The 117,344-nt window shown below is 36.6% G+C and overlaps 14 protein-coding genes, 1 long non-coding RNA gene and 2 pseudogenes across 25 annotated transcripts; 5 read left to right on the top strand and 12 right to left on the bottom strand.

Moving 5' to 3' along the window:
* Positions 1-3,605: 3,605 nt before the first annotated feature.
* LOC128021153 (FAU ubiquitin-like and ribosomal protein S30) lies at positions 3,606-4,765 on the bottom strand. The gene is made up of 5 exons (XM_052608147.1): positions 4,667-4,765; positions 4,488-4,572; positions 4,231-4,375; positions 3,963-4,018; positions 3,606-3,866 (listed from the first exon to the last, which is right to left on the bottom strand). Exons 2-5 carry the CDS (start codon positions 4,560-4,562, stop codon positions 3,741-3,743), a joined length of 402 nt encoding a protein of 133 aa, XP_052464107.1. The 5' UTR covers positions 4,563-4,572; positions 4,667-4,765; the 3' UTR covers positions 3,606-3,740.
* Positions 4,766-4,943: 178 nt separating this feature from the next.
* Positions 4,944-6,181, top strand: LOC128021152 (39S ribosomal protein L49, mitochondrial). Its single transcript, XM_052608146.1, has 4 exons — positions 4,944-5,111; positions 5,252-5,399; positions 5,564-5,688; positions 5,839-6,181. The coding sequence occupies exons 1-4, from the start codon at positions 5,001-5,003 to the stop codon at positions 5,983-5,985; spliced, it is 531 nt and encodes a 176-aa protein (XP_052464106.1). The 5' UTR covers positions 4,944-5,000; the 3' UTR covers positions 5,986-6,181.
* A 699-nt stretch (positions 6,182-6,880) lies between these two features.
* LOC128021155 (zinc finger HIT domain-containing protein 2) lies at positions 6,881-8,879 on the top strand. Its single transcript, XM_052608149.1, has 2 exons — positions 6,881-7,099; positions 7,190-8,879. The coding sequence occupies exon 2, from the start codon at positions 7,235-7,237 to the stop codon at positions 8,813-8,815; it is 1,581 nt and encodes a 526-aa protein (XP_052464109.1). The 5' UTR covers positions 6,881-7,099; positions 7,190-7,234; the 3' UTR covers positions 8,816-8,879.
* tm7sf2 (transmembrane 7 superfamily member 2) lies at positions 8,795-12,808 on the bottom strand. Its single transcript, XM_052608152.1, has 11 exons — positions 12,681-12,808; positions 12,360-12,425; positions 12,061-12,257; positions 11,918-11,972; positions 10,803-10,997; positions 10,524-10,627; positions 10,226-10,345; positions 9,957-10,125; positions 9,800-9,880; positions 9,487-9,609; positions 8,795-9,315 (listed from the first exon to the last, which is right to left on the bottom strand). The coding sequence occupies exons 2-11, from the start codon at positions 12,418-12,420 to the stop codon at positions 9,155-9,157; spliced, it is 1,266 nt and encodes a 421-aa protein (XP_052464112.1). The 5' UTR covers positions 12,421-12,425; positions 12,681-12,808; the 3' UTR covers positions 8,795-9,154.
* A 209-nt stretch (positions 12,809-13,017) lies between these two features.
* Positions 13,018-20,113, bottom strand: LOC128021154 (vacuolar protein sorting-associated protein 51 homolog). The gene is made up of 11 exons (XM_052608148.1): positions 19,792-20,113; positions 19,469-19,598; positions 18,139-18,285; positions 17,769-17,988; positions 16,692-17,583; positions 15,101-15,316; positions 14,940-15,023; positions 14,716-14,850; positions 14,439-14,560; positions 13,898-13,985; positions 13,018-13,779 (listed from the first exon to the last, which is right to left on the bottom strand). Exons 1-11 carry the CDS (start codon positions 19,966-19,968, stop codon positions 13,519-13,521), a joined length of 2,472 nt encoding a protein of 823 aa, XP_052464108.1. The 5' UTR covers positions 19,969-20,113; the 3' UTR covers positions 13,018-13,518.
* A 214-nt stretch (positions 20,114-20,327) lies between these two features.
* LOC128021156 (FERM domain-containing protein 8) lies at positions 20,328-28,898 on the bottom strand. The gene is made up of 10 exons (XM_052608151.1): positions 28,731-28,898; positions 28,198-28,285; positions 27,931-28,098; positions 27,369-27,470; positions 27,224-27,282; positions 26,192-26,358; positions 25,573-25,794; positions 25,229-25,502; positions 22,567-22,789; positions 20,328-22,480 (listed from the first exon to the last, which is right to left on the bottom strand). Exons 2-10 carry the CDS (start codon positions 28,283-28,285, stop codon positions 22,368-22,370), a joined length of 1,416 nt encoding a protein of 471 aa, XP_052464111.1. The 5' UTR covers positions 28,731-28,898; the 3' UTR covers positions 20,328-22,367.
* A 924-nt stretch (positions 28,899-29,822) lies between these two features.
* Positions 29,823-31,112, bottom strand: LOC128021696 (gastrula zinc finger protein XlCGF7.1). Its single transcript, XM_052608998.1, has 2 exons — positions 30,992-31,112; positions 29,823-30,694 (listed from the first exon to the last, which is right to left on the bottom strand). Exons 1-2 carry the CDS (start codon positions 31,056-31,058, stop codon positions 30,042-30,044), a joined length of 720 nt encoding a protein of 239 aa, XP_052464958.1. The 5' UTR covers positions 31,059-31,112; the 3' UTR covers positions 29,823-30,041.
* An 817-nt stretch (positions 31,113-31,929) lies between these two features.
* LOC128021158 (ras-related protein Rab-1A) lies at positions 31,930-34,453 on the bottom strand. The gene is made up of 6 exons (XM_052608153.1): positions 34,187-34,453; positions 33,730-33,802; positions 33,526-33,621; positions 33,345-33,440; positions 33,074-33,205; positions 31,930-32,621 (listed from the first exon to the last, which is right to left on the bottom strand). The coding sequence occupies exons 1-6, from the start codon at positions 34,198-34,200 to the stop codon at positions 32,427-32,429; spliced, it is 606 nt and encodes a 201-aa protein (XP_052464113.1). The 5' UTR covers positions 34,201-34,453; the 3' UTR covers positions 31,930-32,426.
* A 338-nt stretch (positions 34,454-34,791) lies between these two features.
* Positions 34,792-60,659, bottom strand: LOC128021159 (EH domain-binding protein 1-like protein 1). Of its 9 annotated transcripts, none has more exons than XM_052608155.1 (29): positions 60,151-60,659; positions 56,448-56,505; positions 56,005-56,100; positions 55,721-55,774; positions 55,301-55,482; positions 54,477-54,616; positions 53,955-54,029; positions 52,676-52,942; positions 51,674-51,826; positions 49,926-50,024; positions 49,480-49,539; positions 48,634-48,805; positions 47,449-48,171; positions 46,650-47,024; positions 45,931-46,353; positions 45,388-45,705; positions 44,387-45,097; positions 42,350-43,351; positions 40,346-40,553; positions 40,074-40,246; positions 39,478-39,526; positions 38,822-39,379; positions 38,683-38,737; positions 38,533-38,582; positions 37,530-37,641; positions 37,332-37,431; positions 37,180-37,253; positions 35,923-36,037; positions 34,792-35,829 (listed from the first exon to the last, which is right to left on the bottom strand). In XM_052608155.1, the coding sequence occupies exons 1-29, from the start codon at positions 60,252-60,254 to the stop codon at positions 35,742-35,744; spliced, it is 6,594 nt and encodes a 2,197-aa protein (XP_052464115.1). In that variant the 5' UTR covers positions 60,255-60,659; the 3' UTR covers positions 34,792-35,741. The 9 variants fall into 9 exon arrangements, with proteins under 9 accessions (XP_052464115.1, XP_052464114.1, XP_052464118.1 ...); XM_052608154.1 differs by having other exon boundaries at positions 37,530-37,650; XM_052608158.1 differs by lacking the exon at positions 52,676-52,942 and having other exon boundaries at positions 37,530-37,650.
* Positions 60,660-63,959: 3,300 nt separating this feature from the next.
* Positions 63,960-66,297, bottom strand: LOC128021161 (protein FAM89A-like; annotated as a pseudogene).
* A 320-nt stretch (positions 66,298-66,617) lies between these two features.
* On the bottom strand, positions 66,618-69,517 carry LOC128021160 (protein ZNRD2). Its single transcript, XM_052608163.1, has 4 exons — positions 69,386-69,517; positions 68,886-69,037; positions 68,403-68,487; positions 66,618-68,320 (listed from the first exon to the last, which is right to left on the bottom strand). Exons 1-4 carry the CDS (start codon positions 69,399-69,401, stop codon positions 67,869-67,871), a joined length of 705 nt encoding a protein of 234 aa, XP_052464123.1. The 5' UTR covers positions 69,402-69,517; the 3' UTR covers positions 66,618-67,868.
* Positions 69,518-69,866: 349 nt separating this feature from the next.
* LOC128020681 (putative thiamine transporter SLC35F3) lies at positions 69,867-73,559 on the bottom strand (annotated as a pseudogene).
* An 897-nt stretch (positions 73,560-74,456) lies between these two features.
* LOC128021162 (arrestin-C-like) lies at positions 74,457-79,849 on the bottom strand. Its single transcript, XM_052608164.1, has 16 exons — positions 79,767-79,849; positions 78,699-78,729; positions 77,941-77,971; positions 77,784-77,844; positions 77,652-77,696; positions 77,195-77,388; positions 76,964-77,023; positions 76,804-76,880; positions 76,569-76,704; positions 76,401-76,485; positions 75,964-76,036; positions 75,712-75,849; positions 75,386-75,469; positions 75,224-75,247; positions 75,089-75,138; positions 74,457-74,947 (listed from the first exon to the last, which is right to left on the bottom strand). The coding sequence occupies exons 2-16, from the start codon at positions 78,707-78,709 to the stop codon at positions 74,943-74,945; spliced, it is 1,074 nt and encodes a 357-aa protein (XP_052464124.1). The 5' UTR covers positions 78,710-78,729; positions 79,767-79,849; the 3' UTR covers positions 74,457-74,942.
* Positions 79,850-86,092: 6,243 nt separating this feature from the next.
* LOC128021167 (uncharacterized) lies at positions 86,093-88,169 on the top strand. The gene is made up of 3 exons (XR_008185491.1): positions 86,093-86,248; positions 87,367-87,433; positions 87,985-88,169. It is a non-coding gene; the product is annotated as an uncharacterized LOC128021167 (long non-coding RNA).
* A 2,721-nt stretch (positions 88,170-90,890) lies between these two features.
* On the top strand, positions 90,891-94,085 carry LOC128021166 (guanine nucleotide exchange factor DBS-like). Of its 3 annotated transcripts, none has more exons than XM_052608167.1 (4): positions 90,891-91,493; positions 91,630-91,742; positions 92,372-92,454; positions 92,574-94,085. In XM_052608167.1, the coding sequence occupies exons 1-4, from the start codon at positions 91,353-91,355 to the stop codon at positions 92,612-92,614; spliced, it is 378 nt and encodes a 125-aa protein (XP_052464127.1). In that variant the 5' UTR covers positions 90,891-91,352; the 3' UTR covers positions 92,615-94,085. The 3 variants fall into 3 exon arrangements, 2 of the variants coding, with proteins under 2 accessions (XP_052464127.1, XP_052464128.1); XM_052608168.1 differs by having other exon boundaries at positions 90,891-91,283; positions 91,387-91,493; positions 92,372-94,085; XR_008185489.1 differs by having other exon boundaries at positions 91,630-92,864; positions 93,380-94,085.
* A 1,122-nt stretch (positions 94,086-95,207) lies between these two features.
* On the bottom strand, positions 95,208-98,756 carry LOC128021163 (coagulation factor IX). The gene is made up of 8 exons (XM_052608165.1): positions 98,619-98,756; positions 98,040-98,206; positions 97,929-97,953; positions 97,651-97,764; positions 97,104-97,238; positions 96,600-96,862; positions 96,290-96,413; positions 95,208-96,073 (listed from the first exon to the last, which is right to left on the bottom strand). The coding sequence occupies exons 1-8, from the start codon at positions 98,683-98,685 to the stop codon at positions 95,490-95,492; spliced, it is 1,479 nt and encodes a 492-aa protein (XP_052464125.1). The 5' UTR covers positions 98,686-98,756; the 3' UTR covers positions 95,208-95,489.
* A 927-nt stretch (positions 98,757-99,683) lies between these two features.
* LOC128021165 (fibroblast growth factor 13-like) lies at positions 99,684-114,956 on the top strand. Its single transcript, XM_052608166.1, has 6 exons — positions 99,684-100,205; positions 100,432-100,580; positions 109,314-109,424; positions 109,516-109,619; positions 111,672-111,870; positions 113,485-114,956. Exons 2-6 carry the CDS (start codon positions 100,529-100,531, stop codon positions 113,619-113,621), a joined length of 603 nt encoding a protein of 200 aa, XP_052464126.1. The 5' UTR covers positions 99,684-100,205; positions 100,432-100,528; the 3' UTR covers positions 113,622-114,956.
* Positions 114,957-117,344: the final 2,388 nt, after the last annotated feature.

Here is a 117,344-nt window from a genome sequence, read left to right on the forward strand (position 1 = left end):
TTAGCATGTTTTATATAGTTTATACTATAAGTCTTTATTTAAGAAGTCAGTACGTAAACTTTTTTTTTGACAGCAAACGTGTGATTGACCAATCAGAATCGAGTATCCCAGAAAGCCTTTTGCCATTCTTTACAGAACCATACTGAAACACAAATTACTGATTAAAAAAAACCTTTTAATTCATTAGCTTTAATTTATGTTATATGGTTAGTATACACTAGTCAGAATAAATAGACTATAAACAGCACTCAGTGTTCCTATTTAAGCTCAAGTTGGAAAGGTCATTTTTGCATAAAGCAGAAGTTTATGCACATATGCACCTGTTTTACATTGTTTTACTAATAATGCGATTAGAACTGACATTCTCTGCATTTGGGAAGTACAAACAGTCAAGTATCTAAACACACACACTCACACGTTTCCTCTTTCCACAGATGATTTATGTACAACAACACATACGCAAATTGTAAGTGTGAATTAGTGTTGGAAATTCTGCAGAGGACTGTCAGTGGGCTCTAGTTGCCAACGCCATCAGAGCCATGATTAGCATTCATACTGGACGCACTGCTGTGAAATCCCACACAGGACCACACAGGTGTTGAGGACTGTTAAACGCTGTTATTAGGAAAGGACTGAATAAATAACAAACTATAGAATAGAGCAGACCAGGGCACACTACGTCTTAAAATGCACAGACACACACATATCACGCATACCGCTGCACACAGTTTACATACACACAGACACGAACATCCTTCAGTCATCAGCAGTGCACCTTCGGGAAAAACGGGTGTCATGGCAACAGAAGCAGGACTCAAGTGTTACTGTAGCAATCAGAGAGGAAAGGCAGCCAGGGGCTTGAGAGGTGTCTGTCATTATAGACTGAGTGATTAGGAGGGGGTGTGGGGGTGCGAGAGGCAGGAAACGATTAAATATTCAAGCAATAACGCAGCCAGAAGAAATATCGGATAGAGGTGAAGCGCGTCTGGAAATCAGAGAAGGAAGGGTGAAGGAATTTGTGCTCACAAGTTCAACATCTGCCTGAAAATCCTGCATGTGTCTGTGATGAGAGAGTAAAGGCTGCAAAATCTATCTAGAATTATTTAATAGCATAATTCTGACTAAAATATAATTTTTGCTCAAATATTTTGTACCCCAAAGAGGAAGCACCATAAACTGCAACACAACTACTTGTGCTGATGTAAATGCTTTGCAGCCATGCCAGTAATGCCAGATTTGTTATTTAAAACCAGAGGTAGAGTCTCTTTTTCTCCCTGCTGTACTGAAAAAATACCACACCATGGCTTAAAAACCAAGGTAGGTAGAGAACCATCTTTTTTGGTTACCATTACACCTCTAATAAATAGTATTAATTTAAAACTATCAGCAAAGTCATTTCTTAAAGGGAATCCCTTTAGACTGTTATGATGTACTGGATGTAATCCATTTCTGTTTTCATACCACAATTTCCAATTAAACACTGACTGGTTTTGCTGTAAAACCATAATAAATTAATATGACATCTTCTTCGTTATAAGAGATTTTTAGAATCATTGTGTGATTGTGTCTACTTTGTGGCAGTTATGGATAATAGCAAGTTATTTTAGCTCCGCTGTAGTATCCCTATCTGTAGCAACAGTGGTGTTTATGCAGAAACTAGGGTTACCATGGTAATGTTTTATAAGGGATGAACAAAGCTCTACATGTGCTCAGGCTGAGAAAATGTCGCTTAAAGGGACACTAATGTATACTTTCAGTTACAGCTATCTATTTTGCACCTTGACTCTGATGGACACACATTATCTGCACTTATGTGCTTTCTGCACACCCACCTAGCCTTCACTGAGTCAGACACACACACACACACACACACACACACACACACACTAGAACAGCTACATTAAGACCAAATAGTATGTCAGAGCCATCTGGTGGACAGTATAATTAAGTTCAGCTGTTTTATGGCCGGTTGTGTTTAAAAAAAGCAGTTTTTACAGATCATCACTTAATTTGTGTTTAAGTGATGATCTGTTATATAGTCAATTATTAATACTTGACCCATTTTACATTTCATTGTGACACCAGTGACCCTTTATTAAAGCTTTAGATATTTTTTTGGTGAGAACCATTAGATTATCTAATGTACAGATAACTTAGCATGAAAAGTAGCTGGATAAATGCGTGAATCCACAAAACTCCAATAAACTGTAGATTTTTGCCTGTCCTGTGTCAGAGTTCTCAACCTTCTTCACTATATCAACATTTAAAGAATTCACTAGCTAGAACCATGCCACAAACCAGCTATACAACTGGGGAAGAGTAGAAAGAGGATGAAGGGGTCGAGGGAATGGGATGATGGTCAGGTTGATCAGGGCATCTTGAATTGATGGCTCAGGGAGACTCAGGGTGGGGTTACCGTCTCTAGCGTATATTTAGGCCAGACAATAAGGACCCCCTGATACAACCTGATAGAAATATAATATGGGATAAGGTTGGCTGAATGGATGAGAAAGGGAGGGAAGGGTGGTTCGAGAGAACGAGACTAGCAGAGCGGTATGAGGTGTCCCGGTATATATGGAGGTTTGGAAGTCAGGTGATTGTTTGAGGCGTGGCCCTGCTCCCGAACTTCAGTTATCCTAACTTAACTTCATATTGTTCATCAAGTAATTAAAAAATGGAGGCTATCCATGACGTACAGTACATAAATTAGTTTTTTTCATTAGAACCGATTTGGAGAAATTGACATTACTTCACTTGCTCGCCACTGGATCCTCTGCAGTGAAAGGGTGCCGTCAGAATGAAAATCCAAACAGCTGATCAAGTTCTTTCACATTGACTGAATATCTTTTTTTTTTACCTAACCTTATACACAGAGGCATTGTTGTGATAAAGGGTTCTGTTCAAACTACTGGTATAAACTTAGCAGTGCACAATTCCCTAGAAAATCATTACATGATTAGGATTTGTAAAGGTACATGTGGACATTACTGAAGTAGTCAAACCTGTTCATTAGAAGGGGGGTCCCAGTACTTTAGGCATTATGGTGTATGTTTGGTGTGGTAGGGGGTTCAACCTCATATTCTTTCATTGGGCCCAAAATTGCTAGCCGCACCCCTGCTATTTCTCCCACTGAGCCCTAATTCACTTATAACAATGGAGTTTGTGGATAGTTCTCTGTATAGACATTTATAATATTACCAAATTATTTGGAAAACAGATCATGTCACTTGTTAAAAAAAAAAGCTGCCAAGACCTCTCAGGAGAGGGCTGCTGGTTTCAGGGGCGTCTGTGGGCATGCAAGGGCAGGAAGTAATGCATCTAGATGGACCCGCATCTATGGGCACAGTGGTTTGCTGCAGGTGAACTCATCCATGCACTGTGTTATGAGACATGAAATCAGATCTGACTCTTATCTACCCTTTCCCTAGGTTCGGCTGCCTGGGGGCTCATGGTGATCTTTGATCCAGTGGGCAAGGCGACAAGAATAGCACAGCGTTTGGTATTCCTATTGACATGGACTTTTGAATGAATCATCAAAACCACACTAGCGGTGTTATCAAAGACATACAACTGTGAGAAATGTAATGACACATGATTCAATCATATTTCATTAAATGTTTTTATTTGCAACTTACAAAACCTCTTTTTTTCACCCAAGTGATTCAGTGTCCCCCATCAGCAATGTCCTACTGGTCAGCCAAAGAATGCAGTGAATATTGACAGTCATTTTGAAAAGCAAATTATGAGTTGGCATTTGGCCCTTTCTTTTTGCCAAACGTAGGGACAACATTTACAAAGCGCCGATTGTACTGAATTCTTCTCTTTGCCCTGCCAGTCTTTTTCTTTTTCTTCTCTTGCTTGTCCACCTGAAATGATCAATATCAGTAAACCAGTGCATGCCCAAAATCATGATTTTTTTTAAAAATATTATGTGATATGAACATCGTTGACACGCATCTCACCTTGGGAGTTTGTCCTCTGACTTTGCCTGCTCTTGCCAGGGAACCGTGGACTTTGCCTTTGGGTGGAAACCAAAGGTTATGTTTATGAAAACATCCAAACTAAGATAATGCATAAGGTAGCCAGTTACTCAAATATAAATATTTATAGTTGCTTCTATTTTCAGCACAAAAGAAGTTTACAACAAATGTAATTCATCAGACACTCCATCTTCTACAACAGTGGCGTGATAAATAGTCACAGGTAGAATGCATTAAAGTTGATCTTTACCTCCTAACAGTCTCGATGAGACCTCAAGAGTGTTGAACTCCTCAATCCCAGACTGACAAATCAGTGTCTCATCCTCCAGAGGAACGCCACAGAAAGAAATCACCTGCTCATCACAGGCCAGACCCTCCAAGGCTTCGACCTGAGCCTGAAAAACAAGTAGTTATTAACAATTTAAATTCTTTAGTTTTCGCATTCAAGATTCTAAATTAACTATAAATAAAGATGCGGGCTATCAGAATAACAAACAAAAAACAAACCTTGATATGGGCAACAGTCTCTGAGCCATTCAGATGAACAGGGTGCAAAGTCTGGCCACGAACGAACAGCTGCATTATGTTCGGTCTTCATAAAAACGGAGAATTAAAATATGTAATCAGTTTGACTAAATCAATACAAACCGCGCAATATAGACAATATGTTTATTAAAAGCACTTACCTTTATCGCTGTTAATAATTATGAACGCCAAACACACGACGTCGACATCAAATCTAAAAACCTAAAGGCCTGCGCAGTGCGCATGCTCACTTTATTAAAGCCACATAAAAGTCCTATGGACAGCATTTTTTTTATTGTAATATTACGTATCAATTTCTTAATACATAGTCAAAAAAGTCCAAATAACATTTTATAAATATAAAGTTTTATTCTGAAATTATTATTTCAATAAGTAATTATTCTGCATTTCCCTTCGTTTTGTCCGTAAAGTTTTTCCATTCAACCCCATGACGTCACATCCCGCTGTCCTTCCCGTTTCTCCAAGGGAAGAGAAATGTCTGCCTCCATCAGAAGCATGTCTCTGACAGTCTGCCGTGTTGCGAGAGCTGTTTACAGAGCTTCTAATCCAGCCACACGTTCACTGAGTACTGGAGCTTGCTTAAGAGTTAGTATTACAACCCGTTTTACCGTGTAATTTATCCAGGGTGCATCAGCTGTCACATTTGCATTGGATGATTTGTTCTTGACATGTTACAAGCAACAAACAGTCATTCTTGTTTGACATTCGGTTTTGTTTAATTTTAGACAGAAAGCAACCCTGCTGAAGGATCACGGGGCTTCATTGAATCCAGAGAGGAGTTCAGGTTTGTGGAGAGACTTATTCCTCCTTCACGAATCCCAACTCCACCTGAACATGATGGTCCTGCACCGTCAGGATGGATCCCAGCATCAGGTAAACACACTTTTGTTTTTACCTTACATGGGAATGTGTATTATACTATTGATGTCTTCGCTATAAAGAAGGATGTTTAGCTTGATGTTAAATCTGTGAAGTTGGGAAAGCATTTTGTGAGATTCTTATTCATGGAGTTCTGTTTTTGTTCTTAATTATAATAGCTTCACCACCTTCACTGCCTTACATGATCCGTCGCTCCCGAATGCACAATGTGCCTGTATATTCAGACATCAAGCATGGGAATCAGCACAGCACTCTGCTCAGAAAGGTTGAGGGAGAAATATGGGTCAGTGTAATGAACAGATCTTTTTAGAAGCACAGTGTAATATATTAGTCCAATTCTTTTATTAACATTTTGTAGATCTTGTATAGTCTGTACTTACTGCTTATTGCACTTTTGATTAGATGCTAATTGCATTTTGTCAATTATTTCCAGGCCCTGAATAAGGATGTTAAGGAATTCCTGCGGGGGCTTACAGGCAAAGAGCCTCCAACACAGGTCAATGAAGTAACTGGGACCATCAGAATTAAAGGGCAGTTTGATAAAGAGCTGAAGGAGTGGCTACTGAAGAAGGGCTTTTAAATTCTGATGTGGGCACAGCCAATGAACTGAACTGAACTGCAATACAAAGGCTGAGAGGAAATGAATAAGAATGTTCTCTCCTCCATAAAGTGGACAAACTGTAAATTATCATTATCATTAGTGTAACCACTGTTTTGTTATTGTATTATTGTTATTTCTTAGGATTGAAACAAATAAATGTAAGGTGTTCACTAAATCCTATTTGTAATAATTGTGTCTTTTAAAAAAGGCTTAATATAAATCTGTGCATCTAATTATGCATGCACTTTTGTTTAAATGCAAACATCACACAGTTATGCATATGGTAATAAAACAGTAAAAAAAAAAAAAAAAGAAAGAGAACAAGTGCTACAAAAATAAAACGTGCCAAAGAGTTCCTAATACTGTCTATGTACAGCATTACTTCCGTTAACAAAAACAATTTTTTGATTGTGAAATTTGGTCAAAATGTAAGTAAATAAATAAATAAAACTCTATTTTAATTTACCATAGAATGATCAGTGGAAGCAAAAGGTACATTTTCTCAAAGAAGTGAGAGAACAGTCTTGAAAACTCAAAATACCTGGTCTCATGATAGTTCTTGCTGTCACAGAGATTAGAAATTTACATATGTTGATTGACAACCTTTCAGAGAGTAAGAGGGGGCGGGACTTGAATCTAGTAGCCAAGACATAGGGATTGAGACCGTATCTGTTGCACTCAATTAAATAAATACGTTCTTAGCAACAAAGCCTTTGTAAGTGAGACTTATTTGAATCTATCTATCTATCTATCTATCTATCTATCTATCTATCTATCTATCTATCTATCTATCTATCTATCCATCTATCATGCGCAAATATTGCGTAGTCTTGACGCTTGAAGAGCAAGGGCACGAATACGTCATCATGTTGCGACGACCAACGTCATTCTAACGTGACGCTTCGGTATGAAAGCATATTAGAAAAGTGCGTGCTTCTTATTGACTTTATTTTTCTCAGTTGAATCCAATGGGGTCGCTGTGTCCATTTCTTTTACTGTCTATGGAAAACACAAGCTAATGAAAATATCAGTTAATTTTTATATATTGTTACATGTGTGAAAATAAAGTCCGCGCACATAAACTCTTTTTCAGGTAAGAATTTATTTAAAATCTGCTATGTTTTTGTGAATATTTAGAATTGTATTAACATTAGACTGTATTAACTGTTTTTTTTAATTGCAGATCTGAAATTTTATACTAATTCAGTCCTCGGTATATTAGCTGCTCATGGATCCCGTTGTTAGACGTAAGATCCCTGCGTGTGTTCGTTCATTACTCACTGATAGTTCAGCAAAGGAGGAAGAATACTTAAGCGACTGGCCTGAAATAGATTCTGAATCAGTTACCACCAAAGATGGGATTGCACTTCCCATAAGAGGGACTAATGAACCTCTCCTGACACCTGCTAATGGAACAGAGGGTGGAACTACTGCATCATCAATCAAACCATGCGGGCTTTGCTTATCCAACCCCTCCTGTTACACTTGTCCAAGGTGTAACATCCCATATTGCGGCCTGGCTTGTTACAGGAGCCAGAATCACTCTTCATGCTCAGAGGAGTTTTACAAAGAGTCTGTGCTGCAGGAGCTGAAATCCCAAGGTGTCTCAGATGAGGAGGGGAAAAGCAAGATGCAGGAAATTCTGCTCCGGCTCAGACAGAGTGCAGAAAGCGAGGGAGGGATAGAGAATTTGTTAAGGAACTTGGGAGATGATGAAACTAGTGTGACCGAAAAAGACACTCATGCTTTGGAGCTGCTTTCTCAGTTAGCAGAGATTCAATCTAGTGGGGATGAAAAAAGTCACGAGGTGCAAGAAATACTAGCAGAACTCAGAGATATTGAAGTAGGGAGTGATGAAGAGGAAGCTGATTTAGCTGAAAAGTTTGCAGGCCTGGATATCGACTCTCTTTCAGAAGAAGAACTCTGGTCGTTGTTATCAGCCCAGGAAAAGGAAAAATTTGAGAGACTGGTGAATGAAGGTAGTATTGGTGGACTGGTTGTCCTGTGGAGCCCTTGGTGGGAACGGCATCAGAAAGATACTAAAGCACTAGTCGAGGAACTTGAGTCTGAGAATGATGAAGAAATGCATGATATGAATGTTGAAAAAGACAAAAAAGTTAGTAGCAATAAAGTGAAATCAGACAAATCACTGAGAAGTTCAATCCCTCCAATAAGTGCCAAAATTGCTCCTCTTCACACACTATCTTCAAACCCATCTCCTCTAGTGCAGTACAACCTGATCAACGCTCTTTATGGATACACCTTCTCGCTTTGTCTCTATAATGGAGAAATCTCAGAGATGTTGCATGAGTTCTGTAAGGCAGTGCTCTCCATTTCAGATGGTTTGGGTGCCGGACGGGTCTACAACTCTGTCTCTGAGGCTCTTGACGCAGGAATAAGAGCTGTATCTGCAGGAGGATACTTTGATCGTGAGGACCCTTTAGCTCCACTTCGAGCTGTGGAAGCGGTGGCTCATATTCTGACTGGAGAGAGCAGAGAGGACGCTGTTGGATATTCACTGTCAGCTTTGTCCCAGCTGCGCACAGCTTTGAGCAAAGCAAAGGCTTCTGTTCCAAAGGAAGACGAGCAGATGAGGCGGGCGTATTTCCAAGCTGGAAAGAAGTGTGAGTTTTTTCAGTCGTGGGTGAAAGAGAATCCCAAAGTTTTGAGGAGTCTGGCGGGATGTGTGTGGACGGACTATGAGAAAAGGGAGATGGAGAGGATGACATTAGAGGGAGAGAAGAAATGTTTGGAAAAGAGATGGGAAAAAAGTAGAGGTAAAGGTGGATTGATAGAAGAGATTGAGTGAGATTTTATTGTATATATTTGTAAATAAAAAGTAATAATTTAAAATAAAATAATTTGTATTACAAGCATCTGTGTCTATTTTTGAAATTTTAGCCTTTAAATGTTTTCAATGCTATATAGTCCACACTTGTAGATTGCACTGAACACCGATGATAATAATATGTTTTTAATAATACAATACAATATATTTTTCATATTTTAAAACATTTGAATGACTGGAATGCAATATTATGGTGCAAATAAAAACAATATATGCAGTATATTTTGTTGTGTCCAGTTCTCTGCACTGATGACGACATATCCATCAATCTGTTGGTCGTTCAGATCATGTCAGTTTGCATTAATAAATGTATGGGATTATTCTGTAGGGCACTCGTCTGCAGTACGTGTCCCAGGCCAGTCCGTATTTGGCTCTGCAGTGCTTCTCATCTCTGGCCTCTCGGTGGATGAGCAGAATGGTGAAATATATGACATAGAAATAAGGCAAAATATGTGACATTCCTAAAAAAAAAAAAATTATGGCCTTGTATGAGTTCTTGTTTTTATATTTAGAATATAAGAAATGGTTAATCAATATCACATGAATGAATAGTGCTACTGTGATAATTATGACATTATAAGTGAGACACAGTATTGTCAATATCATACAGTCAGTTAAATCAATTCACTTACCACAAGGTAGGGACCACGCCAGAGCCATGAGAAGGTCCCCCAGGTAATTTGGATGCCTGACAAACCCCCACCACCCTGATACCAACAGACGCTTTCCTGTTGCTGTGGCGATAGTTTCCAGGTCTAAGAGTGAAAAAGAAAAACGAGAAAGTTCACCATTTATGTTAACCTGGAGGCCATAATTTAATCTTCAGTAAGAAATTCTCCCTTTTCTTCACTTTAGATATTTACAATGTATACATTTTTCAAAAACAATGTCCACTGAATACAAACTCGAAGCGGGTAGCATATGAAAAGTAACGTGATTACTAACGTGCTACACTTTTATGTGTGGGGTCTCTTCTGAACTGATTTTTCTGAGAGTTGGACTTCCGGAAAATGTAATAGCCAATTCCTGCGAAGGATTAGAAAAAGAGGAGAGTTAGAAAACGGTAAACACTCAGACTGCTGCAAAACAGGCTGTAGATTACCATTTAGAAGAATGATCCCCGCTGCTCCGAGAGTACTAAGTGACTGTGGGTGCACAACCAGAAACATCGCCTGAAGACCATATGTGAAGGGAACCCAGGCCAGGTCACCAAATGCCAACATGAACCCAAATCCATCATGCACAATGTCCATAGTAGTAAGCACAGCCTCCTGCAGACACATGGAAAAGTATAATGTTGTGTGTGTTTGGCACACTTCTATATAAATATATGTATGTATATATTTTCAGACTAGACTAGATTTCTCATACTTCATTCCACAGAGCATCCGTCACATAAAGGAGCTGGAAGCCATTGACAAGCAGCATGGCAAGAGATGGAGAGCCTCTCAACTCTACTTCCTTCATTAACATCCCCAGGTTTATTACCACCTGGAAAAAAGAGAGAAAGCTGGTAAAAATAGTTCAGTGTTTCAAATAAAAACTGTTCTTGGAATCAGCCAATTAGAATGATTTCTGAAGGATCAGGTGACACTGAAGACCAACAATACCAGATACATTTATATGCATATATTTAGATGTGGATGTAAACATCTCTTGAGACTCTTACCCAGCCTATTAAACCAGGTCTTAGTTCACAGAAATATTTCAAGTCAAAGTCTCCAATGCGAGGGTTGAGCTCTCGACCCATGAAGAAGTCATACAGAGGATTTCCTACAAATGACAATGTCACTGCATTGACAAGTACATCAAAGAGACAGAAAGTAGAAGCATCTGGAAAATGTGACAGTTTAAAAAGGTCTGTATGAATGAGGAAATGTTACTCATAGACGAAAGATAATATCAGAAAATCACACTAATTTATAAATATCAGGACTAATAATCTCACCTGTGTTTCCTCCAAGTGATAAAGCATGTTGAGGTGCCCAGAAAGAGCGGATATACAGGTACATAGACAGCAGGTAGGACACACCAATGGCACATACAGCCAGAGGCAAAATCAGCTCAAACAGATACCCGAGTGGCATTCCCAGCCAAAGACATACTAGCAACAGGACAGCAGTAATGCTCAGAGCATGGAAACCTAAGAAATAAAGTTGTAAAATTCTGGTCACAATCATATCTACAAATATAAACCCACATATATATATACAGTACACTACCTTTCAAAATGTTTAAAAGGGTTAGTGTCAGAAATAGAAAACAGTTATTTTAAATTGCAATAATATTTCACAATATTACTGTTTTTACTGTATTTTTAAACAAAATGCAGCCTTAGTGAAAGTAAGAGACTTTCTTCAAAAACAATAAAAAAAAAACTTACAAGTCCCCACATTTTGAATGGTAGTGTGCATGTATTTTATCCTGGTAATTCAAGAGGATTCATATTTAAATATGAATATACATACATACACACACACACACACACAGACATATATATATATATATATATAGACCACAAAACCAGTTTTAAGTCGCTGGGGTATATTTTTATTTCCTACCATAAATATATAAAAACTACATTTTTGATTAGTTATATGCATTGCTAAGAATTAATTTGAACAACTTCAAATGGTGATTTTCTCAGTATTTAGATTTTTTTGCACCCTCAGTTTCCAGATTTTCAAATAGTTGTATCTCTGCCAAATATTGTCAGATCCTAATAATTATTTATTCAGCTTTCAGATGTTTAAATCTCAGTTTTGAAAAATTGACACTTAAGACACTTTTTTACTTCATCTTTACATTTTTCTTGAATAATGAAAGTGCTATAGCTTCAATGAACTGACGCTTATAAGGGGAAACTATTGTTTACTGACAAATGGAATTTGAACTCTACTTTGTATGTAATAGGTGGTAAAACCAAGGACAAGAGGTGAAAGACTATCACATTTATTTTGAAGAAAAACTATCCTGTTTAATTTGTCAAACACACAAAGACAATAAAATGTATTATTAGCATTATTTGTATAACATTACAAATAGGCAGACATCGTATATTACCATTAATAGGATATTTCAGTCTGGATCCATCTCTGAGGACCAGTCCTTCAGAAACCTGTTAACAAATTAATAGTTACATTTTGACACTCTCTTAAATAGAAATTAATTTGTATTTCAAAGAAACAATTGATTCACTATCCCACCTTCCCTATGGGCAGTAGATAGAGAAAACTCTGCAGGGCGAGCCAACCTCCAATCAGAACTGCGGCCAAAGGGTCCCATAAGTGTGCAGCGGGGGTTAAAGGAGGAGGCCACTGCAGGACACTGGCTGCTGGAGACCGACACACACTCAGCAGGTACAGAACTGTCAGAGGCAGGAACACAGGGATGCAGGTGGCACCTGGACAGATGAAGGGGACAAATGAACTCTAGTTTGGCACCGTAGCTACATACCATTACACATACACAAACATATGCATACATGAAACAAATAGTAGCTCACCAAGAGCACCTCCAAATTCCCTTTCATCTGAATTCCTTGCTTTTTTCTTGTTAGGCTTCATTTTACCTATTTGGGAAAAAAATGAGCACTTAGCATGGTTGACAAAATATGTTTTTAGTATACAAGAATAGTCTATCATTTAAATTAGTCTATCATACGTCTGCTAAAAGAATACATGTAAATTACAATGCATTTGTTAATTACAGTAGCTGTGTATGATATGCGTTTGTAACGTTATGATTTTTTTCAGACTTCATCTAATCAACCAAATAACACTTTAGTAACATATTAATGTATACATATAGGGTATTTTTCTCTTACCTCTGTTTCCCACAAACCTACTGTTACATTGTATGGAAACCGCTCATTATCACTGATAATGCCTGAGAGAAGGTGACGCCTGCACTCAGAACACGCTGTTAGCCTTTACTGCATCTGACCAATCAGCGCGTACTACTGCAATCACAAGAGTGGGGAGAGACAACCAGTGAACCAATCAGAATCACAGACGAGCGCCTGAAACCCCGCCCCTAATGTTTTCCTGACCAATGGCAAAGGCTTCTGTTCTGGCTTCATATTACAATGCATTCAGAGCTTTTACTGTCTATGATTCAGAGGCAAGGTTGCATTTTTTTCTTCCCAAGAAACTTGACCGCAGTTTTTTTTTGTACATTACGTTTATTAAATACATACTATCCAGTTGTGCAGATTGAACAGTCTTCACAGTCAACGAATACAGAAATAAACCATAAAAGACACATACCAAACATGCTGATTTGTTTTGATAAACAGATCATCTTTAAATATACACTGATTAGAGTTATGAAATAAATAGGTTATCGTTTCAATTCATAGTTTGTTGTGTTCATTTTAGGACTTTGACAAGAGAAAGCAATATTTCAGCTTTTAGCACCCAACATCCACACAATCCTAGCCTTTAATCAAATGAAGGTTTTAATTTTTTTTATTTTATTTCAATCCATCTTTAACAGGTTTAAATCAGAGGTCTCCAGCTTTATATTAATTTGACAACTGAAATTGATACTCCATCAGTTACATGGAATATAACTGCAAATATAAGCACTAGTATTATCCACAAGTTGAGTTCAGTTTCAGTTATGTGCAAACTTGTTTGCCTATTCAAGTAAAACCACCCACGCTAACCCCTTTCACAGATGACCTCAATGACACTTTGCTCCATTGGAGACGGGTCCAGGCAACGATGGGCAGCACTACCCACAATCTCATCCAAAAGGAAGTGCACTAGGTTTTCATCAGACACAAACCGCCACAGGTACATCTGCAAATAGTGGCAGTCCACCTGGATTTGCTGCAGTCCATATCTGCCAAACGTACGGAGACGAACACATTCAAGGAATGTCTTCAGACTTATCTTAATGATGCCAGTTAGCACAGAGACCTAGGATAAGACAGAAAACTGGTCATACAGTCTGAAAAAACATAAATATTAAAATCTGCATCAGTCCGTTAGTTTAATGACAGTAACAAGAGTTAGCTAACAACGTTTTGTTTTCTACCTTGTTGAACTCCACAGGGCTAAAGATATCGATCCTCTCAGAAAATAGCTTGTGAATGTTACTGAGCAAGTTTGTGTCCATTGGTGCACTGGAACAAAAACATATAAACAATTATAAACCGTATCCTCTGCGTTATTATGTATATTCCATTATACCTTTACAGAACCCAAAAATGTGATCAGCTAAAGAAAACAAGAAGGAAAACATGACTATATAATAGTAATAATAATGATAATAACAAATAATAATCAAAATAAAAAAATAAATATATTATTGCAAAAATAAACTTAAAATATTTAATAATAATATATTCATATAATATGAATATTAATTATTAATCATATGTTTTCAACATTAAAACTATATTTTATATATTATATTTAGACTGAAAAATGCAGGGAGGCCCTAAAACTAACAACAGATTCTGAAACAATTCTGATTACAAATTTAGGGAAAATGGTTGGCGCAGATCACATTTTCCAATGCAAGTCATAAGAAATTCTCATTTAAAGTCAGCAAAATTTATGAAGTGATTGTGCACCTTGGAGTATAGCTTGGTGCGTAGCGGATCTGCTGTCTTGAGCTGCTGTACACAGAGAAGGTGCGTTTGCTGGAGTCACTGCTGTGGGCTTTCCTTACTCCTTCCTCATAAAGCAGTCCCACCTAGTTAACACATAAGGAGGCAAAAAACATTACAACTGCCTTATACAAATGGTTAAGAGTTGATATGCATCTTTTTTTGCATGGATTCAAATTGTAGGTTACATATCTTGAATCTTTTTTGTATATGAAACATGAAGAAATGTTCACTCCATCACCTGTACATCAATAGAGGTGGTATCTTCCACTACCCTCTTCATTACAGCTCGGACATTTCTAGGTTCAATGGTGTTCACCCAGTCTCTTGTTTCCACGCTCTTCCTCAACATCTGACTGATGATTAATCCCTGAACCTGGATCCAAACAAAACCTGATTAGCAAAATGTTGTCCAACAGCAATCATATCCCAGAATACAAGAGCTGAATCTTTTCTCTTAGTTACCTTCACATAGTGGTTCAATAATTTCTGGGCAGCTTCTCTGGCCTCTGCACAAAGCGCTGTAACTGGAGTGACTGGAGTGTGGTGCTGTTTAGAGAGGAAAGGTCAGTATGAATAATGTATTTAGAGTTTGTTTTTGAACAAATATAATGGATATGGAATACCTGTACAAGAAACTGTTCATCTGTGAGTGTGAGGATGTAGGAGATGGTGGAGGTCTCATAGTCCAGACAGAGACGAGAGAGCAACAGAAGCAGAGCAGGAGGGGTGGATCCTCCTCTGTCACCCGTGCTCTCACAGTACTGACGAGAAGACTGGCAAATGAACTTGATAAAGCTTACCACCAGACCCTCACGCACACCTTGACTGCAAAACTCACCCTGAGAGAAAAATATGAGACAGGGATTAGAAAAACGAGAAAATGTGGGAACATTTTTGGTCATTTTAGCCTGAATTTTTTTCTGTTTTGAATTTTAAATATATTTATTTGTTTCCCATTTCTTTACAGTCTTTGATAATGTCAATCACCTTTATTTATGTAGTGCTTTAAACAAAATACATTGCGCCAAAGCACTGAACAACATTCATTTGGAAAACAGTGTCTCAATAATGCAAAATGATAGTTAAAGGCAGTTCATCATTGAATTCAGTTATGTCATCTCTGTTCAGTTGAAATAGTGTCTGTTTTAATTTGCAATCAAGTCAATGATATCGCTGTAGATGAAGTGTGTTAGTATATATCCAAATGTAAAACACAATGGTAGTTAAGTCTGAAAATACTTTAGGTAATACACCACGCTCTCTCTCTATAAATGTCTTATATTTTCTTTATTGCACCCACCAGATGGCACCAACTTGCCTTCCATGCTTTGGACTTTTAAATACCTTCATTCCATTTTTAACTTAAAGGTGCTGTAGGGAACTTTTGTAAAAAAATATTTTTTACATATTTATTAAACCTGTCATTATGTCCTGACAGTAGAATAAGAGACAGATAATCTGTGAAAAAAACCAAGCTACTCTGGCTCCTCCCAGTGGTCCTATTGCCATTTGCAGAAACTCCATCGCTCCCGGTAAAAAACAACCAATCAGAGCTGCGGTCCGTAACTTTGTTTGTGTTCAAAATGTAGAAAAATGAACATAATAAGCGAGTACACCATGAATCCATTTTACAAACCGTGTTTTTAGCTTGTCCTGAATCACTAGGGTGCACCTATAATAAGTGTTTATATTCTGACTATTTTAGATTGCTTCAGGGATACCGCGGCGGAGTAAATCAGTTCCTTTGTGATTCTTCATAGACTTAAACAGATGGAAGTAGATCCGGCTACGATGTTCTTCCGCAAGATGCAAGCAGCTCTGTTTATTAACCGCTGGAGCATCAAAAGTTCCCTACCGCAGCTTTAAACACTGCATTAATTAAAAATGTTGTTCTAATTTTGAAATTATTTTAATTCAATTAAAAATATATATTTTCAAATAAATGGTCCATAATTTATAGATGAAAATTCTCTAGTTTCATGAAATACCCCTAAATACAAAAATACTAAGTATTAAAAAAATATATGATTGAAACAAAATATAACATGCATTTCACTGACAAAAAAAAGTGCCAATTATTGTCTTTGGTCTGTTTCAACTGCTGAGAATCACAAGTGTGACTCCTAAGTGAGGAATACCAGGGTTACTGTAAATAAATTGTCCTATACTTGGTACTTATATATAAAACTTACATTTATAGACTTTATTCTGTACCTTGAAATAAGGCTTGTTGGAGAATGTGATGTCCTTTGCTGTGAAGAGATGCACTGACGCTAATACAGACTTTAGCTGATTCAGAATAAAGTTTGATAAGGACGCCAGCAGTTCTGGCAGACTAGGTGTGTCATCTTTACTTGAAGCCCCGCCTCCTGATGCACTGGCCCCTCCCACTGCTAGACGAGGTGCAGCCAAAGCCTGTCTTACATCAGTAAGGCTGTCATGGTAGAAGGTTTGTAAGGCGGACAGGTACTGTTTGATTCTCTCTCTTGCTGCCCGCACCACAATCTCAGTTCCGTGGCTAGGCACTGCCGACCCCGGAAGTAGTTTGGATATGGCCTGTAATCTGCGATGAAATCGATCCAGGGCTCTCACTAACAGAGAGTTATCACTCACTCCCTTCTCTTCCTGTATCCTCCTCTCCACTAGAGAGAAGTATCTAGCAGCCAGGGTGTCCACAAACACATGCAGCTTGCCATTAGCCATCTCTGGGATGTTCTTTGAAGCGAACTCGCCTTCCTGTGGACGGTTGATGAACAATTCTTGATAGGAGGCAATGACTAAACAGAGGCTGCTGACAAACTCATTACACCCGCGATCTATGAACTCAAGGATGTCTGTTCCGGCAGTAGGAGAGAGGAACGGATTATTCACAGAGGAACTAGAAGGAGATACGGGATTTGATCCAGGGCTTGTTTTTTGGACCGAGCCTCTACCAGTATCAGAGACCGCAGAGTCTTTAAGCTCCGCCTCCAGTCCCTGGAGATCCACCTCCAACCTAGACTGGGCATGGCTGAGGAATTTGTCACAGAGCTCCTCCGCTGGTTCGTCTAACTGCAGAAGAAGCTCAACACATTCAGAAAGGTCTTTAGCACTTGAACCCCCATCCCTGCAAGCAAATATGAATTAATAAAGAACGTTAGATTCGATTTTATGGGGCGCGTTTTGAATTTATGGACTCACATCAATTATTTAATTAGCAGTTAAACTAAATATAAAATCAAATGTTTAGATTAGATTTAGATTCGATGTAAAGTAATAGAAATATCCCATGACATCCGAGAAAGCACGGACCTGAATTTCTGCCGCAGCTGTTGAGCGAGCTGCTCCATAATGACATGGCAGTCATCTTGGATGCCCCTGAAAGAGGGCATGTGACTATACTGCTGCAGTACACAGCGTGCCCTCCGGTGGGCGCTCACTGCCTGGGCATAGGCCTGCAGCTCCAGACACTTATTGAGTCTTGCTGGCAGCTCAAACAGGAACTGGAGCTTACGGAGGAGAGTGTGAACACCTACACAGAAGAAGAAAAATGCATTGCTTATGTATAAGCAGACATGTGGTTTGAAGTCACAATGATTGTTATATTACCAACTCAAGCCTGTAAGATGAATTAGTAATTTATTAATACTGTGATCCATTTATATCACACTGACATTCATACCTGATAGCTTAGTGATCTGTGCATGCTGGTCCTGCAACGTCCCACTAATGCGGGCACTAAACTCTGTGATGGCAGTCATGTTCGCAGACAAACAGTCCATTTCATCTTCCATCTTCTTGAAATCGTTCTTCATTTTTCTGATAGTGTCTGTGCAGAGACAAATGAACTTTGAATATAATCAGAGAAGGGTTATGAAACCTGCACGATGTAAAGCTGTGACCTGATTTTGCCCATTGGGAATTGATTTGATTTTTCATTGTGTGTTTGCTAACTGCTGAAATCTCATGTGAGCAACAGAAAACTATTATAAAGAAAACAATAAATGATTTAGCACATTCATATTCCTGGCTCATCTGCTTGCCTGTAGGTGCATACTAAATTTGAACTTTTAATATTGCCTTCTTAGTTTATTAGGACACATTAAAGGGATACTCCACCACAAAATTGAGCTTTGTTTGTCTTTGGAACACAATTTAAAATATTTGGGATGAAAACCGGGAGGCATGAGACTGTCCCATAGATTCCAGGTAAGTTATCTGTGTCAGCCGTGCCACAAGGATGCAATGTTTCTATGTATTTGTGCTTTGATTAGAAAGAAAACAGCACATCCTTGTGGCCTGGATAACACATAGGCAGTTTGAGTGATGTGGGGAGACAGAGAGGAGACTGCTGACAAAGGAATTGTTTAGTAAAAAAAGTATTTTTCTTTTATTCATGTACAAAAAGTGTTTTCGTCGCTTCATAATGTTATGGTTGAACTACTGAAGGCAGATGAACTATTCTGACTATGCTTTTCATACTTTTCTGGACCTTGACAATGTAATTTACTTGGGAGTCTCCCTGAGCCTCCCAGTTTTCATCCAAAATATCTAAAATTTTGTTCCGAATTACGAACAAAGCTTTGACAGGTTTGGAACAACATGGGGGTAAGTGATTAATCACAAAATTTTCTTTTTGAGATGTAATATCCCTTTAAACATTTTGCACGTTAAGCGTTTTAGAATGTCCTGATGCTTTAGTGTTTGAAATACTGCAGCTGCTGCTGTACATGGATTGCAAGTCGACAGGCCTGTGGTGAAATTCAGTGGGGATCTCCCCCAACAGTTACTTTACTGAAACCTATGAATCTTCCCGACCTCCTGCTGCGACTTTTCACTTCATTAGAGAAGAGATGTCATTGTAAGAGGGAGATGAAGTTAATGGTTTGATTAAAGCTTGTGAATTTAAAATTATATGCACAGATAAACCATTTATCTGCAATATTCCACAAAAATAAGAAGAGTCATTTATGAGTGCATGGTGACTTCAATAGTAAAATCTATTCACTAACCTGTGGCTGAGATGAACTTATTGTAATTTTCATAAACCAGGGTTTGCATGTCACTGTCCAGAGATCTGATCTGTTTCACCATGCAGCTCTCGTGATCCATCAGCTCACCCAGAGAACACTCCTTCCTCAACTGAAACACAAACCACCTTTTAGCATTCTAGCATAAAAACACAGTCAAACACGGGTATCTGTGGGGGATAATTTGAGGAATAAAATGCATGATAACATACTGCTAATAGCATATTCTTTGTCACACGCCTAACAAATGTGTAACTTACCCCTATATAAACAATAAACACTTACTATTCGTCACACTACGTTACCTTATTTAAATAAACATCTGGGTCGAAATGCAGTCCGTTGATATCACACGGATCCAGAGACTCGGCTTGATCTGCGACTTTTCCTTCCTCATTCAGGCCGTAATAGAGCTTCAGCATATTATGAACCCGTCGCTGCCCCTTCGGGTCCGAATCCGGTGGGGTTGTATCTGAACTCATTTCCTCTAAAGTTCAACTATAGCCTAATGTCAGAGCGAGAAGGACTTTACTTCATGAATGAATGACAGATGTCAACAAAACTGTCGCAAGAGCCAACTCAGTTTGTTGTTGGGACTGCACTGCTGCTCTGATCCAAAATGGCGCTAATGTAGACTGTATTTCAAAATAAGAGTCGGGCACGAATTATACTGTACGTATTTAATGATAAAATACTATTTTATATAATAACAACAAACATGTAAATAATTTAACTTGGGACAAAATAGCTATTGTGGACAGAATAAAATAAACGTTAAATGCTTAAAACAACAACAACTGCACGCTTGTTACTACTTCCACACATGAAAATATAGACAATATTTAGTTTGTTACATTTATTTCATGCCTTCTTTTTCTTCTCATGATGTAATTCTGTTAAACACATCAAAGACCTTATTGCAAGCATAGTTCGTTTAAATAAATCATCAATAAAAAATCCATTATACAGAAAATGATTTACTGATAGGTATGCCAGAAGTTAGTACAAAGCGGGATTAAAAATGCATATAAATGGTTTCAGTTAATTTATACAGTCACACAATTTTGGTAGTGAAATTTGTGTATAAAACCTCACAAACAACAGACAGTGGAGATATAATTTCAAGGGACATATGACAGCAAAACTATAGCAACAGATTTAATGTGAATGTAAAAAAGGCACTTTAAATTAGTATTGACAGATTCAATATTTCGATACAAAGATGTGACTATCTACAGCACAGTTAGTAGGTACACATGTGGTTGACAGATGTTCAGACTGAAATATATATATATTGGATTAGCTTTAGAATAAAAAAAAAAAAGTAATAGAAGACAACAGTACAGAAAATCTGGAAACATGCATTTTAGGATTAACATCTTGACGATGAGTGTTTTGCATAAAAAGAAATGCAGTGGGTGTAATGATCGATTTGCAACATTAAATGTGACAGAGAAAGCAGATATAGAAACATTCACAGAAACATGCACACCATAAAATCAATTTAAGACTACAGATGTAATGCATTGATAAATACAGAAGTGTGTTTGGTAACCTGTAGGGCTTGACATTAAGATTTGATAGGTACTTGAATGTTTAAGAACAATTAAATCACTTGCTTAAAAACAAATTCATTCATTTAGTATTTCTTCTAAATTCAGACAATCAGTAAAAGTCTCAAATTGGTTGTAATGATGCCACAGGGACATAACTGGACATTAAGCATCAGAGGTTATGATCGAATAAACAAAAACAGCTGACAATTAGCATAATGCTGGCTGTTACCAAATTGAACAACTTCCTTTGAATTTTTTTTGTAACTGTCTTAGACAAACAAATAATGTAGGCCTCCGTGCTGCTACAACTATTGTTAAAAAAAAAAAATCATATGCATTTTATATAGTTATGTACATTCCATCTCTAAAAGGCTGGATATACCGTACAATGCTTAGGGTTTCATACGTTCACTAGATAGAAATAGAAACAGCAGACACATCATCACCAACTGATCCCCAAGCACCTTTGATGTATTAAAGTTCTCTCTGCTTTACAAATGCAGATTATGATCACATATGACCTGGATTGTTTTCAGCAGTGCATTCCATGCACACAATCAGAAAGACATGATTCTCCAGAGAAACAAGGTAGTGGGACCACTACTATAATTAACAGCACTCATGTGTAGAGTCATGATTTATGTTTGGTCTCAACAGAACAAAAAAAAATTAAATTAATTTGAACAACCATCTTGTTATAAAGCAGAAGTCGCTATATGCAAATGAGCCCTGTACTAAACAGAGCACAAAAACAATGCACACATTCAGTACACAAGTAGAATGTCATAATCTCAGTCTATGCTGTCTTTGCAATGCTTTTCCACAGACTGCAGCCCTGGTTTTGTGTATAGGAGCAGTTGTCCTATGCTAGAGGCATTGACTGTTTGCTTTGGTGCAGCAGGTCTAGTTTGAGCAGTATTAGTGGCATGGATTACATTGTTGTACTACTGTACTCTTGATTTACAGCCACTGGGATGTAGTTTGGTTTGATGGTTGCATAGTAGAATCTACATTCAGAAGAGTGACCTAAACAGAGCTTTCGGATCGTGTCTCATAGTCCTGCATTTGCACCAAAATATATTTGTTACCGTAGTTTAACAGAACAGCATAATTGAAGCAAATTTCACATTCATTTAACAGCCAAAATAGAAAGCTTAGACCTATGACATAATGCACAAATTATCTATAAATACTGGCTTAGCTCTTCAGTCTGTGATCTTGGTCCGATCTGTCCATTCAGATGGTTTTGCAGTCTCTCTGAGGATCTAAATAAACAGATGTTGTTTTGGTCACCAGGCAGAAGAGGGCGGTGTTGAAGCCGGGGGTCACCCTTGCTCCAAACTTTCAGTCACCTGAACAGCCGAGTAAGTGGGAGGCTGGGCCTGTCGCGTGAAGAAAGAAGCAGCTCTTTTGGGCTTCAGACGTTTAATCTCTTTGCCTGAAACAATGCAGGTAAATTAAATAATAATTAAACAACTGAATACCAAGTGCATCCATCGCACCAATGCAATTTTAGTCTCTTACCATCATCAACATAGCTGATGGTGTTGAGTGAATGGACTCGGCTACAGACTACGCTGTTCTGTCTGCGCAGTTTCCCCTGCCGTCGCTCTCTGGTTTTCTCATTGGTTTCCCGACCCGAAGGTTCTTGAGAAGGTGTGACTTCACCGTCAGTACCTGTTGCTGCGGACTCGCCAACAGAGCGCAACTCCACGCAAAACTCAATAAGACCACTCATTAGCTCGGCCTAGAGGACAAAAAGTGTACTGTTATGAATATGTAATGTAATTTGTTTATTCCTGTGATGGCAAAGCTGAATCAGCTTCATGACTCCATTCTTTAGTTTCACATGATCTTTCAGATATTATTTTAATATGTTAATTTGCTCCTCAAGCAGTGTTAATTTTGACAGCAAATTCGGATTTAGTCTTAGTCTTTTGAATAACACACCATTTAGTTTTAGTCACATTTTAGTCATCTGAAATGTTTTAGTCTTAGTCTAGTTTTAGTCGACTAAATATCATAAGAGTTTTAGTCTTAGTCTAGTCTTAAGTCTTTTAGTCTTAGTCTAGTTTTTTTTTTAGTAGAACAAAGTCAACTTAGTTGACTTGACTAAATGTTTCCATCAGTCTGTTATGGAATGGTATTTATAAAATAAACATAAGGCCTGCTCTCAATGAAAAATATACATGCTCTCTGAAAAAGATATGCATTCATCCTGAATGATATGCAATGCATATGACATTCTTTCAAGATGAAGTACAGTATTATTGAAATAGACAACCACCTATATTATATTTGTATTATAGGTTCATTCTATTTCTTTATTTGTGCTATTTACAAAGTTTACATTTTTTTAAGTTTGTTTTTGTTCATTTAAAATAGCACTGCATAGTCATCACTGTAAAATAAAATACACAATCAAACCAAAATGTATTCAGACACCTTCAACGTTTCTTACAATATCACAGTTTATTTGCTGTAGTTTAGAAATTGGTAATAAAATATGACAATAACTCAGGGTTAAACTGTGTCAGAACAACAAATTTATCTTGATAATGTCGGATGCAATGCTTAATTTGGTTCAGTCTGTGGTGTGAAAAGGTTGCATTAGCAATTAAAGAAAGAAACACTTAAGCAAAACATGCTCAGGTCCCTAATAATTTTATTTAATTTAATTTTTTAGTCACTAGTAAAACAATATAATCTATTTTATCTGATTTTTGGATTGACTTCGGATAAATTCTTGTCAAAACTACAAAGTAATTCAATCAAGAGCAGTGAGTGATTTACTTTCATTTTCATACATTAAAGACACTGACAGCAGATCTAGTAAATTAGGCGCGGTCACTTTAAGAGACAAATGCATCCATTATAAAGATACGCAACCGATTTCTTTCCAACTCTTTACTTTCACTGAAGACATAACTACAGACTTTTTCGAACACACTTTCCAAGACGGGTATTTCGACATATTTAGTATGTATTTGTTGTCGGTACAAAAGCAAGAAGACTTTGAGATGCGTCTCTGCTTGCTCCCTGAACACCAGAACACCGCGCTGCTGAATTGAGCTCTTTCACTTTTCACTCTTTTTCTAATGTTTATTTAAAATGCGATTTGTATTTGTTCGTTCAGGTGCAGGAGGACGCAAACGTCCTGAAGGAGAGCTCGGTTCAGTGTTGCGCGAGTAACCAGCTGCTCTGCTCAGTTCAACTTACCCGCATCGCGGGGCTGAAGCCAACTTGATGTGTTGAATGCTCGGAGCACGTTATAAAACGTATTCTTAAAATACACATTTCTGTTTTAATAAATGCTCATATTAAAACATAGCATTACACATAAGTAGGTACAAAAATAATCAGTGATACATTTACGACCCCATAAAAATTTGGGTCGCAATGGCATTTCAAAAGGTTGCAGTGTAGTTCCCTGTGTAAACAACTAAACTGTTATGAAAACGTCCTCGAAAATGTGCGAATTTCTGCAAACTCATCGTTGTTCTCTTTTCTGTGTAACTGCTGCTGCGTTTGTTTAGCTGTTGCGATTGCATTTGCCGCAGCTTTTTAAAATGGCTCGGCTGCTTCTGCATAGATCAACCTACCCTCAAAGATTCGCTCTGATTGGATCTCTTCTCCATTCGTCGCTCCCATATATTTTCGTCTCATTTTTATTCGTTGACTAAAGTGTCAGTTATATTTCGTCACGTTTTTCGTCATCATATCTGACTTTTTATTTAGTTTTCGTCCGTGAAAAAGGTTAGCTGACGAATATTTTTCGTCATAGTCTTCGTCAACGAAATTAACACTGTCCTCAAGAAACATTTCTTATTACTAAGCATTTCTCAAGAAAAATATCTTAAGTTGAAAACAGTTGTTCAGCTTAATATTTTTTGTTGAAACTATGATACATTTTTTTTTAGCATTCCTTGATAAATAAAAAGATGAACAGCATTTATTTGAAACTTTTGTTACATTATAAATATTTTTAGGTCACTTTTGACAAATTTAATGTATCCTTAAATGAAAATATAATGTTATAATATAATACATTTATGAAAAATTATTAATTTGATAATATTAATATTTATCATTTTATTTCATTAGAATATTTTTTGGCTATGATACATTTTAAATATATGCTTGCTTCCACTGTCAGACATAACAACATAAGTCATTGTGTGCTCACCTGTTTTGAATAAATCTTTAATAATTTATTGACAGGCATGCCAGCCTCCTCTCCATCAAACTCCAGCCAGAGGATATGCGAGTCCCCCTCTGTCTCAGGGTAGCTGTGATCCCAGGAAAGCTCACTAAACTTAAGACCCAGAAGGACATGCTTCTCTTTCACATCCATAACATATACTCCTTCCAGACTGATGCCTACACTCACAGCCTTACGGCCACCTCTGTGAAGGAGGCCCTGTGCTGGCTTGTCTATCTCACCCATGAAGAAAGCACATCTGCAAAAATACACACATGTAAGACCCAGATACTTCATATTTAAACAACCGTCCACTTCAGTAATCGTACCCATAGTAAGGCAGAGTGTGGCAGCTCCTGAGGTACTGGTGCAGCAGAGCGATGGGCTCCTGATGGGAGCCAGTGGCAGCAGAGGAGCAAACTGAACGATACTCCTTTATAAGATTGTGCTCCATCTCTGCATTCCTCCCTCCTCTCCCCCTCAGTGTGGACAGAAAACCTCCTCCTCCTAATGCAGCGTGGGCCGGGAGGAATGAGGACAGCTTCTTCTCTCTGGAATAATATTACAGGTAGAAACTGAAATTAATTTACAGCAAATTAGCCAATAACAAATTACATTGTAAAAGTCAACTAATTAGTTCTAGGACAGGATTTCTAAACTGGGAAGCTGATGAAAAGCTAATAATTAGATTTTTAAGGTTTTGTTCCACTTTGTAAGTTGCTTTAAATAAAAGCATCTAGTAAATGCAATTAAAGCAGATAACCCTGAACCAAACCCTAATTCTAAATGTTGTTAAATAACATTACTCTGAACTTATTTGTGTCAATCCCTCAAAATAAAGTGTAACCAAACATTGAAAATAATAATAAAAAAATTGACAAAAAGGGAAGTGAAATCTTAACTTTATATTAACCATTTGATCACTGATGTAGGAGCAGAGAAGGTCACCTGATTGCCGCTGTTAGGGCCTGGTCATCAAGCCCAGTCCCCAGCTCAATGGCACAGGACAAAGCTCCCAATATCAGCCAGTGTTCAGGGTCACAGGGGTAACGACCCTCCAAGATGTTCACCTTGGCCTCGTCATATAGTAGCCTCAACACTCCTTCATCTTCAATCTGACATTACAAAATAAAGATGTTACACCACATAAATTCACATCACAGAATCACAAAAGGAAATTTAAAATGAATCAATTTAATATATCATGATAATATAAATTGGATGATATCCAAGATATCTTAGCCTACATGTTTCTTCAAGTCAAAATTCTTGAAAACCAGTCTCATAGGGTAATGGCAGTTTATAGTAAAGCCTGGTGCACACTTTACCCCTGAGGTAAACGTCAGGAATTGTAAAAGCTTTTGCTTGTCTACATGACTGATGTGTAACAAATCTCTTTGGGATGTTTTATGTAATGATCATTCTGAAGAATAAGCAGTCAATGACCTCCACTGGCCAGCCTAATAACTCCAGACACAAATCCTCACTCATTAAAGATGATGTATATATAAGATGTACAGTACAGTTTTGCACAGTCTGACATGCACGGCATTTGACAGTGTACATGTGCCTTGGCTTTTGTGCAAGATCTCTTTGGGGTCATATTGCATAATCTGACAAGCAAACCTCTTAGTAGACAAAGAAAAAACGCAAAGTGTGCACTGGGCTTAAAGGGATAGATCACCTAAATGTTTCTTCTTATGCTCATCCTCATGTTGTTGCAAACCTGTATGACTTACTTTAATTAAAAAAAAGATATTTTCCTTCCATATAATGAAGGTCACGATACTGGACCCTATTAACTTGAATTATATGTAAAAAAGACACTGAAAAATTATTTAAAATATCTTCTGTTGTTGTGCAGTTGACTGTGTTGGACCCCGCTGACTTCAAAAAAGATATGAAGTCATACAGAAATTTGGAAATACATGAAGGTGAGTAAATAAGAGGATATTCATCCAAAAAAAAATCTTTCAATACCTGAAGTTCTTTTGACTTGGAATAAAAAACATTTCTTTTGAACACAAGACTTGGCTCATCTGAAAAATACAAAATGTTTTGTTATTGATAAACACCTAAACTTTCAAGTGAAGGGAAATGTACAAAACTAAACACACAAGCATACCTTGAGAAATGTCTTCGGCGGGGGCCTCAGTAAAGCGGTACAACAGGTCCTGCCACTGACGACACAGCTTGTAGGGCAAATGTTTCGGCTTCAACTGCAGGTCTGTTCAAACATATCACAACAAAATGAGGCTAAAGGTTGGAAACAATAAGGACTCCATAAAAAATATAATGATAAAACGTTAAGGTGGATTTCCTCTGTTAATCAATAAGACTGTATGCCCAATTTTTCCTTGAAGCTATTACAGAGTTGGCAAGTATATGATGCCTAATGTTTAAAAAATCTGTACTGATTATAAAAGCCATGTAGTGCATTCCAGAAAGTAATAAGTAAAAAGCTGCCCTTGTTTAAAAACACATCAAATAATCCACAAATTCCAGTGGGTGGCATTGACGCCCTGAGGATTTCCTGATGTACCCTCCCAACACTTCACTTGCAAATCAGCCACAGAGATTGTAAATGCCAACATTGTGCTTACCCTTCTTCATAACCTAATTACAAAAAGATCATAAATTCTGCATCAGTCTGACATCTGACCAGAGCACAAAAGAGCAAACATTACCAAGCAGAGGAGAGCAGAACCAGAAAGCGAACACATCGACGGCAGAGTTGGGAATGTTGAGGGCTTCTCGGACATTGCGGCCGAGCTCCTGCGCATTCATACAGCCGAGACCCTCCAAAGTCAAGTGCACTGCACTGTCGCTCGCCAAGTACACCAACAAATCCTGAGCTGGAGAAACACAAGAGGGACGAATGATCATTTGAGGTCAATGATCAGAGCACGACCTCATCATCAGACATCAGATCCAGAGAGGAACAGAGAACTGACCTCTGGTGACTGAGGAAGCCACACTTCCTCGCTGGGAATGAGAGTGCTCTGATGACTCAGGGGGGAAGTCGCCATCATCTCCCTCCATCTAATCCAAAAACAAACACAAGCACTGAGTGGGAAACACAAAGCATTTGTATTTAAGAGACTTCTGTAATTGTTATTGGTATATTCCGTACAAACTTAAAAAAAAAAAATAATAAAACAGAAGAAAAACTCATCATTTGGACAGCAGTTTTCAAAGCAAAATTATCCGTCATAAACAAACAAGTTAGAATAAACACTGAAGGCTAACGCAGCAACTTTTAAGTTCCTGAAGTATTGTATGTTTTATAGTTTGCTTTCGCTATTTGTACTCTAAACATCACCTGGTTTACTATACTTCATTAAAATACGGTAATATTATCAAAAAAAGTAGTGAATTAAAAGGAAAAAGAGAAATACAGCTGACGTCCCTATTCTGACTGGCTAACGTTAGCTAACTTTGCTACACCAGTAACTGGCTGGACATCAAACTACATACAGCAACATACCGAGACACTGTCCGTCGTTTCAGAAGCTTCTTTCTTGATCAAAACAGACTGAAAACATCAATACTTGGTGGGATTACGTTACATAAAAAGCTGAGAGTATGACGGCAGCGGCAGCGCAGCTGGATAATGTTCTTAAAACAGCGCCCACCAGTGTACTTGGTGAAATCAGCAACAACCTGGAAGAAGCCTCGTGACTGTTGAAGCGTCGTACTGGAGCTCGCCAAAAGAGGGCGCACTACAGCCCGGAATGCGGTTTTTGCAGTTGAGACTAGATGTAGTACATTTATCCTCAAAATCACATAAATGAACTTAAATGCTTTATAGTATCGATATATTTGCTTTTAATAAATATAAAAAATGTAAAACAAATAAAAATGAAAAACAAAAAAATTATTTAAACCTACAAACTTTGTATACAAATATTTAAATTATATTCTAAATTACGAGGCGGTAACTGGTCTAATGACTTATATTAAATAAAATAACAATTTTATCTCCGCGATAAGGGTTAAACATATGAATTCAGAATTATGCGGCACATTTGGTCTCTGTTGTATCATAAATGAAATGGGCTTCAAACTAAGACTCTCTTCTCTTCTCTAGGTTTTAATTGTTTCTGTGCGACGCCAACGCCAAGTCTGTCCTGTGGTCCACGTGATTCATTCTCATCATTGATATGAGTTAATGGCATCTGCTGCTGCTTCGGGTTGCATAAACTAAATAATAAAGATGTTTTTTAAGTTATTTGAATAGTCACTGCACATAGCCTAGTTGCATTTTGAATGTTAAATCATTCATTGTTATTCCATTTCAATACAAGGTTTTTTTTTGTTGTTGTTGTTGCTTTTTTACTATGGTGTTTTGGGGAAAATATTAAGTCTATTATCTATTATTGTTTTGTTTATGGACACTATACTACTACATAAAGAAAGAGCATATTTTTTATTGTAACAGCAGTTTTACATTGATCTGCTCATGTGAATTCAGTCACTAATCATACATTTTGTGGACAGTGATCTATAATATGTGTTCCAGGAGAACATTTTCACCCTCCTAAAATCCTAAACTTAAGGCCTATCCTACCTCAACATAGATAATTAACATTTTTATTGGAAGAACAAACAAAATTGTAAAATATGAACAGATCAGGATAGTGTTTTATTTAACAGTGATATAAAGATTAACACGATTGTTCATGTCAATAATACTGAACGAGTGAGTTCTAGTAAAAAAAAAACAAATGCACAAACTTTATCACTACAGTTATTGTATGATCCACTTTGATGAAACTGCTCTTATAATTTTTTTTCCTCACTTTGACAACTTTGGGCAATGTTTTTTTATATGATTCAGCAGGGCACTTGACTGAGAGAAGTTTCCCCCGCAGGAAGAGCAAATGTATGGCTTCACTCCTGTATGAATCCTCTCATGTTTTTTCATGGATCCTGACTGCGAGAAACTCTTTCCGCAGTGTGAACACTTGTAAGGTTTGTCTCCAGTGTGAAGTTTTTGGTGGTCTTTCAAGTGGCTGGCTAAATTAAAGGAACTCCCACACTCAGAGCACACATGTGCTCGCACATTGGCATGCAATTTCTGGTGCTCTTTAAAATGGTCCATGCGTGAGTAACTCTGTCCACAAATGGAGCACAAGTATGGTTTGTCATTTGTATGGATTCTCAGGTGTCTCTTCAGGTGTGCAGCAAACATAAATTTTTTGCCGCACTGATCACAGTCGAACACTCTTTCTCCAGAGTGAGAGAGCCGGTGATCTCTCAGATTTCTTGGATCTGCGAAACTCTTGTCACACAGATGACATTCAAAAGGCTTCTCTCCAGAGTGAATCCTAAAGTGAATCCTAAGGTTTCCTTTTTGTGTAAAGCTCTTTCCACACTGAGGACAGGGGAACATTTTTCGGGATCCTGTTTTCTTGTTTTCAGGTTCTGAGCAACTGGAAGACTTTTGTTCTGTTATCAAAATGACCACATCATTTGTTAGTTGTCTAAAAATTAATTCAAATATTAAATAAAATGGAAGGCTTCACTTCACTTCACTTCACTTCGTCACTTCACTTCACTTCACTTCACTTCACTTCATTTCACCACTTCTTTAATGAAATCTCTACCATTCTCAAATACATAACTTCCATACATTCTGTTTTTATTAAGTTACATATTTGCATTTGTTATGCTCTATGAGCACTTGAGCTTTACTTACTTATTGTAAGATGTTTAGACTAGAGAATAGCAAGAATGGACACCAACCTTGCTCTCCACTATCTTTATTTTTCCATCTTCGTGGTTCTGGATCACTCCTGCACCCACTTTCCATTCTTGTATTACGCACTACTGTCACTGTTGACTGTTGATTTGTTCTGATGTAGAATAGTCGTATTGATCATGGCTTTTAGTAGTGAATTGATGTGGGAGTGGCTTGAATCGCAATCGCAAATTGGAGATACTCGAAACTCTGAGTAATCCGTTCAGTGCACAATTTAAATAAGAATGGATGTTTACATGGCTGTAAGAATGATCGACAATGTGTGTGGTTGTGTTTTTTTCAGACGGGGACCATTTTGATCCAAACCAGCTGTTTAAGTTTACTTTTAAATAATCGATTCATTTGAAATGACTGAGAAGATAACATTCGTGCTAAATTATATTAAATGCATTTATAAATTATTTACATTTGCAATTATATTTAAATAACTACAAATTGTATTTACATTTAAATGATTATTATTGTTTTTATGTAATTTTACTTTTTAAAAGAGCAACAAAATGAAAAATAAATGGATGGTTAATATCTTCTTAACACACCATATTCAATAAATAATCATAAAAGCTAGCTAGCAGTGTTTTCACAATAATAATTGCAGCCTCTGAAATACACTGTTCCGTTGTTATATTTTGTCATTTACTGTTATTACAAATCTGTATGGCTGACTTTCTTCTGTGGAACACAAAAGCATATATATTTTTTAAATGATTCAGGATGTGTTCATACAATGAGACACATGGTTGTTTTTTAGGATCCCAATGACTTGAGATGAAAACATCTTCAAAATATTTTGCATTCTGCAGGTTCGCAGCAACATGAAGTGACATCAGTTATGGGTTTAATTTCCAGGTAAATTACCCTAAACTCCCGTTATAAGGGAAAATAAACACACACACACAAAATGAAAGTAGAAGCAACTGAATACACACAAAACAACAGTATTTATTCTTACAGAACCAGTGAAACTCTGCATGAGAATGTTGGAGAGTCCCTGCTTTACCACGCTGAATCCAGCTATGACCATTCAACCACCTGATCTCTTTGATAGCATGAACAAGAAAAGACATCGCTTTAGCGAGCTGCGAATCCCAGTTCATTGTTTAAGAATTTTCATATGATTGGGTCAATTGTGAACATTAACAGCTATCAACACAGTGATCTGGACCATTTTCACCTTCAATTTTCAGGCAAGTACCCGAATTAGTGTTTGCCTGTGCTTTAATCTTATTTTTTAAACACAACAAAAATATGGGAAGAGCCATTAACGTTTCTTTGTTAAACAACAGTAATGAGTTCAAACTTTATTGAGCACCATGTAGGTGATAGTCTGTCATACATTTCCACATTGGTCATCTCTACACAATACTCATCAGTGTCCAGTCCTGCTCATCACTCTCCCTGAGAAAACACAACAGTGATCTAACAGCACCCGCTGCCAGACTGTTGCACCGGGGTGCTTTCGATTTTAAGATCAGGTTTCTCGGAACCCCCTGAAGTCCCTGGTCTCATGCGCTTCTTTATCTCCTCTGCCATGGTCATGAAGGCCTGCTCCACATTCGTGGCATTTTTGGCACTCGTCTCAAGGAAAGGGATGCCAAGAGAGTCAGCGAACTCCTGAAAAAATGTATGGGAGAAAGAAGACCCATCTTTGTGTTTTCAGTTAATGTAAAACTATAAAGTGTTTGGTGTAGAAATGACATGGCTTATTGGATCCTTTGCAGTGAATGGGTGCCGTCAAAATGAGATTTTGATTAAAAAAAAAAAACATCACAATAATCCACGAGTAATCAGAAAAGACAACTTTTTCACTGGAGGAAGCATTATTATGGATTATAGACTAGTATTTTGTCAGAAGCAACTATTTAAAAGTTAAAACATCTTGAATGAGTTTCACTTCAGAAGAAATGAATGGATGGACTGGAGTCATGTGGATTACTTGTGGCTGTTTCTCACGGCACCCATTGAGTGCAGAGGATCCACTGGTCAGCAAGTGATTTAATGTTGAACTTCTCCAAATCTGTTTCAATGAAGAAACAAACTAATCCATTAGTTCCTCGTCAACCAACCTTAGCTGTAGTGTAGTCCACAACTTTCTTTGTAGTGAGGTCACACTTGTTTCCTACAAGTAGTTTGTTGACATTCTCACTTGCATAGCGATCGATTTCTTTCAGCCACTGTTTCACGTTATTGTAGGATTCCTGAAAATACACCAGCTTTAAACTTTTAAGAATGTGTGCTGTTTCGATTACATTTGACAGGTGATCCTTTTTTTTAAACATTAGCCATAAATGTTTCATGTACAGATGTGAATTTTTTGTTAAAAGGAGTCTCACAAACCTGATCCGTAACATCGTACACAACAATGATCCCGTGAGCTCCTCTGTAGTAGCTGGATGTGATCGTGCGGAATCTCTCCTGTCCAGCGGTGTCCCACTGTAAACATGAGCGTGACTTTAGTAAACTGAAGTTTCACATTGAATGACACACTTAGAGTGAAATGTAAAGTCTACAAACTCACTATCTGAAGTTTAATAGTTTTGCCATCCAACTCAATAGTTCGGATCTTGAAATCCACTCCTATTGTGCTGATGAAACTCTCTGTGTAGGTGTCATCCTGGAAATTATTAATCAATCATATTTCACACACGGTCAGAGATCATTCATATCCAAAGATGCTATTGCAAAAAAAAAAATTAAATAAAAATAAAAAACACACACTTACTGCAAAACGCAATAGAATGCAAGATTTTCCAACTCCTGAATCTCCAATAAGGAGAAGCTTGAATAAGTAGTCACTGTGGAAATATGCATAAACAAATACAGTTTTAAAACAGTTCTGAGATGTTTATTTTATATATAAAACATATTCTATAACTCATATAATACCAATATTAAATATTATATAATTATATATCATTATATTTATACTTATTTAATAATAATAATAATATTTTAAAATACATACAAATATATCTATCATACGTTTATTTACAGAGCGACTAGACTGCAGCTATGACGACTGCTTTAAGTAAGCTACCAACCGTAACACAATTCGTCCTATTTGCTATTTAATTATTATATCATCTGCATCATCTGCATAGGACATTTGGTTAACCTTCCAACAAAAGGTAAAGGAAATTATGAGGCGGTCATAAAGGTTGATAGTTCTCATGACTTACTATTCAGGGTTCATGATGTGACAGCAGAGGGATTGTTATTGTTTGTCCTGCTGGTAGATGCGCTGAGCGTCGCCTACTTTTCACCGGCTGAGCGCAAACTCTGAGCCAGTCTTTAGCCTGGAATAGTACCAATACAAAAAGGATCTATGAGATTTTATAAGCCTTTGTGGACCGTTTCAAGACCTCCTTGTAAAATCAGACTTTACGCCTCTTCTATCCTCTCTGGGTTTACAAGCCGCGCAGGTGCGGCAGTGACGGATGATGATGCGCCGCTACTCTGACCCGCTTTCGCCGCCTAGTGGTGGGATACATGCGTATGTAATTTTTTGCGTATATTGCCAGAATTCAGAAAACATGTAAAGTAAACTGTAATGTTTTTGCTTGTGCTTTGTGAATAAAATATGTTGATTTTGTAGATAAGTTTATATATACATGGAGCAAACGTGTGTCTGTGTGGCCTTATATCAGGCCTCGAGATCAAAAATGTGAAATAAATCAATAAACAATACATGCACATTTTTTAATTTATAATATACATTATAAGCTATGTGTGTGTGTGTGTGTATTTATTCCACTCCCATGTTTAGGCGGAAAAAAAACATAGATTAAAATTCAAACAGCATCAAACTTTATTGAGTAACACACCCTAAATCTTAAAATAGGAATGAATTACACATTTAATTATCAAAAAGAGTACAAACAGACAAAATACTTTTTGTATATCTATAAAACAACCCCTAAATGTTTTTCATTTTGAGTTAGCTTTCAAGGTTTAAAACACAAAGATACAGAATGGTTTTATTTGATATAAAAAGCTCCTTTTCAAAAGGTATTTAACCTCTAAAGGCACTGCAATGCAAAATAATTTTATTTTATGAATACATTCATTTGGGGGCATATATTGTCTGATAAAACATTTTGGCATACCAGGGAACAACACACGTAAATAAATAATGTAAAAACAGCAAACTTTGGCACAGGTCTCTTTGTCTTAATCTTAAACATTACCCCACCCATCCCTGCCAAAAAAAACAAAGGAGAGAAAACCCTGCTCACTGCTGCAGCTTGTAAGAAATATATTTTTTATACAGCAATGTTTTATTTGCTTCAGGAAAAAAATATCCCTGCTAAGGTTGTATGACAGAAGTCTGCAACCTACAGCAGTGTGCAGAATTTCCCCCCCTTTTCTTCTTCTTTTTATTTCTTGTGTTCAGTTCAACTGTCTGCAACCATGCAGGTGTGTGAAGGCTGTTTGGCCTTCTTTCAGATTTTCAGATTTAAAGTTATATTGCTTAAAATACTTAACTGGTGCAACCTCGAAGAACCTTCACAATGTTGTGCAAACTCTGAGGGAATAACTTGTCTGATCTATACTGGACATTATATCCCACTTTGTGTAGATTATTTTATGTCCCACTTAAGATGTTTTGAGGAAGGGCTTCACATTTAAGCCAAATGTCTCTAAAAGTTAAGAGAAGGCACACTAATGTAGTCCAAATCATTTAGATTGTCTCTGGTGCAGTGAGCCATAGTTTTCATGAGAATTCAAGTTTCTTCATTGAAGAACACACTTTTCCTTATTGCTTTGTTTTCTCCGTCTTGCCTCCAGGCCTCTCTCCAGTCTCTCATCCTCCTCCAAAGCCCTGCACATACAAAATACATTCAGTGGATGTGTGTGTAAAGTCTAATTTCTACATTTCACCATTCCAGTGCAACAAAACACTGACTAGACTGACCCTCTCTCTTTTGCATCCATGTCTCTGACTAGCTCGTCCCGCTTGTTGACCAGGGACACCAGTTCCTGAAGCAGTAGCTGTTCTCTGTGCTGATGGGACTGAGTTTTCTGCCAGTCTGATGGATGAAATATGGATATTAGAGATAAGATGATAAAATAAATATACTTAAATGTATTTGATAGATTTATTTCATGCTAAGTACACTAAAAATAAATTTTCACATTTATGTACTTTATAAAATGCCCTGCAATTGTACTTCTAGTGTACTAAACTGGTATACTTGGAAAAACATCTGCTATGTTGGAACAACACATTTTGAACTTAATGCACTTTAATGGTGCAGAAGTAGTGCTGAAGCACAATTAAAGATATGCTTAGTGTATTTGATTGTGCTAAAGTGGAACTATTGTAAGAACACTTCAGGTACACTTTAAATATTTTGCATTTAAAGACTGATATTATACAAAGATCATATAATTCTTATCAAAAGTGACATTAAACACATTTTAGACTTAATATAAAAAAAAACAAAGTAGTATGCCAAATACAGTTTTATTATATTTTTTATATCAGAACGTCTCGAGTTATCTGTCAGTAAATATGTTAATAGATTTTAACTATACTAAGTATGCAATGAAGGTATTTTAAATATATTACTTTTTTTTACAAGGGAATATTATGTAAAATACTCAATAAATAATGGCAGAATTCAATATTAACATTATTAAATTCGGCATGAAACGGAAGTTGAGATTGTAATTTTTTTCCTTGCTGTGACGTATATCCAAGTTAAACGGCTTCTGAAATTAGAAAAAAATGTAGGGCGGGGCTTGGTTTTGTCCATCGGGGAATTGATTGGATCGTTGGAGGTTGGGCGTTGCAAACAATATTGCATATTGCTGGCTGAGATGACTGACACTGACAAGTTTCTCTGAGAGGCGGTGCAGAAACGAGACAGACACCTATAACCGCACCCTCATCGGCTCTGGCCACACCCTTTCATCATGGGACGTGACCGAAAGAGAAGAGAGGTCGTTTCGATGGGGGAATGGTAGGGTAATGTATTTGATTAAAGATTATAAGGGTACATGAATTTTAAAAAAATAATGAAGTGCACAGATAAATCATTTATAATAAACACTACAATATTGCATATAAAAAGAAGATTTGTCAAATTTGATTTCATGCCGACTTTAATTAAATTAATATCTTTTTTTTTTTTCCCAGTAACTCTTAGTTTAAAGTTAAATGGCTTACCTTCAACAGCCATCATGGCTCTGAGCTCTCGGGTCAGCAGCTCAAATCTTCTTTCTAAATCCTGCTCTTCTTGCCTGCAAGTGTAACATCATGAATATTTATTGATGTGGCTGACAGTGTGCACTGATCGTGTCTTACATATCAGTACATACAGCAGCTCAAGATGGTCCTGTCTCCTGATCAGAGCATTCTTCTTGTTGACCAGCGTGAACCATTCCTGAATCAGCTCCTCTTCTTCATCTTTATCACTTCCTGTTAAGCAGATAATGTGGTATATCATGCTGCATTTCAAGAGTTAACTTGAAATCAACCTTATTCTCTCTTTCTCTCTATATGAGTGTTTTTCTTGCCTGTCTCCATGAGCTTTCTAAGTGTTTTCTCCATGACTGCAGCTCTGCTGTCTATGTGCTTCTGTTCGGTTTCCAGGGCCTGAAGTTCACTCAACACATACTGATTGGTGTCCTGCAAACACTGGCCAGGAAGTACCACAGGGAGACATACATAAAACCAGACAAGAGCAATACAGACAGAAAGAGGAAAAGACAGCAGATAGGAACGGAGATTGAGAGAAAGAGAGATGATAAAGCCAGATACAGAGAATAAAAGACCAACATTGATAAGACAGAAACAGACAATGATGTACAAAGACAATGGAGAGGAAAGAACAGGCTTGATTTAAATAAAAGCTTTATAAAACAAGGAAATTAAACATGGGATGGTAAGAGCTTGTGATTCATGGTCTGGATTCTCCAAGTTCTTCTTAAGAATTAAGTAGTTTGTAAAAATGTTTCTGAAATTATTCTCAGATATTTTCTTACCCTTTTCCCCTCTATTTCTTCTTCTGAAGAGGAAAATGGCTTTGGTGTTATCTGACTGTATGCCAGGTCTAGGTAAAGATTCACTGATCAGCTTAATGACTGCAAGCAGTCTTTCTTTCTGCACTGCTTGCAGAGTAATGTAATCATAATATTCATAATTGCGTTGTACTGTTTAATATTTAAAATGACCCAATAAATAAATTTAAACATCTTATCTTTTGGGATTTAAAATAAGTTTGAGGTTATCCTAATGTTAGAAAGTAATTTACAGTGAATCTTCTGAACATTCTTTTCAGGAACTCAATATTTAATATGTTTATCTTCAGAACAATCTAAAGAATAACTTAAGAACCATATCTATGAAATATTAAGAAATGTTATTTGCAATACAAAATATTCATAACCTTATTCTTAAGTTAGAAAACAAGGAAAACATTGCAGTTTTATTCTTAAGAATGTTTTGTGAATCTGGCCCAAGAATTAGAGAATTATGATCATAACTGTAAACTGTCTAAAATACTGACGGCATACTGACCATTGTCACATTCTCTGCTGATTTAACATCTTGTTTTGCTTCCTGAGGTTCTGCAAACACACATTAAACAAAAACAAAAAATAAAAGCGGAAATCAGTGTGTAAAATACCAAATCTTTCCGAAATTCAATCATTTTTTAGATTAGGTTACCAGTTTCAGTCATTGAGTCATTAGTTCCTTCAGCTGTCAGTTCGACTTTATCTGACTGTCGGAGGTTAGTAGAGAAGAGACTATTAGATCAAATATTGAAACATAACTGCAAGGAGAGGGTAAATTTGATGTGTTTTACCTCATCTGGCTGCTCCTTTGAATCAGTCTCATCCATGGATTCGCTCTTTAGTCGTGACCGCCGTTTCTTCACCAGATCTGCATCTCGTATGTGCCCGAATCCTGATCTAGAAGTTGTTGAGTTCGATCGTGGTGGGGCCACAGGAGCCTGCGTGCCTCCCTCTGTCTCCTTACCGCCCTTCTCTTCCACCTTTCCTGACCGTTTAGTCCGAGGTGGAGGAACTAGACCTCTGTTTGGCTTAGCCACAGTGTCACTTCCCTCCTCTCCCAGTGAGTCCTTGCTCTTACTCTCTCCTGGCAGAGCTCCAGTATGGAGCATCTCTGCACAGAATTTGGCTGCTGCTTGTACATCCGGCCCTTGGTTTGGCCTGGCTACTGCATAGCTGGACTGACTGTTGTTCTGCTCTATCTGTAACACACTCAGCTCCTGCCCGGTGAAGTGTGCACGGATTTGGCACAGGTACGTCATGACAATCAAACGATCTGGCACAGAGAGAAGCACCATGTCTGAGGGCTCCAGCAGACGAGAGATTCCCAGTGATGCAAAGCCATCAAAAGCCTAAAAGAGAAGCAAAACAATGGGTAGCACAAATGATGAGGTTTAGTTTATGGTTAAAAAAAAAAGATTTATGTGGAACATCTGCTTATAAACCTTACAGCTTTGTTGTTTTGCTTTATGTTGTGAGACTCCAATGCATCAAATTCACTGGAAAAGAGTCACAATAACACAATAACAAGTCACAAATATAAAAATTAATTAAAAAGTATTTTTTTTATAATTGATTAATTATTGTCATATTATGAACAATAAGCTATACATGTCCAGTATTGAAATTCTAAATTTCAAAATACTAAAATCAATTATTTTAAGTTTATTAAGGCATCAAAACATATTGTAAAGTATGAACATTTTATTCATTTTAATTGTATTTATTTTTACATTATTGCTAAATATCTTATTTAACAGTATAATTAAAATAGCCCCCGCCCCCTCCAAAATATTTAAGGTGAGTTATGGCAAAGGTAAATTTAACAAACAAAAAGGAAATAACCATGCACAATTAAATATCTAATATCAAAAATGTCTGTAAACTTAAATATTAGTAATTAAACTATATGGTACAAATATATTGTGCATCACTAATTTGTTTGTACTTGAATCACTTTTATGTTAGTGCACATAAATTGATTCATGCTAAGAAGGAATGAGTTTGCTTTGAGCTGGGAATGAATGACATAAATCAGAAACTCACATTATCTCAGGGTGGAAGTGATGTAAGATGGCACAGAACGCCAGGCCGTTACGCCAAGAGGTGCTGAAGTTTGTGATATTTACTCCATTATAGTTTTTAGTGATCTCTTTACACCACTCCAGCAAGGATTGACTGGAGGTCACCAAACCAGGACTGAGAAGTGGACTGGCAAACTGTATAGTAACAAATGGAAAGACAAAAAACAGCTATAGACAAATAGATTAACAGTCTAAATTTTAACAGGGACTACATAAACAACAAATGCCACTTACATCACATGGTGGCACTGCTGAACCTGTTTTTACTATTGCAAGGTCCATTGGTTGTGGAATTATTTTCTTTTTACTGAGCATTGGAGGCAGAATCTCATGGGATGTGTCTGCAGTGGTCTGGCCGTTAACCTGCATGCTACCTGGGCTCCTAGATGCCGTCTCGCTCCCTTTAGCCTTAGAGGACCCCTTTTCCTGAGGATGACTAGACCTATCAAAAGGACAGGAAATGTTTTAGACATACTGACATGACTTACAAATTTTGCCATGTTATTATAAATACACACTTCCACATCATTGTTTTTGTTTCACATAATTTTGGAATTACATTTCAAATTCAGTGTTAAATTGAGAATGAATGTGTTCCGCTAGGGTTTCCCTTTCTGCAATGCTTAGAACATTTCGGGTGTTGATTTGAGGTTAAAAGAGTCATATGACATGGCTAAAAATAACATTATTTTGTGTATTTTGTGTAATGCAACGTGTATATGCAGTTTAAGGTTCATAAAACACATCATTTTCCACAAAATGCACATTATTGTTTCTCCTCTATGCCACGCCTTCTGAAACACGCTGATTTTTACAAAGCTCATCGTTCTGAAAAGTGAGGAGGGCTCTGGTTGACCAGCTATCCAGTGCATTGAGATTGGCTGAAAACTTTAAGAGTGTGACAGAAATGTTATGCCCCTTAACATACTGTGATGCCGTGTGTCCCGGCGCGACCCATAAATAAAACCCATTATGAATAAGGCATTTGTTGCATCCAGTGGGAACATAACTACGAGAAATGACAAACAACAACTGCTACTCTACACTGCTCAAAACTCGAGTTTGAATCATAAGTGCCAATTTCTTTAAATATGTAAACGCACTTACAGGCTGTGAGTCAGAAATACCACATGGTTCTTGCAAAGTTGGAATTGCCCCACTTTATAGAAACAGACACCGGCATTGTAGGCTACTCTCACAGGAAACAGTCCTCATCCTCCGCAAACTGCACTGCACACATCTGAATATTTGGGTTGAACTGTTCTGGAACAGTGTTGTAAATACAACTTAACCACTGGATTTCTAGTTGTGTCCACTTTTGAAAAGCCAAACAAAGTAGTTCAGCTTTCACAACAAAACACACAATGTCTCCACAACATAGCAGCAGCAACACCAGTGAGAATAAATGTTAAGCCTTCTTTCTTTCTTTTCATGAACATTTGGGCGGCATTATGCAAGTCTTTCCACATAATGACATAGACATGTGGGGGGGGTGTTAGAATGAGCCTTTTTAGGTAGGCGTGGTTGACTCTTAAATTTGATAAAGAATATCTCCTTGGATTTGAGACTTTAATCTTTGTAACTTTACAGATCTTCTTTATACACCGAGAGCTTGTTACACTCCAAAGAGAAAGGAAAACTTTTAATCACAATCATATGACCCCTTTACTGTTCAGAAGTTGTAAGATGTTACATATGCATATAGATATGTACTATTTAAAGAAATTAATACTTTTAATTTAAAAGTAAATACATTCACAATCTTACACATCATTTTTCAAATAAATGCTGTTTTTCTTTTTACTTTCTGTTTATCATAGAAATGATGAGCAGCACATCTGTTTTTAGCACTGACAATAAGAAGTGTTTCTTAAGCACCAAATCAGCATATTAGAAAGACTGGAGTAATGGCTGCTAAAAAATCAGCTTTGCCTTCACATGAATAAATTTCTTATTAAAATGTATAAAAATATTACATTTTAGTAATATTTCACTATATTAATATTTATATAGCATTTTTGATCAAATGTATTTTGCTTTGGTCTGACTTCTTTCAAAAACATAAAAAAATCCTACCAACCCCAAACATTTGAATGGTAGTGTAAATCATGCACAGAGGTGTACATTTTGTAGGCATCAACCTTTAGAGCTGTAGATGTCGTTCTAGACTTAAAGTCAAACAATATAATATTGCAAAATAAAAATAAATTTTAGTCTTTACAAGCCACTCAAACTTACAATTCATCAGGCACTGGAGATGGTGGTTTATTCTGCTCTATTTGAGCCTCTTCACTTCTATCAATACTAAATTCTGGTTCTTCCTTCTTATTTTCAGCTTCTGTTTCTGTGTTCTCTGTCTGGTTTGTGGGCTTAACAGCTGGTGTATCTTGGCACTCCCTTTCAGCTGCCATACATTCCAGCTGGATGTTTTGTTCTTGCTTGTTTAACCGGACATTATCATCTAAAACATAATTTCGAGCATTGGCTTCTCTGTGGCTATCATCTAATTTAAAGCTCTCCAGTGGCACAGAGGGAGTCTGAGACTGACTGATGTCAATCTTCTTATCTATCTGCTCTGGGGAAATCACTGACAGTGGAGGTCTGAGTGTTTTTGTAATCTCTGTCTGATCTAAATTCGGTTGAATGTCATCCATGGGCAGTTTCATGCTGGATTTTTGTAGCATGGGAGGAGTTGATACGTCCCTTCCGGAAACAATGTTCTCATTACCGTGTATGTCTTTTAGTTTTTCTGAAGCTGCTACAATAATGATTTCTGATGCCTTGGTGATGACTCGGATGCTCTCTTTGTCCATCTCATCTTTAGGGGTGTTGTTTATAGACATGTTTTTGGTATTGTCTCCCTCTAGTGGTGACAAGATATTCTCACTTGTCTCTTTTGCAACATCTTTGCATATCTCAACAGTCTTTGCAACTGCTGTCTCTATAGTTACATGTGAAGGAGTGGTTCCTTGTTCATCACATTGTGGAACCACATGTCTTTTAGCAGCTGCAGAGCTCCTATTTTGATTGATGGCATCAGGGCTGACTTCCTGTAAGGGCACTGGGGGTGGTGACTGCATACTCTTGTCTTGACACAGAGGGAAAACTTTGCTAGCAGGTTGGGAAATAGTTTCCGTTGGTGTAGTGTCTTTTAATATAGGTCCAGATTCTGGTGGAGAGGCAGTCAGAGGTGATTTTAATGTTTGTATAACTATTGGGGATATTGAGGATTCGTCTGGTCTGTGAGAAATGGAACACCAGAACATGATATCAAAATGTTGCACCTTACCAATTTGGTTATTGTAGCATGCAAAGGTTTTTCAGTAAAAATGCAATTAAGTGAAAATGGCACAATCAGTTCCAGCAGGGGGCTAGAAACAATAGCGTTAGCCCACAGTCACCTTGTAATATTTTCTGCTAACAACTTTTGCAAGCTTGCAGCAGCAGTGACAAACAAGCTGCAACAAACAAGTTGCTGTTTAGTCCTTTTTTAAAAACCACAGAGAGCCCAGAATCAATGCAATAGTAACCAACACAATATGTTTCATGCTCATAATATATACACTACATCTCAAATAAATGGGTTTGGTAAGATTTTTTTTTTTTTTTTAAAGAGGTCACCAAGGCTGCATTTATTTGATCAAAAAGTATTACAATTATTATCATTTTAAAATATCTATTTTCTTTTCAAATATATTTTTTGTAATTTATTAGTGTGATGGCAAAGCTGAATTTTCAGCAGCCATTACTCTAGTTTTCAGTGTCACTTAACCCTTCAAAATGAATCCCATATGCCAATTTGGCAATCAAGAAACATTTCTCAATATTATCAGTGTTGAAAACAGTTGTGCTGCTTAATATTTTCAGGATTTGTGATGAACAGAAATAGAACAGCATTTATTTGACGTACAAATCATTTAAAACATATGAACTAGCTCAACCCTTTCTTTTGATCAATTTAATGCAGACTTGTTGAATAAAAGTACTAATTACTTTAAAAAAATAGTCTTACTTGACCCCAAACTTTTGAATGGTAGTGTATCCCAACCCATCACTTGGAAGACTAGTCAGCCATAGGACACTTTAAATGCACCGCTTGATGCCAAATGCAGACTCCATCAGTCCTTGTCACAGACGCACACGAATAACGTAATGAAACAACTAGAATGCTTGAATATCAGCCAGACGGAACATTGCCAAAATCATGCCGTCTGTGTAAAGAGGGTCATAAAAATGAGAGGCAGTGCAGGCAGAGGTGATGTCCCATGCACTTACCCTCCATCCATATATAGCTCAGCAGACCACACTGTTCCTAAGTCTTCCTGACCTAGTTCAAATTCCAGCTCCTCCTGTGAACCCTCCGACTCCGCCATTGGCCTTAAATCTGCTGCTGTAATCTTGCCAGGCATAACTTCTTTATGTCCATTTCTTTGTGGGCTTTTGTGTAATTTTTTTTTCTCAAAGTCTACCTCTGTCAAAAGATGATCTGTTTCCACATAGCTGAGGTTGTGCACATCTTTCTTAGTGGTTATGTCTTCTTCTTCCACCAGAGGTAAGCATGGCTCTTTATTCTTCTCCTCATTTAATATCACACTCTCAGACTTCAATTCCCCCTTCATGTATTTGTCATTTCCAATTGGTGTCAGTATTTGGGTTTTCTCACTTGCTGTTTTTTGTTTAGAAGGGCTTCCTTTATCCTGGGTCTTGAAGTTCATAGATCTGCTTTGTGTTTCTCTGGCAGCCAGTTTCAAACACTCCACTAAGCTCATGGCCACGGGCTCGGAGGCCTCGCCAGAAGGTAACAAATCCTGGATTACTGATTCCTGGAGCTCATCGTTGCTTGGATGCTCAATTTTGGTGTCAAAGAAGGCCTCAGAAGGGAGAATTTGGACCACAGATCCATCTTGACCATCCAAAATCGTGTCATCTTTAACATTGGTTTCTGTTGTGCTTGGCTGCTGTAGTATTGATGTCATGGTCTCATAACTATAGGATGAGGACATTTAAATATGAATACATTATACCATGACAAAACAAATTCTTTTTTGCATTCGCTCTTTTTGAATCACCAGCCAGTATCAAACAGGCAAGCTATTCCTTAAGCTAAGCTTCTCATCACTACAGGACACCATACATGTGGATGCAAAAGCTTCCTTGCAAATGCAGAATCACACCTAATAACAACCTTTCATTGTTTCAGGAGAACAAAAGTATAGCCATGCAGATGCCGTGACAAGACAAGCTCTGTGCACGTCTCAGAATCGTCCCAGACTTACCCTTTATACAGAACACCAAAAATCCCCCGTATGATGCCTACAGATTCTTCTTCCTGGTCAGAAACTGAGTCATGTTCCTGTATGCAGGTGTCCACATTTCTGTCTGTTCCTACATCAAGCTCAAGACCAAGTCCAGTTCCTGAACAGAAACTAAGAGTCGGCAGATCTTCTTTAGGTCCAGCTTGAGTAGCCCAAATAGTCTCACTGCCAGTTTGTGGCATCTTATCATCTGAATCTAGTTTGTGGTGGGAATGGGACAATGTAAAGGAATTCTCTTGCTCCTTAAGCTTGGTTTCTGATGTTTTTTGTCCACGTTGGCTGCCATGGACCAAAAAGTGTAAGTGACAAGAATATTCTTTAAAGATCAATGTTCTCTCACTAGCATCTCAACTCCCAGCAAGTCAACAGATGTTCTAATAGAGACACATTAGAAACTCGGGCAGAATGAAACATGGACAAACTGGTCAAAACCATGCAATTCCAGATAGTCTGAAGTCCACACAAAACACCATGCAGTGAAGTTAACAAACCTCATGCACTTACCCCCTATCCAGGACCTCTTTTTCTGGAATCAACTTGCTCACAATAACAACTTCATCCCTTTTTTCTTTTGTTTTCTCCTCTACTGCAGCCCATAACACACTCTCTTCCTCAAATGTGACATTTTCCCCTAAACCATTTCCATCAGACTCTGTATCCAGAGACATGTTAGGCAATAGAGGGCAAATTTCCTCCAGATGCACTGATGTACTTTTGTCCTTTTCTGTTACACCAATAGCAGGGGAGATCACAGGAAGTAGAGGCCTCATACGGACCGGTATACTAACTTTAACAGCTTCTTTTTTCTTCTCAATAGTCTGAGCTGGATGTGGTTTAAGGACAATGGAGGGTATCCGGTGTTGGGAATCTGGTTCATTTAAACTGGGAATCACAGCATCCAGGACCTGGATAACGGCTTTTTCTTCACTGTGAGGTAAGGAATAGTGTTTGTCCCAATTTACTTACCTTGTTTTAAACAAACATGCATTAATTCAATCTTTATCTACATATTGTATATTTGCCTGTTATAAAGCCTATGTTAGCACAAGTTTATATTCAAATCAAGTATGATTTGTTGAAACTCACTGTCGTATTGTCACATGACAGTGTACAAAACCCTCTAAAGGCCATTTTAACACACTTAATCTTATGAGATGTGTAACACAACTAAAGCATTCAAGCATTCGACCATGGCTGAACATTTGAGACCAACTGGTTCTTACCCTGCTTCTAAAGATTTTTTGGAGGACATTTCAGCTTTGTTTTCTTCTTTTGGCATCTTGTCAGGTATTTTGTGCTTATTTGTTGTCTCATCCCTTGCTTCATCCCCCTGATCTTTTACTTTCTCCTTCAGAGAACTCAATGTTGGCACTTCTGCTTGGGCAAGTGAATGGACCTCCACACTCTTCGGAGTCAGCTTTGGTTTTGGTGATTGACTGACTGCTGGAGGTTGTTCTGAGATGCATTTAAGGACTTTGGGCTCCAGGGATTTGGGATGAATCAAAGGAAGCACTTTGGGCAGATCTGATATTTGAGGGGAAGCTGGTTTGAGGCTAACGCTAGGCCTTTCTGGTGGAGTTACGGCCATTTCATTTTGACTGAGAGAATAACAGAGAAGAGAAGAATTAGACAGGAAAAAAATGGTTACATATAGAGGAATACAGATAAATTAGAATTTAGTAAAAACTTTAGGAAGTTCATCTACAATTTTTTGGAGAATGATGTTGATGATGTAATTCTACAGAAGTGTAACTTTGTGGTTGGGGAAGAAGATATAATCTCTTTTCACATAACAGTCAGCCAGTTAGTACAGTATATTTAAAATGTGTTAACTCTAAAAGTGTTTTATCTAAAACTATTCATGATGCCACAGAGAGTTTTATGTGCCTACATATTCAAATGAATATTAATATAATGAATTAGAAGAAAGAGTTTATTGAACCTGGAAGTAACCCAAAAGAGGAGAGTTCCAGATTGCCACAGTTTGGTAGAGTAATAGTACCATGTTAACAGCACACTCACCTTTTCACAACTGTTAAACCCTTGTCCAGATTATTCTTATGGGACTGCTTCTCTCTCAAACTACTGTTGGGCTTAGATGCAGGGACTTTTTCCACACACACTTGACTTTTTTCCCTGGGAAGATCTGTAGGTTCTTGTTTTAGAAGTGATGAGCTGCATATAATATTGGGGATATTGTGTTCTGTAGGGATAACCAAAGCTGAGGCAAATTTCTTTATTATCTTGTCTTCGTCTGACTTGTTGAGGTTACCACAAAGCAAAGCACCCTTTGCATTCTGCACATTCGGTTCCTCTTTTGGAGAAACTTCCCCTGCTGATTCAATTTTTTTGTTTTCTGGTTGCTTTATTAAGTCACCATCAGTTACTGAAAAGGTCTGAACCAGACTGACCTGCACTGGCTGTTCAATGTCAATTTTGAGTGGTTCTTTCTCAGGGCATTTGCCAATAGTAACAATTTTAACGGGTTGATAAGCTATGATACTTTTATCGAAATCGGCCACTTTAAAATCTGGTTCTTCCTCAGCCAAAGGTGGTTTCTCTGCTATAAAAACTAGATTTTTCTCCAATTGAGTGGAAACCACTGATGAGGGAGGTGGTGTTGTTGCGGGAGCTGAATATGGGTCTAGAGAAGGGACAGTTCCAATGTCCAGTTCCTCAGATCTGGAAGCTTCCACAGGCGGTTCTCCAAAAGTGTCCAATGATGACTTCCCAACAGGCCCAAGACTGGGAGACAAAGATACTTGGAGTCAAAGTTGGCAAAAAATGGGGTAAGAGGCCAAAGCATGGTGGTATTTAGTAAGATTAGATGCAATTTTTCCTTTGAGATAGGACAAACAAGACGGACGCAGGGTTGGAGTAGTGAGGGAAAGCAACGGAGAGTTTAAACATGAGAGTTGATGTATGCAAATGTCATGGTCTGTTTAAAATAGACTCACAAGGTCATTTCCCTATTGTTATTAAGGAACTGTTTTTCTCATTAAAAGGGTTCTATTTGAATTTGTGTCCATATAAAGCCTAAAACACTTTCATACAGATAAACACAAAGTACTAAGTTCTTAATCCACCTCTGCAAATTTCCAGTTTCTGGAAAGGTGATAATAATTTTTTTTATTTAATTATATAGTTAAGCTTGATGTTAGTGAATTATACTTGATGCCAGAACAAAAATAATGTTTAAGTGCTCACCTTTTTACAGCCATGGCAGGTTTGAGGTCTCTTCTTTCAGTGCTGATGGTTTCAGGTTGACGGAGCGAGGAAGGAGATTGTTTAGTAGCAATGTTAATGCTGCATATAGCCCGAGATGAGCTACACTGGTCTGTTTTGGGCTCTGAGTTCTTCGTTTCTTCAGCCAGTAAGTCTGTTGGCCATAAGGGCAAATTGAATTAGAACAATTATTAAAATAAGTAAAAGCTAATCAATCTTAATCTACCGTAATTCCTCAAATAAAAACCGGTAGTCAAATAAACGCTGGGCCTCTTATAGTGGCCGGGGGCGTGGTCAACACGGACAAATAAAGGCCAGTCTTAAATAAAGGTCGGGGGGAAATCTGTGCAGCAGAGCCAGATAACGAAAGTACACGCCCACTGCTGGAGCGTTTCTCGTTCTCGAGTCAAGAACTGGTTACATCAGTTTTCGGATCACCAGTACACTGAACCGAGAACAGTTTCTGTCAGAGGCGTCCGATTGGAGAACCGAGGAGCTGATGATACTGCGCATGCGTGATTCAACATGAAGCAGACTGACACACAGAGCGTCTGAACCGAACTGATTCTTTTGATGATTGATTCTGAACTGATTCTGTGCTAATGTTATGATCTCTGGAACGCTATCGCTTTTCATTTAAAACAGGTTATTTAAAACAATTACTTATCAAACAGATAGAATGAGAAATAAAGGCCTGCCTCTAATAAAAGCCTGTTACCTTCTGCAGTTCAGGTAAATAAAGGCCCCGGCTTTTATTTGAGGAATTATGGTACTTTATTTTTAGCTCATATACATCATTAATGACACACGTGATGAATACTTATTCACCTTGTAGAAACGGATTTGTCCGATCCTCATCTGTAAGTGAGTTGAGCTCCCTGGGTATCTCTGGAAAACAGTGGATATACATAATAAAGCACAATTTTAAATAACTTTATGAACGTATAATGAGTTTTATTTGGTTTAGATAGTTAAATTCATTTTCAAAAACAATTGCTGATTTAAAATGACATGAGTGATCGAGGCCATCTTATAGTTTTATGCAAATAAACAGTCTCTGGAGTGAGATTTTGGACTAATGAGAGTTCCTTTTGAGTGGGACTATCCAGCATGACATGGCCAACATAAATTAAAGCAAACAACAATATGGTGGTTATGACAAAACCTCTTAATCACAGACATGATTCTAGTACATCATAACTGTTAGATCTATCACCAATCACACTAGTTCTAATTAATGAGTCTTTTAACGCAAGCAATAGGAAGTTTAGTACCTGAACGGGCAGAAGAAGATTGAGATGAACAGCAGGGGGCAGTTGTGCGGGCATCAGTGGTTGACAGTGCCAGAGAAGGGGTAGAGGAAGAGACAGCTGCTGGGGTAAAAGAGGCAGGTAGGGGTTTGATAATGGGGTAAGAGACGGTGACAGAGGGAGGTAGAGGTGACTTGGGGAGTTGACTAGAGGTGCAAGATGTTTCACACAGAGCTTCAAGATCTGGTCTGCTCAGCAAAGGAACAGGGGTCACAGATTCATTTAGAGGAATGCTGAAGAAGGGAGATGAAGAAAACGCCATCATCTGCTCATTTAGCTGTGTAGATACTGAGAGGAAAAGATGGAATATATATATAAAGGAAGTTTTAGAATTTGAGATATAGTAACAGACAGTACAACAGAAAATAATTAAGTAAAGAGGGTCACAAACACACACACACACACACATATATATATAAATAGTGAATTTTGTACATTTTGAAGCAAATATTGAGATAAAAATTAAAGCAGGGGCTTTCCAAAATTTTCAAAGACAACCGAATATGATGATCCTCTTGCGAGGGACTCTTCTTAAAGTATAAATGCAGCTGTATTTGAGATTGCTATTTGAGAAAAAATATTAGTATGTGATATTACATGATATTAAACAGAAAAATAAAAATAAAAAGACAAAATTAAATGATTGTTTTAAAAGTAATTGTCTTTTATATTGTTATTGCACTAAAGAAAATTGTTTAAATGTTATTTAAAATTAGGGCTGAACGATTAATCACATGCGATTGTCATGCGTGTCTCTTTAGTAAAGCTTAGTACTAAATATCCATTGCCTGCTTTCAAATGGAGCAGCACTTACTACACAGAGCCATAGTTCGCTGGCAAGCTACGCAATATCGCGTTCATAATCGCAGATAAATCGCATTCGGTTATGAACACGATATTGCGTAGCTTGTCAGCGAACTATGGCTCTGTATATTAAATGCCGCTCCATTTGAAAGCAGGTGATGGATATTTAGTATTAATCACAGAACCAGCTTTACTAAAGAGACACGCATGACAATAGCATCCGATTAATCGTGCAGCCCTATTTAAAATTTTATAAAAAAGAAAACATGCAGAATTTTTTCTTATTGTTAAAAAACAATGCTGTTGATAGATTAATTGGAATTTTTATGTTTTCTGAACAGTTTTTAGAAAGTGGGATTGACTAGTAATATTATTAAATATATGAAATTTGTTTTACTAATATTACATTTAAAATGTAATTTAAATTTGAACGAATTATGTTCAAGATATTTTATTAATATCTTGAGTGCATTTGTTAACAGTACTTTAGTATTGCTAGTTCTACTGATTAAGTGCAGTCTGGAGGATTTCTCAATACCTGGCACGGTGCCAGCAGATGGATGTTTAAACATGTCAGAGAGAGACAGGGAAGAAGTTTTGGCCTTGAGGAGGGGGACAGGAGTGGGGTATAGAGGGCGAGCACCGGGGACAATTTCGGGCTTAAAAACATTGGTGCAAGGTGCTCCGAAATAATCTGAGACAGAAGTGCAATGACACAAAAAGGACGCAGACCACGTGAAAGACGAATATTAGTCAGAGATGCAGGAAAAGTGAGAACAAAAGAGGTAGTGGTTAAGAGGAAATGAATCTGGCTTCTCTAAAATCAGTCTTGAAGAGTCAAATCAGGCTAACATATACTATTAGAATTACAGTACACATACTTTGAGTTTGGAATCATGAGTCTGTACCTTTCAGGGGCATAGTGGGTGAAGAAGGAGAGTGAGAGAGGAAGGGATCAGAAGGAGAAGCCCGAGGGAGATTGAGCAGAGGATAGTCAGAGGTCACGGGACCCTCCAGAGGGGCCTCAGAGCCCGACAGTCTTCTTTGAAAGGATACAGGAGCTGGAGACAATCAGAGAGGGAAAAATGGATAAAGGGACTATACTAGAAGTCCAGTCTTTGATGAGAAAAACACAGATGCATAAGCACTTTTAGAATGGTGACTGTTTATCTGAATGACGAATGTAAAACAATTTCTGCATGGGCCTTCTTTGTTAAAACACACCCATGATGGGAATGAATTCACACTGCAACTAAATATGACCGGCGCTGTTCTTTGTTCGGTTTAAATGTGGTTTTACCTCTTAAAACTTTGCAATGTGTATGTGGCCATAGTGATTTTCAGTTCTCATTTTCCTGAAACAATTTCTTTAATGCCACATACCCACATATCAGCCCTACAGCACTTCTTACGATCAAAGAGAATTTCAAAACAACAAACAATTTTCAAAACAACACCTTCAAAAAGAGGTGATGACTCAGAAGGCAATGAAGTTATGCCACATGACCCTGGTGTTTGTCAAAAAACACTTGGTCATTCAGTTAGGAATCTTCTTAGTGGCAAGAGAAAAATACAGATAAAAGTACAGACTAATGGCAGTAAATGCATTATTTGCATTTATATGAATATAAATATTTTGTAAAATTATAAATGTCTCTACTATTACCTTGATCAATTGAATGCATCCTTGCTGAATAAAATGATTAATTTCTTAAAAATAAATCTTAAACATTTGGATAATAATGGATTTATTATCCAAGAGAGGAACTTAAACCCCTGATTGAAGGCTGTGCACACTAGCCATACAAGCAGCATAAGTGTTCATGTAAATAATTGTTGTCAAGTAGGAATGCCAACTAGCCACCAATGGTACTACCAAAGACTTGATGACTTCTAGCTATCTGTGGTACCTGAGCCAGGGGAAGGCTGGAAGATTTTCGGCAGTGCTGGAGGGAGCAAACCAGAAGTATTTTGCTCTGTGTGGGAGTCAGCTGGGGCCTGTGGCTGGGCAATGGGTGGTGGACGTGGTGGTCTGGAGCAGGCGGGTGAGGGCATGGTGCGAGGGGTTGGACTGGGTGGGGTGGGTAAAGGTGGACGTGATGTCAGGTTAGGGTTATGAACACTGCCAGACACTGGGCGTGAGAGGACACCCCCAGAAGGTCTCTCTTTACCACTGACTGAGGTCAAGATGAAAAATGGAGAGACAAGGACAGCAAAAGAGTAAAAAATAAAGTGAAAAATCAGGTTTGAAAGAAAAGGATGAGGCAAAAGAGAAAGACAGAGGTAAGAGAGAGAGAAAGTTCAGGAATTTATTATGAAGGATGATGATGTAACTTAATAAAAGGATTAATTCACCCCCCAAAAATTATATTCTATCATTATTTTCTCACCCTCGTGTCATTCCAAAAATTTATGCTGTTATTTTCTGTGTAACACTAAAGGAGAATGTTGAAAACTGTTGCTGTGCTGTAACAGTTTAACATTTTGGAAACATACAATTTTTTCAAGATTCTTTGTTGAATAGATTTGAATGCTTCCTTGTTGAATTAAATCATTAATAATATATTAAATATACTGCAAATATAATAATAAATATAAGTAAAGCCTGATGTATTATTTTGTCAATATTAAAGTAATGCAAATTGTCTTTCCAGTTACATTTATGTAATTTGAGTCATATTTTTGCAAATAAATATGCATAATTCTAAAATAATCAAATTGAATTGAATCGTGACCCAATTTTACAGTGCATCTCAATAATGAGGTAAAGAATCGTAATTGAATTGGTGTCAGAAACTTACTTTTTTGTCCACTATGTACTTTTGTTAAGAAAAGTTACATGAAAATGTTTCAAAATTTCTCCAGGACAAAGGTAAAACTAAACGGTGGGTTGTGACAATACATTTTTTTGGAGGGGTGAGCTACTCCCTTTAAATGATAATTAAAATGTTTAATGAAATTCATGAAAAAATGAATGGCAAAGCGATGCAGGACAAATAATGATTGTAATAATCATATGCAGTGAAAAGTCATGAAACATTTTAGTAATATTTCATTTAATGGAATAATTAATTGGATGCAGTTTCATAAGAACTTATCATTTCAATTTCAAGAGAAAAAGATGACATGATATGAATGAAAAGACTGTTAAGAAGGAATATGCAAAACACATGTTAAGGTTGCTGTTACCTATTGCTGAAGGACTCTTAAGAGATGCAGGTCTCTTTTCTTGGGAGTGTGTTGGTCGAAGAGGAAGGTGGGGTGCTGACAGTGAAAGAAAGAGAAAAGGGGAAGTTCTAGCATGTGAGGAAGTAAGGGTTACTATAGTAAAAAAAATAAACATGCATCATTAATGATTAATGCAAGCCCTGTGTAAGTGGACAGAGGAATAAAGATGTAAGATAAAGAATACATGAAATGATTTTGAAAGTGTTTTATCTAAACAGTGAGCTTATGCACGATATTTAGCTTTTGTATAATGCTTTACAATTTTTAATGTAAAGTATTCATTACAATTTTTAATTTAAGTATTCATTACAAATGATCAGCATGATAATAGTACAGAATCTAAAATAATATTTCTTCATTTTACATCATAATGTTTAGGATTTTACCAGAATCCTAAAACTTTACTTATTTCCAAGTATAAATTAGATGTTGGATCCTAGATTTTCTGGTGAATAACATGTTTAATGTTTTTTCTTTAAATACCTGGAGCTGCAGTACTGAGATGAACACCGGTACTAGATCTTTTATCCTCTTCTTCATCACTCTCATTAAAGTCATTTAGGTTCCCGATGTCTGTTGGCTTTACACTCATCAGACTGGCGAGACTCTGCATGTCCTCATCTCTACAGAAGAAAATAATTTGTCAAGAGGTACAGGTATAAGGCTTCATTGAAAATGTTTCGAATGCCTTACTGTGTGTGTACTGTATGTGTCTCAATTCCCAGAAAATACATAAAGTCAATAAGCCATTTAAAAGGTTTTTCAGACTGTGCTACGCTGTCCATTTTTCTAGTGTAGCAGAGTGAGACTACTTTAAGCCTCTATTTTTATTTAAGCCTCTATGTCTATTTCTGGATTATATCATATGGACATTATATCAATCACTATGGGCTGTTTGTTTTAATTAAATCAATTAAAGCACAGGGTCGGGAAAACGTTAAATCTCTACAATGAGGCTCAAAGCTCAAATGGCATTACTTTAGAGGCTCAGACTGTGATTTGAGAGTTTGCTGTATTGTTTTGGAAAATTCTGCTCTGTTTCTTGACCTGTACATATCAGGGAAGAAACCCTCCCCAGTGTTGAACAGCAAATCCCCTGACCAGGCAGACAGCCACTTCTCTTTTTAGATTCAAAATGCACTCCAAATATCTGTAACTGAAATCAAGTTTTGGTGCAGTCACAAAAAAAGACTGGCTGTGGTCACATTCCCAAATGATTAAATCTAGATAATTTAACTCCAGATGAAAAGTGTTCTAACTTCCTGAGCTAGAACTCCATATGGATGAGATCAACTGAGAGAACTCACGTCGCTTTCCCCTCCTTGAGGAACACACAGGATAAGGAGAGCTTCAGCGTGGCCTCTACCACCTTAACTGACAAAGGCTTCATTTTGAGCGTCAGGTCCGTCTGTGAGTGTGTGGCACTGGCAAACTTCTTTATGTTCAAGTCCACAGACGCCAGAACTTTGCGACTGCCCTTCGCTGTCTCCTGTAGAGCATCAGAGAAGGATAATGCAGTTTCTTTTAACTTAGAACATAAACAATGTTTATTATTTCCTTCTAAGACATTTTTTTGTTTGTTATTATATATATATATATATATATATATATATATATATATATATATATATATATATATATATATATATATATATTTATTTTATGTATACTGTATATATTAATAATATTATAATATATAAAATAAATGTAATTAACCTTAAACTCACATTCTCAATGAAAAATGTCCACTCTTTATCTTCAAACTCATCCGCATGTGGGTCCTGTCAAACAAAACCACATTTAAAAAGTACAACAAAGTTCAGCATATAAGTTATAGTTCAGCAAATTATAGTTTATAGTTTCATTTATTATTACTCAATGCAATATGTGTGTATATATATATATATATATATATATATATATATATATATATATATATATATATATATATATATATATATATATATATATATATATCGTGACTAATAATAAGCTCTGATAGGTGTCCTACCCTGTAGAGAGTGACGGTAATGTCCACGTTCTCAGGTACGGGCCATACCACCATTCCCCTGTAGGGGTTTTTGATGCCTGGCTGCCATGCATGAAGCTGATGAGAATAATAAAAGATAATGTCAGTCATAATAATCCACATTGTACAGCAGTTGTCTTTAACACATTGTTATACATGATCAATTAAAATGTCAGTACACTGTTCTGACTGAAAACATGGGAAGAAAATAATCTTGAAATTCTGGATTCCTGGACATAGTCATAAACTAAATTACACTAGCTTTTGCAAATCACCTGAATCCAGATGTACAGTACATAAAATGTTAACAATTTTTACAAATTTAAAGTAATATGGGTCAATAAAACATAAATTAAAATAATATTAGTATACAATATATTATTTATATATATTTATTGACAATTAAAGCTTGTTTATCTCTGTACCTTTGAGCAAATGCGTCTGTTCCTCCGTGTCCACACCACTCTCAGTTTGTCTGGTTGCCTATAAATAATTTAAAAAAGAGATCTGACTGGAAGTTTACAAGTTTAAAAATAGGACTGGTCCTTTAATTACTATTGACGAAGACATCTACAATGACTCTAATGCTTTCCATGTGTGCTTAAAATATGGATATAGGCTAAATATAAAGGCTATATAATATGATCTTGAGGAAGCCACTGTGGCATTTCTGGTCTGTGTGTGTCTACAAAAAGCTAGAGGCAGTGTAACAGATCTTGTGATCTTGTCTCCCAGTGTTACCCCAAGGCAGAAAGGAATCAATAATTGCTGCCAACTGTTTCAAACCCCACACGAAAACAAGAGCACGATGCAAGGCCTTGAATACAAGATAAATCCAAACTTGACAAATGTTTTGTTCACAAACAGGTACATAAGAACAAATAATCGATTGAGGCATGAAACTTTATATCTTGCCAAACACCCAAGGCATAATTTGGTGTCTGCTGAAACATGTGGAATCTATTACTTTTATTGTCCTGCAATGTTATCTATGCTACCAAATAAAAATGCAAAAATGTTAAAGAAACAAACCTTTTAAAAGAGTTTCTCTCCAGTTTAAGACTCTTTATTGAGTGGCACAGCACTATTTAGACCTAGATAAGCCTTATATCTGATATCCAGAACATTATTCTGGATTGCCGGTATTGCCAGCAAAAATCAACTTTTCCAGGGTTGCACTGTACATGTATGCTTTTGCTTCCTAAATAAACTTGCCCTTTTATAGTGAATTGTTCAGATGTGAGCCCATTGTACACCTCTGAGCTTTCAGTCAGTGTCATGCTTGATGGATTAAGAATTGGAGGAAACTCGGCAGGGTCACATTACCAAGCTGAAGTCTCAAACATTTACAGAAAATGTACAAACAGCTGTTCACAGTTAATAATGGCGGCTTATATTTTGTGATATAAAAGCTGTTCTTAAGCATACAAAAACAGTAAAGGGAACAAAAAAAAAAAAAAAAAAATTATAGATTTGCCATTATAGATGCCGTTCAAAAGTTGGTACGTTTTTTTTTTTTTTTTTTTTTTTTTTAAAGTCAAAGTCTCTTTATGGTCAACAAGGATGCATAAAATATCACATATAAATATTTTGAAATTGTATAATTTAAAAAAACTGTTTTCTATTTTAATATATTTTAAAATGTAATTTATCCAAAGCAGATTTTTTTTTCAGCAGCCTCCAGACTTCAGTGTCACACGATCCTTCAGAAAGTATTCTAATATGCTGATTTGATGCTTAGGGAATATTTCTTACTATATTCACAGCTGAAAACTGCTTAATATTTGGAATATATATGTGGAATATATGTGAAAGTCCAAAAGAACAGCAATTATTTGAAATAGAAATCTTTTGTAATATTATAAGTGTCTTTAGTGTCACCTTTGAGCAATTCAATGTATTCAAAGTATTTTTTATACTTGACCTGGTGTATTTACTCTCATGATGTTTTAAACCTATTCAAAACTAAACTATCTATGTTTCATCGCATAAAACTACTTCATACTGTAGCTTCAGAACATCTGAAATATAGCATGTGAGTCACACTAACCACTTTTATGATATTTGTATGCCGCTTTTGCTTGCTTTTCGAAGTCTGTTCGATGTAATTGCATGGAAACTCATGGCCAGTATATGAACAAATTCTACTTTTTTGTTCCACAGAAGAAGGTCAGACAGGTTTAACGGGGAACAATAAATAGTATCCCTTTAAACACACCAAAATGATTCTTAATGAACGTGACCCAGATGTACATGTCATAGTCCTCCATTGATGTTCACACTGATGTGTCAGTAGCAGCATGAACCGCTACACAAAGAGAAACAAGACCCAGCTCTTACTCAGGTTACAGCTAGTAATAGTAACAGGGCAGAACAGGCTAAAAAAAATAAATTAGGCTAATAAAATAGACTGCCAGCCTTGTTGCAAAAATGAGTCCTTTTTTCTGTCATTTTCATTCAGAAATGCAGTCCTTCTTTTTTCATGTCACTTTGACACGTGAAGTAAATGTCACAGATAAACACACACAATGCTCACACATTAGTTCAAGTTATACTACCCCAGCAGAAACACATTCACGGTGTAGTCTTCAGCTGTCTAATATCTCCAGCTCACACCCACGTCAGCTGTGGCCTAACTTCAACAGACTTTGACCCACTGGCAGTATTTGAAAATCACACCTATACAGTAAATCATGTATTGAACTGCACAAGATCACACATGTTTATAGAAATACACATTCATTCATTCATTCCTTTCTCCTTTTGAAACACTCTAACTGCTCTATTGCTTTCAAGAATTCAGACTACAATACACATGTTTAGGTCAGGAAAATAAACCATGAAGTTGTGAAAAAGATACAGGACATTCTTTCCAGTGTTGCAAAACAATCTGACTTTCCACATCAGCTGATAGCTCATTAGGTGATAACAACAATTATGACTGCTCAGGTTTGCTATTAACCCAACCTTCCTTTCCAATAACAATGTTGAAGGGTTAAACATGAATTAGTATTAAACAAAAAATATATAAATAATATATAGAATTTAGAATCGCTCAAATAGAGATGATATACATCACCAGTAAAATGATCCAGGCCATGTATGATGGTGATAAAACTGATTCAAACAGAAGCGCTCTTGTGCACTGTGAAATATGTATATTATTGTGCATATTGTGTGTATACTTAGCACAGTGTATTCTGCATCTTTATATAGTCTTTTTCTCTCACTAAATAACTGCAATTTTGGTTGACGATGCAGATTTCCACTCGTTTAGTAATGATTAAAGAGATTTGATGGATCTTATTTAAAGATACAACTTTTTTTTGTTTGCTGTCTCAAACACAAATCCGATCAGACTGATCCTTCTGACCATGCCATCTTTGATCACAGATAAGGACAGATATATAAGACACGTGTCAATGAAGAATGTGAGGACAGAAACACAACCTGTCTGACAACATCTGTCTCTTGATTAAGACACTGGACAGAGACAGCAAAAATCATTCAATTATTGAATTCTCTCACCTCAACATTGTGTTTATGAACTTGTATTGCATAAAAAATATAATTTGAGTTTTAATTTGTTGTTAAAACAGTAATAAAGTATTTTTGAAGTATCCTGGCTATAGGTATAAGGGTGAAGTCAAGAGTCAATTCTCTTTAAAGCTTTTCATAATAAAACCGTACAATGACAACACCTACAGAAAAGGAAAAGCAACATCACTCAGTTTAAAACAATGAAACAATATAGTATATAGACGCTGGCAACACACACACACACAAATAGTTTATAGGAGTCAGCTAAATAAAACTCAAAAGAAGCATCACCACTTTCTTCTACTTATGTGAGCATGATGGATATTCATAATATCTTCAGTGTTGACAGCACGAGTGATGGAGGCGGAAGTGGGGGTGTGTGACTGAATTCCAATACATTTCACATACACTACTAAAATCGACTGCTGTATTAATTGTTCTATTCACAATCATTTATCATAACAGCGCAAAAATAAAAGAAGATCCCGTGAGCGCGCGCACGGTGCTGTCTCAGGCAGAAGAACCGCCCTTCAGCACTGCGTATTTAGGAAGCACACGAGCTATAACGGAAAATAAATCATAACTTACCATTTCTTTGTGCATTCCAGAACAAGTTCTTGATACGAAGCCACGAACTGAAATTTAGTGGCCTTTTTGCCAACTCTTTGTAATCTTTTCCACACTGAAGTCATTCTTCTGGAGAAAATGCAGTATCCGCGAAAGTCAGGCGCATGGAAATTAGATTTTTACAGTCCCGCCACTGAACAAAAAGTAAAAACTACTCAAATAGATGGCTGTCAAGTGGTTTGTGAAGTAAACTGTTCCTGCTGAGGAGCACGAGCTGGACCTCATGCGGCTCAGTACCACCGAACTGTCGCCATCGAGTAAAGACCATTTACGGAAACTACTGCATCACGTTACACGCCAGCGCGAGAGAATCTCTTTGTATTGCAATTAGTTGCAATGGTGCAAATAACAACATCTGTGCGTAAATAATTAGGGGGACTTTATCACTTCATGTCGTGGAGCTTCACGCGATACGAAATGCCTCTAAAAAGCAGCTGTCTGACAGTGAACTGATGAAAGTGGATGTAAAAGTGGAAGAATAAGTGGGAAGGATATGCAAATACGCCTGGTGCAGCAGTAGTCTATGCATCCTCCCTCATTATATTGTATTCAGTAGGCTACAGTACTGAAGGCTGTTGACATGACGCGTCAGGGGTTACATCCAGTCAGCTGGGGGTCAAAAGAGGACATACGGTATAAATACGTGTCAAAATCATATTTTGCTAGTAAAAAAGGAACTATCAATGAGCTGAATTATTCCCCAATAGAGGAATTACTTATAACAGTTTCTAATAACTTTTAAACAACAGGTGGCGCTATTTAAAAAATAATAATTGGTGCGCTACAAATATGCCCAATAACAATTAGCAAAATTGATCTATGTGACTGTAGAAGAAAAGAATCCCAAAGTATAAGCATATTTATCTTATATGTATCTTAATGTAAATTAATATTTATATTCAGGTTAAAATTACAAACTGATGAACATGACCTTTTAATGTGGTTCAATGGCCTAACATAGACTTTTGCAAAATAGGAAGAATGCTTTCAAACAAACACATGATGCACCTTAAGTGTTTGGGACCTGTGCATTTATCAACATAATGATCTACAGCAGCAACTCAGGGCCGTCCAGACCTTGATCACGATGGGTATTTTTAGTGGACATTGGCAGGGGATTTTTCCAGTTACGCAGGATCTATTTTAGATGGCTGGGAGTGAGGGATAAATGGGCAGAAGCAGCTGGAGGGATTGATGGAGTGGTGCCGTTTGTGTGGGTTATGGGGGCAGTGCAAAGTTTGGCTCAGCTGATGACCTAGAATCCAAATCGGTGACCCTCTTAGTCATATTCCTGTGACACTAACATCTTCCTGCCTGGTGTTGCCAATTACTGCTAACCCCATGATAATGATCTATTTATAAAAAAAAAACATTACATAACATATATTAAAATATATTGAAAATAATTCAAATTAAATTTTCAGAAACACAAAAACAGAGTTGCGAGCTCCTCCCTTCACAGGTTGAGTCTATATCTGGGTAAGACATGAGCTCACTCATAATACATGCTTACTCACTTGGTGGATCAAGAAATTATAATGACACACCACCCTAGACTACAAGGCATAAAAAACAAGAGCCTCATTTATGACTGAAAAACACTGAAATACTGTTCAACTACTGCCACATACACTATAGGCCTGAAATGTTACTGAACTTTCTGAAAAATACAGAACTTTCTATGAATCAATGAATGCTGAAAAAATCTGTTTCTACAAAAATATTGGTAATTCTTTATTTTAGGGCCTCTTTACTAGTTGCATATAAGCATGCATATTAGCATGCATAATACTATAATATCAGCACTTAGCAATATTAGTACTAATGAGAACATATTAATGCCTTATTCTTCATGACCTTATTTCTACATCCCTAATCCTACCCAATATTTAAACTTAACAAGTACCTTACTAACTATCAATAAGCAGAAAATTAGGAATTTATTGAGGGAGAAGTCATAGTTAATAGTCAATAAGTGTTTTCTATTCTAAAGTGTTTCCAAAATATTAAGCAGCACAAATGATTTCAACACAGATAATATTAAGAAATGTTTCTTAACCAGCAAATCAGCATATTAGAAGGATTTCTGAAGGATCTTGTGACGCTGGAGACTGGAGTAATGATGCTGAAAATTCAGCTAAAAAATATATTTTTGAATATAATAAAATAGGAAAGTTATTTAAAACTAATAATAACTATATATTTAGTGATATTTTAAATATTACTGTTTATACTTTAATTTCGATCAAATAAATGCAGCCTTGGTGAGCATAAAACCTTTCTTCAAAAACATAAAAAAAATCTTAGACTTTTGAACAGTAGTGTAATTCAGATCCTAAACAGACTAAATGTTTTCCAAACCTTGATAAGTTAACTTTAGAAAGATAGAAATGGCTTTTTAAAATGTTTAGTTATAAAAGCAGATAGACGGGAAAAGTATATATTTTTTGCCATAATATTTATGATTAATCAAAGGGCAGAAACTGTATTTTTTAAAATTTTATTATTTAGATGTGACTGAAAAGATACACAACCTTTGGTTTTAGTTACTTTTAATAGACATACTGCGTATCCAGCAATATCTTGTACATCTGTATTTTATTTTTAGAGGCATGAGAGAGCTTTCTAAAAGAATGCAACATCCTTCACTTAATCAATCTGTCATGCTTAATATGTGCAGTTTATCACACTGTAAGAAAGATAGTCTCTCTGAATAAACGGTATGCAAAGTGGAAAGTACACTGGGAGTGTTTCATTGAGCCAAGAGCAAGGTTTGACACATGAGTGGGGCTTGTGGCATAATGACAAATGCTCAGCTCTTTACGACTGCCCAGAGCTTTGTTTCCTGTGTCTACCTGCAAAGACTCAAACAGAAGACCACTTAGACAGAAACATTTAATAACTCTTTGGTTTCCTTTAGAGGACACACTCTGACAGCACCTGCAGTGGCAAAAAATATGGGGACACACTGAAATACTGTTCAACTACAGCCACATACACTATAGGCCTAATAAAATAAAGACATTTATAATGTTACTGTACTTTCTGAAAAATACTGAACTTTCTATGAATCAATGAATGCTGAAAAAATATATCAGTTTCTACAAAAATATTGGTAATTCTTTATTTTAGGGCCTCTTTACTAGTTGCATATTAGCATGCATAATACTATAATATCAGCACTTAGCAATATTAGTACTAATGAGCACATGTTGATCTCCATGAATTTAGACATTGTAGTTCATCCATGTTCTCACGTCAACTGAAATAAATGCCATAGATTAAACCAATTAAGGTTATATATGGGCGTGAGTTAAACAACTGGTAAGTTACAGTTTTTTTTAGCTAATTTATTGCATTAAAAATAAATGAAATGTATTCAATGAATAATAAATGAATATTAAATTAGTGTATGTGTGTGTGCGTGTACACATTATATAATATACTACATACATGATAAAACCTAAAGCTATAGTCTAATTTCAGGAAAGCAAATATCAACTATCTCAAAATTTAGCAAAAGACTTTTGTGTTATTGATTGTCAAACATTTTAATTGCTACATTAAATTGCTAGAGTAAATTACTATTTATTAAACTGCTATAGAGATATACTTCATAAAACCTAAAGCACAGTATATTGACAGGACATGCAGTCAATGTAACTGTAATTACAGTAGCGATGAGAAGAGTTTTAGTAATGCCTGTGTCTGAGCTTGTTCCTCCCTTCTCTCTGGTGCAAAAGTAGCAAGCATTACCTAATAAGCACAAGAGTAGCTAGAACCATTTGTTTATACTTGCAGAGTAATGACAGAGTGATTCAGAAAGATCTGAAGGAGCCCCAGTCCAAACATTTAAATTTAGAATAATTGTTTTAATCAGATGTAATATGTATCTAGTAGGACTCAAAGATAAACATTAAAGGAGAAGAAAATAGCAATCTTCTTTTGTGCTAAATGGTACCAAGACGATGAGCACAGATGTTTCCAGAAGCAATTATTTTGTTTTCTGTAATACTCCAGGCATCATGACTCAAAACAACATCCCAAATGAGTGCCACCTAATGGGTGATGTGACAGCTGCACTGGACAGATATTTGAACACTTTGAGCACATATAAGACTTCTGTGAATAAAATACAGACAACACAACATTTAGCTAAGCTATAAAGAAAACAAACCACTTTTAAGTGCTTTCTTTAGACCAGCAAAAAAAGTTGACATGCTTCATTATGTTTATTTATTTATTTATTTATTTTTATCAAAATGCACATTCTGCATTCAATGATTACCTTGAATTACCTTACAAATTGTATAATAATAATAATAAAAAAAGTATCTGATAAGTGATCAAGAAAATAGGCAAGTGATAATACATATTTGACAAATCTACATAAAATAATGAACATCCTAGACCACACTGTTTCTGGCTACATCCTTCTTCCTTATCCGGTCTTTATGACTTCACAGGCAGTGAAAAAGCAGCTTTTCATGGTTCCCCTGAAAAAAACTTACAGACACCATTGTAATAGTATCCTACAAAAATAAAGGCCTTGTTTCATATTGTTGCTTCTAGAATCCTTCAGACAATGGGGTCAGGTTTGTCACAGTTTGTATTGATGAGGATCATGGGAGATCAGATTCATACGGTATCTGAGAGAGCACATGCTTCATTTAAATGTGGATGTGGAAGGAGTCTTTGATCCACTGGAGTTCTGAGTGGGCTGAGGAAGAGATAATAGCGTCTCCACACTCTCCCTTTCATGTTCATCTTTATCTTCCTCCTCTTCATCTTCAGAATAACCATTTTCGGTGTTGAAGGAGCACTCACACAAAGAGGAGGAAATGTCCTGGAAAGCTCCTTTGTATTCCTGTATGGACTCATAAAGAGACCACAACTGGCACAGCAAGGACATGTCTAACTGTCGAAGTCCAACCTGCAAAAGACAAGAACATTTAGGCTGGGGATGTTCAAATATATACTTTAACATTAAAGCACAAAAAATATAAATTTTCAAACAGTTTTTAAATTTGTGTGATAAAAATGTAACATTGAAAAATGCAACACTTTCTTTAAAAGTTTTTTTTATTTTTAAATAAAACTGTCAATGAACTGTTACTGAAAATGTGATATGTATTTAAAATATACATGCAGAATATGCCAAGTGTTGGGCAGTAGTTACTAGTAACTAGTTACAGTATAATATTAATTTTGCAGTAACTAGTAGTTTTAAGTAGTAAGTAGTAGATTTGCAGTAAGTAGTAGATTTCAGTACTATTATTACTCACCATGTCTTTGCGCAGCACGGCCAGCGCTGCGTCGAGGCTCGCGGGTTTACTGCGGTCAGGACAGTCGCTCGCCCTGGACATGCTGATGTCCGCCTGGATGCGCGTCCTCTTGCTGTAGACCTTCTGAATGTCCCTCCAGGACTCTCCGCTCGAGTTTAGGATACCGCTCAGTCCTTTAGGTAACGGAGGCAAACCTTCCACAGAACTGACGCTTCCAGTCGGACAATCCGCTGGACTGGACTGAAACCAGTTCATTTCCGATTTCGCTTTTAAAATAAAAACCTGAGTTTAATCTCTTCTATGCCCGGTGTTATTATTTTGTTTATTTATATTTTAACACCATCAAAATTATCCAACTGAGAAGAAAAATACGGTCTCTCTCTCTCTAGATGGTACGGAAGGTGAGCGCGCACGAATGCCTGCAACTGTAACGTTCAAAGAAAAAAATCGGTAAATAAACGAAAAGTAACAATCTATGCGCGATTCCTCATATATAACCTCTGGTTGAAACTTAACTATAACTTGTAGCTCGTTTAATAATTAAAATAAATAATTAAATGAAAATAATTTCGCCCTTATAAACTCTTTGACAATCTTTGCTCTTTCGCTCTTCTTTATTTGTATTTCGTCGTAACAACGAATAAATCCAACGTAGGGATATAAAACAGATTCCTACCCTTAGGTTATAAGCAAAACCGGACAGGAAACCCTGGACAGAAGATGAAGTGCCCACGCTTTGTTTTCGTTTTAACGTTTTCTTTTGTCTCGCCCACCGCATCTCTCGGCCACAGCGAGGCGCTGTTCCTCATTCCCAGAAGCATAACCTCTATTAAAGCTTCCGATACAGACGATCAACTTCTTCCTTTCTTTTTATTTAGTTTTTTAAGTCTCAACGACTTTTCCAATTGCTTCACCTGAGCCTTACCTTTGCTTTGGGTGGAATAATGTATAATCTAAGGGGTCACAGAATTAGTTTTTGCTTTTAAAAATTACAGGGATAAGGAATTGGAAAATTCATGGTCTAGACAATACCTTTATTTTAACTAAAGTGCCACTTTTTGTTTTAGATATAAATTCTCAATTCTGAGAAGAAAATTCAGAATTTTGGTATCAACTCTCACTAGCAAGGAAAAAAGGGCAAAATTGTGAGATAAAAAGCAATTCCTTTTTTATTTTTCATTCTGTGGCAAAAAAAGAGAGAAGAGAATCGTGCCAACTTATAATTCTGACAAAAATTGCTAAATATAACCTAAGAATTCAGGGGGAAAATGTCAGAATTGCTAGACGTAAACTCACAATTAACGAAGAAAAAGAAGTCTGAATTGTGAGGTATAAACAATTACCCTTTTTTATTCCCATAAAGGAAACATGCATCCACACTAAGCAGCACAGTTGAATGCAAATGATTTTCAGCATAAAACCATGTACTATGTGAATGGCCCCTATAAGGGCCCATCACGGAGAACTTGCTTTTTTCATTTAAAAAAAAATAAAAATATGCTAGACACAGGGCAGTGTATTAAAACAAAACAAAAAAAAAAGTACAATGTCTAGAAATCCTTTTAAGTTGAACAAAGGCATCATGGAAAAACATGGAATAATGTATAGGAAAGCAGTGCAGTGGAAACAACAGGAAAGCAGTGCAGTGGAACGCCCCTAACTATCAATTGTATAATGATGTTATTTATTACCAAAACAGCACTCACATCTCATGAGATGGTTCTGGTGAGCGTGATTTGACCAAGTACAACATGTTCCTGATTCAACATCCTTGTTGATCCTGGAACAACATTCTAATCAACCAATCAGAATTGAGAAAATATCTGTTTTAGGCTTACAATCAGGGGTAGGTGCTTCTACACTCTTGTTAATCAGCAATCATTTCCCATTGATTTTAGGAATAAATTATGGGTAGGATTATGTTTAGGGGTAGGGATTGGTTTAAGTCTATATTTTTGGACAGTAATGTGGATCCAGGATCATCAAAAGATGTTGATCCAGGAACATGTCTTACTTGAAAACAAAATCACGGCGACCAGATGGTTCTAAAACTGCTTGGAAACACTTCACTTTGCTAACTGTGGTTTTTCTAACATTGTCACAATCAAGTTGGTACTTTCATAAAATGTGGAGTTTTCTTTCAATTATGAGTTCATAAAACAAGGTAAAACTTATAATGTAACACAAACGCAAACAAATCAGGGAGAAAGAAACAGCCTTTGCAGCTCAAGCAATGTTTTTCAACACACCACGGTCACATACTCAGCCGCTTTAGAACAAACAAACACAACCAGACCACTCTGTTGAGTATGTTACTAATATATGTACATATGTGTGCGTGTTGTTCGTATTTCATTATGTGTCTGCTGTTACAGCTCTGTCTGTGGTTCAGTCTTATGAGACCTGCAGTTCTTTCAAACTACGCAGGGATTCGGCACAGCCTCGGATCAGACTGCAGAGCTGGATACTGGCCTCCACTGACACGGAGTGCTGGAGCTCCTGCGTGGCCCATCTGAGTTTGTGTAGCACTGCCTCCTCTGCGCTTGACAAGGCTGGGTGGTGGTGCAGGGGGTTGCCCAAGGACCCTACAGGAGGTGCAGTCTGGAGAGGAGGGTTGGCTGGTGGCAGAAAGTTGGAGCTGACTGTGGGAACAGAAAGAGGGGTGGGCTGTATGGCAGGAGGGGGACCTCTCAGTCCAGATGCAGCCCCCTCGCAGTGCTCCGGCCGGGGCTGCCCCTTGATGGAGAGAAGGGGTTCGCTGGATGAGGCTCCGTTAGATTCAGGGAGAGGCTGAGTCGCAAGCTGACGCTCTCGTACCTGTGACAAAGCTGCCTGGGCATTTAAAGCTGAAAGAGAAATTGTACAAGTCAAAAGAGATACGCAAGACTGTACATTCATAAATAATTTGAAGGCTGCATTTAAACGTACCTGGGTTGTCCTTGTCAATATCGGAGTCCAGCTCTTGACAAGCAACACAGTAATTTTTCTTCTGCTTATCTTGCAGCAGAATTGTCTGCAAGTACACAGGACATTATTCCTTAAATTATAAATATGAATTAAATACTAATCTTTGGAATTCCAGTGGGGTCAATAAACTGAAAAAGCTTTTTTTCTTTCCTTTTTATCCTGTAGAAATTACAATATATGCATAACAATTTTATTGAAAAGACCACCTGTAACTTTTTAATTATTACAAAACAAATTTGAAAGTGAAAATCTGTTTATTTCCAGGTTTAAATCCCAGAGTTTGTGTGTAATTAATTAATATAATATCCAAGTTTCACTTTTTGAATGGAATTAGTTAAATAAATCAACTTTTTGATGACATTCTAATTATATGACCAGCACCTGCACTTTCACTAATAAATCACTCATTTTCTAAGTGACAGAATGAATGTGTTTTCCCCTCACCCCACACAGCTCACAGCACTCCCCCAGCATCTTGTAGCCCTTCAGCAGATAGGCTCCCATCAGCTTGCTGATCTTGTCCTGTCGCTCCCGTCGAGCCTGAAACACCTTCATCTCGGCCTCGGACGGAGGCTCCCACTCAAAGTCCTCATCATCTAGATTCAGCAGAGCACACATATTCCTCGTGTGTCCGGGTCATTAGGTACACGGATCAAAAACAACCAGCTAGCGTCTGTGTACATGGAGCTTTCAGACAGTTATACCACTTCCGGTTGTCACTTATAGTCAGTTATGCTAAAACAAGTTTGAAGATCTAGGTATTATGAATGACAAAAAGCCACACACCCATACAGTCAGCTAACCTGCTAGCGACAAGATGTTATTTTAGCGCGCCTGCACGTGCACTATTTTAGCATGCTGGAAGTAAACCAAGTAAAGGAAGATTATTAAAGGATAAAAATAGGGAACTCGATAGCAGAATAAGTAGTCTATTCATATTTTACCTGCGTTTAGGGCCATGCTTTCCTCCTCAGCCGCCTCTCAACACAGATAACGCTTCCTGCTCGAAACTTCTGCGGTGAAATGTATTAAGTGCTGTGAAAATGGACTGGCGCCATCTAGCGAGCTGAGTGTAGGACGTGCAGTTTGTTTGCACTTTATCAAATATGACATTATTTAAACGAAACTAATTATTTAAACTAAACTATTAACTAAAACCAAAACCACACAAAATGCTGTACTTGAAATAAAATTATTTATATATATATATATATATATTAAACATTTTAAAATAACTAAACTGAAATATAAATCAATAAAAACTATATAAACATCTTTAAATAAAAACTAATATACATGTGAAAATCATGCAACACAATTAGCTACTATTTTTTAAACACGATTTAAAATCACAATGGAAAATAGAAAAATAGAAACAAATGTTAAATATGATTCTAAAATAACACTGGCTTGACCATACTGAAATTTGTTTGAAATTGTTTTGTTTTTGTTTTTAATGAAAGCTGGAAATATAAACTGGATTTTCAAACAACATGAATACATAACTACAATGTAAGTAATGGCATTTACACAGACACACAAAAGATTTTATGATGTTATCATCCCAACACTAGAATCAAATCTAGTCTGCTCACAATAGGCTCCGTTGAGTGTCACTACAGCTGGTTTGAGTTTTCCTCTTAAAATCCCAGCAGTGTCTATTACAGCCTCCTCTCCAACAATACTGTCCTGTCGCCAGTTTCCATGCCACAGTTTGCTGAGCCAGCACAAAGTGCTCTCGTCCCAGTTTTCTGGAAGCTGCAGCATGAGATACCCTGCTGAGATGATGCCACCTGCCACCGCTCGCACGTGACTCATTTGCAGAGTTTCAGTCACAAATGTATCTACAGCTTATGAGTGAGAAAGAGACAGCAATAGACTTAACAATGGGAAAAATTCTCAAGGAGCAAGAAATGCAAAAATTAAATGCTACACATCATATTAATCACTTTTACACATCCAGGCCTATAGAGTGCTACACAGAGGTGTAAACGCTCTCATGCAGTTTGTTTCATTCATATTCAGAAAGTCCAAAACAGCCTCATAGAAGTAATTATTTATGATGTGCCAAAAAAATCCCTAATATGGATTAAGACATGCAGCTATCGTAGCCAAATAAATCTCTGCTGTAACTAAGCTGGATGAAAAGAAATATTTTGACTGATGAAAAATTACAATAAATAAAACGATTGTAACAATATATAGTTTATGTGTTTTTCAAGTAATATCCAGGTTTTAAAAAAAGCATCTGAATAATGCAGTGCTATTTGACATAGCATTTATCCGAGTTGGCTATAGAAACTCTAAAATATATGAAGCATATGATATAAAAAAGGAAAAATATTTGTATATAAACAAATCATAAAATTATCATTAGGAAAATTATAGAATACAAATTATTGGTTATTGTCCAGCAGTGTAGAGATCATGATTCTCTCACTATGCTGAACAGACACCTAAAGAAAACTGCATGTACTTTACTAGAGGCTCTTGCAAAATGTTAAGTGCTGAAGTACTTATTTTATTTATTTATTTTTAATTATTTAATGTAAAATCTGCTCCTCCTCTGTGGCTAATATTAATTTCATAATGATCCTTACTCTGTGAAGTCAAGGAGCAGAAGTTAAGTGATAGTGTGCAAATACTACTGGCCCATTTTGGGGTGAACTAAATATTCAAGAAAATAGTTTTACATGTCACTGTTTACTGGGTGTTCATTCTTCACTGGGCTGCTTAAAACAATTGGGGGCATAAATTAAGAGTATAGTGACTTCTCAGTGCACCTCTACACCAGTGTCTGTGAGGCTTCAGCTTATTTATAATCAAATACATACGTGCACTTGCTGGGACGGTCAAGAGAATTCCCAGTGACATTAAACTGAGGTACGTAAATATTCCTCCCAGGTTTAACAGTACATTGAAAACTTAGGAGAGACAAGACAAAAATGAAATAAAAGTTACTTCAGGTAAAAGCAAATAAAATTCTGACCTATTATATTTTTCCATGGAATATATCTAATATTAATAATAATAACATTAATTGAGTGGAATCTTATTATGCATAGTGGAAAACAAATCATAAATTACCAAGCAGTAGAGAAGCCATGACACAAAGTTTATCCCAGGGGATGTGCTGAGAGGGAGGCCAGTATTCCACATGTGTGAAATAAAGCAATACACACACCCAGGAGTGGACGACAAAGCTACACAGACCCACACAGGACAGCATCACACTGGCAGGGCCTGGCTGGACATTGCCTGCATGTTTTCTGAACAGTACCTGAGACATAAAACTATAAACAACTACTACAGTAAAACTGCAGAGTAGCACATTTGTATCAGATGTTTACACACATACAGGTTTAAAGAACACCGTTACCTTATAGAGTCTTTCTGGAGGTTTTGTATAACTTCTCAAGGTCACCGAATGAAACACTGTAACTTTCTGAATTAATCTTTTTAGTGAACGCTGGGGTGAATTCAGTTCCCCACCACTAGTGCTAACCTTGAACAAAGCAGAAGGAGAAGCTGAAGCTGAACCAACTCCCAGTGCTACTCCTGTGATTGAGTCGCTAGGAAAACCATCACCATAGGCCAGCATAACAATGCCAGTGATGGACAGGATGGCAGCCACTATCTAAATAGAGAACAGACAAATGCATGAAAAAAAGATGACTTTAAAATTGGCGAAAAAACATTATCAAATCACTCACATAACACTCAATATCCTATTTGCTTGCTCATCCTAAGGCCCATGAAGTAGTCCTTGACTCCAATTCATGAAAGGAGGAAAATAAAGGCCTGGCTGCAGCAGAGGATGGCACTTACGTCCACTTTGGAGATGCAGCAAAGTGCCAACAAGTACAAATAACCAGATAAACTCCATAGCACAGAGAATGGAGCAGCTCCTTTCAAAACAACCCTTACAGTAAACTATTCACCCAGGAACCGACTGCACTTACTGCAAGAAAGAAATTATATACAACATTGCACATCCGCTATTAAGTTTCAAATAATACTGACCCTTAAGATAATTCTATCACATAATTCTTTCGCTGTTCCCAACAAATGCCAGCCAGTGTCAGTGATGACTTTGCACTGATAATGGGCTGCTGGCCAGGCAGTGATTCATTAATGAAAAGTTGTCATTTGTTTAGATGTACTAAAAGCCGAGAAGATTAGAGACTGAAAGCAGCTTGTACTAAACAGCTTAAAATAAAAATAAGAATTATATACAATAGTGAATATTTGTATTTAACTTGATTTAATTGCATCACCACTTTAGAAAATTAATATTGCATGAAAGATGTGCAGCTCAGGGTTTGGACTGCAAAACATGCATAACAACATGAGCTAGTCATATTATATAAACTCTATAACGTTTCCAAAAGGGAGTTTTCACAGCAATGCCATAATATAATAATTCTGGGTTCTCTAAAGAAGTGTTCAGTTCTTAAAAGAACCTTTTTTTTTTTCTTAGAGTGAAAAACATTTTATTATTTCGTAGATTATTTTTATGCTTTAAAGAACCTTTTATACAATGAAAGGTTTCCATAGATTGTAAAGGCTTGCCATGGAACCATCAAAGCCATCAAAATTAATTCAGAATGTTTTCTTCTAACCTGAACTCGGTAGTTGCTTCTGTTTCTCCGTGAGAAGGTGACACAGATAGTAGAGTGGAAAAAAGGGAATGTTACAGGTACTACAGAACCATATGATGAAGAACGGGGAACAGGATGTCTTATAAGAGTCTGTTTAGCACTATTAGTATCCCAAGCCCTGGAAACAGCTACACAAGCTGAAATGAGCGCAGATGTCACCTTCAGTATAGCTTGGAATGGACATCGAGCGCAGCAACGTTTAGATGGTCTTTTTGCATCAGATTGATCCTGAACTACAGTCTGCTCCTGAGGATCCTTCTCACTTGCTAAAACAAGACATTTAACAAATTACAAATGCCACTCCTTCCAATACTTCTACAATAACAGATTTCCATTCCACGAGGAAGGCTCCAACAGACTATATGAATAGCTGAAAATCATTACCTGGTGTGGGCAGGTGAAGTGTGACAGGTTGGGGTCCAGAGGAAGGAGATATCTTGGCAGAGAGTTTGTTCATTCCTCGTTGTGCTCTCTTAATAGAAAAACCCTTTGATCAGGGTTTTGAGACCCTCTGTAAGCTTGGGCTCTCATGCCAGTAATATGCTTTAAGTAAACACACATGCTAAGTGATCCAACTGTGATTACAATTCCCATGTTTAACAGCTTATAGTCTCACTTGCTAAATGCTGTTTAATCACAGTTAGTGCTGATGTTAGTTAAAACTGAATTTAAGTGTTCTGAGGTTTTATCATTGATGGTTGATTAATAATTATAAATTACTGAACTTGAAAATGTCTAAATTAACCATTTAAAAAATATTTAACTCTGCTGAATCAATTTAAAAACATTCATTTATACCAACAATGGGTTAAATCAGGCAGATATAGGTCTTTAAGGTAACAATTGCACCTTTTACATTGTGTATGATGGTTTGAATATCTATACCCATAATTAACTTTACAATGACATCTAAAACTAGTTATTAATCCAGATTTTGGCAGATCATCAACACTGGACTATGAAAACACTGGACATTCAAAACACTAATGAGATGGATGAAATTAGAATTTAATTAATCTCCAGTCTCTAAACTACTGTAGTTGTAGAAAAACCCTAACTTACTCTAACTAGAAATGGTATTGTCACGTCACTTTTATCAAGTCATTAGATATTTATATAGTTCTCTGTGACTTCATTGGGAACTATTATTGTAGGGGGAAAAATATATATAGCTTCTTTAACTTACAATGATCTTTTGTAACCACATGCCCCAGTAGCTGGGCTCTGATCAACAAATAGTGTCTGAAAATCATAAAACAACAGCAATTTGTTGAAAGTCATTTGATCAGTTCTACAAAATTTCAACTATATTCATGTTTTATAAGTATCATAATTAATATGAAAACATCGCCAATTAAGGTTTTAAAGGTATTTTATTTGGTTTAATGTGTCCAAAATTCCACACTTGACAAAACAAGACTCTAGACTCTAGACAAGACAAGTTAACACAAGCATACATAATCAGATGATCAAACTCCATTCATTGAAAATGCATTGCTCATACACTCTTTGTAACCATATGGGTTCATTTATAGGTACGACCATTAGGGAGCACTTTCACAAAGAAGAGGCATGTTTTTCCTGGACAGAGAATCTCAAGGCAACCATTCACCGCACACTTATGTATTCAAGTTGGATTTATGCTTTAAACTGTCTATTTATTACCATCAGTGTGACCCAGTGCTAAGTGATACAGATGTGGTTTCTTTGCTGTGAGGTACTCCTGGCATTGGGATGCCTTTTTGCTTAATGTGGAGCCGGAGTAATGGACTCGCTGTGAAAGTGCTGAGGGAATGTACTCGAGGATAACATCTGTCCTGTGGAATCTGATTCGGGGAATTCAGTCTGTTATAAACAGAGAGGGAGACACAAAGAATGGGAGTGAGATAATTATGCGCTAAACATTGGTAAACAACATTTAGACATCAGTTTCTTAAAAACTTGCCATGGATATAATGATGAGAAAAGAGGGTGGGTTTTTTTTACCTTTGGGTTTAGGGTGCATTAGGGTCAGAGGCAGCTCTACTGTCACGTCACTGAATGGAGGAAACAAAAGGTTAGATAAAGGGCCATTTCTGATTTCCCATAATGCATTTCAGCTGCATTTCATTTTTGATTTACCTTGCTGTCAAGCCTCCCAGCAGACTGAAAAAATAGAAATAAATTTATAAATAAAACAGTACTAATAATTATATTAATGATACTATATTTTTAATTGTCTTCTATTTATGAACAATTGTTTAGCACAAACTGGATGAATTTCTCAAAAGAAGACATCCTTACCCTCCTCCTGATACCATGAGGTTAACCTTGATCTTGTAGGACACCAGGATTCCCAGAATCTCCTTATCCATACCGCTTCTAATTCTGAAGGAACGAGAGAAAAGTAAATGAGTAATTGGCAACTGATTAAAAAAAAAAAGGTTTAATTGTTCTTGCATTTATGTATGAACTCAGGTCAGATTAGAGGTGATAGATACTAAAGAGTTCACAGTACAGTTCAGAAGCATATGTGTTGTAAAAACGTTATTATAAGCAAGGTTACTTCATACTGTCGGAGTTCTGTGAAACTCTTTATAAAAGTTTGTAAATATGAAACAAACGCTCACATCGTAGTTGAAGCCAAATTGGTGTCTTCATCTTTAAGCCTGCCGTCCAGCGCCAGGCCACGTTTCTCCTTATTGTTTGCCAGCAGAGGAGTGATTTGGAGGGTTTTATCAAACGAAGCATTTGCTTCTACAGTTTCCCTGCAGAGAGCATTTGAATAATATAGTTTCAAGAACTTAATACAGATTTCTGAAGAGATCTTCACTATGACTGGCATACAAGCATATGTCACTGTCGAAGAAAATAACACTCACCCAAACTCTTCACACAGCACATTTTTGGTGTATTTGTCGGCTGAATAGAGAACGACGTCTGTGGTTTGGTCAACTATGAGGATAATGGATGAAACATCAGTTCATTTATATATACAGTTATATTTATTATACTGCCTGCTGGAATATTCAATTCTGATTGGTCAATGACGGCATTCTGTGGCTATTTTTTTTTCCTATAAATTATAATGACTGTAAAATGTAAAATTATCTGTAAAATGCACCTGATTTTCGCACATAAATCAACATTTCCACATTTTTAATAACTTAAATCATTTCATGTCCATTTATTGACTTATTTGGGAGAAGTCGTGGAGAATGTGTTGGATAATATACAGTCAACCAGTTAGCAGTAAGCTACATTATTCGTTATATTTACAACTTGTGAATTATTAGAAATGTCTTTAAATCAATCTCACCTGTAACCTTGATTTTTTTCACAACTTTGTTGGTCTCGTTCTTGATCTTCACAGTGACGGGGATGGGATCACCGTGGTAGTAGATCTGTCATCACGAGGAAAAAGACACATGAGTTTCTTCTTGATTTGGTAAATATCAAAGCCTGCAGTGCATCAGAGGTTACATACTTCCTTGTCCAGAGAGGCTTCCAGAAGAACAGGCTTATCAGACATCATAAAGCTCTTGCAAATCTCAGCTTTCTGTCCGGATCCTGTGTTATCAGGAGCAAACTGGATTTTACGAATGACAAGGCGGCAGGTGTCCCTGTAGAGGGAGATGACAGAACAATGGTTAGTAAAGTTCAGTGAATCAACAGTGTTTTAACATGGACTGAATGTGCAAAATAACCAACAACAAGCTCACTTCTTGTCAATCTTCTCATCGGGGTCATCAGCTGATTTGGCCAAGTAGGCCTTGACCTCAAAGTCAACACCGCAAGCCTGCAAGAACAAAGTCATGAGCAAGTCCATTAAGCGCATTTATATTTGAAGATAATGTATCTCATTCAGTCTTTGCATCTCACCTTTCCTTTGTCATCTGGGCTAGGCTGAAGTGTAACAGAGCAGGGGAGGTTGGTAGGAATCTGAAAGACAGTTCATTTCAATTAAAGTCCTTTCAGAGATTATTATGCAGATTATTCTGTGACAAATAACACATAGGGTGTTATCAGTCCTAATCATTGCCTGTGCTATTTTAGAGTCTGATTCACAGTGTAAAATAAATATTCTGTTGTTGGTACTGGCAGATGCCTTACATTAAAAGTGAAAGCATGACCCTGCTCTCCAGCTTTTTTTAGGAGAGTGTTATGCATCTCTGTCAGGGTGGGTTTGTGGCCTGCATCAGGATACAGCTGTATGTGCTGAATCCAGATGTCTTTTCTGAAGGAAAGCCCAATCACATCCAGGTCTTCACGACCATAGCGGAAAGCACAGGCCAGCTGAATCCAAACTACATGAAGCAAGAAACTGGTCAAACATTTTTTTTTAATCCAACTGTATTTTTTCTTTTATTGTTTTAGTCATTTTTACATTTTTAGTTGGAATCGAGATTAGGGGAAAATTAAAAAAAAGCAAAAAGCTAAACTTTTTTTTTTTTTTTTACATCACAGGTATATGATTAAATACCTAACTAAATAAAAAATAAATTTCTTTATGTACTTTTATCATTAGATATTGTTCTGTTTTATTAAGACACATAAATACCGACAGTACCTTTTCTGTCTCCAAGATCTGCAGGGTCGATTTTCAGAACACCCTCTGTTTAAAATAAGAAACAATTCAAATTTAGTTGTTGGACAATACATGTTGTCTGTGTTTCAATAATAAATGCAGATAGTTCCTCACCAACAGTGTCAACTGTGTCAACATGATCAACATAGTCTCTCTTCCCCAGGTACAGAGTGAGCTGAAACACAAACAGTGCATTGCACACATTTTTTCAGAAAATGAAATCATAAAATTCAAGATGTATCTTGAAAAAACAGAAAGAGTTCAGTCATACCTGGCCATTTCCACTGGTCTTTTTGAAAACTCTTTTTGAACACACACACACACACACACACACAAAATGGGGAAAAGAAACAGAAAGAAAAAGGTTTTGGAATATGGTTTGTGCTGTAGTAAATACTGATAAAACAAGGTAAAGAATTTAGTTGGTGTTACAAATGGGTAGACTCCAAAGAGGAATGAGCTGGGGTCACTTGTCCCATTAAGCCTATACCTTAAGTATTAACCCCTTCAGCCACCTCTACCTGAGCAACATATTTGTGTTGGCATGTTTGACCTTCTTATCCTGGGCATTTATCAAGCTGTGAAAGCTTAGTATTTTAAGACACTTCAAAGCCAAGTCCTGGACTCCCCTGCGCTAATCCAGGCTCCATGAATGGAGGCAGCTTGTGTTTACTCCAAAGGGGATGCCTGTTAATTGATTGTGACTGAATAGCTTATGACACATTGATGCATGGACTCCAGAGAATGTTCCCACTTGATGATCTATTCTATACTTACAACAACAGCCTCACAGACACATGTAACGGTTTTTCAATATGTGCTGCTTCCTATCCTATCCTATCCTATCCTATCCCATCCCATCCCAACCTATATCCTATCCTATCCTATCCTACCCTATCCTATCCTATCTTAGATATGTTAATATGTTTATTAATGTATGATCTCTCAAATGATTCAAAACATTAATAACAATGCTTGCAGTTTGCCCTAAGTTTAGAAAAATGTGAGCAAAATGGGAAGAAAACTTACTTGTCTGCCATCGTACTGTACAAGGATTTTCCTGAAATAAATGAAAAAGACAATATTATGAACTGTAAAAAATTCAAATGTTATTAAAAAACAACAGGTCTGTTGTCAAAGTGACAAGACTGTGAGTGTGTGTCAGTGTCATTATAGTTAACAGTGAAAGCATAAAAACTCCTGTTATTTGATAAATAAGATTCAGCAGAAATTAAATATACAGCAAATCTTAACTTATTTTATTTCAAGGCAACACTTCTCACTTTCTCATTTGTAAATAAACAATAAAATAACAAAAACTTTAACTAAAATGAAAACCTCAGTGATACTAAAATAACACTGTGTGCATCTGTCCCTACTCTTTATTGCCTATCACTATGTGTGTTTAAAAAGCCGTGATGTGTTTTTGTGTGTGAATGTAGTAATAATCTCATGCAATGAGATTACAGCATCACTCTATTTTTCTTGAAGATAGATCTAAAATATGGCATTGCTCATCCAGGGAACTCGGATGCTTTGCCATAAACCTCTATAAATGTGCAAAGTTAAACTAGGCTTTAAGGTTATTATTATATATATATTTTTTTTACATGCAATTCACATGGAATATATTCAGACAAAAACAAACATGTTGTGCTCCATTTACATTTCAGAAAGAATAAAAAAGAGACTCCAATAGGTTGTCAGTTACTTTGTGCATCTTATATTAGCTTTTATAAACACGTTAAGCAGTAAAAAAAAACATGTGAATTTTTTCCCTTTTGTTTAGTTTCTCAAGACCCTTTCTTTTAACTGTAAAGCACGTGTTCAGATACACAGCATGAGGTTGTTAACACACTGCTGCTCATCCCTGTCCAAAATCAATTTTTCCATATTGAGCGGCTTTTCACAGGAAGACAATCTGAATACAATCAAAAATTGGTTGCACACGTAGGCTGAATGATTATATACTGGGCCCTGCCAATAATCCAGCAAAGATGTAGGCCTAATTGTAATGAATGATGACAATACTGTATTGTATATTGTACTGTTACTGAACCAATGGTGCCCTATAATGGAAAGACACTGAGTTCTTACCTGCACTGGTAGAGCAATAGTGTGATCTGCTTCCTCTCTCTGGTAATCCTGTCTGGTGAAGTCACAGTCAGAGGAGCAGGGTTTTATACTCGGACCTTTGCTCTGCTGGCTTGGGCTGCTCTGTTGTAGAAGCTTTCTGTCAATCCAATTAAACACTTTACCTGCTATTTAGGGCTACAACATGTTTATAAATAAAAATGGGGAATTAAACCAAAGATCTACAGGGAAATTGCAATGGTTTTGCAATTGAATTGAACATGTTTCAGAGCATATCTTGGGAGGAGATTATGTCTCTTAATGTAGTCCAGTTTAGAATTGAATCGACTTGGACTGAACCAAAAAGTCCTGTTATTTGGTTTTGTTGTTTTTTTACTTGACACGAATGTATTTTTGGTTCTAAATCAAAATTATTTGTCATACCGCTTGTTATATTAACTGAATAACAAACAATAAGATCGTTCCATATTTTAAAGAAGGTACAGTGTGATACACTGAAGTGTTGAACAATTTAACAGAAGTGCACAAAGCATCTAAATACATTTTGGTAAAATGCAAATATTTTTTTATATAGTATGTCAATAAAAATCTAATTAATTTATTTAATTTCAATATTTAATATACAGCAATTAATCTTTATTGTATAAAGACGTGGTATTTTGTGTGGAATAAACATAAGAATAATAAATGTCAGCAGAATAATTATGTCAGCAAACAGTTAAATTCATGTGTCTGTGTTAACCAGTAAAAAAAAAAAACTGTAGTAAATGAGACGAGAACCTCAAAACTTACCTAACTGAGCCACTCAAAATGCAAATATTTTTCTTTAACATGCCCTCAGAAAATATAAATAAATGTAAACAAATATTAATAAAATATCCCAACACAAACTGAAATGACTGTTCTGCAGTTGGAACGTGAGCAGGACACTTCAACTTCAAAACAACCTTGAGTGATGTCATGCCTAAACATAGAACATTCACCCAGTACAGCACCTTTAATATAGCACTGTACATATTGCTTGTACACAATTGTAGTAATAAAACATTGTGTACATATTGTAGGATTTCCATTATTAATCATTTATTAGTTCTTTTTCTCACAAACAAGATTGCACCTTAATATACACTTCATTAAAGAAACCCCAAAAGAAAGATAACGTATGGGTAAAGTGGGAGTCTCGCTGCACCAGATGGCCAACAGGTTTGGAAACCCAGTGAACCCTGGGTACTTTTCTTAAGACTTTGACTTATATGAAAGGCTTTTGTGTTGAGCGTTGGTTATTAAATTGTTTTATTTATTGTTTGAATTATGAAAACACTTGCTTTTAATTATACACTTATAGTCTTTATTTTAAATTATAGTTATTTTCTTATTATTTATCATATACCCCTAAAGACATGTATGTAACAAATATGTAACAAAAAGATACAAAACTTTTACAATTATTGACAGTTAAATACTAAAAACTGATTGTTGTTTAATCAAACTGAGTTGTTAATTTCTAAAGTTTATTCATATGCTAATGATTTATTTATTAATGTATTTTTTAACATACCTGTGGCAAAATGTGTAGCGAATAATTAAAGGCAAATGTAATTAAATCTCCACATATTAAAGGTGCTTCCTTGCACAAAAGGTGTATGTAAGCTTGTTATGAAATCTCTGTTTGCCCAAGACAGGTAAATCTCTTAGCGTCAGTCAGTGTTCACTGAGATGGCCTTTACTTCCATCTGTTCCCTGGCAGTCCAACGACATCATGTTTATCTAAAGGCTCTCCACCAATCCCAGAAGATCAAGCACTCAGGTGGCGTGTGGCTCACTAGTGCAAGAATTGGCACCCTAAGGATATTTCTCGAGAGTAATCCACTTATTGCTAAGAATTCACTTTAATAGCTACGGTTGAGTCAAAACATTACATTAAGAACATATGTCTTTATTTTTAGGACATAATAAATGCATTAACTGATTTACATTTTTTATTTTTAATTAAAGTGAGTTAAAACTGTTAGGCAAACCTTTCTGATATGTGACCCGGGACCACAAAAACAGTCTTAAGTCAATGGGTTATATTTTTAGCAAAAACAAAAAAACAAAAAACAACAAAAACAACAAAAAACATTGTATGGGTCAAAATTATAGATTTTTCTTTTATGCAAAAAATCATTAGGATATTTAGTAAAGATCATGTTCAATTGAATACATTTTGTAAATTTCCTACTGTAAATATATCAAAACTTTATTTTAGATTAGTAATATGTATTGCTAAGAACTTCATTGGACAACTTTAATGGGGATTTTCTCAGTATTTAGATTTTTTTTACACCCTCAGATTCCGGATTTTCAAATAGTTGTATATCGGCCAAATATTGCCTTGTCCTAATAAACCATACATCAGTGGAAAGATTGTTTATTCAGCTTCTAGATGATAAACTGACACTTAAGACTGGTTTTGTGGTCCAGCGTCACATATGGGGACATTTTAATCACAATAATGAAACTGAAGAAAAAATTACATATTTAAAATAATTAATTACATTAGATATGTTGTTGATAGATAGGTTGATAATAACAAATCATTTGAAAAATAGTAAAAAATAAAATAAAACAAAACAAAATCATAAATTAAAATAAAAATAAAAAAATAAGTCAGAAAGACCTTAGTCTGTCACTTCTAATATATCAGATATATTATAATTATATTCAGTTCAGAGTGTGAAGATTTAGGATTTAATCCAAAGGTAATTACAGAAGAGCTCATGTGCGTCTGTAATTATACTTTAGGCATGTGTGGGCGGGCTTGTTAAGAAAGAGGTAAAACCCAGGTAACAAAGAGTCAAAGTCTGTAGTGCACATATAAACATATGATTACTTATTTCTAAACAAGTCCTAAATGAATAATCACATAAAATATTGTATAATTATTCAGAAATAGAAGTGTCATATTTCACTTCTTGTATCCATTGTACACAGGACTGTTGAATAATTTTTATCTAAAATTGTCTGACTCAACCAGCAACAAAGACTTATAATGTAGCAAATATTATGTAGAAGATTTCTTAAAAACAATTTTTAACTTTGAATAATTTATGATCCAAAAACTATGGTAATGACTGGCTTAAAAGGAGGCTACCTCACATCTCCTAAATATATGCAAAGTTACACATCCTCCCTGGATGGTATCTGCATAAACAGCATTTGCATTAGCCCAACTTCCATATAAACATTATTTTTGTCTGGTTTGACTGGACTGATTGATATCCAGTTTGGTTTTGGTGCTGTGGACCCATAGCTGGCACAGATTGCTTCAGAGTTTAATCTCTCTTAATCTGTCTACACTCCAACTTTGCCTGTAATGGGATTGTGTCTACTGAGAGCACAGGATGGATTCTCTCTTTATTAGAATGCGCTTGAAGTCCTCTGTGACAAAACCAATGTCACTCAAATGAAGTAAAGACCTATGAACTCCGGCCTGACCTTTTGTAAATGCCCAAGGATTTCAAAGATCTAGACGGTGCTCAGCACCTTCCTGGCATGTATTCAGGCTTCCACTTTGATTAAGCTTTTTAATCTTTGTTCTGGACGTCCAGAGTGAGAGTGACCAAACAGTTCTCAAATATTTAGTCTTTTGTGCATTATTGCTTATATAAGTCTTCTTGAAAATGCACTGAATGACTCTTGAATTATGTTAAACCTTGACTAAAATTGAATTGGAATTGTAAACGGGGATGGGGGGTTGTAACGGGGTGGTGTTGGCGCAGTGGAAAAGACACATGCCTTTGGTGTGTCTCTCAGTCCAAGTTCGACTGTGAGACTCCAATGTGTCACTGAGCAAGACACTTAACCCCTAGTTGATCCAGAGGCATGCGACCTCTGACATACAGTATATAGCAATTGTAAGTCGCTTTGGATAAAAGCGTCAGCTAAACGAACAAATGTAAATGTAAAAATGTTATCAGTGTCTTTCATTAAGAAAATACATAATGCCTAAGGATGGATTGGAGAAGAGATAGTCACCCCCTACAGGCCTTTACCTGTAATGTGCATCATTAAGCTGAAAAATTGTGGTTTGCAAATGACAAGTGAAATGGGTCAGAGTTTGTGTTCCTATGAGTGGAAAACCAGGTGCTCATTAGTTCTCATGATCACAAGGCTTGGAGAACATTTTAATTCACATGTTCTATTTATAACTTTTGTGAATGCTTAAAAAGCTCAATAACAGTGGCTGCTGGTGTTGAGCCATCCAGATATTTGGTCAAAGTTCATGGGCCTGTCTTTAAATTTGAATGACTGCCAGCACTTTCTAATATCTTTTAATGTAATTGTTGTGTAGTTATATGGTTATGAACCTCATTAGAGACATTCATTTTTTCTCACACTGGTTGCTGTGCTGGTCATCCGTAATCAGCCTAAAACTTAGGTCATCTTCATAGTTCCATGTAGTCACTAGCAGTATATGCTATACTTTGCTATACACATTCAGAAGAGAAGGTACAAAAGCTGTCACTGGGGTGATACAATATAAAAAGTAAACCGTTGCACATTTAGTAAGTCCATTGAGTACATCTACTGTATGTGTGTGTGTGTGTGTGTGTGTGTGTGTGTCTGTATACAAACAAGTAATGTTTTATCTATAGTCAGGGACATTTAAATTTATAATTTAACATTTTATATCACATTTATTTCAGGTATATGTTTTATATATATATACAGTACAGACCAAAAGTTTGGACACACTTTCTCATTCAAAGAGTTTTCTTTATTTTCATGACTATGAAAATTGTAGAGTCACACTGAAGGCATCAAGGGCTATTTGACCAAGAAGGAGAGAGATGGGGTGCTGCGCCAGATGACCTGGCCTCCACAGTCACCGGACCTGAACCCAGTCGAGATGGTTTAGGGGTGAGCTGGACCGCAGACAGAAGGCAAAAGGGCCAACAAGTGCTAAGCATCTCTCGGGGAACTCCTTCAAGACTGTTGGAAGACCATTCAGGTGACTACCTCTTGAAGCTCATCAAGAGAAAGCCAAGAGTGTGCAAAGCAGAAATCAAAGCAAAAGGTGGCTACTTTGAAGAACCAAGAATATGACATTTTTTCAGTTGTTTCACACTTTTTTGTTATTTATATAATTCCACATGTGTTAATTCATAGTTTTGATGCCTTCAGTGTGAATCTACAATTTTTATAGTCATGAAAATAAAGAAAACTCTTTGAATGAGAAGGTGTGTCCAAACTTTTGGTCTGTACTGTGTATATATATATTTATATATATATATATATATATATATATATATATATATATATATATATATATATATATATATATATATATATATATATATAGCCTTATTATTATTATCGTTGTTATTATTATTATATATGAATGAGCTGATGTAATAGTTTGAGGTGGCGGTTTACTGCCCGAGTGTGTATCGATCTCTGTCCATGGTGCTGGATTTCATAATTCATGTCCTCCCTACAATGTGACTCTTGCAGTTTAATCCAATCAGGTCTGATTCGAGCAAATTACACAACAATGTGGTTTCGTACATAGATTTTGTTCCGCGTTACAGTCCCCCAGGCAAAGTCATGGAAGGGGGAAGTTGTGAGGCTAAGAAGTAGAAGTGTGTCTACATCCATACGACAATGGCAATTCAGAAACAATGGCCGAGGCTAATCCACTCAGGGGACTGCCCCGGATCCAGAGGGCTGCGGTAAAATACATTCTTCTTTGTTTTGGACCGGGTTTATGCTGCAGAATTGAGGCGAGTCTGGTTTGCTTTTGATTAATGAGAAACTATCAACAAGACTATAAACGCACGCGTTTGTTATAATAATTATTAGTTAGGACCGGGATAATTATTGCAATCAGCAGTATTGTTTTATATTTGATATAGGCATGTGCAGTGATCGGTTTTGTGAAACACCTGATACTAATAAGGTAACAGATCTTTTGCCCAGTCTGTTTAACTGATACACTGATTAAAAGCTGGGAACTTTATGTTGTTCTTGCAGGAAGAAATGAGCCGTGCTCAAAATATTGTACTACATGGGCACCAGTTGGCAGCGAGTCATCACTACGCTCTTGCCCTAATTGTTCAGCGCTGCAATAAACTGAGGCATCACTCTGACACTCTCACTACAGCTCTTCATGTCAAACGGGCATCTCTCATGTGCATACGAGACTTGCTGTTGCGGTTGGAGGAGGTAATAATGATGCAAATGCAATAAATATGTAATTTATCCAATTTATGCAAAGCATGTACAGACTCTGCATATCTGTGTATGTGCAGACTGTGCATTGGTGTAATGAGGGTGCCTATCTGCTGGCAAACCAGCTGCTGGATAAGTTTCAGTCAAAAGAGAGTGCGCAGGCAGCCCTGCAGGACATTGAGAAACTGATGGAGACAGATCCTTCAGTGCTGCGGTCTAGCCCAGACTTTCTTAGTCTGGAATTTGAAGCAATAATCACTCCACAGTTGCAGGTACTGACATATTTTATGATAAACTATTTCTTTATTAGCTCTATAGCAAGCAGATTAAATCTCTTATTTTTCCCCCAGAGAAAATAACGACACAATTGCATACCTGTGTCAGAACTGTGCTTAGATTTCCAGCCCTATGTAAAATCTCACATTGTATCAGGCAATGTGTTGCACATACTGATGATGTATGAGCGGGATCCGAAATAACAATGCTGTGATACTCACGGCTTGATTAGTTTCACAGTAGCACGTTGTCTAATAATTTTTTTTTATATATTTGTGAATGTGAATGATGAATGTGGGAATTCCAGCAGCTCCTTCCTTCTCGATCCATGACCTTGGCATTGAGTTTAGCGTGTTCATCCGTCTGAATCTAGGGCTCCGACACTCATGCCACTCATATCCGCAGTAGCTTCAAGTGAGAAAAGTCACTATTCATGGCCGTTTACCATTTTATGTAATGTGTCTAGCCTCGCCTCCGAGGTCAAAAATGCTGATTTAAATTCTGAAGACCAGTCTGTTCATTCAACAGCGTTAAGCAGGTTTGAGCTGTAGCTAGCTTGTGCTTTGTCTTTCTTAACTTAGCCTTTCTTAGCATTTTCAGATTTCCAAGTAAACCAACCAATTAACTATGTCATAAAATCGTTGATGGTCTAGAGAAGAAATTTGAAATTAAGGCAAAGTGCAGCTACTTCCCGCACATAACAACCGGAAGTCCTATCTAATGTTTTATTTTAGTCACAATAACCTTTTTTATATTGCATGGCAGAAACAAGCTTCCATATATCTAAGCTCTCAAAAAGCAATATTATTTTTTCTCTGAGTACAGACACTGGAATGCAACAATGTAGAGTCCCTCTTTTTCTACAGCATGTCCTTACTAATTTTCTATCGATCAGGTACCTATTTTAAGTTCACACTGTTCATTTCTAGTCAGTCTCAGATACAGCAATATCTCGCAATATCTCGACAAAATGAAAATGTATGTTTATGAATCATGAATTTCTTCTCAACCTCCTCTCTTTGTCTGTCTCTCACCAGTATCTTTCCCGTTCTGTCCTCATATCTTTCTTCCCCTCTCTCTTCTGTTATTGCCCATGCCTCCCTCGCTTCTGCAGCCACGTAATGAAGGAGCTGATTGAGACGGAGAGAATTTATGTGGATGAGCTTCTGTCTGTTTTGCGGGTAATGTCTAGACCAAATGGCTTTGAAATGATTGGTCTGTGTTTTATTTTCCCTCGTCCCATTTGCTGTGCAGCTGTAATATTGTAGATGACCTTCGTATGCACTCATTTGGAAACCACATCTTTCCTTTCAAACTGTAGTTTAGTGGCATGGTGCATTAGAGCCTGGTCACGTAGTTACATACACATTTTCCACTGGTAATGTGATGTTTTCTGTACAACTGTTGATGGAGACTGCCATTTAAAAACAAAACCAACTCTGGTGTGTCTGATTTGATACAGTGCACACAACATGAAAAGTTTACAATTAGAGCTAATTTAATAGTAAAAAAAAAAAAAAAAAGCATGCTGTATGATATTGTGACAGGGTTACAGGGCAGAGATGGAAAACCCATCTCTCTATAATATACTGCCATCTGTACTGCGAAACAAGAAAGAAGAGCTGTTTGGAAATCTGCCAGAGATCTATAAATTCCACAGCAGATGAGAAAAATGGCCACACACATGGACACATGGACACACATTCATACTGATCCTGTCTTTGCTGTGCAGGATATTTCTTCAGGACCTCGAGAGCTGCTTAGAGACCCCAGAGAGAGTGGGAGAGTGCTTTCTGGAACGGGTGAGCCATTCTGTGGCAAACATATATACTGCATATGTAAAGACATTACAAAAGATTAAAAGTTACAAGATATAAAGCTACAAAAGATTTTCTATTTTTAAAAATAATGCTGTTTTTTTTTTTTTTTTACTTTCTGAGCATCAGAATCCTGAAAAAATGAATCAAGGTTTCCAGAAAAAAAACGTTTTTAACATTGATAAAAATAAACGTTTTAGACTGTGAACTCACAATCACAGCTCAGGTAAATGTAATTTGTTCTGGTCTGGTTCTGAAGATTCGGTACTGACAGACTAGAAAAATAATAGAGGAAACATCTGGATACTTAAAGCCCATTAAGAGGAATTAATGCTTTTGCAGAAAGAAACTTTCAGGTCTATGAGTGCTACTGCCAGAACAAACCTCGCTCAGATGCCCTCTGGAGGCAATGTTCAGATTCAGCTTTCATCCAGGTATTGTTGTGGATATTTTTTTATATCACACAACCATACATTAAAAACTGATAAACATGGCTACAATAAACAACACTAGCAGGTGTTAATAGGGATAGATTGCTAATTTTTGCTAATTTAGAATTCTTTCTTATAGGAGTTAAAAAAAGAAGCTGGATCATAAACTAGGTCTGGACTCATATTTCCTGAAACCTGTTCAACGTTTAACCAAGTACCAGCTTCTTCTGATGGTGCTTAACCAGAACAACCCCCCCACCCCGACACACACACTGATGTCTACTGCACTAAATGCTGTCTGTCTCTCTGATTAGGAACTATTAAAACACAGCTCAAACTCACAGTATGCATCTGAGATGTAAGGCGCGCTAAATGTCATGCTGGATCTCCTCAAGTCTGTCAATGACTCCATGCATCGAACTGCCATCAGTGGTTATGAGGTGTGGCCAAGAAATGAGGAAGGATAGAGGAGGAATATTAAAGGAATAGTTCAGCCAAAAATTAACATTTGCTCAAAAATGGCCTTCCATTAAGTTTGAATGTGCTTCTATTGACATTCCCACATTTGCTTTCTTTTTATTTCCTTTGTATCTAGGGCGAATTGAGTGTCCTGGGCCGTGTCCTTATGCAGGGGTCTTTCAGTGTCTGGATCAAACATAGGAAAGGGCCAACACGCATGAAGGATATGGCTCGCTTTAAACCAATGCAAAGGCATCTGTTCCTTCATGAAAGAGCTCTGCTTTTCTGCAAGAAGAGAGAGGAGAGTGTAGAGGCACATGATCGGACAACCTCTTACAGCTTCAAACACTGGCTGATGGTGAGAGAGAATATCAACTTATTTGACATTTAAACAGTCACTTTGTCAGAACGTATTACTACTTTTGAATGACTGCCAAAGCAGAAAGATACTTTTTGCCGGCAGATTTTGCAATTATGACATCCATCATGCAGCTAACCATTTTTGAGCATGTTGTTGTGTTGCACAAATGCTGAAGTTAAGCACCTCTTTATTGTGCTCCAAAGAGATGGAAAATTTTTTATGAAAGGGATTTTAGGCTTAACTCAAATTCCATTGGCCGTTAAAAAACCCACAAGGTTATGTTTTCTCTGTTTCTTTTGTAGATGAGTGCTGTTGGTATCAGAGAAAATGTCAAAGGGGATGTAAAGAAGTTTGAAATGTGGTATAACGGAAAAGAGGAGGTGTATGTTGTTCAGGTGAGTCATTTTATCAAGGTTAAAACTCCACAGTATGGAGTACATTAAAAAAAGTTACAAGTGCCTTTGTCATCACTTAATAACGCCTCCTCAATACCTCTTCATTGATGGAGATATTAAAAAAAATATCTTGTTCACAATGAATGTGAATGTCAAGTGCTGAACATTAAATTTAAGCTTTTTTGCAAAAAAGAAAAGAAAAAAAAAACACTTTAGAGGATTAGCCATTTTTAAGACCACTTTGAAAATGTGGGATTCAAAATCTAATCTAACTGATAATAAGGATTTTAATAAAAGGATTTAAGAAAATATAAAACATTTAAGTGTATGATGGGTTTAGTTTAAACTTTCTACTAAAATTGTTATGATAATAATATAACGTGTAAATAAAAATAATTAAAAATAATTAAATGTTAAAATTATATAAAATAAAATTTGTTATATAAATTAAAATGATTTATATTTAAAATTATATACCTGTATATTATACATATAAATTAGTTATATAAAATATATTCTAAAAATGTGAGTAAATATTATATAAATAAAATAAAATATTAAACAAGAAAAAATATGGTGGCCTCAGAAGTTTGTGTGCAAAAAAAATAAAAAAATAAATTTGTATTTTGTAATTGTTTTATGTTGCAGGCTTCAACTGATGTGAAGACTGTATGGCTCACTGAGATCCTCAACAATCAGCAAAAGATTGACAAAGGTTCCATACACTGCATTTCCATTTCTGTTGATATCAGTGCTGAATTCTGAATTGGTGAATCTTAATGTCTTAATTAAATCTTTTGTGTTTAGTGTGTTTCACTTTCTCAGGTGATGCTCACCCGTATTGGTGAGCAGACATTATCTCCTCCCTTGGCCGACAGGTGATCCTCACTGTACTCCCGTAACCCCTCACATTCTTTTTACAATCTCTTCTAGAGTATGGATGTAAAATGTTTAAATCAAAATTCATATTTGCATATGGAAGGATCTATACAAAAATCAACAGAATTTGTTGAACAGTGTTGCCTTATAAATCACATTCATATAGACTGTATGCTTTGAGCCCATCTACATGATGGATATAGTACAAAATACAAATCAGTACCATTCTGGCATGAAAAACACTCTTGAAGCACACATTCTTGCCATTTCTGAAACCTGCTTGAAACATTTGGATTTTGAGAATAAAACATAAAATGCATTATGCATATATAAAAGATACAAGCATAATTTTACAATAAATAATAAAAGTTACATTTATAATTACATTTGGAAAGTAATTTGCAGCAGATGGTACTTTGTGTTTGTTCTTTCAATTTCTTAGAATTTTGTTGTTCAATGGAACAGGATTGGGATCAATGTCATGTCAACTCTGCTAATATTAACGTTTTTTTTTTCTGCTGCTTAGGTTGTTTTGATGTCCTTCCTCACAGCAAGCTCCAGGAGCCATCTGTCAGCTCTGAGGAGGCCGATTCAGGCCGCGTGAGTCCGGTTTTGACAGAGGCCATTTTAACTGGCATTTAGTCGAGTTGACAGGAGCAGGAAAATTCACTATGCTATGGAACATAATGGTACATGGGATTTTTAATATGTAAGATGTAAATTGAATCTTGTAATGATTTACGACCCATTCGGGGAGAATGTCGTTATGGTTCGGCTGGTTGTGGGTTGCAGGCTGGCCAGGGACATCTCACTCAGTGGACATCAGTCAGGGTTTGGAGGACTGGACCACTGACCTTTCGAACATTTCAGACTCTGATGAAGAAGATGATGTATTGCTTGTAAGCTTGGACATTTAGATATCATTCCCAGTTATTCGGGTGAAACTTCATCAGCATTAAAGGATTTTGATTGTACAGTATAGTCCATATGATGGCTTTGACCTTGTATTAAGCTCAATTGTTTGTTGTCTTTTAGGTTCCTGGAAAGTATAGAGCAATGGAGGACCACTTAAAGTGTGGCAAGGATGATGTAATCATCAAATGTGGTGATGTCATTCATGTGCTAAAGGAGAGTGCTATGGGGCTTTGGTGAGTCACATTTCATTATTCATTTGTTCTTAAGTGGAGCAAAACATACATAAACATAGAGGGCAGAGCATTCTGATATTTAAAGGGGCAGTTCACTCATCCATGAGTAACAGAGGAATAAGTAGTTGGATTCTGATGACCGTATTTTCCGGAATTTAAGTCGCACTTTTTTTCATAGTTTAGCTGGTCCTGCGACTTATAGTCAGGTGCGACTTATTTATCAAAATTAATTTGACATGAACCAAGAGAAATGAACTAAGACAAATGAACCAAGAGAAAATATTACTGTCTCCTGCCGCGAGAGGGCGCTCTATGCTGCTCAGTGCTCCTGTAGTCTACACTGAAAACATAGAGCGCCCTCTCACGGCTGTAGACGGTAATGTTTTCTCTTGGTTCTTGGTTCTAAATAAATGCGACTTATAGTCCAGTGCGACTTATATATGTTTTTTCCCTCATCATAACGTACGTTTATGTGTAGTTTGGGGTAACAAAGGGTTTTATGGGTTTGACTGAAATAATAATGAAAAAATACACTTTAAATCAATGTTTCAGACAACAACAACAAAACAATCTTGCCTAGTTATCAAAATTGCTATAAATGGCACTATGTAACGCTATAATTCCCACAGGCATGTTAACAATTTGACTCGTGGAGGTGAAGGAAAACTCCCTGTTGATACACTGCTGAGAATTCTGGGAGATGCAGATGCAGGTTTTATAAGCCTACTAATTAAATTAATGTTTATTAAAGCAAACTGATTGTATTTATTTAAACAAATCTGTACTGCTGAAGCTTTTCTTTCTCTAAAGCATTTTGGTGTTGTCTCATAGATACAGGAAATATAAACAACAGGAAGCCCAGCAACACATAAGTACATAAACCACATGTTCACAAAGCTCACACAAAGTGACAACCCTAAAGGCCATTATTGTCATTAAGGACTGTGCCCAGTCACGCCAACCTGAAGCACACAAGCAAACAACAAGTCAGGAAAACAGAGCCGCCTAGTCAAGAGAAAGTTTCCATCTGCCGTCAGTGGGGATTCTGGATTATGCTGCATTTAAAGACAAAAGGAGATTCCTCTCTCTCCTCGAATAAGCCAATGACACTCCTACAATACAGTATGGAAATTAAAGGAGCTTTGCAAAGCACTTACTGATCTACTTCACCCCTGGAAAGTACCATCACCATGCTGTGCCATAACATGATATAAAACATGTATTTGTGTAGTTAGCACAGTATTTAACTGTTTAATAAAAACAGGAAGGTTTACTGCATGGATGTAAACTGGCTTGAGAGAATAGTAGACTATTTTTTCTCTTCTTGAATGGGTACATTGGTTGGACATTTATTTAAAAAGCCATTTTAGTTCTGGAATAGACACCAGTGATACAAATAATGAGGGATAAACTAAACATTAGTATGAAGTTAATGAACCAAAACCTAACATTCCATTTCCAAACTTACCAGGATGACACTATTTCCTATTTTTTTATTACTCTGATTTTACTTTGGCACTAGTATTTCTCCAAGAAATGTTTAAAAGAAATATGTGCAAGAAAAATTATTTCAGAGAGTATGTGAGATTACAACTTGAACAAATCACTTACAAATCGCTTACAACTTCTCTATACAGCTGGGTTCATCAACCATTACTCCTTCGAGGACAGCCAGAAACCTAGGAGTTGAGATGGATCATCAGTTAAGCTTCACAGACCACATTGCTACAACGCCCCGGTCCTGCAGATTTGCGTTATACAACATTAGGAAGATTAGACCCTTCCTGTCAGAACAAGCTACCCAACTTCTTGCCCAAGCTCTTGTTCTCTCCAGACTGGATTATTGTAATGCTCTCCTGGCGGGCCTTCCTGCATGTACTGTCAAGCCTCTCCAATTGATCCAGAATGCAGCAGCGAGGGTCAATGAGCCAACAAAAGATCACTTTACTCCTCTCCTCATCAGATTACACTCTCTACCAGCAGCCGCTCGCATCAAATTCAAGGTACTGATGCTTGCCTACAAGACGACCACTGGTATGTCACCAACATGCCTAAACTCACTGGTTAAATCTTATGTGCCCTCCAGAAGTTTGCGCTCTGAAAGTGAACAACGCCTTTTGGTGCCATCCCAAAGAAGTTCAAAATCACTCTCACGGTCCTTCTCCTGGACTGTGGCCAGCTGGTGGAATGACCTCCCAATCCCAATCCAAACAGCTGAGTCTTCACTCATTTTCAAGAAACATCTAAAGACTAATTTTAGTCGCCAGCACTTAACTAACTAATACTAGCACTTTTCCTTGTTTTCTTGTCCTTTCATTAAATAAACAACAACAACAAAAAAAACCTGGCTATGCGTTCTATACTAGACTAACTGAGACTTGTCATTGCACTTGTATACTGTTGTTGTTCTCTTGTTTACCTGAGTGCTTCTATTGTTCTCATTTGTAAGTCGCTTTGGATAAACGCATCTGCTAAATGATTAAATGTAAATGTTACATTTCAATTACTAGTCAGCAATGTGATTGCTTTATAGCTTCACGGTTATGCTTAAAAACATACAGCTCACCCATGAGATGATCTGTGTTTATATTCAAATTCACTTTAAGCCAGATCAAATATGGCTATTCTGGACAATTTAGCAAATGTTCTTAGTCATCAATGTGTTTTTAAATGGGTTTATGGAAGAAACAGCATAATTTATGTGTTCATATTTTGCTTAAAAAAAAAAAGTTTTTTTTTTTTTTTTTTAAGCACATCCATCACATTTGGGTCAGTTTTAGTCACTGAAATAAAACTTTTTGGTATGCATCATTATAATGTCCATTGTAAACTTGTCCATTCCATTCTTTCTTTTTTTTATGAACTTTCTCTGCACTCACAATGAGCACTTTGTTAACCGCTTAGAAACCACTGAGGTGAATATACATGAGCTAACCTCATTAAAAACGGGAATGAATAGAGACATTATTGTTCAAAATTTTGGGGTCAGAAAGATTTTTCTGCATGTTTTTTTTTTTTGTCTGAAGGGAATAAATATTTTTATCCAGAAAGGATGCATCACGTTGCTCAAAAGTGACAGTAAAGACATTGATTAGTATTTCTATTTCAAATAAATGCTATTCTCTGAACTTTCTGTTCATCAAACAATGCTGTAAAAATATTTAGCATATTTTGTCACTTTGATATTAAAGAGAAATGATTCTTTAGACCAAATCAGCATAGAATGATTTCTGAAGTAATGACTCCTGAAAATTCAGCTTTGTGTCAAAGGAATAAACTACATTGTAAAAATATTTATGTTATTTTAAATTGTAATAATATTTCACAACATGACTATTTCACTGTTTTTGATCAAATATAAACAGACTGAAGGAGCATAAAAGTGACCCCAAACTTTTAAACAGTAGGGTACATTTGCATGCCATTAGTTTAAAAGAGGGCTCGACAAGGAAGAAGAAAAGTGGATGTGGCTTGAATGGGTTTTATGTGTACTTCTATTTGCAGTACACTTCTTAAAGCCATACAGTCCTAGTGTTTAATATGTACAGAGTTAGAGTTAGATGACCAGATGTACAAGCACAAAGTCTAAGATGAAAAATTATATTTTTTCTTGTTTGTTACAGTTTGTCTGTTGAATGATGACTAGTAAATATCATCTGTACAAAAATGTCTGTGAGATCTAATTCAATCCAACATTTATTTTTATGATACTTTTAAAACAAACCTGCACAATGGTTTAATCTAATTCTAACTCTGTTTATTAGTATTGGACATATGTCCTATTCTGATGCCAGTCATGTTGTTTATCCAGTGCATATATTTGGAGACACGGGTGTAGATGCCATACTTTCCCTTCATGGCACACTCGTCCCCCCAGCTGACAATGCCAGTGAGGAACCATGTGTTCTGATAGCGGGTGGCATGGGGTCCTCCGCTGTCCCCCTGACAGGAATCCTTGCGTACCGTACTATAACCAGCACAGAACATGAAGCGGGAGATGGTGTCGGTGCTGCTGTCTTTGCACTCTGTCCGGTCCACATAAGGGAGCTCTACTTTCTGAAGCGTTTTAGATACGATGCCCCCCTGCAGTAGCCTCCCCCATCCGCTCACCAGAGAGTTCTCCGCACTCTTGAGCAAGTTCTCTAAGAAGTCTTTAGAGCCCAGGCAGATGGGCACAGCATAGTCAGAGAATTTGACGGGTCCCTGGAGCTTTAACAAGGCGATGTCATGATTGTAAAGACTCTGTTTAGAGTTGTACCGTGGGTGGATATGGTACTCCACTATGCCATGGTCACTCTCTCTTCCCTCATTCTTTGAGACATCATGTTCCCCTTTAGAAACATAGGACCAGAAATACAGCAACTCATTGACAATATGTGTGATATCACATCCAATGTGCCTTGGAATATGTAATTGTACATCTGAGACAGTGAAATTAAAAATTCAATAATACATTATACATACTGTACTATTCACAACTCCAAAAGTTTTTTTTTCTATAACCAAATAGCAATAACAATGATGTGACAGTGCAGTTGGTGTCTCACCAACTCTGATGAAGAAAGATCCCACCTTTCCTTCTACACAGTGGGCAGCTGTAATGACCCATTTTTCACTGAGGAGAGAGCCACCACAAAATGAATTCTTATTCACCTTTTCCATAAGAACCACCTGCCAACATAATAGAGAAAAAGACGGTAAATTTCCCTCAAGATGTCTGATCTTATGGTTTTTACTGTAATACTCTCTTCATAAGGTTCTGTGGATTTTTTGACAGAAACTAGAGTAGATTATACTTGCTTTTCTTCACAAAGTGAAGAGGAATCATATGGACACACAATTCATCACTTCACCTACCTGCCAGGGAATCTCCCCTGGTGTTGCCTCATTTCCTCCTACAATACGATATTCATTATTTGTTGCATTTTTGATGGTGGGCTGAGTGGGAAAGAAGGAGGTGATGTTTTTCAGTGTAGGTTGTGGTGTGCTAGTCACGTTCACATCAGGGGAATCTGTAGGACTGGACTCTGTTGTATTTTGTTCTGTTGTATCACTGATAAGAGACCTTGAGTTAAGAGTTTGAGCAATACTCGCTCCAAGACGTCCACATGGGTACTGCCCTATAAAAATTAAGTGCGGATCTAATCAATAAACCAAACCAAGCATCTGCTGAAACATGAATAAAATTCCTTAAATGAAAATGGTATTCAAAATATTCTACTGCGTGGGATGAAAAGTCATATAGCACACTGTAAGAAAAGCTTTGATCTATGAGATGAAAATATAATGCACGCCCTGGTGACAATACTGACAAAGTGGCAATGCAAATAAATATAATACATGGGAATAGGATTTTTGTACCTGTAGGTTCACAAGTCCTGCCATCCAGAGCCAGTCTGTAACCCTCGGCACAGTCACATACTACTCCATAAATTTTATCCACAGAGCAGAAGTGCATACAGCCTCCATTATTTACATTACACTGTATTGCTATTTCTGCACCAGAGCAACCCATGAAAGACAAAATAATGTTTTAGCAGAGGGAGACTTTAAGAGTCACTAAAGAAAACAAGGTTAGGAATTTCTTTTAGACAAAGTATTAATGCAGAGATATTTGGACACATAAAAAATAATTAAAAAAATAAAAATTGTTTATTATTTATTTGATCAAAAATTATGATTTATATCCATTTCATGTTTTTAATGATCTGTGTCTAAATATATACATATTTGTGTACTTTATAAATTGAAACTTTAAAAAATAAACAATTCAGAATTTAGCCTTTAAATAAAGACTAAAAACAACACCATCTAGCATATTTGTTAAAAAAATAAAACATTGGATGCACTACAAGATATAATGTAAAATATTGCTCTTAACAGCTAATGTGAGCATCATGGATCTTACCCAACTCACAGTTCTTCCCACTAAAGCGGGCTGGACACCAGCAGGTGTATGTATTCATACCATCAACACATTTCCCATGATTTTGACAGGGCGACGACTGACATTGGTCTCCATCTGAAAAGGAGGAGAGGCCATGACCATGATATTATGAATATATACTGAAATATAAGGTAAGGTTAAATTAACAGATGCTTTATGGACAAATTTGAAAGGACAGAAAGATTTATCATCAGTGTTCTACATGACATGTAGCATAAAGAAAGAATATTTACGCTCACCTCTGTAACTGATCCAGAATTCCATCTGAAACAAGGTTTGAAAAGTTAAAAACTCACACACAGAGCCCTAAAAACATTTAAATGAGATAAACATGTGCTTATGCAACTCACTGTTTTTTCCTGGTCTTCAAAAACCTCTCTGGCCTCCTCTCGATCGCAGCGTTCTTCGAAACATTCTCTCTCCAAATTATCCGGCTTCATCTCCTCAATACCTGTGTTAAAGCGTTTCTGTCTCTTCAGAAGAGACTCTGCCAGATACTTCGGCAGAAACACTGAAGCTACATACACAAAAGAGACATACTGAAAAATCACTTTTTATTGGACACGAATAATGTAGTCTTACAAGCACTGAAGGTTTGGCAACTGAATATTATTTTACTTTGAAAGTCCTTTCATGTTGAGTTTGAACAGCTTTTGTAAAAGTCAGAGGCAAAGATTTCAGTTCTCTCAGTTCCTCCATGATAAGAACAATATGATGATAGATTTTTTTGTTTCCTTTGTTTTCTCACAACACAAAACATGAAAAGTCTTTGTGTGTTAACAAGTTTCTCTCTTTTCTAACTCTAATTGGTTATTGCACAAGGCTTTTACATTTCAAAAGACTGCTTGTAACAAACAAATACTCAGCCTTTGACCGTTAGAACAGATTTTACATTCAGAAAACGTTAAGACAGACGAATGTTAACTTACCTCCAGAAGAAAGCCAGGTTTCAAGCAGCAAACTGCAAATCAAAATAATGGGATAAATCTTCAGCATTTTCCCTATGATGATTTTCCTTTGGGCAGAAATCTCTCCCAATAGTTTAAATACGTTGATCAGCTCCAGAGTTCAGGGACATACGTGTTTACACTTCTGGTGGGTGTTTATTTTTTATTGTATTTTTATAGCTGATGCATTTGAAATAATTTTATGTTATGTATAGTTTCATGAGAACATATCAGTGAATAATGCATTTTGTCACACTTCATAACAGTATCGATACTGTATGTGGATTATACAATTCATGTGGATGATTATACTTGCATGGATATCCATGTCTATTAATTTATTTCTTCAGACTTCAGACTTAGGACCCAGCAAATATTGACAAGGCTTGGCTGACTTTCCTCATAACAGACATCAATGGGTGTTAAACAAGGTAATGCTTTTAAAATTAAAGAAACAACACCGACATAATGTGCTCAGTACAGAGAATTGCTATTTGGCAAACGACTACAACCTTTGACAACATAAACTCAAAAAATCCTTGTTGAAATATACAAAACATGTTTGGTGTTTTACTCCAAACTTCAGTTCTTCTTTAGTGACTCATGGAAAATAAGCCAACATAAGTTTCCCAACAGTAAATTTAATTTAAGGAACTTTTTTTTAAATATTATTTATAGTGATCATATCCGACAACGCAACGTGAAAAAATATGAAAAAATATATATATATTTGCTTCATCGTTTTTATGTAACAAGATTTGTGACTTGTCTGTGGCAGTCAAACTGGAAGTTTAAACTACATAGTCTTTCAGTGGTCAACCATTTCTATGGCATTTCTATGTACAGATTCATCTTGCTCAAACAAGAGTATTTTCATATTATAAGTTTTAATCGTTTTGTAACTCGATTTCTCAGGAGAACACATTTGCAGTAGACGAAAATGTAATACCTTTTTGGTTAGAAATCAAGTATACCAATTCTCACTTTTAAAAGCAAAATGTAACAAACATCTATTTTTGCTAAATAGATAAACACTCGTTGAAATAATATAAGCCTAGTCATTTTTGTTCAATCTTGAAATTGTTGTTTAACAGATTACCTTGCTTATGGTTATATATTTTACACTTACTGGCCTGTAGCCACTCTTTACACGAATCTTTAAGTTCAGCTAATGAATGACTCAGCGTAGATGTTCTACGTCATGTTTGTCAACTCGAGAGTATTCTGAAGACTGAAGCATCAGCGGAGGATGACGTAACGCGTCACGTGGTGAAGTTTGGGACCGGGATCCACAACGCAACCTCAATAGTAGCGTAGCGGGTTGAGACACAGCCATGTGGACTGATTGATTTGTCAAAGCACATCATGAGCGCTCGAATTGTAATCTTGCGAACCGCAAACTGAACGACACTGAAACAGCTTGGCAAGTGGCCTTTTACATTTTAATTTCATCAGAAGACTTGTTACATATTTTTTCACGTCTTATTGTTTTCCTGCCTTGTTTTTTGTCATATGGAACAAAGCGCTATATGAGCACCTGCCAGATAAGATAATAACGACCAGCAAACGGTAAGGATTCAGCAGCATGAAAATCCACAGTATTAAATTCATTTCAAGGTTTTCTTTTCTTTTTTTTCTTTTTTGTTTTAGTTTATTTGATGAGTGTGATTGAAAAAAACACATAAATGGTTTATACGGAATGCCATGTATTCTTTGATTTAAAATATATGAAAAACATAATTAAAAAGACATGCTACGGGGAAACCGTTGTAAACAGCGCTCTGGTTCCTTTAAGGGGGGTTGGCCACTGTTAAACTGAAGAGCCAGTTTTAAATGATCGGACCGATTTGGTGTGAGCTATCATCAGGAATTCTTCATCAAAACTGGGATCTATGAGCGGGAAAGCATTACTGAAGACGAAAGAAGATAAGGATGCAACAAAGGGTAAGACGTCACATGTATAATTTTGCTTAAACATTTTTGCTTTCCATGTATTTATATAAATTTGGCTGTTTATGATTCTGCAAAAATGGCTCACGATCTGGTTATGCAGACAAGGTTATGCATGTCAAGCATCGCACGGAAAATCATTAAATATTGATTCTCTCGGCGGTAGTAGCCACCGATCTATTAAGCCTCTACAGAAAGTAACTTAACACGAAATTATAAAAATATATCGGCTTCTAGGCAAGCAAAACCAACAAGTGTGATGTTTATTTTGCCATCATATTAGCCGTGGCGCGGTCACTTTAAATCTAGCTACTGTAACAATCGAGTGCGCTTCACTAGAAGCGAAAATAGCTTTCCACTCTTTTCACACTTTACCTCAAAACAAACGCTTTAATTAAAAGCACTTTCTTTCAATAAAACGCGTTGATAGCAAGAAATTGGTTATAAATGTATTATTTTCCTTGAGAGTGACTGACAGGCGCTCAGCGCGCTTCAGTTCACGGATGTAGGCTGGGTACCTATTGCCATGGAGACAAAGAGGCGGAAAGTACCTCATTAAAAATACATAGCATGCTCTATAAAGCAGATGCATTCGGTTTTTAGTGTCTACAGTGGTCCTTTTACTGGACATTAATTGCATACATTTTTATATAAGGTCAGCAAGCAATTAAGTGTGGTTGGATCATATTGTAATATAGCTGTTCACAAACCCTGAGAGGGAGCTATGAATGGTTGTACAAAGGATTAGGTTTGATTAAGTTCTTACAGGAAAAACGAATTAAAGTTTATTAAGTTATGGAAAAGTGAGGAACAGTCTACCCATCTACACTGAGGCCATGTTAAATGAGGGGTCATTAAAAAGACACAGGTTTTTATTATATTTAATAGACCTGTGGGGATACAGCTTAAATAAGAGATTAAGCTTCTTTGTAGTTTTAATTGAACACACTGTTCATTTAGGACACCTTCATTTAGTGTTTAATTCTAGTCAGTGTATTACTCCACTGTACGTCCATGTTTTATAGCCTAATAGTGTCCTTCAAAGATACAACATAGGCTGTGATGCTAATTAAATTTTCATGTTGAAGTTGAAGCCTAAGTGTTTTATACTTTGTAATCTTGTAAAAGTGTCACTGACAAAAATGAATCATAATGTTTCACACCACATGTAAACAAGACTCCTCCGGAACAATCTTATAGTATCTGTAGCCACAGATCTGTACAGATAAGATACAGATCTGTGTTCAGCTTAGTCACTTATTTATCGTTTATAATTTTCATGACAGTTTAAGTGTATACTGTTGTAGAAATACTGAAGAATATACTTTAGTGTAGATTTCATTAAACACATGGCTTTACCACCAGATGTCAGTATCCTCTTTCTAAACTCATTTGGTTTCTTTTTATGGTTCTCGGACTCCCGCTGTGTGTCTCTTGTTACTGTTAGTGTGTATCCGTCTTTTTCTTTCTCTCTTTCTCTCTCTCTCTCTGTGTGTACATGGATGCTCACATGAATCAGTATGTTGTGTAGAAATGATGTCTAGTCTATATTATGTCACCAGAATTTTTCATAATACTTGTTGTTCTGTATGTTTCTGTTATATTTAAGTATATACCATTCAAGATGCCAGTGAGTACATTCTGTTGATGTCGGAGTCAACTCAGTCGCTTGCTGTAGATAAGAAAGAAAACTTACCCTTTCATAGTAAATGTCAGGAGCTCTTTTGCTGTCCATTCTGGAAACTCTTCGTTTTAAAGAAAAAAGAAAATACTGAAGGTTTGTCGAGATGAAAGTTTATTGATTCTACCTTGCTATTACCTGGATGGGATTTTTTTTCCCTCATTTGCTTAAATCAGGACTTGCTATTATCAGTCCCATTTTTTTATCTAAATAATGTAGCTTTTTTTTTATATAATAATAATTATGTCAACCAAGCTCTTATAATATATGCAATATTATATTGATAGCCTATCTGAATTTAAATAAAACAATAAGCAAAAAAATAAATAAAATAAAATTGTGTCATAATTTACCCAGGTTTTTCGATGTCTGTATAAAATACTTATTTTTCTTTTTTTCTGTTGAACACAAAAGAAGATATTTTGAAGAATGTGGGTAACTGAACAGCTGCTGGTCCTCAGTAACTTCCATAGTGGAGAAAAATATTATGGAGTCATTGGGGACCAGAAGCTGTTTGGCTACCACATCCTTTAAAGTATCTTATTTTATGTTCAACAGAAGAAAAAAAAATTATAACAGGTTTGGAACAACTTGTGGGTGTGTAAACAATGACAAATTTTTATTTTTTTGGGTGTACTATCACTTTATAGGGTTAGTTCACCCAAAAATGTAAATCTGAACTGAATCGTTTGAAATGGTTCCCATCTCCAATAAGCATTAATTCACAAATTACTTAAGATGTTAACTTTTTTTAATGTGGCTGACACTCCCTCTGAGTTCAAACAAACCAATATCCCGGAGTAATTCATGCACTCAAACAGTACACTGACAGAACTGCTGTGAAGAGAGAACTGAAGATGAACACATAGCTGAGCTATATGTATAATACGGGACAAAATGCATACTGTGAAAAAAATTGTAAAGTGTTTCTTTAAAGGTAAAATCAAATCAATATGTGATTCAACAATTTACAGTATCTCTAATGGAACACTATAATATTTATGAAAATAACCTAATTTTCCAACTACCCTAAAGTAGCATTTTTTACCATTTTCGAATCCATTCAGCCAATCTCCGGGTCTGGCGGTAGCACTTTTAGCTTAGTTTAGCATAGATGACTGAATCTGATTAGACCATTAGCATCTTGCTAAAAAATTATGATAAGAGTAACGATATTTTTCCAATTTAAAACTTGACTCTTCTGTAGTTACATCGCAACTTTCCATTTTCCATCAGTCTTAGTACATGATTCCGTATTTTAAGGGAGTTTTTTGCTATTTGAGACAAAAGTAACAACATTTATGGCACAGTTGTTGTCCACAAATCTTTAGTGATTTCAAATATGAAATTTAATAATAATCTTAGTGAACAGTTTTGGCAAATTTTTATGTTTCCCCATTCAAATAAATAGGAGTTACACTTGCATGCCTGAGAGACATTTCAAAGATGTCCGCCGTCTTAAAAAGATATGACTTGTCTTAAAAGAACTTTGCTAATGTAAACAATCTCCAGATAGTTTCCCCCTTTTTTTTGTTATGTCACAGAAATTATGTCATTTTTCCTTTAAAAAATGGGTAGGCAAAAATTATATTTGTTGTAGTTTACATTCATCATAAAATTTTTCCCAACTTTGACGACGTCCGCTTTTGAGAAACATGGAAATGTGAAAAGTGTCCATTGCAACACATGATATTATTTCAGTGCACAAGTGCTATTATTAAATTTAATTAACATTACTGAATAGAAAGGGAATCAGTATGCCTTCCCGTCCGGACCCACACAAGGTGTTACTCCTGCATGTATACACTGATTGTATTTCAAACCCTAGTCTGTTTTATTACACACTTCAGGAGTTGTTGGATGAAATGATGAAATGGAATAAGTCCCGCCTTCTAAATGAAAGAGCCAATTACTGATCGGTAAAGTCATTGCGTCACTGCAGCAGTTAGAAGCTCCGCTTATGACTATTCAGCTTCGAGTTTATGACTGCACATACGCATTGTCGAACCTGAAAAATAAGTTTTTTTTATGCTATTTGAGCAAAAGGAACAACATTTATGGGGTAGTTAATTTAAGATTTTGTTGCTGATTTTAAATATTTAATTTAAATGTGATTTTTTGAAATTTTAGGATTCCCCCATTCCATCAGATAGGACTTTTTTTTGGATTCCCGAGATAGTGGCCACCAAGACTTTCCTTGAAAGGGACTTTGGATGAGCCCAGCGTTCCCTCCGAGCTCATTTCACATATTTTAGCGCCATCTAGTGGTGCTCTTTGAGATCAGCTTTTGGGTGGGGTTGTTGTTTTCACTCGAAAAGTGTCTGAAAACAAAAGCATAAAACTAAAGTATTTTCTAACTGTTTTGGTTAAACACGTAAATACGTTTAGCCAAATCTGTTTTGATCATATATATGAGTTTTAATTTTTTTTTTAATAATTTTATGCCCTTTTGAGACTATCTTTTTGTATCATTACAAGATTTGAAATAGTTTAGGTTTAAGTAAACCATGGTTTAATAGCCGTAATAAATTAGATCAAGAATTATAATTATATCATTGCCTGGCTAATTAAATTCAGTTCCCAACGAAGACAATATATTTGTCAATAGCAACACAGAGAATAAAGAATGTAGAAAATAAAAAGTGCTCCAGCTCGGGTTCCCTTATGAGTAAAGACATAAAGAATTGATAGAATTCACAGTCACTGGAGATTTGCTGTGAATGAGTAATATAGAGACTGCCAAAGCATTAGGATTACATAAAACACTTGTGTATGACAACAACATTGATAGATCCTTAAACTCACATTATATTAGTTGCATTAGAGGAGCAACTTTGTTGTTTTCCATGTAGGCCCAACACATAACAGGAAGGAGGGCCAGACAAATTCAGTTCACCCTCTCCGATGAAAAAACCCTGTTTCTTCATTATGCGGTATCTCTCTACTCTCCCCTATCTTTAGCTTCTTGCTGTGAATGACCCTGAAGAGAATGTTAGATTTGGCAGTAGCACAGATGCATCTGATGAATCATTGATAAGGCGCCCTAAGCTCATAGTGGTCCTTCAATAATAGCCGATAACAATCTGCTATGATCACCAGGCTGTGATCTTTTAATGGACAGAATTCTCATGAGAATTAGTTGAAAGTTTGCAATGCCCTTTTTCTTGCTTTGCACACTATGAAGCAGTGCGAAAGAATAAAAGCATTCTTTGGATGCCTCTGAGATGGCGTTTCCCTTGAGAAGATCTGTATCAGGTAAACTTTTAGATATCTGTAGAAATCCAATCCTAAAGGCTTTCTTAATAGGAGTTAGACAACAAATGAGGTATAGACATTTCTAAGCTGATGATAGCATGTTTGAGGGGTTGAATGGCTTTGTTTGTAACTAACAGAGAGTTGTGGTTCTTTAGTGCTGTCCATGGTGCTGAAATTTACCAGTGCAACTGAAATTCATCTTAAGTGGGTCACAAGATTTTTCTAGTTGTTTTCTCAAAGAAGGATCTGAGTAAAAAAAAAAAAAAAACTAAGCAAAACAGATTTTAAATATATATATTTGCTTATGTATATTTTCTAATATATATTTCCGCTGTGTACTTTAACACCACCCATCCGTATGCAATGTAAACATTTTGCATTCAGTGAAAAATATTATTTAATATGACTGATTTTACATGCCTGTAGGTTGAGGGCTAATTGAAAATAAGGTAAAAATATATTGAATTAAATGCAGTTTACTTTACCATATAGACAAAATAGTATTTTCAACATTTCACCTATTTTTAAAAGTGTAAAAATTACTGTATGTGTTTTTATTTTATGAATTATCTTATAATTTACAGACAAAAATATTTACAACAATAGGCAATAATATACTTTGATATTTATTTGTAAAAAAAATGCTATAAGTAAAAAGTATAGCCCATGTTAACTGATGTTGAAGTGGCATTCCCAGAATCCCCCTGTGTAAAGTTTTAATGAAAAAGTCATTTTCTTTTATTTTTGTTATTAGTTATTTATTATGTGTTTTATGCTACATTGCACAGAATGTTGTTTAGTTCATGTTTACTGCATTATTGTTACTCTGATGGTGTTTATGTTATTATATAGTAGCTGGAGAGGGATTAGTTGGTAATTTAACATTATAGCATTAAATTAGATATAATTGAAGCAACCACTTTTGTTTGTAAAACATGTATATAAATTTAACTAAACATTTTTACAGCGTAATTGTATAAAACAACACAAAACATGTATGGCAACGAAAGGACTACTAATGACGTAGTCTGTGTGCCAAAAAGGCCACTCGTCTACAGGAGGCTCTTTTATTGCCTGTTTATACACGGCGGCTTGTTGAAGACCACAGTCACGTCTCTCGGGCTGTCTGTCACCATGCAGCCGCTGAAGCCGTGCTGCTGCAGGAACCACTGTGAAGGGAACGAGCTGCTGCTGCTGCTGCATTCCAACCCAGTGTCGAAAAGAGAGCAATCTGGAATCTCCGCACTAGCAGATGTGGATATTTTAATTTTTTGGATCATACTGCAGACACCTAAGTTCAGACGCTGTTTCATGCGCCTGGGCGGTCTTGCGGAACGGGGACGGGGTATCTGTTAGTTACCTATGCAGATCTCCACTGCTGAAAACGAGCACATCTGCAAGGGAAGCCGATTAATCCACTCAACTTCAATTAAAGGCTGCGTTATTGAAAGGCGGGGACCTCTTGTTCTCTATTTCCCGACACAATCTCCCTCTCTCTTTCGCTCTCTCTGTTTTCTCAGATGAAGACAATATTTAATTATTTCCTCAGCCGCGGTGTGTTACAGGTGCTCATTTTTCAGCGCATGACTTAGTAAAGCGTTGGATCATGACACAATGGCACGCGTTTCTCTCTCCCACAAACGCGCAACAAAAAGGCAACGTTTTCTAGAAGGCAGCTTTTTCCCTGGAGAGGAGAAGAGGAGCTGTCCGGGATCTGCTGCACCATGTCGGGGCACAACAGCCGACGCTGAATGAAGCGGCTGTAAAGGATTCAAACTAAGTGATTTGTCAACAGGAGAAATATGCTTAATCCTTGTAGGGACAACAGCGGACTTCTGAAATGACCAGTACGCACCGTCATGGAGTATTGATTTGACAATGTTCTGAGCACACAGGACTTTAACATACACAACATATGGTCATTTTTAATCTGGGACGCGTCGCCACAACGAAACGCCAAACTGGCTACAGCCGCAGCAATCGCCAGCTCCCTCATTCGGCAGAAGAGGCAGGCGAGGGAGCGCGAGAAAGCCAATGCCAACCGCTGCGCCAGCAGCCCCAATAAGAGCATAGGGAACTGCGAGAAGCCCAGCAGGCTCAACTTTTTCTCACGCGTCAAACTCTTTGGCTCAAAGAAACGCAAGAGAAGGCGGCCAGGTCTGATGTTATGTGTTCTTTTGAGCAGACTTTACCCAGATACTCAAGTCCATCAATCATCTTCATCATCTCCATCCTCATCATCGTCATAGTTGACTGAGTTAAGAAATTGTGACAAAAATTTAACTCCTTCTATACGAAGGAGTCTGAACTGTAAACTAAGATCTGCTCTACAGAGTAACAAGAATTTCACAGTTCACTGCTTTTGAGCACTGGCTTCTCTCTGAGCTAGAGCTGATGTTGCAATATCACCAGAGCACACAGCTCATCACTTGTTCTACACTAGATAGTATGCAGTCTACGCAGTTTGAATCAGAGATATGGCTAAACTGAGATTTGTGGCACTCTTTAGGTTATGTTGACTTTAATTTGATGGATTTTCATTGCTTATATTGAGTATTTTGTTAGAATGAGCATGCTAGCTGGTCTCTCATTCAGTGTTGTAATTATTTATAATTCTACAATAAATATAATAAATGTGCATCTTGTTTATAATAATTAATATATTGGGTTTCTGGTTGGTACACTACTAAAAATAAAGGCTCCAAAAGGGTGTTTTTGCAGTAATGCCATAAAAGAACCATTTTGGTTTCCAAAATAATCTTTTAGTGAATAGTTTTTAAAAGAGTAAATGTTCCATAGTGTGAACAACAGTTTTTTTACTTTAAAAAACTTTTTGTGCCATGAAAAGGTTCTATGGATGTTAAAGGATCTTCTCAAACCTTCATGAACCTTGATTTTTTTACCACTTGAGAGACCTCTCGAGTGGTCTTAAATAACTGGGAGAGTAAGAGTGATTCTTAGCTTTAAATTGTAGGTTGAGGCAGAGCTGAACTTGGGTCATGGAAAATGTGGTAACATGCAAATTAACTTAACAATACTTTGAATGACATAAAAAATACATAAAAAATAATTTTTTAACATTTGTTGCTGTATTCACGTTCAGAGCACTGAAAATACAACACTTACAAGTGAAAATAGTGCAAAACCATATTAAAAATGTGAAACATTATTAATAATAGTAAAATAAATAATAGCAAAATGTAAATAAACTAAAATATTATTTAATATGATTGACCAATCCTGACCTTGCTTTGCATCATTTAAAGTTATTCTAAGGGTCAGATCAGGTAGAAATACCTCTTTAAACAACTGCAGGTGAAAAAAAAAGAGAATTATTATAGTTTACTGGAATATTGTTTGTGACATTTGTGGAATCATCAAATATCAGTAGCACAGAATGGGTAAGCAACGTCTTTTGTATCCTCGCTGCTCCTTTTTTTGTTTGTTTGTTTTTTGCATTTTCTCTTGTATACAATAAAGAAATATTTTTTTTTGAAAACTTATAAATTCAGAGTGGTTTAACTGGAGTCGGAATATTACTGAAATGCATGTTACATAAGTTATAGTTATCTATCACCTCAACACTGAGGCATGCTTGGCAAACGCCTGGGTCCTGTTGGCACCAGCACTCACTATGTTTTCACAATTCACATTTTATGGTTTTCCAACATTCATTTCTTGGCTTTCATAAGCTGTGCATTTTTGTGCTGGACGTTCTTCCTCACCCCATATACATCTGCTGTGGCATCCCCCCCTCACCTCTCCTAAATTGTGTTGTCTCAATTCTACAGAGCCTCAGCTCAAGGGGATAGTCACCAAACTCTACAGTCGACAAGGTTTTCATCTACAACTCCAAGCTGATGGGACCATCGATGGTACAAAAGAGGAAGATAATAGCTATGGTCAGTTCACCATACATAACGTTTAAACATGACCATGCTGACACGCTTCTTTCCTGTTGGTTCAATTCTGTTTTGTACTGTAACTTCACAGCTATTTTCAACCTCATCCCCGTTGGGCTGCGGGTGGTGGCTATACAGGGTGTCCAGACCAAGCTCTACCTGGCCATGAACAATGAAGGCTACCTGTACACCTCTGTAAGTGTAGCAATCTTTTTTATACACTCTTAAAAATAATGGTTCATTATATTTCAATTATTATTTCAATTATGCAATAGAAGAACCATTTCGGGTTTCCCAAAGAACCATGCAGTGAACAATTCTTAAAAGAAGCTTTATTCTAAAGAACATTTTAATAATCTACAGAACCTTTTTCCAACATAAAGAACCTTTTGTACGATGTTAAAATTTCTTCCTGGGGACCAATAAAAAACCTTTATTTTTAAGGGAGTAGTGCATCTTTGCGAGTCCCTCCTACACATCGTGGGCTCTTCTGAGTTCAGGGCAGTAGTAAACATCCCACATTTCATCTCTGCTGCTCTCATTTGAGTTAAATCTATGTCTTAGACAGCATCATGGATGCCTGAGGATCCATGCTGTTAACTTAAAGGTTGCAGGTTGGACTCCAGACAGCCGGCGATCGATGAACTGAAGAGTTAATGAGATCCAACTCCTGCCCAAACACCATCTGCCTCTCTTATTTTTTCACAGCATTGTATCGTACTTATATTCAAAGAGGAGATAATGGCATATTTAGACATGCTTGTTAGCACCTCACATTCACACGAATATTATTCACACTTCATATAATTGCTTTGTACTTGAATGCTATCTATAGAAAGCTCATGGGAGATCATCATCATAGCCAAGGTTTCCGTCCCAATATCTACTCTGCAGTTTTTAAATACAGAGAATTCACAATAATGCTCTAATGGATATTCTGTTTTGCGAGTGCCTCCCTCGCCTCTTTCCTTTGATTAAATGTGCTGTGGCAAGATTAATAATTTAGTGCTGTGCCAATAAGTGCTTCTGTAAATGTTCCTTCATTTTGTGTTACATTGCTGGCATTAGAAGATCGCTAAAGATTTGCAGGGGCTTTTGAAAGTCTTGGCCAGATCTGTGCTTTCATAATGCAGAAACAGTTTACACTGTACCTTTGTATTTCAGCTGTGTGTGGGTTCGCGTCTGACCACCTGCCCACAGAAATTGACTCTGTTTCACAGACTGTGATGATGCATTTTCCACAGTTATTAACATTGTAAATCTAGCTAAGCTTTTTAATATTTTCATTTAACAATGTAACATACATTTATGACTCTATACTTGGGCTATATTACTTTGGTATGAAATATCAGTAAACTAGATAATGCTGCTTTTAGGGTGTTTTAGGGTAATGACTGCAAATTTGACATATTTCTCTTTACTGATATAATCAATCTCTCAAAATCCTTTCCTCATTTGGAAAGTCGGAGACACTATTGTGGATTTTTTTTTGTTTTGTTTTAATGGGAATGCAAAATAATTATTTGTTGTTCTTTCTATTCACCACCACTGAAGTTTACTCAACTACACTGAAAATTGCTAGTAATTTTCACAATTACAAAGGAATGGCAAGCAACACATTTATTTAAATGTGAATTTGGTAGTAGAACGACTGAAATTGTATTCTTTAGTAAAACTTACTCCAATAATCATTATTTACACTTAGAAAAAAATATATATATAATTTTTTTTTACAGTGTATGACAACTTCTAGAACACCATTGGTCTAAAAACACCATTAATGTGCAAAGGGCCCATACTCAAACCCGCACCCATGGTCGTGCCGGTATACACGTATCTCCTTGTTGATTTTGAGAGGTTGTTTTCCCCAGGATGAATGTATTGATCCACAGGAATGAGTCAAAGTGTTTCAGGCCTCAGGAGTTTAATGGTAATCAGTCTGTACCACAAACTAGAATGAAAGCACACGCGACGACGTGCTACCATGTTTAGACCACTTATTACAGTTCCAATCAGAGGAGTTTACCTTCAGGTTTAAAGACAAATTATGAAGAAGTGATGTGTGATATCGACGAAGCTTGTCTGGACCATCGTCAGCCCAAATTTGTCTGCTCTCGCTTTCTTTATCTCCCTATGAGCTTGCACACATTTCTTTCTTTTATGAAAAATACTCCTCCAAAACATGTACAAATGTTTCTCTTGTCTTTTATGTCTTTGTCGTCTTCTCTGCCCATTTCACTCTCACAGGAGCACTTCACGCCAGAGTGCAAATTCAAAGAGTCAGTGTTTGAGAACTATTACGTGACATACTCATCAATGATCTATCGGCAGCAGCAGTCAGGACGAGGCTGGTACCTGGGTCTCAACAAAGAGGGTCAAATCATGAAGGGCAACCACGTAAAGAAGACCAAGCCGGCTGCACACTTCATTCCCAAACCCCTCAAAGGTTTGTTCAAGTGTCTTCTGTACCGATCGCCAGGCTGATGACTTTCTAAAAATATCTATTTTAGACTGAGGAGATATTGGCTGAGTGTAGTGCAAGGATTCAAGTAACTTGTTGGCTTTCCAGCATGTCTCTGCAGTTGTCTGGTGTTAAGGACAGAAATGTGCTCTTCGAAGAGATAGAAATGCAAATGTGTTGGAAATGCTTGTATTGTACAAACTTGCAAAGATGTGATTGTGCTGAAGGGGGCATCTGTGCCATTAAACTGGTATAACTGCTGTAAACATGTTAACATCTTAACTAACTTTCTAAACAGATTTTGTTTGAAGTGATATATATTAGTACTACACGTTTTATCAGCTTTTTTTATTTTTGCTGTTCTTTTAATTAATTGGCATTAGTTAATTTGAAATTGAATTTAATTGAAATTTAACTATTTGTGTTCATTTCCCCTCTTTTCATCTAAGGGCCGGTTAAAGGTATTTTTTAAGAACATTAGTATATTATTTAATCTTAAAAATTGATATTCTCAAATTATGTATATGATAAGGTTGTGATGACTAAATTTGCTTGCAGCATTAAAATTGACAGATTTTTTTTTCATTCATTTAGGCAAAATACAATAGAATGTTAATATGAAAATAATTCTCTTTATTAACCAGAGAACCTTTGCTTCTCAAAATATGACTCTCCCGTTGAAGAGAAAACAGTCTATAAAGAAGATTTATAGGCACACCTTATTTTACCCCTTCTAGAAATATGCAGTTTTTTCCTCCTTGAATTAAATTGGTGCCTCTCTTTCTCAGAACTGTCTGAATCAGTGGGGGATTTAAAAACTGCAGCTGCTTGTGTGCAGTCATAAGTGAAGCTACGGAAAGATGGCTAGACATTAGTCTGCTTTAAATGAGCATGGAAGCACCATGCAATTAGATTTTAAATAAAGTTATGGTGTATTCATGCAGCACAAAATAATTTTTTATTGAAAGCAGGTGTTTTTGTGCTGCATAGAGTACTTACTTGGAACTGGTTCAAATGATTTTCATGATGTTCTACTTCGACAGACCGGAAGCTATTCATTTCCAAATGAGCTGAGTGGATTTCACTTCGTGTGTGAATGCTGAGATTTTTATATCTGTTTTGTGCCCTAGTTGCATTAAAATATTTGAATTATTATGGCTAGGCTGACCGGATATGATGTATTTTAATAAAAAATATGAGCATGAGGTGAGAAATGCAAAAAATAAAAAATTATATATATATATATATATATATATATATATATATATATATATATATATATATATATATATATATATATATATATATATATATATATATATATATTAAATATGTTCCTACATTTGTTAGCATTAAAAAAAAATGGCATCAGAATGTCAGTCCTGTTTTCCAAATATTTCTTCCTCTAATTCAAAAGAATCAGTAATTGGAAGCCTAGTAATTGGAAGGAACAATAATCATTCAATTCCTTGTGATTCCCATCCCTATAGCGCTGTGTATGCACTAATAGAAGTCATTGATGTACTAATAAGGAGACAAGCTTGCTACAAGCAGAACATGAGACTCATGAGATCTGTTATTTTCGTTTCCCTCATATAGTTGCCATGTACAGAGAACCGTCGCTCCACGACCTGACTGAGTTCTCCCGCTCCGGAAGTGGCACTCCAACCAAGAGCCGCAGCGCCTCAGCCATGCTCAACGGTGGCAAGACTCTGAACCAGAATGAGTCAACATAACCGCAGGGCACAACTGTGGCCTGCTGCTGTACAGCTGCTGGACTCTACTAAACAGCACAAACCCGTTTACAAGAGTGCAGTGAAACCCCTTAGCTGGTCGCTAGCTAGTGTTTCCTGAAATCACTGTGATGAGAACACAAGTGCATACCTGCATTGTACAATCTTCTGCAGGTCAACCTCGTGAGACAAACAAACCAAGCCATCCTTCTGATGTAGGGGTCTGTGTCCATTTGCGGGCGATCCCTGTTTCCATGTGTAGCAAACAGAGCTGTGGTTTACTCCTGTGGCATTTTCACAGATTCTTCTAGAACACCTACTTTTGTGTTTTGCTCCATTTCTTTCTTAGGGATGCCAGCTCCATAGTGCTCTAAGTCACCTACAATATGACAATAGCAGCTTGTGCGAACAATTTATCGGTATATAGAGACGGAAATCCCAAAGGTTTTTGGACATATGATACAAGTATTTCAGCTCAGCTTTTTTGAGGCATTGTTGTGTGCTTTTTAGACGAGGCGTTTTGCTCCTCGCTTCTCTTTTTCTGTCTTTTCAGCTCCCCCCACCCCCCCACACACATTGTTATTCTGCAAATTAAACAGATTTAGGGTTCGGTCTTTCTGCACACCAAAGATGTCATTAGTCTCTTTGTATGGAGGTAAGTCAATTTGTGTAATTTCAGCTCCCTCAGACAGATGGTTGAGAAAACCGCAAGAGTGAATGTAATTTAGTCAGAGAAAATGTATTCAGGATAGAAGAAGGCTACTCGCAGTGTGTTTTTCTGCTTTTTTGTCTGTTTATGTCTTCCTTTACTTCCCCTCTAATTTGGGAACTCAGCATATTGGAGAAATGTTTAAATTATTGATTAATGCCAACGCGGTAAGATTTCCGTAAAAACCAGACAGGCTCCAGCCCCCCCACCCTCTTTTTCGTAAACAAAAATATAATGAAAACCAAGCAAGAGAAAGCTTCCATTTTTTTACAGGGCTAAATCAACATAGTAAATAATTTGTGTGTGAAAATGTATTCTTATTGTTCTTTCTAGTCGTCAGTGGTCAGGTAGCAGCCCCTGTTTATCATTTGGATCAAAATCATCTTCTGTTGTATGTATGTATGTATGTATGTAGCTGTATGAAGCATATTTAATGCATGGGGGATTATGGACGCTGCATGTTATGTGGCTATGTATATTAACTACAGTATGGAACCATGTGCTCTAATGGATACTGGAGTAAAATACAAATGTATATAAATGCATTTTATCCTGCTACCCGTCTGTTTATTATTTGTTGTACATTTAAGAAGCTGCACTGAATAAAATGTTTTGTATGTTCAGAGCAATCACAATGTTTGATTATGTGTTGTTAAGTGTCAAGTGCTGTGGCACTTGATAACTCTTCTTCAAAATAGTCATTGTATGTTGTATGTGACAGTGCTGCTTTAAAATACAATACTAATGCAGATTTGTAAAAAATTATAATATTTGAATTAAGCATATTCTTACTGCTATATAATACAAATGTAAAAAGGTGAATTAAATATGTTACAGTACATATAAAATTGCATTTAATAAAATGTAATATAAAATATATAAATTGTATAATTATACATAATTATGTACATTTAATATGTACAAATGATCTTGGCATATTTGAGTTTGCGTATGTAACATTTAAAGACAAAATAAATCTCTCTTTTATGGCAGATAGAGAAAATCTCCAAAATTCTTATAGAAAATAACATCTAAAATAAAATGTATTTTATATCAAATATATTATTTGTTTTTATATTTTATTACATTTATATTTCCCCCCATATTTTACTTATAACCAGATTTGACCAATGTATTCCGTTAAAGACTTAAATAATGTTAAAATAATCAAAGGTGACATTATATTTACATTTACATTTTATTCATTTAGCAGACGCTTTTATCCAAAGCAATTTACAAATGAGGACAGTGGAAGCAATCAAAAACAACAAAAAGAGTAATGAAATATAAGTGCTATAACAAGTCTCAATCGGGTTAACACAGTACACGTAGTATGGACTTTTAAATAATATAATAAATAAAAACAAAACAAGTAGAATAAAAAAGAACAGGTCAAGTTAGTGTTAGAGGTCTTTACACACACACACACACACACACAATTGCATAATAAATGAAAAGAAAATAGAATACAAAAAGATTAGAAAGGTAGTTAAATTTTTTTTAAGAATAGAATTAGAATAGTGAGTGTTAAAGTTAGAGGGTCAAATAGAGATGGAAGAGATGGGTTTTAAGCCGATTCTTGAAGATGGCTAAGGATTGAGTTGGGGAGGTCATTATATTTAAAGATATCTTACAATAAATGCATATTACATTCTTCTCTGAAAAATTTATTCTGACTCTCTGTCATCAAGGCTGGTTGACTGTATATTATTGCTTGCATTTTTAATAACCTAGTTAATTGACAGTATTTTGACATACTGTCCTGAAGTTATTAGTAATACTGACTGACAGAAATAATGACAACAGCAGCTAATAACTTTACATAAAAAAGTAAAAAAAAAGTTTTTAATTATATCATGAATTTGTTGTTCTGTTACCAGCTTGTTGGTGAAACTCTCCACACCCTTGAAATATGCAGACTCTGTGACATTCAGAACCTCTTAGGAATGTACTTGATGTTCATTTTGGCACCACAGTGCATAAACTGTGGTGAATTCATCTGAATTTAAACCATAACTTGTGAATAAACATCAGGTCAGCAAACACTGTTTGATTTTTAAGTAGATAGTTCTACCTGTTTTTTATTCATGAATTCATATTGATGAAGACACCGTGAATGAAGAAATTGATTTTGTTATGCTTTGCTTCACTGGAGTGGTGTAATGAAACGTTGATCATGTCTAATGCATAACCTATGGGGAGGCTATTGGAAAACCATCTGCTGTTGTTTAATGTACTGTAAATGGGCATGATATAGGTCTCATTTAAAAACCATCCAGTTCAACACTATTTAACTTAAATATGATCAAACCATTAAATAAATGTATATAGGGACATTTTAATGAAAAAGCACTGAAAATAAAGAAGGCAAGATGACCTTGCTTGATTGTGTTTTCAAGACATTTAAAACGCATTCAAACATTTGAGACAGAATAATATTGTAAAGCCACAGAAGAAAATGAAATATACCAAGGTGTTCTTAACCCTTGTTTATCATCATTCTAAAACCCACCTTTAACCCTGAATTAATGTGCATTTCACACTTGTAATTTGGTAGAGAGTTAGCGCTGTTTTTACCCTGGATTATGAAACCCTGCTTCGGAGCAGGATTTTGGCACCAAGTTTTGTGTGTGTGAAGAAGTGAAGAAGTTCTAACTTTTAGTGTCCAAAAAGTCCATTCAGAGAAAACATCTCGGGTTATGCAAGTAACCATGGTTCCCTGAGAGGGAACGAGACATTACATCCCTTAGGAGATACTTTAGGGAAAGCCATCCGCATGACCGGTGTCTAAATCATGCGTTTAAGCCCATGACGTCTTTAGTTGAGTGCCCGGAAGTATAATAAATGGTTGTAATGCACGTCATCGACTTCTTTGTCTGAAGGAGATGTGACACAGGCAAGCTTTTTTTTGTCTCATTCTTGGGGAACCATGGTTACATGTGCATAACCCAAGACGTTCCCCTTCAAGGGAACTTGCAATGCGTCCACTAGTGGATACTATGGAGAATTTGAATTAT

Source organism: Carassius gibelio, chromosome A10 (assembly GCF_023724105.1).
Source record: "Carassius gibelio isolate Cgi1373 ecotype wild population from Czech Republic chromosome A10, carGib1.2-hapl.c, whole genome shotgun sequence".
Lineage (NCBI taxonomy): Eukaryota > Metazoa > Chordata > Actinopteri > Cypriniformes > Cyprinidae > Carassius > Carassius gibelio.

Excerpts from the sequence above, each read along its gene's own strand:
- LOC128021152 (XM_052608146.1), top strand. The coding sequence starts at position 5,001 with ATGTCTGCCTCCATCAGAAGCATGTCTCTGACAGTCTGCCGTGTTGCG. Across the intron at positions 5,400-5,563 it reads AGGATGGATCCCAGCATCAG|CTTCACCACCTTCACTGCCT; the intron begins GTAAACACACTT and ends TAATTATAATAG. Across the intron at positions 5,689-5,838 it reads AGGTTGAGGGAGAAATATGG|GCCCTGAATAAGGATGTTAA; the intron begins GTCAGTGTAATG and ends AATTATTTCCAG.
- LOC128021159 (XM_052608154.1), bottom strand. The coding sequence starts at position 60,254 with ATGACTTCAGTGTGGAAAAGATTACAAAGAGTTGGCAAAAAGGCCACT. Across the intron at positions 56,101-56,447 it reads ACAGACGCATTTGCTCAAAG|CTTCATGCATGGCAGCCAGG; the intron begins GTACAGAGATAA and ends TATTCTCATCAG. Across the intron at positions 38,583-38,682 it reads TGACTCAATGACTGAAACTG|AACCTCAGGAAGCAAAACAA; the intron begins GTAACCTAATCT and ends GTGTGTTTGCAG.
- LOC128021166 (XM_052608167.1), top strand. The coding sequence starts at position 91,353 with ATGTCGTTATGGTTCGGCTGGTTGTGGGTTGCAGGCTGGCCAGGGACA. Across the intron at positions 91,494-91,629 it reads AAGAAGATGATGTATTGCTT|GTTCCTGGAAAGTATAGAGC; the intron begins GTAAGCTTGGAC and ends GTTGTCTTTTAG. Across the intron at positions 92,455-92,573 it reads TCTGGGAGATGCAGATGCAG|ATACAGGAAATATAAACAAC; the intron begins GTTTTATAAGCC and ends GTTGTCTCATAG.
- LOC128021153 (XM_052608147.1), bottom strand. The coding sequence starts at position 4,562 with ATGCAGCTGTTCGTTCGTGGCCAGACTTTGCACCCTGTTCATCTGAAT. Across the intron at positions 4,376-4,487 it reads AGACTGTTGCCCATATCAAG|GCTCAGGTCGAAGCCTTGGA; the intron begins GTTTGTTTTTTG and ends CTTGTTTTTCAG. Across the intron at positions 4,019-4,230 it reads CTCATCGAGACTGTTAGGAG|GCAAAGTCCACGGTTCCCTG; the intron begins GTAAAGATCAAC and ends TTCCACCCAAAG.
- LOC128021158 (XM_052608153.1), bottom strand. Across the intron at positions 33,622-33,729 it reads GCATTCTATTGCGTTTTGCA|GATGACACCTACACAGAGAG; the intron begins GTAAGTGTGTGT and ends AATAATTTCCAG. Across the intron at positions 33,441-33,525 it reads AAACTATTAAACTTCAGATA|TGGGACACCGCTGGACAGGA; the intron begins GTGAGTTTGTAG and ends TCATGTTTACAG.
- LOC128021160 (XM_052608163.1), bottom strand. Across the intron at positions 68,488-68,885 it reads AGTGCTGTGAGCTGTGTGGG|ACAATTCTGCTGCAAGATAA; the intron begins GTGAGGGGAAAA and ends GTGTACTTGCAG. Across the intron at positions 68,321-68,402 it reads TATTGACAAGGACAACCCAG|CTTTAAATGCCCAGGCAGCT; the intron begins GTACGTTTAAAT and ends TTTCTCTTTCAG.
- LOC128021155 (XM_052608149.1), top strand. The coding sequence starts at position 7,235 with ATGGATCCCGTTGTTAGACGTAAGATCCCTGCGTGTGTTCGTTCATTA.
- LOC128021163 (XM_052608165.1), bottom strand. The coding sequence starts at position 98,685 with ATGCTGAAGATTTATCCCATTATTTTGATTTGCAGTTTGCTGCTTGAA. Across the intron at positions 97,765-97,928 it reads ATTCTGGATCAGTTACAGAG|ATGGAGACCAATGTCAGTCG; the intron begins GTGAGCGTAAAT and ends CCTCCTTTTCAG. Across the intron at positions 96,074-96,289 it reads ATCTTTCTTCATCAGAGTTG|GGGAACATGATGTCTCAAAG; the intron begins GTGAGACACCAA and ends ATGTTTCTAAAG.
- tm7sf2 (XM_052608152.1), bottom strand. The coding sequence starts at position 12,420 with ATGAAGCCTAACAAGAAAAAAGCAAGGAATTCAGATGAAAGGGAATTT. Across the intron at positions 12,258-12,359 it reads GGAATTTGGAGGTGCTCTTG|GTGCCACCTGCATCCCTGTG; the intron begins GTGAGCTACTAT and ends TCATCTGTCCAG. Across the intron at positions 9,610-9,799 it reads CACACATAAAAGTGTAGCAC|ACCTGGAAACTATCGCCACA; the intron begins GTTAGTAATCAC and ends TTTCACTCTTAG.
- LOC128021696 (XM_052608998.1), bottom strand. The coding sequence starts at position 31,058 with ATGGAAAGTGGGTGCAGGAGTGATCCAGAACCACGAAGATGGAAAAAT. Across the intron at positions 30,695-30,991 it reads TAAAGATAGTGGAGAGCAAG|AACAAAAGTCTTCCAGTTGC; the intron begins GTTGGTGTCCAT and ends TTTTGATAACAG.
- LOC128021165 (XM_052608166.1), top strand. The coding sequence starts at position 100,529 with ATGAGCGGGAAAGCATTACTGAAGACGAAAGAAGATAAGGATGCAACA. Across the intron at positions 100,581-109,313 it reads AGATAAGGATGCAACAAAGG|AGCCTCAGCTCAAGGGGATA; the intron begins GTAAGACGTCAC and ends TCAATTCTACAG. Across the intron at positions 109,425-109,515 it reads AGAGGAAGATAATAGCTATG|CTATTTTCAACCTCATCCCC; the intron begins GTCAGTTCACCA and ends GTAACTTCACAG.
- LOC128021156 (XM_052608151.1), bottom strand. The coding sequence starts at position 28,285 with ATGGAGGGAGATGATGGCGACTTCCCCCCTGAGTCATCAGAGCACTCT. Across the intron at positions 28,099-28,197 it reads GGCTTCCTCAGTCACCAGAG|CTCAGGATTTGTTGGTGTAC; the intron begins GTCAGTTCTCTG and ends GTGTTTCTCCAG. Across the intron at positions 22,481-22,566 it reads CATCAGCTATGTTGATGATG|GCAAAGAGATTAAACGTCTG; the intron begins GTAAGAGACTAA and ends GCATTGTTTCAG.
- LOC128021154 (XM_052608148.1), bottom strand. The coding sequence starts at position 19,968 with ATGAGTTCAGATACAACCCCACCGGATTCGGACCCGAAGGGGCAGCGA. Across the intron at positions 19,599-19,791 it reads CAGATGTTTATTTAAATAAG|TTGAGGAAGGAGTGTTCTCT; the intron begins GTAACGTAGTGT and ends TTTGTGTTTCAG. Across the intron at positions 17,989-18,138 it reads ACAGATCACTAAGCTATCAG|GTGTTCACACTCTCCTCCGT; the intron begins GTATGAATGTCA and ends TCTTCTGTGTAG.
- LOC128021162 (XM_052608164.1), bottom strand. Across the intron at positions 75,850-75,963 it reads GTGCTGTGTGAAGAGTTTGG|GGAAACTGTAGAAGCAAATG; the intron begins GTGAGTGTTATT and ends TGCTCTCTGCAG. Across the intron at positions 75,470-75,711 it reads AATTTGGCTTCAACTACGAT|AATTAGAAGCGGTATGGATA; the intron begins GTGAGCGTTTGT and ends TCGTTCCTTCAG.